Consider the following 125,767-nt stretch of genomic DNA (forward strand, 5'->3'; position numbering starts at 1 on the left):
CAGCATCTGTTGGAGGGAATTTAATGCAGCATGGATTTCTTCTGTGTGAATTATGAGTTTTCATAACCTTGATGCAATGTTACTGTGTTTATAGTGAGCTTTGAGAATGAGTAGGCCTGTGATAAAGGAAGATTTGCTCAGCGTTGTGTTGCTTTGCTGTCTGAGGCCACCGTGTTTCCCTTTATGGCAGAGATATATCATGTACGCTGAAGCAGGTGACAACAACTAATTAATGGCGATGTTAGGATAAATTATTGTGGTTTTAATGGAAAACTAAATGGAATATTGACTAAGAGGCCATATTAGATGTTGATTTACCCCATGCAAGACAACGACCAGCTGTACATCAGATCTGTCCTCCCTGTCATCTCTCTGGTGAAATGTTTAAAAAATAAAATGGAAACATATAGTCTGTAAATAATACCTGTACAGAAAAGATCATTTTTATCCAATTGATTTCAGCATTTATCTCTGCTTCTGTGTAATATCAATTCTACTTAAATACATCTGTGAAATGTTCGCTTTTTCGCGAGATTCCTTTTGTGTGTGTGTGTGTGTGTGTGTGTGTGTGTGTGTGTGTGTGTGTGTGTGTGTGTGTGTGTGTGTGTGTGTGTGTGTGTGTGTGTGTGTGTGTGGGTTTTGAGGAAGATTTATTGTTCCCCATGGTTAGGAAGAAAAAGGAATCACAGTTCATCCCACAGTTAGTAGATTCGGGAGGATGGCAAAGCACCAAAAAAGATTAGATGAAATCAGGGTTTATTTCCTGCTTGAAAAAAACCAAAACGATCCTCAATATAAAGCTCATTTACATGTGAGTCACAAAATCTCTCTCCTATGCATTGTCAGCGGAGTAGCTCCAGGGCATTCATCACTGGGGTGCTGCAGATTGGGCCCCTGGCTATCTAGTTGAACAGTTCATGCATTAAACTGAGTTGGCTGTCCTTTGCAGTGAGAATAATCAGTGATTAAGTCTGTCTGTCTTTCGATTGTTATCCTTATGGCTTCATTGTTCCTATGTGTTTAGTGGAGGTGGGATGGAGACAGTAAAATCTGTGTAAGCATACAGTATGTATTATTCATTGCTTGCTATTAGAATCAACCCAATCACAACATTTTGATTAGATTTGTAAAATGCAGTAGGATTGTTGTAATACATACGATTATTACAACTATGCACATACAATTTGAAATGTTTTTTAAAACAGTGCAATGGTATGTGTTTTCCCACAAAGCCAAACAGTGCCCTCTGTACACTTGCTACTGGTGCTCCACCTGGTGGTTTTTGCCTATAAGGGCTATGGTTGGTTCGGACAATAGCTCTGTTCTCTGTTCTCCACATTACTGGCTGTGGTATGCTGCCTATGCTGCAGAGACAGTCTATCATTTCTTTGTTAGCTCACTAACTACACTAAGTTTCAAGGACTCACTGAGAAGAACACTTGTTAGTAGGCTCTAACCCTAATGTTTTCATTTGCTTTAAGTAATGTTTTCGAGAACTCCCCCTCCAAGCGTTTATATTGTAAGGAAATTACTCTTTTACTGTTATGCACTGTTAACTATAATCTCAATGAAGGGAAAAATAGGCTTATTTTATTATACATTCCTGAGAGAATCTATCTCTAAACTAGGATAGAAAACTGTGAAAATGTGAAAGGAAAATGCCTGGTTTAAAAAGTTGTATTCTAATAAACTTCCCTTACTAAATATCACCACCAATCAGAGGTACTTCTTAATAATGTTTGAATTCCATATTTAATATAAAGTCTTTTTCTCCCATTGCAGGATGAGCCCTTCAGGTCCGTAGACCCGTGCTGATTGGAGATGTTCTAAGGCCGACACCTCAGCCACCATGAAAGGGTTAGGAGCCAACCGCAGCCGCCACCTGTCTGACTCCTGTGAGCCAGCGGGATGCCCACAGAAGCCTCTCTATCCTTTAACCTCTGACCCTCACAGTCCTTTTCTGTTGAGCCCCACCATAAACCACTATGGCACCCTGGACCACCATCTCCACCAGTGTTCTCCCACCAGCCCAACCAGCCCAAACGCCATGACCCCTGACTGTCTGCTGCCCTTCACCCAGATTTCCAACAGCAGCACCTTCCCTCGTCTGCACTACACCTCCCAGTCGGACCAGGTTGACTGCTCCCAGGCCTGTATGGCTGGGGGTGTTGGAGTTGGGCAGGGCGGCAGGCAAAATCCACTCTCCACCTCCTTGTCTATGGGCATGGGCTTGGGTCTAGGCCTTACTGGGGCTCCGATGATCACCAGTGGATCAGCCACCATCTCCTCGGCAGCAGCAGCCAAGATGAATCGGTTACCCTCCAACCTTTTGGATCAGCTGGAGAGGCACCTGCCCTTACAGCGGGACGGCTTCAGCACACTGCAGTTTCACAGAGGACGTATGTCTAAGCAACGCAGCGAGAGCCCCGGACGCATACGCCACCTGATGCATTCTGTGCAGAAACTATTCGCTAAATCCCAGTCCCTGGAAAATTCTGCAATCAAAGGCAACGTAAATGGGCGCTCTGCTGGAGGGACGACTGGCACAGGATCCGGTGAGGAGGGTGGTAGACCATCACGCAGGAGCAAGAGTAGAGACAGGGCTAAAACTGAGGGGCCAAAGCAGAGACCGAGGCCCAATGCACTAGGCTTCTGGAGCTCAGACGACACCCTGGACACTGACTCTACCAAAACTGGCACTCTTGCTGTTGGTTACCGCAACCCGCTGACCATGATGACTCTTGGTCGAGCGGTGTCAGACAGCCAGGCCGGTCCCAGACACATCCCACAGGGCTACAACACCATTTCTGCACATAGCTTAAAGACCTCGAAAAGCAGCAGTGACCTCAAGTTTCTGGCATGCCAGGCCACACAGGTAGGATCCAAGGATGGATTCAGAGGAAGCAAGGATGACATACTGGTGAAGAGGGGCTCCTGGTCCACTCTCACACTCAGCCAGGCCAGGCAAGTGTTGCAGAAAGGCTCGACTTCAGTTAACAGGACCCTGCTTAAAACAAAGTCATGCCACCAAGACCTGGCACAACAGTTTCTTCAGGTAGGAGGGCCAGTGAGTATTCATCTTCATCATCATTCTTTGTAAGTTTGCATGTTTATGTTTATAATTTCATTGGGTTTTATTAATCTAGTTTAAGTGAAAGGGAGTTTCTGATTTACCTGATAAATTCATTGGAGATTTTTCCAAAAGTTTCAGGATACGCTCAATGAATGGAAGTGAAAAAGACACTATATTAGTTCCTAAAAAGAATCACATAATCCTAATGTGTGTCGTATTAAATCAAAACTTCAGAGATTTGGTTTATTTTTACAGGTTTTTAAAAGTGTCTGAAGTTATGCCACATAGCAAAATTTTAATAACATGGACTTTATTTATTATTCGAATGTCTAAGGGATCAAATAACATGGTCCCATTGTCATCAGGAAGAGGGCCAACTAGGCAAGTAAAACAAAGGGGAGAGAGGGCACTTTTTCCCAACAGTCTTTAAGTTTAAGACCCCTAGTTTATCATATTGACTTATTGTATATTTTTCCTTAAGTTCATCACTGTCAAATTTCCTTTCCTAAACACCATTGATGCACATTCCCAGAACCCTGCTGTGAATATTTTTTCATTCAAAGAATACACACAAACCATAAATACATGAAGTATCTCAGGATTACACCTGAAGTATGTCCATCACCTGCTTTAGGAGTTTCACGACATTATCTCTGTGTTTTCGTAATCCAGGTCCCGATGGGGGACTGGACAGGAACTCTGGGCCGCGGCCGGGGCAAAGGAACTGAGATCCCCTGTCGAAGGATGCGCAGTGGCAGCTATGTGAAAGCTATGGGGGACCTAGAAGACAGTGAAGATTCAGAGGGGAGCCCCAAGCCTTCCCCTAAAGCGTCCGCCCGTCGCCAGAGCTACCTGAAGGCCACCCAGCACTCCATGAGTGAGCAGCAGCCGCCTCTAACTCAACGCAAGTGAGTCCAGCAGCATAGAGAAGCAATTGCATCATATTGAAATGATTGCCTTGATTATCATGCTCATTGATTTGCCATAGTTGTGTTTGTTTTACTCTACATTCATTAAAATAGGGGTATTTGTTGGTTCTATTGTGGGAACGTTTTGCTCATGTCCCCAAAGGCAGTCAGCAGGTGGCAGCATCCTGTCACAAATCATTTCGTTGATGCTCAGCAGCACTAAGTGGAAACAAATTATTAGAAGCTATTTTGGGATGTAGACATGGATATTATTGAGAGGGGACAAGACATGAAATCCAGTATCATTTTTTTATTTGGTGAAAGAGAAATAGTAGATGAAACGTTGCCATGTGTTTCACCCCACACGAACAGGCCTCGTTGCTACGCTCTCATGCGGGAGGATTATCTGTGGTCTCCACTACAGAATGCATGCTCTATGCAGCATCTGAGGTCAGTGCTATCCATAGGCAGGCAGTGTGGCCCTCCACCCTCCCTCACTTGCCCCACCACCACTACCCACCACCTTTTTTTGTCTAATCTTTCCCAGTACTTTTCCTCTCAGCCTCCTGCTTCATCTTTTCCCTTGCAGGTACCCTGAGTGGTGTGTTTGTACTTTACTCTTGCCTGCTTCCTCAAGCCCTGATATCATAACATGCAAATTCATGGAAATCACTCAACCACACCCTGCTGCTTATGCACACACATCTTCACTAACACCGGGTGCCTGAAGGGTAAGGCAGAACAGAGGAAACTTTTCAAACTCTAGATCAATCAGACAGTCGAAAAAATACTGATCAGTTTTGCCTTTAAACTATTGTTTCCTCTGCGCTGCCATTTGAATCCCTAGGACATATCACTATCCACACATCTCAGCAGTATTTAATTATAAAAAATTCCCCAGGGAACATTATTGGAGTGTGATTGAAAGTTTCTCCTGAATATCATCAATTAAACACAGCCTTCACTTATCCCAGTCTATGACTTCTGAGAGGTTTATTATAATATTCACTTCCACAGCTCCCTGCCGTCCCTGAAAGAACTGTCAACTAATCGGAGCCTCGATAACTTGGACTGCCTGGTGAGTCCTACAGAGGCCCCCCCACGCTACAGGAGCAATGATTTCAGTCAATGCGCTGCCACACTGGGCCGAGCCTCGGGCACGCAGGTATGTCTCCTATCTTATCAAATATGTTGCTTTTACTAAAAAGACCATGATGTGAACAAAATGTATTGTATTTTTAGCTGGGTAGGATATTCCTCTCCAGAGAGCAATTAAAAGAAAAAGTACAAATCACCAGGGAATGAGCAAAAAAATACATTGACACAATTCTCCAATTTTGAATCTGCCGTGAGAGAATATTTAAATGAATGTAAAGTCTTTTGAGACGTCTGTGAATGAGCCAGCCGGGAATAAACTACAGGTTTTAAAGAGATGCTTGAGCTTGTTTGCAGAATGTCAAAGTGGGACATATGCCTCCCGTGTAAACCTGAGGAAACTCGTTGTTCATTTTCAGCAGCAACATTGGAGTGGGATGCAAAAATCACAAACCGGACTCATGCAAACATCCTTTTATCATGCCTTTGCATTATTCAAATAATAATGATACAAATAATCCTGAGAGATTCAATCTCTTTCGTGATGACAGCTAAGTCAATCAGAGTAAAGAATTTGTGGATAACAAACTATAATGTTATTAAAGCATTCTATGAGTTCATGTATAGGGGATATTATTTATGTCTACGTTCCACAGACAGTATGTTCATATTTGCCACCAAAATGTCAAACATAAAAATACTCAAACTGCTGTTTCTACTTCTTTTTACGTTGTTTGATCAAACACATCAGATGGTGCTGGGCGTCCAAGCTTATTCCCATGATACAATGACAAATCTGTGCAGCAAAGAAATACTGGGACAAAGCTGCGTTAAGTGACTCATAGAATATTGCAAAAAATAATCACACCATTTTCCCATACATTTTTCCAAAACTATTAATAGTTGGGACCTGCATCTCGATTCACAGCTATAGACAGTGCTGAAAGGTAACTCAATACATTTAGTCAAATAAAAAAAACTCAAAAATAGTATGTACTTCAGTTACCAGTGACTCTTTCAAAATAAATAAACATGAATGCAATGGTTCCCAAACTTAGTGAAAGGTTTACTCTGTATTTTGTTGATTAAATAAAGATTAAGATTACATATTGATCACTAACCTTTAAAAGAAATATTAAAAACTGTTGTGGACATTTGTCATGTTTAAGATGTCTATAAGTTGTTTCCAACATAAGAGACATATCTCAGAGGGTTTTTTTAACAGCTTTTATAGGCCTAAACAAGTAACACTACACTATTTCACAGTATAAAAAAGATCACAGACAGTTAAAGTTTTTGTTCTTTCCATTCATGTTAATCATCTCCCAACCCCCTATCATGTGACCCTTCGGAGGGGAACAATCCCCAAGCTTGATTATTTAGCTTTACATAAAAGTATTTGAAACTGCTTCATTTCAACAAGCTACAACAGAATAATGCACATTACGCATTGGGGCTTAAGTACTAACAATGTAATAATGTAATTTAGGATGAATGTTTAAATGAAATCAGTACTTCTAAGTGATATACTTTTAAGCACATTGTGAGTATTTCTGCATTGTGGTATTGGCACTTTTACTCAGGTAAAATATTTAAATACTTCTTCCTCGACTGGGTATATATCTGGTAAATGCATATTTCTCAGTCTGCCGTCTGCCCTCAGCGTGTGAGTCTGCACACGTTCTTTCAGGTATACGGGCACGGCTACGGGCACTCAGTACCGTACTGTGAGGGGGAATCGCAGGCAGTGGAGGCTCTGGATCTGCCTGCGCCTACATGCTTCCGGTCGCGCAGCCACAGCTACCTGCGGGCCATCCAGGCGGGCTGCTCCCAGGATGACGATACGGCCTCTGCAGACTCAGACTCATCACCACCCACCACTACAGGCCACAGCTACAGCTCCAACACAAGTGAGTACCAGTGAAGAGAAGGTGGGACAGGGCTGCTGAAGATAGTCTTTGATTTTTTTAAATATATATATATGCAGAAAGAGCGGTATTACCTGGCATTAAAAACCAGCCATTATTTACTCTGCTTCATAAAAGCAGAATGAAGATGTTGTAGAAATTGAAAATGACTACTGAAATGATGTAGGACAACTCATTGACTGATGGAACACTCACTAATTTAACAACGATTTCCCCTATTGGGTAGAATAGTTTCTTTCTTGGAGATCATCTCTGTAGTGAAAGAAAGCTAATGAACAACAGTGGGCAACAAGAGTACTCTCTGAGTTGATGAGTAATAAATGCACAGAAAAGTGAGACATTTGCCATACTGTCATAGCTATTCTGAACAGTAGAACTTGTGGGTCGTGTTTCAGTGAAGTTGTATATTGTAGTTTGTTTTATGACACATTTTCTAACAATCCTTCCTGTTCCAATGATATGTATTTGGTTTATAATGCTCAGTCTGCTATAATGTTTCCATTGAGGATCTCTATATTGTAGATTACATAGAATGCTGTTTTAGTGTTTGTTGAAAAGAATGCTATTCTTGAGCAGTCCAACAAAACTTCACAAAATAAAACATACTTTTATTGTTTTGGTTTTGAAAGATATATGAGAGACTTACCACAATGTGATTTTGTGTTATTGTTGTTAACTAATCCAATTTAAAAACATTATGTTGTCTGATTGTGTCTAGATGTTTCTTTTAACACAACATACATTGAGGTGTGTAATCATTAAAAGGCAGGTCATCTGTTCGAGTGTAGCAGCCAAACCATTTTTAACATACTATATACTTGCACATGTGTTTACTGTATGGGAAAGTATACAAATAGAATAATAACAAAAGATAGGGTTTGCATTCATATTTCCAGGGACATATTGTAATATCATATAACAAAAAATAACAATGGTAACAAAGATGTCTGTGAAACTAGGCAAGCAGCGCTCAATTAATAATTTGAGGATAGTCCCTATTGTGTAGTGAGCTGGGTTGGTTGGCCTCAATTTAAGTAAAGCTCTATTGTTTAGGAGACGGCAGCCACAATTGGTCGAATATGTATGAGCTTTATGTCAAGACTGTGTAGTCTTTTCCCGCGGCGCCAGGGACAAAATGAAACGCACCTATCGGAAAGACATTTAAGAACAACGTTACACAGATAATGGACCAATCACGTTCATGTTCGATTACATCGATGATCAGAACTGACCAATCGCTTGCAGAGAGCGGTTACGGAGAAAATGTGGACTCCAATCCTCGTCGTCAAGGGCGTGTACTACAAATCTTTTCTTCACAGCGCCGTTGTGTGTCTTTACGGCAGGACACTTTATCCCGTCTGCATCTTGTCTACATTTCATGAATGACCAGAAAATAAGGATTTGACCAGTTATCCGCCATACAGTAAGATTTTGTCGCTTTCTTTCGCTGACTAGGCGTCAACGTCTAGACTGTCATTGTTGTGGGTAAGCTAGCAACGGAAAGCTACCATGAGCTAATGGTATGGTAGGTTAGCTAGCTAACGTGGATGAAGAAAGGGATGAAATCATGATACAAGGCGTTAGCAAACAGGCGAGGCAGGTAGACAGTAATATGGTTGGTATTGTACTGGTGGTTGCAATGCGAAAAGCCACCGGCAGCAGCTCCCCTTTGTTGGCTGTCCTCCATCTCCACTATATAATGCCTCCGGCTAACGTTACTCATCGTTAAATGCCTGGTGATATCCCACCGTAACGAGCGTTAACAGGCTAGTAGCACAAGCTAACTGTAGCGGAGGCGTCAACACCCGGCTATGGACAGCTTGGCACCCGGCTAGTTAGGCTAACCAGAGCAGCCACGTCTGTTACAGGAGATAGCTCACATAAGCTTATACAGTGTGTAATAAAGGCGGTCTTCCTTAACAAATAGCCTGAAGTTGGAGGTGATTAAATCGTGACTTACTGACGCGGTTCATTTATTAAATGGATACAAAGGAAATGCATAAAGCATATTTCGCATTGCTTCATCTTGGACTTAGTAACGTTATTTAGTTTATCTTTATTTTACAGGTGATCTCTTGGATTAACTTCCTCTAATGAATAAAGCAAAGTACCGTTAACCGATACTTCTCTCTTATCCCAGAGTCAACATGTGACTGTGATCTGAGCTTAGAGGCATGTAGGAAGCAATGAATCACGTTAAGCTTTACCTATCAGTCCAACTACTAAGTCAAAACCGACTACTGCAGAATTGAATCGTCTTGTAACATGGCTTTCTTAATCAGGTCAAATTAACCTTTAAATGTGTGGTGATGTAAGATGATTTGACTCCATCTGTGTTTTAAAATGTCTCCTCTAAAGATCTATACATGTTGTATCAGTGTAATGTGTCTTATCCCAAATATTATATCATAACTGCTGTGGCTATTTTTGGTCCACAGTTCCATGTGGCATTTATTTTCAGTAGCTATCTACCATGTGCAAAGTCCTGAGGACACATTCAATAATGGATCAGCTTCCTGCCCTGTGTAGTGCTTTGCAGTTAGGCACTTCACTGGGCTTTTATTTTTTAAGGACCACATAACAAGAGAAGGATCACTCACAATTGCCTATACTAACTGATTCCATTGTTTTGTAAAGGTTGAGAGATTCAGCTCATCTTGTTGGCTTGAAATTCATTTTTAGGACGCTATTTAATGTCTTTGATCTTTCAACATTTGATATTCTCACCACAGGCTTTAAAGCTTCATTGTGTTGTCAAGGCGTGTTCATTGTATCCTACACAGCACCATATTACACACGCCATGGTGTGACGGTGTTTCACCATGGATAGACTGTGAGTCATCCTCCACAGTAACACACTCTTCCTCTCACTTTCATTGATGAGGTAATCTCTTGACTGGATGGGCGAAACAACTATAGTTTCACAGTACGGTCAACAGCAGACCGGCTCCCTGATGATGTGTGTGGAGCATTTTAGTTAACGTAGTTAGACCGTATAATCCTCCAACCCTACCCATTTCCTGTTCTAATGACGTGCCCTGATCAGAGAACAACTCTCACGTAGACGGAAACATGTATGATGCATCAATTATTGTTATGGCAGTCCCTGAATAATTGGTATAAGGTCATACTGAGAGTGTATGCCACATGATCTTAAACAACATTTCGATTGCCTAATGAGTCAATAGATGGAAACATAATCTGCAACTCTTTTAATGATCAATTACATATCAAAGGTCAATTTTAAGAAAATGTAAATCCTGTCATGTGGTAAAAGAAAATCTTTTCATAAAGCATTTCTGGTCTTGTTTTTGTCTTATCGTCTCAAATATAACTGTTCCAGCAGGTCAGATTATACAGCAGATAAGAATGCATAAACCAAGTCTCCAGAAGTATGAACTATGGACTGAATTATTGGGAATTAGTTTCAATTCGGGTCAAGTTCTCAAGGCCAAGTCTTATTTTGGTTATATGTTCAAGTTATGTCCGGCCACAGTAGCACAGTGTACCCTATTTTTTAGTTTTGTTCTGTGTTGTGTTACTGGTTTTACTTTTCCTTTCCTCACATCAACATTGTCTGCTACGTTGTAGCCTGCATGCCTTTCTGTCTGAACAGATAACCCTCTCTGTTATGAAGTTGTCCCCGCTCTGCCCAAAAATGTGCTCCCTCTCTACTCGTACCTTTCGAGCTATTGTCCATAACTGATACTTGAAACTATGTATCAACAAATAATATATATATCAAAAAATATAAACATCACGTTGAACAGCTGCAAAAGAGGGAGAATCAAATGGCATGAACTAGTTATTTAAGTGTACATATTGACTCAAATTTGAATGAACACACACTAACTGTTAACCCTCCTCACCATATGCATTGGCCTTTGTTAGGCTTACAGTTATTTGTTATGACATGTTTGACATTTCAGCCGTTATCCTATGCATAATAAAGCAAATGTATAAATTGCCCAGCTCACTTGAGATCCTTTCTTTGGTTAAGGAAATGTTTGATTATTAAATGCCAAATTGTGCGGTTAATCTAACACAGACAACCTCTCTCTCTCTCTGCTCAATTTTGGATTTTGCTGAATGGTGTGCTTTGTGTGCTTAATTTGTTTGTCAGAAGTCACATTCTGGTCTAATATTTCAGTCTACGCCTCCCACAGCCTGTCAGCCTGCCATACTGTCTTACAATAACACTGCTAATCTTGGACAGAGCTTTAGCTACAACCTCTTTTCATGATACTTGGCTCATATCCACAGTTTTGCAATGCTTGATCCGCTATAAATTATAATGCTGTCTGTAAAGCTGGGTGTGTGCTTGGCTTTTTTTGAGCTTGATGCTCCAGTAGCAGCTATTGTTGTACCTGCACTGCATGTCTCCGCTCAGAAAGAAGATCACTCCGCGGCCTAATTAACACACAAATAATTGGCTCAACAGTATTCAAAGCGTCTTTAATCCCAAACCAGTACAGCAAGCGGCCTTTTCCAAAATGGAAGAAAAGCTACTCCTACTTTATATCAAACGGTTCTAATGACAACAACAGGATTGGAAATAGTCCATGGTTTACACTCAGTCTTTAGCCTGCAGTGGAGCCCATTAGTGGTCATCTGATAGCTCTCAGACAGACCTGCTGATGGAGCTGGAGCAGATCCTGGATTAGAGACTGCATGCTTTTCATAAGTGATGCAATTTGGTGTACATTTGATGATCATAGCAGTGTTGACAGGGCTGTAATTGATCCTAATTGTTTTTAAAGTGAGAGGAAGCATTAGGGCCCCTGTACAAAGTGATTCACAGACAGCTGCTGTCCACTTAACTTGTCAACTTGAAAGGTAAAGCAGTGGGAATTCTCTTTCTCATTCATTCGTTCCTTTAAAAGCTGGACTAAAACGTTTCTTAAATCAGTTGTCAACCTTGTTCAGTATAAATGAATCATGTAAACTTGTGGAATTCAAAATTCAGTTTTTGAATTATGAATTAGTTTTGAAACTAAGACGAAACATGTTGGATATAAAACAAAGCCTCAAAGATCTGTTTCTGATAAATCTACCCTCACAGACTCAGCGTTATTCGGCAACATTGACTTATATTTGCGAATCTTTTAACAGGAGTGATCCTTATTCGTCACGCATTAACTGTGATGGGATTGAAGCGTACCCGAAGGCCAGGTCAGCCCCCAGAGGTCTAGGATCTGAGCAGCTCATCCATCTCTTAGCACCCTTTGCTTATGAGTGGATAGGCGATCCTAAACTGCATTTAGCCTATATTTTAGATTCTCAAAAACAGTTCCAGGTAGAGCTCAGTGACAATTGTACATGTGTTAATATCCGGTTTATTGAGGCACCGTGCAGCCTTGCAAATGTGACAGACGGCGGCATGTGTTGAGACTCGGGGTGTAGCAGGATCTGATAGGCTAATACAGTTTGGGAATGTAATGCATCTGTGCTATGAGCAGTTAAAGACGTGTCTCATTCCTTGGGAATAAATGTCCTGTTGTCGGTTGGATAAGTGCTCAGAGGCCAGGGCTGCATGAGCGACTCATGGGGTGGATTCCACAGCCGTGTTTGTGTGTGTTGGTGGGATTTAATGAGGGCTTCACTGCTGCTGTGAGTCACATGATGATGGCGGAAGTGCAGCACCCTCACAATTACAGGGTGTTAGGTTGCTATTTAGGATTAAACCACTACCGGCGAGAAGAAACGCCACGTTTTCATTATCTATCCAAAGCGGTAATCCTAGAATTTACTTTCTCGGTCAGCTAATTTTAGAAGAATTATTTCATCCATCATGTTTGTCAGTGAAGGCTGTTATTAGGGAGAGGTATTTGTCTGCTGTTCAACTTTTTCAGTCATATGTCTGCCAGCTGTTTAAATAGCATCTACACAAAAACCGACTCAACATCCCATCAAGTCTTGAAGAAAACCTGGGGTTTCCCGTGCTGTACTGTAGCTAACTGTGTCACCCACCACAGCCCTGCAGTCAGTCACGAGAGAAATAAGCACCCATCCTTTTCCTTGTTCCTGAGTCAGATTGTCTTTGGCCTCATTTCAGTTTCTGTTGAAAGAATTTAGGAATCCATGGTTCGCACGTCTGCCAGCGTTGAAATATCACAGTTGTGTTAAGTAGTCTACCATGTGATGGTACTCAAATAAATACAATTCTTAATGAGCTGATAAATGCTCCACAAGAAATGAGTTAAAACGCACTATACAGTTCCACACTTTGTTTTTATACTGTTATTTAATACATGCTTATACACATATTGATTATGGCCCATTAATAATGTTGCATATCTTTCTATTACATGTGCAGTCTATGGGATGTATCACAGTAGAAGTGTACCATTACATAACTTTATCTTGTGGATAGATTTCTGTAGATGTTTGTGTTTTGTAGGAGAGTGGAGTCTGTGGGACTGAAGTAGTAAGTCAGATGAAACTTTGCTAATAGTTGAATTGCTGTTACCTTCTACAGCAGAAATAAGAACAATCAAACCATTTAGCAAATTGTGGACTTAGCAGAAGTTCGGCCTCTTTTCCAACACTGCAAGATTCCTTTCATCGATTCATGACATCCACTCAGAGCTGGTCCCCAAGCGCGACGATTCTAATTATCAGGAGAGCAGCCCAGCGTCTAACCTCATTTTGTCAATGAAATCCCACTGCATTAAACATGGGACTGGATATAAATATACCCCTCCTACCCTAAAGTTGGGATATTCAAACTCAGAGTTCACGTGGAAAAGTTGGATTTTTATAAACCTTTACATCCACTGAATAGTTTAATCATCAACAGCGGCAGGAACGCTCCCGGTTGCTTAAAGGTTGTTCAGATGCAGTCGACACACAAACAGGAAATAAATGGGACTTTTCCTGTGGTGCTATTGTTCCTAAAAGTAATAAGAATAGGCTCTGATCAGAGACTGCTCTGATAGTCCCCAGTGCAAAATGGTTGCAAAGGTGTGGCATGTAGAGGACAGTCTCCAGGGACAGAGTGGGCAGCAGGTTTACAGGACACAGAGACAGCTTGATAGTGGCAGCAATAAGGGCAAAGTGCAGATTTGTTTATGGTTTTGTGTTATGATGTTTTATAGGCACCAGCTGGCTAATGTGTGGTGGCAGAGTTTTATTTCCTTGTGCTTTTGTTTGATGTCCTGCGACAATAAGCAGGTTTCTCATTCTGCACTCTGTCTTTGTTCCTCTCATCCCGTTTGCAGTCAGCAATAGGAAGGCTCCTCCTCCAGTCCCCCCCCGCACCACATCCAAGCCCCTCATCTCGGTGACGGTGCAGAGCAGCACAGAGTCGGCCCAGGACGTTTACCTTGACCATCAGGACCGTGGCAGCGAGGCCAACAGCCAATCAGGACGCAGCAACTCGTCTGACAGTCTCTGTAGCATCCGCACGGGCAGTCTGGCAAAGGGGACCCGGCCCCCACCAGTCCCTGTCCCTGCTGCAACCCCTGCACCCACTGCAGGCTCTGTACATCCTGTCCCAGCCCCCCGTGACCTCCCTCCTCCCACCACCACCAGCACTGTCGCCACTTCCACCACTTCCACCTCTACCCAGTCCCAACATGACACCCTGAGCTTTGGCTTCACCCTACAGCAACCGCCGACTGCAACCAAGAGGAAACTGTCCTCCATCGGAATTCAGGTAACACTTGTCTTATTTATATTTAAATACCATCATACTGGGAGGAAACTAAAGACAGTCCCCGTCCCACAGCTGTATTTGACTTTGCCTGTCTGTGATTTCTGCTTCAGGTGGATTGCGTTCTTCCAGTGTTGAGAGAAGAAACCCTCCCCCTGGCTGCACCCCTCACGTTTCAGTCTATTGGAGTTCAAGTAGAGAACGGCAGGCCGTAAGTACACACTCACATTTAATGTAACAGTGAACGGTCGCCACACGTGATCTGACGGTCCGCAGGTCTCGCACTGGGGCTCTGAAGATGGATGTATTAGATACGAGTAGACGGGATGTTACCCTATACATATGGTAATGCGTTCCCCTAATGGAATCTTTTCTTCAACGTCTATCGAGATAGAAGTGGCTGGTGATTTCACATCTTATCTTGAAAAGAGTATTCACCATTCTCTATGCCTCCATACAGTACATCACCAGTTTGCATACGTTTTGACAAAAGTGCTGAGCTCAAAAGCTACATCACACGAACAAGGGGCGTAAATAAATGAATGTATTAACCTACAATTTCCACATGGTAATATAAATCACGTTTATTTGCATTTAGAGCAGAGGTACCTTTGTTGGGTTTTTGACGAATATTTCTATGAAGTTGGTCTTTGTTTATGAGCATTTTGGTTACGTTATACACAAACTGTCATGATATGCTGCTGATTGACAGGAAGAGGCAGTGAAGAGGACTTTAAGCAAGCTAACGTAGATGTGAACGATGCACAGTTTTAAACATGAAAAAGCAAACCTCTTATAATAATTGAAATACATTCACCATGTTTGTTAGGCCTCAGGAATATGTATTGGTCAGTTATTCTGAATCTAACATTTATTTGTTTACATAAAGCTCCACTTGGTGCCTTTTTGTTTTTATTCTTGTGACACTGATTTCAGCCCGATTGCTCATCCTCAACGTCTCATCTGTCTGAATGCACTCTAGCTCTCTCCTTCTCAAGAACGGCACACACTCACATTCTGTCTTCTGCGTGTGTGGCTGGTGCATCACACTGTTGTCATGGTCATTCAGCAGTCAGCCGCACAGCAGCCCGTGGCTCTGGCTGATGTCCTTTTACTCTAGTTATGACCGTAGTGACCTGAAAACTGGGCATTTAAACTCTTCCAGTGCACTGTAATTTCCCCTAATCACATTGGGTTGACGACTTGCTTCCTTTTCTGCTGCTCATTCTCTCTGAAGCATCAGTCCTCTCAGCCTCAGTGTTGTATGCTTGGTCTCTTCTGCAGTAGTTCATACTGCACCTTCAGCTGCAATAATGTCCTGTCACTCAAGCTCGGTGACCCCAAACTGTTACTGTGGGACGTGTTTGACACACACTTCATGGTCTTATTTATTTAACTGTCTGTCCCAAGCTGATGTTAATGCATGTCTCCGCAGTCTCAGCCGGGACAGCAGCATGGCTTCCAGACAAAATACAGAGACTGAGCCTCAGGAGCCCCAGGATGCCGCACCCACAGAAAACAACACAGCCAACGGCACCAACGGTCAATCGGTGAATGCCAGCAGACAGGACAAAGCCATGGAACACTCCTCAGCCCCCTCCCGGATATCCAACTCCCCCGCGGAGACTCTGGACCCGGCTTTAGATCCCTCCTCGCTGCCACCGCCTGATCCCAGCCTTGAGCCCGGGAATTGCAGCATCGCCCCCGGAGACAATGCTCAGCCCGGCACACCAGCTTGCCTCCGAGACGGTAACTGGTTTCTGAAGCTGCTACAGGCGGAGACGGGGCGCATGGAGGGCTGGTGTCAACAGATGGAGAAGGAGACCAAAGACAACAAGCTGTCAGAGAGGGTGAGAGACAGAAGTGCATCAAATGACTATTCATTCATGTGGGAACAACTTACACTTGTCATGTCAAGAGTTTTGTATCCAGATAAAAATCTGATGAGATGTAGATCTGAAGCTGCTTGATTAATGTCTAAATTAGCTTCTTGGTGTTCTTAAAAGTAATGCCTTAAAGCCAATAGCTCCTATTTTTGAGAAAGTACAGTTCCTGTAAAGGGCATCTTTCTAGATCAAACGTCACAGAAAAAGACAAAAGGAAAGACATCAGTAATAAATTAACTAGAGTTAATTGCTTGTCATGTCTCTAACATAAAGAATGAAATTTATGTCGTTGTTAGTGGTCTCCACACAGACAGGGGAATAGGTCTCGTCCCTGTTTACCATGAACAGTCATTACTGCCATCAGCTCACAGAAACACAACAAGCTCATTGGACGGGAGTGCACTTTGTTTTGCCTGGAACCGCAGTCATTTCACTTTCTCATCTCCCAGAATACCACTCAGGCTTTTAGACAGATCTATCTCTGCAGTGACTTAAAAATGAATGAGCAAGCAGCACACTAGATTTCAAGGCTCCATCAGATCATCATTCCTTCTGCTCTGTGGACCTGAATTATGAATTCAAATGGGTATGCAAATAAAAACGAGGAGGGAAGGAAATGGCTGAATAAAAAGTAAATTTGTATCATCCTTAAGATGTACTTAGTCTATTACTTCTCAGGAAATTGCCGGATGTTAATTGTTAAATGTCAAGATTAATGTTTCAATACTAGACAACAGCTAAGAAATCACCGTTTATTTGGTCCAGATTCCGCTATCCAACCCTTTTATTTTCGTAGTTTTCAATCCGGGACAGACTGATTTTTATGCATCTTAAAGCTGAAAATGTTTCTCATCCCTCCATATGTTTATCGCTTTTTTTTCTCTTCCGTAGTGCTGGGGACGATCCGCAGTGCAGTAGGCAGTGCGCAGCTCCTCATCACAAAGAAGTTTGAGCAGTTCAGAGGACTCTGTAATGAGAACTTGGTGAGTGGCTTCATTACATCCTATTGAATCCCTCTCTTGACACACTCCCTCACTTACTGGATGTTTTTATTGGCTTGTCGAACTCCAACTGACCTTGTCATATAGATACTAACATGCCGAAGTCTTCAATTACATCCAGACATGAAACGATCTTCTCAGGCAGAAACATGAAACCCTGGAGGATTCATGTAGTCAGATTTACTGTGAGACTTTATTGTCCCGCCATGCCAGATTTTCTCTGTTTCATGTCCAATCCTGTTGAAATGTAATCGTCTCAGAAAGTCGATTGGTGTCAAATGTAATTTATCTTCATCCATTTGCTTCAAGGAGCTGCCCAGGAAATCTGTGTGGCAAGAGGAATAGGATTGTTGCTCTTTGATTTGATCAAAACCATTTACATCTCGTTTTCCTCTCGCTAGAACATAAATGCCAACCCACGACCAACAGCGCAGGACCTCGCAGGGTTCTGGGATCTGCTACAACTCTCTATAGAGGACATCAGCATGAAGTTTGACGAGCTGTACCAACTGAAAGCCAACAACTGGCAACTTCCTGAAAAACCAGAGAAGAAGGTGAAGTTTGGGGCAAGGCGCTTTTCATCAACTTGAGTTTTTAGACACACAGCTGAGACTCAATAAGACTACCCTTATCAAGGGTGTACAAATAGTTTGTAATTCATTTTTAATTAGGTTGTGAAGACTTTATAAATCATTAATAAGCTTTTATAAGACGAGAGATAAACAAAACATCAAGATGGATGGGGGGGGGGAGAATCAACTCAGACAACAGATACCAAGGATGTTGGCTGATGAAGCCGATATAAGGCTTAGTCATCTTGCCAAATAGTGAGCCTGCGTTGATGTATGAAAACTGTTAGAAATGGTTTATAAATGGTTCTTAATAAATAGATTAATAAAGTGTTTACCACATAATTAATCACCTAATTATAGACCCTTTATGAATCCTTTATAAGGGTAGTCTTGTTGTAAAGTGGTACCGTTTTTTTGTCAGTCAACCAAAAGTTTATGTGCATCTATTTTGGTGAGCAATGGTTTAAGATCAAGTAAAATGGCCAAACATTTGACGGTGTCAGCTTTACAAAAGTGAAGATTTTCTCTCAACATCATTGTAAATGAGGTATATTTTAGGTCATAAGTCTGATTCAAAATAAACCTTAGAATTTGTCAATGTTGGAATGGGAGATTATAACGACACTTTTTACATTCATTTATTGACAAAGCTAGTAGTCGGTTATTCAAGACCGTAGGTGGCATGCTTAATGGCTAACAAATGAGTGTTAATCACCAGGTTGTGTTTTCAGCTGGTGCCACACCATACCTTATTCCTTTTCCTTGTTGACATGATTTCCTCAGGATGAAAACAAGCCGCTTCCATCATCTGTGCCAAAGAAGCAGACTAAGCCCAAGCTGTCGGCAGGGAAGGACAGAAGCGTGGACTCTGCCGTGGACAAACAGCGGCAAGAAGCCAGGAAACGCTTGATTGCCGCGAAGCGCGCCGCATCAGTACGACAGAACTCGGCCACGGAAAGCGCCGACAGCATCGAAATCTACGTCCCAGAGGCCCAAACCCGCCTCTGAGAGTGAACCAGCACAGATCATCGAGGAAAAAAAAATCCAGACTCACTTCAGACATTCATTGACAAAAAAAAACCACACACAGAGACAAACACACAGACGTACAACGGATGCACAGAGGCCGATCCCTCACAGCAGCTGACGGCGGGAGAAATGTGGCGATCACACACACCCAAAACAATCCAGAATATTGCAGACCATCACCTGCCATGGGACAGAAATAACCTTGACACATGTTTAATACTATTGTTATTATTATTATTATTATTATTGACATCATAATAATTATTATCTCCTAAAGTATATCAGGACTGTCTTAAATGTGCAAGTATCTTGGATAAGGACATCCTGTACCACGTGAGCTGAAGAATCTTGGTATCCCAGAAGTTTACTCCCTCTTAAATCTCCTTTCACTGCTGAGTCTACCGGCAACTTGTGGCTGCCTGGTCGACGAGCTGAGCTACCATACACACACACTCAGGACACACATGCAGGTGTACTCACTGTCCACAGAGTCTTCCTGTTCTCTATTTGTATTAGGCTGCTACTCGTCGGGTGTGCTGTGTGCGCGTCACTGCGTACCAATCAAAAGGAGGTGTTGGAGGTTTCAAAATGCAGAGAACCAGAGGAAGGCAGTAGCATATATATTATAAATATCACACTATTACAATGTTCATTTTGTAAATGTTGTATACCAGATTATTTGTTAGAAAGAGGTCCGTGTTCAGTACCAAGGTAGTTTTTTATAGATCGAGTACATGTCATTTCATGATATATTAGCACTCCACCTCTCTTTCTCTCTTCCTCTCCTCATCACAAACACACAGTGCACAGTCTGTGTCTGTGAATGGCCATCATTAAAGTCTTACATTTGTTTTGTTTTTGTTGTGAAGGCACGTGAGGAATGACTGCCCTGCCAGTGAGCTACAGGAGGAATGTATGAAGTTGTATGCATTTACAGCTCATGTTTGACTTGATCACTGCACTTTTCCATTCACCTCAGATCAAGTTTGCTCACCTTCGTTTGCCTAATTATTCTGAATTTCACTGCATCCTCACGCGATGCAGGGGACCAAGACATTCACCACTTGATATGGCATTCCCGTTCAACAGGGCTGCGTGTGATAGGGTGGGGGTTTACTTGCCACTGGAAAGGAAACGGAACAGCATAGCAATAATAAAATCGCCTCAGATCGAGCACCGCAGTAGATACCAGTCTTAAATTATTAAACTCAACATTTCCAATACAACTTTATCATGAAGGATGAATGTTTATTTCTTTATGACTGCCCTTGAAAATCTCAGGTTGAACACAAACTTGACAGTAAAAACCACTATTAATGGATTATTTATTCTGTATCCACAAATGATCTGGCCAAATGCTTAAAGACATTGACAAATAATTGAAATCCAAACCACCTCAGTGTTCTTCAGTAGGAAAGATAAGGTTTGGTGCAGTGAAGTGCGTTCTTGATTGACTGCTTAAATTGGCCGTCTCCTTCGCTGCCCTTTCTAGCAGCATGAACTCCCCCCCCCCCCCCCCCCATGTTTGTTGAGAATGAACTGTGGTACATATTTTTTTATTTAAATTTGAATGTCATTTGACACGTTTGTTGACCTTCATCCGAAAGGAAGTCGACCTAACCCTGTCTTGACTTCAGTTCTGATAATAATTAACGGTGCTGCAAGGGAATCCATAATGTGCCAAGAAGGCAATGATCATCTGCATTTCAGTGTCATTTGATGAAGCTTTTATTTAAAGTGATTTTATTTAATCTTTAGCCGTCTGTGTGCGCATTCTCAGCAAAGTTTGTTTTTGTTTGCATCAGCTCACTCCGGAAGCACTATGCCTTGTCTCTGTCTCAAATCATGACACCATGAATATGGGACTGGATTATTCCACATTTAGTTTTCACAAATAGAAAACACAAGTGCCAAATGGTACATGAGTGGAACTTGGCATAGCAGATACTCATGCAGTGTAGTTTCACTCACTAGTTTTAGTTTTTATCTGTAAGAGCTGGCTCTCCCCCTACTGGTCAGTCCTTGTGTGAAACTCCAGACATCTTGTTCTGCTCCATTTTGAATTTTTTAGTCGACTTCACACAAGAAAATGAGGTTGAACTGGGAATGCTGACACAACACCAAGTTGATGATTTTCTTATTCTCTTGTTTGTAATACATCAACAATGGACATGTACATTTCATTGTCCAAAGAAATCATTAAACATCCCTTTGCTACATGTCCTGGTCATCATTCTTGCTGTCTTTTTTTATTATTGCACTCATCCATAATACAGCAGTAATATTAGCTTCTAAGTTAATATTACACACGAACAAATCATAAGCATTAGATTAGTCTTTTTATTGTTACTGTGTAATCTCTAAAAGCATGGCCTTCTTACATATACAAATATACAAAGATCCTTGCCAGTGAGTTTTTTTAGCACTCCTTTAAATGGGTCTTGCAAATGATCTGAAGCTTTTCAATCTGTGTGAGGCATTCAGGGTATGTTCTGTACGTGAGAATTTATAACTGTGACTGACAAATGGTGGAAAGTCCTCTCATTTTTTTTTCATATGATTTGAGAGCCGGATCCCTTTATTTGCCCACACACTGAACTTTAAGAGAGCATCAGGGATCTCCAGACAGTTTGTTTACCACTACTTCCTGAGTTTCAAAGGGCTACAAAATGGACAGAAGGTGCATCTCTGGAGGCGGATCATGTGGATGTGCTACTCAACCATCATACGGACGACGAGGCAATACTCTCCGGTTAAGTATCTAGGAATATCTTTGGGATAAACATGGAATCATTGTGTTTTCTTGATGGACAGAAACACACAGAGTTAAAAGCCCATTCTGACTTCAGTACCCGCCCTCGTGGCCATCCCTCTCTCGCCATCTGTCCTCTCAGAGATCCAGCTAGGAATAATGAGCAAAAACTATGTAGTAGTTCCAGTTTATCTTGTACTGACGAACATAATTTTACAAAATAAGCACATATCTTACAGACGAAGGGTTGTTTAATGTGATGGTGTATTAGTTAGACACTGTGAGGATAGTTTTCTTTTCAAAGAATTAAAAACAATGTGATTAAAATGAGTAATGTGGCATATTTTCTGTATGGCATACATTGTAGAATTCAAGAGGAATGCCACTGAATTTCAAATGCATGTATGTTTTTCTCCTGGTATATGTTTCAACGAAATTACCTCATATCCTTTAATTGATGTTTTTGCATCTGCAGCGGAACCTAGTGTCCAGAAAACCTCTCTTTGTGATCCTAAAGCCGCTTTTTGTTTCTTTATTTTGTGCTCAGTTGTTGTCATTGTTTTATAATTTAAAATAAAACAAGGGTTAGCAAAACACCTTGATTTGGTCCACCTTAGTATGTGGTCATCAAATAATACTCTCCCTAGTAATAACAATGAAAACAAATAGAAACATGCACTGTGTATACAAAAGCCCAATGTGGACAACACTCTCTCAAGTTAGGTACTTAAGTGCAGTACTTGAGAATATGTACTGAGTTACATTCCAGCACTGCATGCACAGACAAGGTTCATGAAAAAAATGTTCTCTCGGTTTGTCGGGAAATATCTTGACTACACAGAGCCCCGGCCAACATCAACGACCAACACACACGTTCAGATTAATTAGAACAATGAATCCCAGCCAGGCCTTATTTCCAGCTTCAATGTCCAATCCCAGTAAAGCTTTTATAGATGAATGGGAGCCAAATTCCTGCAGCCAGGGTCCAAAATGTAATAAAAAAAAGTCTTCCCAGGAGTGTGCAATCTGCCGTAGCAGCAAATGAATGCCTATGGGTTTGGAATTAAATATTCAATAATCACACAGGGGTGTATGCATATCATTTTAAGAACCTGATTAAACAAATAAATACTTAACTTGTCAAACAAACAGTGCTTACCTTATTAACACTCACTCAAGCACTACTCCTATACATTGATACGCTGCAGCATCCCATAATGGTGGAGGATTTTTCTCCATGTATTGAAGCGATATCAATCCATAAATGAAAACAGCCTTTCACACCAGGACCAAATGTGGTTTCTAACTATATGCTGTGTTAGTTGTGGTGTCATACAGATAATTGACTGAGGTCCATGACCTTGTGACATATGTAAATGATTCAACATAAGGTTTAGTGGACAACAAATGGTTAAGGTAGTTGGATTGGATGTGAAGATTATATACTATGATAAACGTATCTGTATAATTTTACTTGACATTTCTGGATGTTGTGGCATTCTACTTTAATGAACATGCATGGGTAGGAGGTTGTCAAGTGCATTTACTTACGTCATACCCATTGACAACAGCGCCTCCCGTAGGCTTCCAATGAATGAGTGAAAAACGCGTAAAGTTAGCGGAAATGATCCCAAACAAGACCATTTCAAAATAAAACCACAAAACTGACATTCAATCATCTGTCGCGACCTGGATGCAATCACTCATAATCAAGGCGCACTGGAGCAGGTTATATTAATAAATTATTCACAGAACAAAAACATATTTGTGGTATTTATAAATGGATCACCATTCAAACAGTTATTGAAACACACTTTTATAGCACCAGCATTTTTTTTTATATTAAGATGTCACCACAGGTTATAATATCTTAAAACATACACAATCATACACATTTTTTACCTTAATGTTTTATAATTATTTACCTAAATTAACGTTTTTTGAATCCAAAAAAGAGACGCTAGCCTTGGACATCGGCGTTCTGTGATTTTACTTTGGAAAACCCAACCGGAAGTCATTGACCTGACACATAGGAGGCGGAGTTACAACATCCGAGAAGAAGAAGGAGTCCTCCCCGGCAGTGTTGAAGCTAGCTGATGGCAGCATTGTAACAAAGATAATAAGCAGATATTAACGGCTCCTGCTGATTTGTGGTAAGTTAAAACAGTTAGACTTTCTCAAACGTTTTCATCCCCGCTTTGTTGCAATGCTTTGTTGCCTTTTGAAATAACGTAATAGCAGAAGTGATTAATACTAGACGTCAGGTACATTGTACCACTCAGCTCTTGTGTATGTGACCTGATGAAACAGTGGTGCAACTTCTCCGACTCAATATTCAATTATAATGCAATACTTGCAATAGTTATTGTGGCTTGTGCACTAACCTAGGGTTTGTTATAATGCTATACTATACCTCTATACGGACATGAGTAGTGTTGGAAAAAGTTGCTAGATTCTTTACTTGAGTGAAAGTACTAATCACCCTGTTATAAACACACCATTTTCGTGCTTCCAAATCTGAATTTATAAAGTAACGAGTAAATACATCTTCAAAATAAATGCAGTGGAGTAAAAGTACAATATTTGCCTCCAAAATGTAATGAAGTTAAAATATCAAGTAGTATAAAATAAAATGACGTGGCAAAAGTACCATTACCTCAAATGTGTACAGTAATTCGTTACTTCCCATCACTGGGCATGAGGAGGCTATATAGAAATCATAATGAAAAATAACATCAAACAATTCTGAAAGGTTATCAATTATGAATGAACAGAGATCTGAATAATTAAGACATTTACATTTGTCCATTTTGGATTGAAACATATTTAGAAAATGTCACCTTTTGGTTTTGGGAAATAATGATGGACATTTTCCCAGTATTTTCTGACTTGTTGAGGATCAAATTGTTCACCATTTAATCTACAAAGTAATAATAGGTAATGCAAATACTAGTTGGTTGCTTCCCTAAAACAAGAGAACAAGCATTTTTTCACAAAACTGTCACGACCAAATGCTTTAATATAAATCAGACAGTATAAAATATGAAAGGGATGAACTTGTCTTGTCTGTATCTCAACAAATTGAATTATTAACTCATGATTTAATCACTTATGAGGTTATAATGAGTTTATAAAATAGTCTGATACTTTATCTCCAATATGAATCGCCTTGCTCTGTTTCCTCCAAGGATTTCTGCCTGTATGCCTCAAGCATCCTTAAATATATTACAGCATTGTTACCCTAATTAGATCTGATCATCTGATGGCAATTCGCTGTATTGTATGCACAGTTTGGCCTGCTGCATCGTCAAGCAGTGTTTGTTATGATACAGCAAAATCTTGTCTTCAACAGAGAGATGCTGACCTCATCTTAACAGTGACCAGAGCAGCTGATGCAGGACAGCCGGACACAAAACAGAGCGATCATGGCGGGTCGGCAGCCCAGAGCTGCAGCTGCTGCAGACGGCTCCTCAGAGGCCAGAAGGACAGAACTCAGGGCCACTGAGAAGAAGTGCTGTGAGTGTTTTATTTTCCCTCTGTGCTAGAAATGTTGACTCGTTTTCTGAGGCTGTAACCTGATCTGTAGTTATTATTGACCTTTATGCACCTGAACGATTGCTTTATTTAATATACTTCAGTAGCAGTGTGCTGAAAAATGGGGAACTTGTTTTCAAAAAACAACGCCTGCGCTATTGGTAACGGGTAAATAGAGGTGATAAGGTTTCAGCAGCCACTGATTGTTAAATGTCAACTTTGACACACCTTCTGTAGTCATCAGTATGAGCAGGTACTGCAATGCACACTGAAGCATATTAACGAGGCAATTGGCAAGGTCAACACTAAGAGTCACCTGTTAATGAAAACGGCTTTGTTTTATTTCCAGTAACTCTTCAAAGAACATTTATTCAGGAAGGTCAAATGATTTGACTCAAGATTTGTTCATGACAAACAGTTGCTGCTGAGGTCCAAGCTGCAGAAATCTGTTAAAACAATCTCCAGTCAGGTCTTGTCTTGCAGAGTTAATGTTTTTTCTGGGCTGAGCATCGGTCATGGTTATGGACAATGAAAGTAAAAAGAACAACACAATGTGTTGAAATATGTTCCCTTCAATGTCCTAGCCAAAAATCCTGCAGGGATTGACAAACATTAACCGGCAGTCGTTAGAAGAAAGTAATAAGACGGGAAAGTTCATCTAAATGTTAACTAGCTGGTAGATGAACAATGCAGGGGTGACATTGGATTATTTCACAACCCTCCCTCTGCTTCCGTCAGTAAACAGTAAGCATATGTTCCCGTTTTTATAACGTTAATCAAATCTTTTAGGGCCATGTCTAAAGTGAAAGTGAGGGTCATTGTGAAACACAATTCCATGTATGCTTAATAACTAAATCTCTGTGTTTGGTTTTTGTGTTTGAATGGTTGTGTGTGTGTGTGCAGCATGGGCCTCCTACATGACCAATTCTCCTACTGTGATAGTGATGATAGGGTTGCCCGCTAGAGGGAAAACCTACATGGGTAAGAAGCTGACGCGCTACCTCAACTGGATTGGAGTGCCAACTAAGGGTCAGTACAGAAACAATATATGTTTTATTTTAATCATGTTGTAACATTTGATCCATCCACAGGATATACAACCAATGAAAACAGGCTATTCTTGGATTCAAGGCCCTGTAATCTCTGTAAATGATCAAACAAGTGTAAATGGAAAGATGTGTTCAGGGCAAATATGTACAGTATCTGCAGCTATCTTAAAGTGACAGTTTATCACAACATCTAAAATACTTCCATATCTCTTACTTTCTAGTGCTTTCTATACATTTAGATTGTTTACAAAGAAAACAGTTCCTACATGAAACTGCTCAGAGCAAAGCATGTGGGTTATTTAGAGCAACCATGTCATGATCTCTAAAAAGAGACAGTATTTGGCCCTTTGATTGCTACAAGCCGAGTGCCATCTAGTTCAATTACATTCAAAATAAGTACTGGCAGACATCTCTACGGCCAAGATCTCAAACACTCACACAAAAATCATATAGATTGATAAAAGCACTATAGGCAAGAGAAAGAATACAGAGTATATTTTAGATTTCCTGGTGAACTGTCCCTTTAAATTGCACTGTTCCTTTTTGTGGAACTGTAGGGGCATTTAGGGATAATACTTATCTGGAAAATCTGGTGCTTACGGCAACACTGTGTTTAATATGTGGTTCTGTTTATGTCACCGGCCCCTATCAACAGGCTGTGTTTGTAGTGCGCTGATGTTTTCATCGGAATGGAATGCAGCAGAACCGGTCTGGCAGAGTCAGTGGAGACGAGGGCCGCCGCCTGGACACAGAAATCCTGTCCCTGCCTTTTACACGTTACTTACTCTCCCTGTTTTTGTTCCCTTACAGTATTTAACCTTGGGGTTTATAGAAGAGAAGCAGTGCAGTCTTACAAATCCTATGACTTCTTCAGGCATGACAACAAAGAAGCAATGCAAATCAGAAAGTGAGTGTCTCTTTGTGGTGACTTTCTTCCGTGTAGTACATTGAGTCCTTTCCCACAGGTGTCCCAAGGCATGTCATTGCTACGCCCAATGAAAACACTAGATTGCTTTGAAATTCAAATGCCTCTTCTGACTGCACAGTGTTTGCTTAACAAATGGAGCTACACTTATTCAATTCATTAAATGATGTCCCTGGATGTATTACTGCACATTATTTCTTTTAGGAAGCATTTAAAGCTAATCTGATTTCCTGATCAATTTTCTCATTATGTCTCTACAGACAGTGTGCTCTGGTGGCACTGGAAGATGTCAAGGCCTATCTGAATGAGGAGGGAGGCCAGATCGCTGTAAGGACCCAGTGCAGCTGTTTATGCTGCTGATGATATTGATTGTAATTGGATTTGGTCTGAATATGTTTTGCTATCTGTCAGGTTTTTGACGCCACTAACACCACCAGAGAGAGGAGGGACCTCATCCTTAATTTTGCAAAGGATAATTCATACAAGGTCAGTACCTTGATTATTAAACCATTTGTGTATTTTCACAGGAATCCTGAATTTCTAATGCTTCACGTCTTTTGTTAGGTGTTTTTTGTTGAATCAATATGTGACGATCCAGAAGTCATCGCCACTAATATCCTGGTAAATAACGCTTTTATGCTTTTTGAAATTATTGGCACATTTTGGCCTTGAGTTGTCATCGTGAATCATCTTTACGAATGTCTATTTATTTTTAACAAAGGATGTGAAGGTTTCCAGCCCAGATTACCCGGAGAGAGACAGAGAAAGTGTGATGGAAGATTTTCTGAAGAGGATAGAGTGTTATAAAGTGACATATCAACCTTTAGATCCGGACGAACATGACAAGTAAGAAGAAATGTTGTTAAGGGTACTATGAGTTGCATTTCTTTACTACTATTAACATTTTGTTAAATACCTCTCTACAATAAACATCCTTTAATGCTAACTATCTTTAATCATTTATTGAAGTTGGCCTCATAGGTCATCTTGGCATATTTTTGGTCCAACGTGTACTTGCAGACACAGTCCAGCAGGGGGAGACAAACTCATTTGTGATCTAACGTTTCTATTGTCTGCTCTTGTATTGGTATTTGTGGAGCTGTCTCACCGTTAATCTAGCAGTAATAATACAAAACTTTCTTTATACATTAACTGATAACATTTGCAGATTTAAATGATCAAAAACAGATACTTAACTGAGCCTGGGAGGAAATTGTTTGACATTAAAATTGCTCCCATGCTAGACAAACAATAGAAATGTATATCACCAAAGAAATGATCAGAAAAAGTTGAAAATTAGAAAATCTAAAAATATGTGTCTTACACTGCAATCAAGCATACAAGTATGTCAACAATATATATGTAAATGTAGACATTCTAAAATATAGTTAGAATGCTAGTGTAATGTATGGTACGAATCAGTAAACCAGAGTTAATTTATTTTGTGTGTTAAAAAATCAAGTTACTTATCTAAGAATAGGCCCACATATTTGTATCTTGGTTTGTAGAGAACAGTTGTTGATCTTCCTGAACCTTGTCCTGTTAACTGAATGTTCTGAAGTGTGTGATAAATGAAATATCAGGAGATTTTAAACTACTCCCAGGGTACAAGATGTCCCTTCCTGTGAGGCTCTTTTCAGAGTCTTCAGTTGCCGATTATATTAACCCACTTTCTGTCATCCCACAGGAACCGCTCCTTCATCCAGGTCATAAATGTCGGCCGTCGCTTCTTAGTCAACAGGGTGCAGGACTACATCCAGAGTAAAATAGTTTACTACCTCATGAACATCCACGTGCACTCCCACTCCATCTACCTGTGTCGGCACGGAGAGAGCCATCACAACGTGGAGGCACGCATCGGGGGGGATGCTGAGCTGTCAGAGAGAGGGAAGCAGGTGCTAACCAACTCTCTCACTCTTACATTTGTGAACTCAATAAAGACAGCAGCCCAATTCTTTAAGGAATTTTGTTATCACTTCCTATCTGTCCTGTAAATATGAAGCTACATCCTAGCCTAGTTTAGCGTAAAACAGGTACAAACTGCAAGCCTGGCTCTCCTTTTTTATCTCTTTGCTTAATTACGCTAGTTGGCTTTAGCTTCATATTTAGTGGGCTGATATGTGAGTGGCATTTCACTCTGGGAAAGACAGCAAATGATGAAAGCCAAAAGATTGAGCGAGTCCATTAATTTAATCTGAAGGACACCTTAAAATACTGAAATGATTTTTCAAGTAACACTGTTAACAGTCTTTCGATCTAATAATAATAATAAATAAATCCAGCTAGATTGAAATCTTGCTGCTACAACAGATTAAGGGGGCCATTATGGGAAGAAACACTTGACTCTCTTCACTGTATAACTTCTCCTGTGTGCTTCGATGTCAGTTCTTGACCACATTGATATATTTTCTTTGTCAGTTTTCAGCAGCACTGAAGGGTTTTGTGGAGGAGCACCGTCTGTCGGACCTGAAGGTCTGGACAAGTCAGCTGAGACGCACCATTCAGACAGCCGAGGAGCTGGGAGTCCCATACGAGCAGTGGAAGATCCTCAATGAAATAGATGCTGTACGTCCTCCTATGTGCAACTCATTTCAATTTAACTTTACTCTATATCAGACTTGCACCTGACCATCTTGGAAGCTGGAGCAAACACTGAAATCATCATGACAAATGTGTTCTTATTTGTCCTTTCCTATAACTGCACCACAAGTGGGCTGCATAGAAAGCAGAGAGCTGCACCTGGGAAATGTTGGTTTTTTGCAAATGTGGTTTTGGACAAGCTGTGCAGGTGTGTGTGTTTAAAGGGTTATTGTTACTTTATGTTTCAGGGAGTGTGTGAAGAAATGTCCTATGAAATGATTGAGGAAACATACCCTGAGGAGTTTGCAATGAGGGATCAGGACAAGTACCATTACCGTTACCCTGGAGGAGAAGTAAGGCCCTGGAAAAGGATTTCTACAAAAACACATTATAATATAAAAACTAAATTAGATTTGTGTACCTTTCTCTCTAGTCCTACCAGGATCTGGTTCAGCGGCTGGAGCCCGTCATCATGGAGCTGGAGCGACAGGGCAACGTGCTCGTCATCTGTCATCAGGCTGTCATGAGATGCCTCCTTGCCTATTTCCTGGACAAGAGCGCAGGTTACATGCACAGACAGAAACATGAAACACGCCCAGGCCATGCCTCACATTAAAGACATATGAAGACATATTGCTGTACTGTTAAGTCACTGCTAACAGCCGTTGATTCATCTAAAACTTATATTTTACTCCAGATTCTTTAATAGTGCTTCAACAAAAGAGATAGTAAAATGATTCAAGGCCACATTGTCCCCCTAGAGTCAGTCTTAAATGTCAGCTAGTCTAAATGTCTCTAATGAGGAATATTTAATAGCACCTGAAGACTATTGTATCAAACCTTAATGAGACAGAAAACTATCTGCATGCTTGATTCAAAGCTCACCTAAAACTATTCAGTTAGCAGATGGCCAGTGAAGACTATTCTCAGCGCAGCTTTAATGGGTCAAACAGACAAAACAGGTTTAAAAGGCTTTATTTGTTGGTGTCTGAATAAGACATGCGACACTTGCGTAACCCTTGAAATCTGGCATTCTTTAGTTTTGTGACGATGCAAGTAGCAGGGAAATAAAATAAGAACTTCAACTGAATGAAGGGGGATTTAAATTCCGTAAAACGGCGACACAAGAGAACAATATTTGACGGAGCAAAATGATTGCTGCTGCAGATTGACTGGATAGATTGTGAAAAAATATTTATTTTAGGAAAGTTAAATTGCTGTCTCACACCACAGGAGGCTAAGGCAGACATTTTCAAATGTGATTTGGCTCGATTGAAAGAAATGTTTTACCGCAGATAGTTGTGTTTACAGACAATTCAAGCTTTGAACTTTAAACTTCAACAGATGCAACATACAAAAAAGAGGCAAGCACAGATTAAAACAAAACAATATACCATGGTAAAATATAACTAGCAGTATTTATCTCCCAAAATGACATGATACACATCAAATAATTTTGCCTGGATTTAATTACATTAAATTAAATGTGTGGAAACTGAGACTGAAGAACTGGCTGTAAGGAAAATGCTGCTTAAAATCACAGCTAAAAGTAAACATGGGCAGGCATTTGTGTCAGCCAGGATGTGGTCGCGGCTGCAGCCTCTGTTGAACGTCTCACCCACAGTTTGATGACTGCAGAAACCAAACTGTGGGTGCAGCTATGACTGCATTTCATTCCACTGCACCCTCATATGGGACATGCACGATGCAGCCAGTATACGGCTTCATGTCACAAACATAAGGGGGACACCCAAACATGACTGGATATAAAACCAGCTAAAAGCAGTTTTTCTTCTTGTTGTTGGCACAGATGATCTTCCCTACTTGAAGTGTCCCCTGCACACTGTCCTGAAACTCACCCCTGTGGCGTATGGTAAGTCACTGCACTGCTTGTAAGTCAGCTCATTGTTTCCCTCCTGTTGGGTTGTGACATATTTTCCTCCTGCCTCCCTCTCATAGGTTGTAAAGTGGACATGTTTGACCTGAAGGTGGAGGCTGTCAACACCCACCGGGACAGACCATTAGTAAGCTTGTGACTTTTTAATTATATTCTTTAAAAGGTGTGTGGTTAGATTGGTCTGGAGCTGTCCCAGAGTCCAGGGGAATGCATGCGCCCAGTGCGTGCAGCAAGGATCAGTTACCCCCTACAGTCATTTCACGTTTCTTTTGAGATTACATTTACACAAAAGAGGCAAGTTTCAGAGAGGAGATATATAAAAAAAAAAACACCATGAAAAACAACCTGTTGGCTTAAAGGGAGAAATGACCCCATTAAGCAAAATGCAAGATGATGAAAAACAACCAAGCACTCATAAATAAAGAAGAATTCAAATAATAATAATGATGTGAATTTACATGGTGTCTATATCTGGCCCCTGGACTTCACAGGACCCAACAGACCACTTTTCCTTAGCAACTGGCTACTCTTTATAAACCTATTTAAAATGCCGCACAAGAAAATGAATCCGTGTTTAGTCGGGAAATCCCAAAGGAATGTTTAATTTATTTTTGTCTTTTTTTCCTAATCAGCCGGCTCCATATCAGCTCCCTGGTTGTAAGGGTTTGAGTTGAAGACTGGGTGGCAACACATAAACACATTCACTGAGAAACCTCATGTTAACTGGGGTGAGAAATATCCTGTTTGCTGGGACCGTCCGTGGCTGTTTTTCTTCCTTCGCCCTCTCATAGTGATTTAATCGGGACATGATGATTGAAGTCCTTGAGGAAAAAAAGCAGCACATGTTAATCAGCCCGCTTTTGTCTGTCTTCTTTCACCCACCAGAGTAAAGTCACAACAAACACTGTGCCGCCCACTTTCCTCCGGAGAAACAGCTTCACCCCGTTGTCCAGCCAAGACCAGATCAAACGGCCCCGTCTGTACAGCGTGGGCAACCCTCCGCAGGCCCGCATGTCCCAGGCCCCCACCTTACCCAGCATGCAGTTCTCTGAGGCTTCTGAGGGGGCAGAGCTGCTACAAAGTGTAGTGAGTATTACTATCAGTGATAGAGGTTTAAAGATCTGGTAGATGGTGTACCGAAATAGAAGCAATGCTAAATATTTAAATGCGTGCCAAGATACACAAAATAAGAAAACTGAAGGGCTTTAAAAAATGTAAAGCAAGTGAAAGATGATAAAGATGGTAAAAGAAATACAGTTTGATTTGTTTTATCGACTGATTGGAGGTAAAGGGTAAAGCGTTATGTTTCTTAATAGTTGATATATTAATAAATGTTTTGGACAGATAACCTTATTCTGCTTTGGTTTCTATGCTCCACATACATTGGATTAGTATTTTAAAGAACCCACAGAACATCTCAGAGAGTTACAGTAAAAAGGAAAGAAACAAATCAACCCTGAATAGGATTTCCAATGTGTTTTTTGCATGTTATCGCTCACAAAGTTACCTTTTATTAGACTTGCTGTACTATATATACTTTTCCAGTTGACCTCAGATTTTAGTATTAGCTCAACTGCAGTCGATGCCAGACAAAATAAACGCCCCCTTCCTTATTTGGCTCTGTGTTTGTCTTAATGCCGTCTCCCTTCTCTTTGCATCCTGCAGGACTCTGTAAACGGCTTCAGTGCAGCAGACACAGACAACTCTGTTCGCAGTTAAGAAGCTCAAAAAGAGGTGTTTTCAGCCTTTTCCGCAACTTTATCACGTGAAACATCTGTAGGCCTACTCTCCTCCACAAATATCTCACACATTCTGTTTTTCCTTTTATCCCAGGCTTTTCTCCACGTGGATGTAGTATCTCGACGACCAGCAGTAAAGTCTCCACCAGCTTCAGCCATCACATTTTGAATCAATGTATCTCACCATATCTGTGTAACGCCATATGTGTTATCTCTTTGTTTTTGGTTTGTTAGAAAGGTTATGTGCTTGTTAGTGATTGTACACAGACATGATATCGATGCCTTTGCACAGAAGCCTTCAAATCTATGCTGAGATCCAGCTCAGTTTAATAATGATGTAAAGATTCCTAGTAAGGAAATACTCAGCACCCTCCAGATTGTGAAGACACTGTCATTGTTTTCTATATTAAATGTAGAACATGTTAATTGTGAATTGCATACCTCAATGGAAGATACTACCTGTTTTACTTTTAGACAGTTCTCCTCTTGAAGGAAGCCATATACATCCTCTCAGATTATTTTTTTATCTTTTTAAACACTCCCAGGTTGTGTCCTCAGGTGAAGGTTCTGGTGTAGTTTGAAGCTTTTATGCTTGTGATGGGCAGAAAAAACTAAATGTAAGATGTTTCGCCCAGCCCTATAAAACGTACGGCAGCTACTGTTCCTTTTTCCTGTCTGACTAATATTCCACTTTTCTCTTCAGTAATGCCTACCTGTATGTTTTGCCTTCTACTCGGATAACAGCTTTAATATATAACGCGGTTCACTGTGATAAAGCTGACAGCTTTTGAACTCCTTAAAATGTATGCCAACATTGCAAACACAAAGTGCTCATGACTCTAGGTGAACTGTAGTGTCCTCATAGTTATACACAAATGAGTTGTGTAATTCCAGATAAAATAAAGATACTTTTTGTTAATTAAAAGCTTTTAAGTTACCATATGAATAATCTCTATTCACTTTTAATAATAATGTCAGCAATTGATCGATATTTGGAAAGTGCCTTTTTTTTAAAGGACTAAAAGGCTGTGACAATAGCAATGTTATTTTAGCATCTTGGTTTGATTTGCAACCCTATGTTTCACCTGTTTTGAAGGATTGACAATATATTTAGAAAAAAGTGCTTCAGTGTTATTGCACATTGTGGCGTACATGTTTCATTTAATAAAGTTAATTTAAATGCCATTTTTACATTGAGTTCTGTTTTTTCCCTTCAGTACTCGATGATTATTTTGACTTCCAGAAAATCCTTTGAGGTTGGTTTAGAACGGGTGTGAGCCCACTGGGAATCGCCTTCCTTTTTGCTTCCTTTACGATTTGATGTTTACTTAAACTGTAAAAGGAACAAATAATTTTACATAACGATTTAATCATCTCTCAAAAGCAGATAAGAAAGAGGTCTACATCCTTAGATTTACATCATCTATTTGTTTCGAACACAGTTTCTCCTGTGTAAATTTAAACTGATTTAACATGCTTTAAATAAATCTGATTTTATCTGAAATGGGCCCGTCATGAACTGCAGAGGTAGTCATCAGGGGAACAGAAGAGGGTCAAATTATCAGTTGTTTTTTCTTGCTCTGACGACTGAGATAATGCTTTCATGAGTCAAGTCAGATAAAAAGCTTTGATTATTTCGAATGGTGATTACAGACATTCAACAAAAAGCTCTCTATGAGAAAGTGGTGTACACTAAAGTGAAAGTCATTCTTAGTGGTTTTCAATAATACTTTACGCTTTTGTCCTACTATATCATCTCGTAAAAAAGTAATACAAAATGGCATACCATAGAACAAGGGTGTCCAAACTACGGCCCGGGGGCCAAATCTGGCCCGCAGGCCATTTCGAATCGGCCCTCAGCAAATTTTAAACGTATAATGGAATATGGCCCACAAATTAAACTTTTGCTTGTCTTATATTGTACTTCTCAAATAAAATATATTAATGAACCCAATTTTCAAATAAATTCAGTCATTTAGAATTCAAAACATTTCAAGGTTTCAAGGTTTCAAGGTTTTATTTGTCATATGCACAGCAGATACAGCGTATATGTTGGCAATGAAAATCTTATGTCACGTGCTCCTCCAACAACTCAACATACATGGTGCAAATAGAAGTGGAGTTGTTGAGGAGCTCGAGACACGGCAGCCATCCTCGGCGCCATCTTGTTCACAAACCTCACAAACCTCAGTTAATAAAAGAAAGCCTATTAACTTATTTCTATAACAACCTTGAAATTTAACCTTCATATTTAATCTTATTATCAGCAATCTGAGGCTTCTGTTTTAAGGAATGAGCTGCCAACAAAATTAATGAAACCCTAAAGAGAGATGGGATGTAGGCTGTTTTTTCCTTAAGCCATTTGAAAGTATCACGCATTATTCACCTACATTTGATTTGTTTTTGCAAACTTATAACCTAATTTATGAGGCAATATTCATCTCTATAAGTGGCCCAGCTCTCCGTATATTTTTCTGTATGTGGCCCTCGGTGAAAAAAGTTTGGAAACCCCTGCTATAGAACATCATAAAAAACAATATATGGCAAAGTTTGACATTCAACGTCATGGATCACGAGTCGTGGCTGTTGCTGTGGTCCTGCCTGATGCCCACCTTACTACTTCTCTGATGACACCTAAAGGATTGTTGACTTCCACCTGATCCATCTTTATCTTCTTCCAAATTATAGACACATTATTTTCTCTAGAATTTGGTCTATCTATGTTGTAAATGTATCATCATTTTAAATTACACATGATATCTATTGCACTCTGTTGCTCTCCCGGAGGTTTCTTCTATTTCTTCCCCATTAAATGTGAGGTTTCTTTGGAAGTGTTTCCTTGTCCGATATTAGGGTCTAAGGACAGAGGGTGTCTACTTAGTATGTCTACTATTTGTATTCATATTCTGTAAGAACAAAAGCCCCCTGATAAAAATGTAATATTTGTGATATTGGGCTATATAGATGAACTTGATTGATTGATTGATTATTGATTGATTGATTGATAAAGCATGTCTTTGTATAGAATGTTGTAGAAAATCTAATTTAAAAAATGCTAGTTATATGATATTATATTATGTTGTTTATTTCAGAGAAAAATGTGTATTATGTCTAAAATATTTTTTAAAAACAATGTAGTATCGTGTCGAAAAATGTCCAAAATATCAGAAAAATATATACTACTTCTACCTGTCTATTCTATTCTATTCATATTTATATAAATAACACATCACTTATATTCTCTTGACTATATTGCATTTTCTTATTTCAATATAGTTTTGTTTTTCTTGTTCCAATACTTAAATGTTTTATGTAAAGCAATTTCAATTGACTTGTCAGAGATTGAACATATTATAATCTTGGGTTCTGAGGTAGAAAAGATATAGGGTTTGGATGAGCACATAATGATCGCAACATCAAAAAAAGTACTATCTGTTTGCTGGGCAGTAGTCTGTCCCTGTTCTTGTCTTCCTGTGTGTTGTGTTGTCAAACTGGGTTGTATCAAGGGCTGCTCCCTGTGGGCCAGCCCTCTATAAATTGCTTAATCCGAATCTGCTGGTGCCATTCCATCTGTAATCTGCCTTCAGGATTTGTTCACACGGAACAACACAGTCTACAATCATGAGGAATATCGGGTTGAATGTTCTGGTTTTATCGTTTGCCTTTGTCGTTTCAGGTAATAATCAAAGCTATTCCCAGTTTGAAGATTGATGTTGTTATTTGTATTTATTATAAATCTGTTGTTCTTCCAAAATAAAAGCTCAAGTACCAAAACAATGTTCGGCACCACCGGAGTACCAACATGCGAGACTAGTGAAGAAGTACAACGGTTTACAGAAGTTCCTGAACGGGGAGAAGGCGTACTATGATTGCGCAGAGGACTTCACTCCATCCCGGGGGAGCAGAGCTGTGCAGTGTGTCGATGAAAGATGGACCAAACTGAATTTAAAATGCGAAAGTAAGTGCTTTTAATACTTGTTGGCCAACCAGTTAAGCATTTTAATGGTAAATATAAGGCTAAAAGTTGATGTTTCTTATACAGATGATTGTTTTCAGCGAGATATGTGCAGTATTTTTGAAGCGAAGGAAGCTGACTGAATCTCCCTAGCGGCAATGGGGTAAACCTACATGGTATTCTAGCAGACGTGGTTACTGAATCTTATAGAACCAATAAAACATTTGTTTTAAAGTCTGAAAACATTGCGATATTTATGCAGCTTTTTATTAAGATGTTACCCAAACAATTACACTAGTTTAAAGGATGGGTTCACAAGTCTGTTGTAACTCAATGGGATACTTGTGTAGCCCTTAATGAAAGTTAAGGGACGAACAATTATTTTAGATAACACGAATATGTAAAAGGAAAATCCCAGTTAATCAGTACCTTTTTTTAAATTTGGTGTCAGCCACATCTCTGTCGAGTTTAAATGGTTAGGTGTTAAGATCATAAGCAAACATCCATCATACCTTCCTGACAAAACACACTGAGGTTAGCACTGGCTTTGCAGCAGTTTATGTGGGTTGTTTCACAATTTTGTAAATCATCTGGCAAACAATATTTCACCCCTGATTCCTGTTCTGATTGGCCATTAACTCTCTCTCTTTCTGATTTTTGCAGAGAAATCATGTGGCAATGCCGGCGATCTGCCTCATGGAGAGTTCCAGTATGAAGGGCACTCATTCGTTGGGGAGAAAGCTTATGCTGTATGCAACAAGGGGTACGTAGGAGATGGAATGAAATCATGTAAACCTTGATCAGAACAAGCCTTTGAATCTGTCTTTATGTTCACAGATACACTCTGAAAGGACTTGACTACATTGTCTGCAAGAAGTCAGGCTGGACCGGTGAATTCCCGTCTTGCGAAGGTGAACATCCGAGCATCCTTAAGGACTCATTATCCACAAACCATTTATATTCTTTACACACTGTAGTTGCTGCAGCTTAAGAACTGATCTCAAGTGGGCAGTATTGTCAAAAATGAGAAATTACTGTCTGAAAGTGACGCTCAAGGGAGGCGTTTTTCCTAATCCCTCAATTAATTTAAACACATTTTCCATTGTGCAATAAAGATGTGATGCAATATTTAGGTCACAGAGTAAATTAGTCATGTTTTGGGAGGGAACAAGTTGGAGGGAAGAGAATCACCTGCTTATAGAAAATCTATTGAAATCTCCTCAGAGGGAGAGGCCACCTGCTCCCCCCCTGCAGTGGCCAACTCTGTGAGCAGTGCTGGAGCTGTTTCTGTGTACCAGATGGGGAACACTGTGACCTTAACCTGCAGTCAGGGTTTCCAGCTGGATGGAGCTCAGAGCATCAGGTGTGGTGCTGGTGGCCTGTGGCAGCCTCCACCCCCTCAGTGCCTGCCTGCACCAAACACAACTCAGTCACCCAATGAAGAGAGTGCGTTAGTATTTCCACCACATGGAAAGTTGTGAGCATTTTGGCAGTAGGTCTAAATGTCATGTCAGTTTATTAAAAGAAGGTGTCTGTTTCTAAACTCTCTGTTCAGCAGGGGGATGCGGTGTACCGGTAAACACTGACGACGCCAACCTTGCTGGCCGGTACATCACAAAGACCGTGTTCGCTTCTGGTGACAAAGTCCATTACGTGTGTGATGTTGGATACATTCAGGCAGGTGGCAGCAAATATCGCAGCTGTATCAAGGGAGTGTGGACACCACTGAAGCTAAAATGTGAACGTAAGGACTTAAATAACATATTATACTGACTTTTTTTATTACTTTTTTCTCTAAATTTGTAATTGTCCTCTTTATTGCCCTATAAATATGGAACGAGATCTGGGAAATCATACTTTTACTTTGGTCTATTGAATGATTAAGCAGCACAACCATTTTAAACAGACGCAGGAGTTCATGCTTTCTAAGTCTAAGTCTCGCTCATTTTTTACAGGCTTGAAGACAGACTGCAAATAAATACAAATATATATTTTACAAGTTCATTCAGAGCTGTTTAACCTTACCTTTATTTATCCCCAAAAGGGAAGCACTGTGGCTCTGCAGGAGAGATTATGAATGGACAGTTCACATACACTGGATTGAAGTTTGGAGACACTGCCTCAGCTGTCTGTGATGAGGGGTGAGGAAAATCCTTATATTCCTTACATACTGTTATTCTTTACACTTATAGGATTATTCTCCATCTTGTAAACTCTCTGACTTTTGATTATTTTCTCATCAGGTATTGTCTTGTAGGAAAGGCAACCAGAAACTGCATGAGTAAAGGCTGGGACGGACGTGTCCCTGCCTGTGAAGGTGAGGTGAATAAGCATTATTCGTCAGGTGATCATTAATTTTCTTTCCTCTCTAGCTGTGCCAACACCATTTAACCTTTTCACAGCTGTGACGTGTGAGGAGCCTTCAACGGTGACCAACGCCGAGATGAGAGGCCCTCACGAGCCACCGTACACATACAGGACTGTGCTCAGCTACCATTGTCGTGTGGGAACTCTCATCGGACAAAGGAACATTTGGTGCACCAAGGACGGGACGTGGAGTGCTTCTCCTCCTCAATGCAGAGGTTCATGATAATATTACCTAGCACTTAAATTCTAAAACAATTATATCTTTTTTCTGACATGAATAGATTTCAGTAAGACAACTCGCGTGTTTCTTTAATGTTTATTAGAAGCATTATATAGTTGGCGTTTGGCGTCTAGGCTGGGGCTTCATCACTCCACATATTTACATTGAATGATGATTAGATAACTAACCCCCGAACCAGGTGGAAGCTGGGGGTGGTGGTGGGGCAGGCGAGCATCGTGAACGCAGCAGCAGCAGCAGCAGCAGCAGCAGCAGCGTGAACGCAGTAGCAGTAGCAGCAGTAGCAGTAGCAGCAGCAGCAGCAGTGTGAACGCAGTAGCAGCAGCAGCAGCAGCAGCAGTAGCAGTAGCAGCAGCAGTAGCAGCAGCAGCAGCAGCAGCAGTGTGACCGCAGTAGCAGTAGCAGCAGCATTAGCGAGAAAGAGGCAGGTAGATCTGACAGGTTAAATAGAGCGCCAGATTTAGGAGACTATGTTTGGTTGGTTGCAAGAGTGGCGAGGGGCGTTATGTGCGAATGTATCACTGGTGCTCAAGTTGACTGCCTGAACTAGCTCGCAGGCTTCGCCCCATTAAACATTTATTTCAATTTCCATACAGAAATAACATGTCCTCCTCCAAATGTGAATAACGCCTACTGGATGAGAGCTCAGAACAAGCAGTATCAAGAAAGAGACATCATCTCTGTCACGATACGCACACACTGTGTCACTTATCGTGTAGTTTATTAGGGCTTTGGATTAACACGTTACAAACTGCATTGCGGAGCTAACTCACGCGTGTCTCTATAACTTGTTCAACTGTACAGCGGAGACCGGAACTACGTCACCGCGTAATATAACTGATAACGTTCATACCATCATTACATTACATCTCCCCCTTTTGAGACAATAAACTAAAAGTAACCTTTACCAGAACTGAGTCCATTCAGAGTATCCTAAAACATAAATAAACAATACTTACTCCAATTGCAGATTCAGGTAAGTAAATTAAGTCTTAATCAAAATTAAATCTATTTTTACCAAGAGCAATTTCTTCTCATTTTTTTCCAGAACCCATTCCCCATTCATACTACTGTACTGTAGTATTTGTAACACATTAATATAAACATTACCCTTAAGTGCATTAGCAACATTAACTGCAGAAAACATTTCTTTCTTTCTCCTCCTTTTTTTTAAATTTTTTTTTTTTTACATTTTGTCCATTGAACTAAATCTGTTTCAGTAGGGAAACCTGAAAAAAAAAAAAAGATTAGGCATTAGCAATAAAGCAGTCAGCAGTCATAAATCACTCATTGAGTCTGAACCGGAGAGGTGGTCTGATTTCACGGCCCCTGGAGGTCAGTCTGGCTGTGCCACTGGACAGAGTAGGCCGTGCCGGTGTTCCCTGTGTAGTCTCTGGTGTAGGCCCCGGTGATGCTGTGTGGCCCCTGGTGACCATCACAGGAAGTGGACTGCTGACGGGACGTGCTGGGCTGGTCTCGGGCTGTAGTTGTGGTTCTGCAGGCCCGGTGGTCTCAGCAGGCCCGGTGGTCTCAGGAACAGCCTGGAGGTGTCTCCTGTTACGCCGCAACACTGTGCCGTTGTCCATCTTGACCATGTAGGATCTGGGTTGTTCCGCTTTCCCCAACACCTGCGCAGGGGTCTTCCACCCCTTGTCTGTGTCCAGCTTGACACGCACTGCCTGACCTGTTGGCAGCTCTGGGAGATGGAGGGTGGAGTGTCGGCGGTTGTAGAAGTACTCGTAAGATCTCTTGGCTTTAGAGTCATTTGTTCTTACTTGTTCAGGGCTTATTGGAGTCATTTGCAAGTTTTGCTCCAATGTGGGGACTGTGGTGCGAATCTGTCGTCCCAGCATCAGTTGAGCCGGACTGGCCCCCGTTGCAGCAATGGGTGTGGCCAGATAGCTCATCAGGGCAAGGTACGGGTCTGGTTGTTTCAGCAGTCTTTTAGCAGTCTGGACTGCTCTCTCGGCTGCCCCGTTGGCCTGGGGGTAGTGGGGGCTCGAGGTTGTGCGCGTGAACCCGTACTCTTTGCAAAAGTCAGTGAATTCAGCTGACGTGAACTGCAGACCATTGTCGCTGACTAGTTCGAGAGGTACACCCCATCGGCTGAAGATGGCTTTGAGGCGCGTGATGACCTGCTGGCTTGATGTAGAAGGTAAGTGTACCATTTCGACATACCTGGAATAGTAGTCCACGACTACTAGATAATGCTTCCCTTCCAGCTCGCATAAGTCAGCAGCGATCCTCTGCCAAGGCCCCTCTGGCAGGGCCGTAGTGATGAGAGGCTCACGCCTCTGCTTGGGCTTGTGCTCTATGCAGAACTTGCACTGCGTCACGGTTGTTTTGATGTCGCCTCCGATGCCAGGCCACCAGACAGAGAGCCTGGCTCTCTCACGGCACTTCGTCAGTCCTTGGTGACCTGTATGGATTCTTTTCAGAATGTCTGCTCTCAGTCCTTTTGGAATCACAATTCTGTCGTCGTACAGAACTAGTCCCCCCGCTTCAGAGAGGTGATGCCTGGCAGAATAGAGTGCAGAGAAGGAGGAAAAGTTGTGTCTCTTACGCCAGCCGTTTCGCACACTGGAGATGACCGCCTGAAGGTCTGGATCCATCCGCGTTGCTCCTCTTATCTCCTCCAACTTCTCTGGTGACATCGGCTTGTTTGTCACCACTGCATCGACGTACGCCTCAACGTGGCGCTCCGTCTCTGACTCGGCCTCCTGAGTCAGAGGGCTCCTGGACAGCGCATCTGCCACGATCAGCTGCTTTCCTGGAACATGGACAGCTGTCGCATTGAACCGCATCAGGCGCATCAACAGTCTCTGGCACCGCACGGGTGCTTTGTCCAGGTCACATGCATTTATCAATGGGACTAGCGGCTTGTGGTCTGTCTGGAGGCAAAAACTGTCTAGCCCCTGTACATAACGTACAAAGCGTTCGCATGACCACACCGCTGCCAAGCACTCCTTTTCTATTTGGGAGTAGCGTTTCTCGGTTTCTGTAAGAGTGCGTGAGCAGAATGCAACAGGTTTCAACTCACCGCTGTGCTCCTGGAGTAGTGTGGCGCCCAGGCCGTAGCTGCTGGCGTCCGCGCTGACGATGGTGCGGCGGTTGGAGTCGTAGTAGGCCAGTGCTGGGGCTGACGAGAGCATGTCTTTGGCTTTCTGCAGCGCTCTCTCTTGGAGGTCACCCCATGCCCACGCACTGTCCTTCTTGAGCAGGTCAGTGACTGGGTGTAGCGCGGTTGAGAGGCCTGGCAGAAACCTCCCCAGGTAGTTGATCATGCCCAGGACCTGGCGCAGCTCTCCCACGTTGTTTGGGCTGGGCATCTCAGTGATTGCACTCACTTTGCTTTTGTCTACTTTCATGCCCTCTGCGCTGATTATGTGTCCGAAGTAGCCGGTCTCCGACTTGTTGAACCGGCACTTTGCTTTGTTCAGTTTCAGTCCAGACCGCCTGATGGTCTGGAGGACTGTGTTCAGCCGCCTGTTGTGCTCCTCCTCGTCCGCACCGTAGACGAGTATGTCGTCCATCACGACCACGACTCCCTCATGGCCCCTGAGCAGGTCGGTCATCAGTCTCTGGAAAATCTCAGGGGCTGAAGAGATCCCGAATGGGAGCCGCCTGAAACAGAACCTGCCCATGGGTGTGATGAAGGTGGTCAGTTTTTGGCTGTCGGGGTCCAGGGGAATTTGCCAGAAGCCACTAGAGGCATCTAGCGTGGAGAACACCTTTGCCCCCGCTAGCTTGGGAGCAATGTCCTCCAGTGTGGGCAAAACATACCGTTCTCGCTTGACAGCCTTGTTGAGCCTCTTGAGGTCCACGCACACTCTGACCTGGTCTTTATTCTTTTTTTCCGCAGGCACCATGGGTGCGCACCAGTCGGTGGGCCCTGTGACATGCTCGATTATGCCCATCTCCAACATGCGCCCCAGCTCCTTTTCGACCTTTGGCAGGAGGGGAAACGGCACCCGGCGCGGCGTTGTGGCGACATAGGGCTCCACGCCTGGTTTCAGCTCGATTTTGACAGGGTCGCACTGTAGGAGTCCTATTTCTCCGAATAGGTCGTCCGTCACGGTGCACACTGCATTCAGCCGTTTCACAAGGCCCATGGATTTTGCCACTCCTCCCCCCAGTAGGTTCTGTGCAAACTGTCCTTTGATTACCGTTATCCAGAAGGCATACTTTTGGCCCTTGTGCCGGCATGTGGCCAGGAATCTGCCTATGCACTTTACTTCCCCGCCTGGGCTTGTGGCACTGACTGTAGTCTTAGCTAATTGGGGCTTGTTTGGCATTTTGTTGTACGTTTTCACAGTCATTACAGTAATGTCTGCCCCCGTGTCAATTTTAAAGTCAACTAGACTATTGTTGATGGGAAGTGTGACACGCCAATCATCACTGAAATCTGGCTGCTCAACTACTGTATGGGCCTGATTTGTCACTGCACCGATAAAGAAAGCTTGATCATCATCATCGTCAAATTCGTGTGTCACAGCCATTAATTGTTGTGTCATTTTGCTTTTGCACACCAGTTCAAAGTGTCCTAGCTTACCGCATCCCCGGCATTCCTTGTCGTGTGCGGGGCAACGTTCTTCACGTGCGTGTGTCCTGCCACACCGTGAGCAGCATCCATTTTGTTTGCTGTACTCCTCTCGTTTGGGACCGTTTCGTCCATCTCGCTGCCACCTGCCCTTGCCGCGTTTCCAGCCTGCCTGTCCCCTTTGTCCCACAGCATTCACTGAGCACTCTGCCCGCTCCTCGCTCTGCTTCTTGATCTGCTCGCTCTGTCGGGCTAGCTGGATAGCCCTCTCCAGCGTAAGATCCGCCTCAAGTTGCAACTTTTGTGAGACCTCGCTATCTAGGATGCCAATGACGAGTCGGTCTCTAATTTGTTCATCCTTTGTTATGCCGAATTCACAGTATTGGGCTAGCTCATAAAGGCTCCTCACGAAAGATTCCACCATTTCTCCAGCCCTCTGCACACGCTTGTGGAAGCATGCTCGCTCATGTATCACGTTGCGCTTAGGCACGAAGTGATCATTAAACCTAGCTATAACTATATCGTAGTCAAGTTCTGGGTTATCACTTTCGTCGTCCTCCGTATACACAAACGATTCATAAATTGGCTCTGCTTCTTTCCCCATCGAATACAGAAGAGCGTTGACTTGTACCTCACAGTTCTCTTTGTTGAGCTTGGAAGCCGCTCGAAACCTGTCGAATCGGCGCCTCCACACTGGCCATTCCCCTGGCCGGGTAAAGTCAAACTGTTCTGGCGGTCCAAACTTGGCCATCTTAGTTCTTTCGGCGTTCAGTCCGTAACTTCTGACACCATGTCACGATACGCACACACTGTGTCACTTATCGTGTAGTTTATTAGGGCTTTGGATTAACACGTTACAAACTGCATTGCGGAGCTAACTCACGCGTGTCTCTATAACTTGTTCAACTGTACAGCGGAGACCGGAACTACGTCACCGCGTAATATAACTGATAACGTTCATACCATCATTACATTACAATCTCCATTGAGTGTGAGCGGGGATACGCGATGACCGGCCCGAGCTCCGTTACCTGTGGTCATGATGGCCGTTGGTCCCCTGGCCTCCCTAAATGCACACGTAAGTGATCAATTCTTTATTGCATATACATTTCTTAATAATATGTATTTGACAAAACGTTTAAATTATGACCACCTGTTTATTTCAGCACGTCGTTCCAAATGGAGGAACTAATAAGCTTGCTGAAATGTAAACTTCATTATTTAATCAACCTGGTTAAACAGCAGTCCAGAGGATGGAAATAATGGTCGCTTAAGCTTTAAACTGTCTTCCTTCTAAAATGTACCCTTTTAATAATGCACTACTGGTGATAGATTTTCTTACTTGCTCATTAAACTTGTATGAACTCGTTATAAAGACATTAAAAGTGTGAAATGAAGCTGAAGTACAGTATGTTTATTTCAATAAGTGTTTTGGGCAGCAACAAGTACAAACTTGTTTCATTCACCTCCTGTACATAGTTTTTTTTTCTTTAACAGTTGATAATGTTATGTGTATCATCTCTATAGACTAAACGGTGAGTGAGCATTTCATGAACAAACAAGCTACAAGGAAATAAGAACACCAATTCCATTCATTTAAAAAGACAATACAAAATCCAGACATTTCTTTACATGAGCAATAACAATTCAAGTGCAAATATCATTATCAACTCTATGATACATCATAGCAAACTCTCGTTAAAAGGCAACAATACAAACAAAAAAAAGTATCAGGTTGCAGGAAAGAAGCTGATTCTGGTGGGGGGGATAAGTCTAATACCTGGAGATACACTGAGGCCTGTGTGGAGGAATTACAACCGACAAGAGTTCATGGTTTGGCCCAGCATCGCCCTTAAGTTTGTCAAAATCCCTTTCTCATCCTAAGGTTTGGTACAAGATATGAAGTGTACCATCTCACTTTTTTTATTTACATGAGTGGGGACAAAATAAAACGCCCTGGAAAATGGATAAGATATCAGAGCGCGCAAGCATCAACTCTATTTGATATCTTCAGAGGGCTGAATGTACAGATTAAGGGGTTGGGATCATCACTCTGACCAGGCAGTCGTTTGCACCAATTTGACCGCAGTGGTGCTGTTTTTATAAGTTTTAAAAGATAGTCCCTACATTTTGGGAAAAATACTACTTTTATTTCCTTTCTGAGCGTCCTTCATGGAGTCCCCAAGTCTGAGAGGCAACAAAAGCAGAGACTCCAGGAAGTCCCTGCACTGTCGGCAAGTAAAACATGCAATGTGATGTGTTTACATCGAGCTTTAGTCATGTTGGTTTGTGGTCTTTAGAGTTGCTGGTGGGTTGATTTTGTAACTTTTGGACAAAGGCAGGCTCACTGTTTCCATTGTTTGTGGTTTTCTATTTTTCTGAAGGCTGTAACTTCATATTTAATGTCAAGATAAGAGTGGACTGGTACCAATCTCATCTAATTCTCAGCAAGAAAAACTCATTTCCCAGAATGTCGAAACAATTCCTAAGTACTTGGCAGATCCTAAGAAGACGTTTTAGATTTTAAACTAACTAATAATTTTACCCTGTTTTGGTTGTTGATAATATTTAATTAACATTTAATTATTACACTTCTTAAGAGACTTCTTTAGTACTCTTCTGAAGAGGAGATTATTTGAACATCTTATGCCCCAGTGACGGATACATTTTTCATACAATGAGTCTTAACGGGAATGCAGCCTTAACCACATTTCACAAGCTTTGTAGTGGGTCACGATAGGGTGTAACCACAATTAAGGTGTTGTTTTTTATTATTGCACTTTGTACTAAAAGGTAGGGTGGAGGGCTCTGAATTTAGTGCACAAAACAAAGTAACCCACCCTTTTTGGGCGGTCTTTGGAAGAGCTGTCTTCATTGGGACAGAACAAAGTGTGTTTGAGAGGCTACTGGTGTCTTGGATTGGTGACTGGTGGGGCAAAAGTGATTTTGGGGGTCCTGCATAACAAAAGAAATTTAGGATTAAAGACTTCAACCCTCGTCTGATTTATTTTCATTATTTACAAGATTGAAATAAAAACTGGTTGCACACAGAAAGGCAATGTGAGAATATCAACTGACTGTGTATAAGAACTTTACAGACGTGGCGCTTACTTTAGTTTTAAACGTAGAGACTATTAGTGTGTCGAGTACATCAGAAAGACAGACAATATGAGATTGAAGAATTAAAGTGACCTTTTATAAGAAGCAGCAAACATAATGTCCCTCAAAGACATTTCTCTCTTATCTCTCTCTGAGACATGTTCCACTAGACATCACATTATCTTGTTTCCGTGGCTCTCACAATTATTAGTTTGTTATTCATCTCCCAAATGTCTACTATGTTCCTGGAATTATAAACCACATGTTTGTATTTGCTTTAAGTTGGCTTTTAAAAAAAAAAAAGAAAAGAAGAGCGACAGAAATGATCTGAAGGTTGGAAAACACTGGAACAGTCTAGACAGACGGAACAAAACACAGATGAACTGTTTTAACAGTAAAACCCTTGGAAACTGCTCTAAGAGCTCGAATATAATAAGGCTTCGAATGACCTGGAACGCAGCTGCGACATGAATTTAACAACCTCTCCTCCGCGAGGACGGCACACAAACACTGAAGATGGAACTACGGTTACGCAACACTTACAGTCATACTTAATGGTAGGAGTTGAGACTCAAGACCGCACATTTAAGCGAATACAATAACAAGTTCTACCAAGCTCAAACCGCACACACATCATCACACTCCTGCTGTCTGAAATGGGTGTCTCTATTGTTTTTTTGTGTGGTTTCATTGCACAACAGAAACCAAACCCTCTCAAATAGATTCCCGCTTAAGGGAAACTGACCTGACAAACCTAAAACACACATTTTCAGTATTTCTCAGGTCTGCATAGAGTTTATTGTCAAAGCTTATGGAAATTAGGAAAGCGAAAACATACTAGTAAGTCCTGTGACGAATGTGGCCTGTAAGGTGGAGGGGGACGTCGGGGGAGGGGGTCACGATCCGGTGTTTGGGCCGCTGCGTTAGCTTTACTTGTATGGTCGCAGAAAAGCCGAGACTTTGCTGCTGATGAGGCGAATGAAGGAGCGGGGAAGCATCTCGTTGGACTCCCGAGTGGTGTACTTAAAGTAGTTGTTTGGGTGAGCCAGCACATCAAAAAGAGTCTTAATCAGTTTTTTATCCTGCAGGGAAAAACATATGGGTTTACACATCACACATTGCCGCAAACGTACAATAATACGTTTGAATTACATTTCAAGCTATTACACAACGCGACAAATCAGATTACACACCTTTATGACGGCATTAGCGAATCTTTTCATCATTAATGTACCAACTGATTCATGCAAGGTCTTTTGTTTTATTTTTCTGAACAGACAACACCTTTAAGGTACAGCTTGTGGTTTAATGAGTCACCTCTTCCAGGTGGTCGTACGTATCAACAAGAAATGAAATGCAGAAATAAACACAGTAAAAACACATTTCTAACCTTGAGGATTTCCTGATGGTTTTCTGAGGCATACAGTCTTCCGTCTCGCACTATGTCCTCCACGAGCTGCTCATAGTCCTCTGAATTAAAAAAAACATGTGATTATAAAGTTACGTCACTAAATGATGAAACATGACACATGACATTTTCCACAATATAAGGAAGATAAAGAGATTTGTTTTATAGCGCTCACAGTACTGAAGCTTTTCCAGAAGCAGTGTACCTTTTACTGTAGGTGAACCATAGAAGACACTATTGACTGTTTCATAGGGAAAATGACTTGTGGTGGAAAGAAGTAGTTCCAATAAAAGACTATGGGCAAATACATCATACAACTCACTTGAAACCAGGTAATCTAGCTCTTTATCTTTAGTAAAAACTCCCCTTAAAGCACATTTTACAATTGCATTTTGCAAGGGTTTGAATCAACGCTTCTGCTGCCTTTCTGCTTATTTAATTAGTGAAAGTGCTCCTTGTTTTAGTTACTTGATGTTGTATGTATTTTGCTTTTCTATCTGTGGTGATGCTTTGTGTAACTGGCTTTCTCACAATGCTTTATAAATAAAAGTTATTATTATTATTACATATTTTAGTCACAACCTTTTAATTATGTTCACACATATAAGGGATCCTCATAAAAAAAACAATGTCATGAGTTTATAGAAAAAGCCAGAGGGCAAAGGGAGACGGATATTTTAGACACACAGCTGGTGAGCTCAATGAGATGCTACATACCATCATAAGTAACATAGGGGATCTGAAAGCCTCTGGCGCTGTTGGCCTCATTGGACTTGAAGTTAATCCAGAGACGTCTGGAGCGTGCTGTGAAGGCGATCGGCCGCTCGTACGTCTGACAAGTCTCGTAGGTGGTGATGGATGTAGCAGACCCTTTCAGAGGCACGGAGAGGACAATGGTGACTAATCAGGTTTGTATGGTGCCATTATTTTACAACATAAACACTTAATTCCACTGAGATAACAAATAGAAAGAGAGACACTCACAGTTCTTCCTCATAACCAGCACATCTCCGCACTCATCCTCCGAGGGCAGGAAAATCTCCGGGACCACTATTAAGATCTTGCGCTTGCTTGGTGGGTTAATGTTCCAGATACACTCCACATTAGCGGGGTAATTACCGGGATAGTTGGGTGACTCGATGTAACCCATGAATTCGCCCATCTCGCCGCCACATTGCCTGTCTAGACGCACACACACAAAACAGATAAGTCTCCAATGCAAGTTGAGAGAAATCTGACAACAGGAAACAGTCAGTTCCATACTCACTCTTGCACTGCGACACACTTGTGGCACCGTCAAAATCAGTGGTGGTGTTTCCGGGGCAGGTGATACAGTAGTTCTGTCTGAACTCTGTCTGATAGGTTCCCACCGGGCAGCGGATACACCGGTGTACCGTGGTGTTGTAGAAATGACCTGGAGAGCACTGAACTGGAAATGAAAATTCGCATTAACTGGGGAGTGTTTTGCACAATAATTAAAACATGTTTTCCTTTCGTTGGCTGTGTTAAAAGAGCACAAGCTGACCTTTGACTTCACAATCATGGAAGGAGCTGGAACCTTCCCGCTTTGTGCCCAGTCCCCCCCCACAGGGGAAGCACAGGGTCCGTCCCAAATCTGGCTGATAGGAGCCCAGAGGGCATGCCTGACACGGTTTGAAGCCATCGCTGGAGAAGGAGCCCGTTGGACACTTGCCTGGATTTGATTTGAATAGCATGCAGAGAAGGTTTAGCAAAGGTTGCTTGTCTTATGTATCACAATTTTTTGTTTGGGATGTAGGAAGAAAGATGAGTTTATGTGTGTTAAGGTGCTACAGGATTATAAATAAATGTTTAAAATGTTAAAGACCTATAATGCTAAATATGCAGTTTAATTCTCATATTTTGGGGTTTCCAGTAAACTAAAAGATGATAAATTGCTTTAATTTTTAACAGAGGATGTGTGCATTTCTCCTTGGATTGAGTATTTGGATACTTTGACAGAATTTATATAACACTCAGAAATCGCTTTTAACAGTATAGGAGCAATAACACAAACTGGATTACCTGCGCAGGAGGAGATGTTTCGCGCCCCGACCGGCCCATGACCATCACTTCCCGGGCAGAGGTCACAGGCCAGCTGCCCCTCTCTCTCCTGGAAAGTGCCGGGCGGACACTGAATACAGCGCTCCTGCTCCCCGTGGTAATAAGACCCCGACAAGCATCTGACTGAGAAAACATCCACAACAGCTCCAATCAGCGGACACACTTCACTTTAATCAGTTTTTATGAACAAAACAAAATGGCAGTCATAAAAGTGGAGTTGGACTGGACTAGATGTTGTATGGTCTATAACAGCTCATCACCAATAGTGACTTCAATGTAATAACATTATAGGCATCACAACAGGCAGAATAGTCATATGAACTTTATTAGATGGTACAGATGTCTTTTTTTCTACTGCAACTTCAGTAAAACAACTTCGCTTTGGATAAGAAAGTTCAATCTGCTCTTAAATGGCTCGAAATAATGGTTGAATCTAAGTCTGTCATTGTTCTAATAGTAGGAATCTAATGCTTTTGGCCAAAAAAACAATTTCCTGGTCCAGCTCTCCGGTCTTACCACACTTGCCGCTGTCCTTCTCCCAGCCCGGCCCACAGTTCTCATGAGTAGGAGAAGCCTGTGGAAGTTTCTGGGCCACCTCGTACTCCAGACCAGCGACTCGGATCAGGAAGCGCTCCTGGTTGATGGACTTCTTCAGAGCCTTGATGTACGTCTTCACCTGCTTCTCCATGCGCTGTCTCAGGCAGCTGAGATTGCAACTCCCTGTTTATTAATTTGAATTGGATTTAAATGATTAAACACTTGTACATTTTCTAAAGATTAGATGCAAATATCTTCTTTTTGGAAGTAAGTACTACTGTCACTAACTGTAGTTGTCCTTGACTTCATAGTACAATATTATATCTGAATTGTATTGGATAAGAAGTATACAGAGGCTGAAACACACAGTATACTAAATATGTACTTCAGTTCAGTATTTCTGTGAACGCATTTTGTCACATTCTGATACACCAACATTTAACACTACTGTAAACTAGGTTGCTGCATTGAGTAATGATTAATAACTAAGTTGGCAGCAAAGTAAAATCCTCATTAACAGTTGTGAAGGCATTGTATTTACTGAGAGGACTGACCTGTAGTGTCTCCAGGTTTGACCTCAGCCTCCAGCTCCAAAGTAATGCGCGTCACCTCTTTGTTGGAGGGGTTTCGAGCCCGTCGGCCTTTAGTTTTCTTAGAGGAGTCACACTTCAGGTTGACAAACGTCACCAGGCAGTTGCTGCACGGCTGCCCCCCTCCTGTGAACAACATGAAGATACATCAGTAAATCCCAATTCATTATTAAGGACGGTAGATGCTATTCATTTTTAAAAGTAAAAGATACATGATTTCTTGGAAAGTTATTACAAATTCAAATTGAATTAGAAAAGGTCTGATTCATTTTGAATTATCATAGACCTTTTTTTCAATTTCAGAAAGAGACAAGATGTTTGAGACCAGGAGGGAATATTATGGCTTTTTGAATGAAAAGGATATACATCAAATTTACCAAAACAATGTGCTTTTCTTAGACTTATGAATGAATCGACTAACTGTTTCAGCCCTAAATTATACTGTTCCCTATAGTACAGTACAGATTTAAACTGACCGGGTCCAAGTGTCCGTCCTCTGTCCTCCGTCCTGCCCGTCAGCTTCGGATGGAGGTGACATTTGGCGTTTTTTATCTTGAAAGAAGCCGTCTGCTTCACAGGAGGGGCCGAAGTCTCTACAGACAAACACAGCACAGTGGGTAGGAGCACACTGCAACATCACACTGCTGCCACAGCAACGGCACACCACCTGCAATTTACTGATTGTTGGAAAGTGTTTGATCATAGAAATCTGGATGGCAGCGAACCTATGCAGCTCTGACTGTTGCTGGAGTTGAGCCTGGAGGGAGACTTCCCTCTGAGGATGGGGATACCACAACTCACTGAGTAGCTGCTGTCAGACTCTGCCAAAGGTCACACACGATTAAAAAAATGATTTCAGTGTGGTGTTTTGTGATTCCACACTCATAGTGGGGGACATACCTGCCAGATAGTGAGCCTTAGAGGCACAGGTTAGAGAGCAGCTCTCTTTCTTGCCCGCCTTGCTGCAGGTCAGAGTGGCCTTTGGTGCCAACAGTCCAAGATGACATTTCACCAGCTCTGAGGGAAGATAAAACCCACAGAGAATCACAAACTGTTGGCAAAGGAAGTGGAGAGTCAGAAAAATGTGGATGTGCTTTGAGTGTGTGTGAGTAAATGAGCCACAGGGGGGCAGTGCTGCCACATACCAACACAGTCCTTCCTGTTCCAGTGCAGCTTGTATCCCTGCGGACAGGTACACTCGTAGCTCCCCAGAGAGTTGATGCAGCCAAATTTACAACCTCCACGGTTTATACTGCATTCGTCGATATCTGGGGATGAATATGTAAACATGTAGACATTAATCGGACATGCATAAATGTCATTAAAATGCCCTAACTGTACTAACCTACTACGACTGAGTGATCATTCAATTTGATAAAACATCTTTATGCACATAGTATACAGATATAACACACATAACACTGTCAATATAGACACATACTATGTCAAATTCCTCAAGTGACATCTTTTGGGAAGGTCTACAGAACAAATTAAAGGTAATTAAATTGAATGAAAATATATTTTCTTGAGTCTTGTATTTAATTAAAATTAGAACATGCTAGGTTTGACTGTGTGAATGTTTCATATTGACCATTTATTTGATTAGCAGACATGCAGTATTGTGATCTATAATGTTATTAAGATATGAAATGACCTATATATTTTCTAAAGAAGATTTAGGCTATCTGGCCCATCCCTCTAAAACCTAAAATAAAATGGAGGAGGAAAAGGATTTAATCAGAAAATCAAAACAGTGAGAAACAATGTGGTCCGTAAAAAGGATCTGGAGTCAATTTGTTTGAGTACAATGAAAGAGAAACAGTCCTGTGCGCACAGCTGTGAAAGAGGAGTTCCTCAGAGGTCAGATCACTTCATCCTGTCACAGCGTCACATTGTAAGAAGATTAATGTGTATGCGTGTAAACAGAAGTGATTCTTCGTTTTGATGTCGCCACATTCAATTTAATGGTCAAAAGCTCTCTGCTCTTCAGCGAGGAAGACTTGTGGTGAGCCGTAAATTATAATCACCTATTCAAACGCATGCTGAGCTAAAACCACTAAAAGCATCCGGGATCCAGATGCAGGCTGGCTGCCATCGACGCCAGACTGAAAATTAGTTTAGTGGGTAGAGCCGAGGATCAGCAGGCTGCGGACAAGAGTCAGCGACACCGGGAGAGAGACGTAGATAATGGCAGTGATTGATGATCTGGCCCGCTGATATGAAATGCTCTTTCTTGTCTCATTCAATTATTCACCGTGAATAAAAACAGTTTGCATGCCACTGCACTCCCTGAAGAAGATGACTTCATCAACAGCAATGTGGAGCCACAGCTGCTTGGAAATGTTGTGAGAGGTGCACTGCTTATCCTCTGCATCAAAGCACTTAATTTAAAGGACAAAGAAGTCTAATGAAAGTTTGATGGAAGTGCAGCTCATCTGCCAGCAACCGTTATTTTAACGTCTTTGTTCCTCCCATACTTGAAGTGTAACCAAATAGATGTCTTCTGACCTTCCTCCAAAGTCTTTCTCTCTGCGTGCCGTTACAGACAGCAGAGATGAGTCAGGGAAGGAAATAAAAAGAGACAAATTGACATTTAGACTCAACAATTGCTTTGTGTAATTTGTGAGGAATTTCTTAGATGGGTTGGGGAGTTCATGGGAAAATCTTGCCATCTTTAAATTTGTATCGCTTTTGTCTGCTTATCTGCATCAGCAACTTCCAGTCCGACTACGTAATGTGAGTTTTTAAGAGGAATTTTTACCCAACAGATTAAATAAACTTAAAGTCTTGTTGGTTTAGAGGAATTTAACTCTTTCTCACAGGCCTACTTACACACACATTTATCAGTATCAGAAGAAAGCATTTCTATTGCTGGTTGGATCGAATGAGTTAAACTTTAAAACACGTACAAAGTATTTACTCACAAGTCTGTTTTCCTACCAGATAAGCAAAAATGAGAGGGCTTTTGTGCTAGGGAGAGTCGCTGGATAAACTCTCACTTGGGAGGAATGTTGACAGACCTCGGCACAATGGTGGACAGCAGGTCACTGACCTAATTGGGTTTGTTCAGGGTGAGTCTATTGTTTAACACTAAGCACAGCTTTCTGGATTGTTTGGCAGCTATATTTCAGTTGATAAACCACACAGGGCATAACATAACCTTGGTTATGGCTGGGAGTGGGAAAGTACAACGGGGAGCACCATAAATCTTTAGGGTTATCTAACAGTTCCGACCGCGCCGATGAAAAGCGATGGGAAATCATTCATCGCCTTCTCTCTCAACAATGGTATAGAGAGTCACTCACGCCTGACCATCTTCTCTCCACTCCGCAGCTCAGTGTGGCCTGATCACAGTCCATCATGTGAGTAAAAGCACTATAAATTCAATCCTGCGGCTTTTATTACCTGAACTGACAGCTAATACAAGCGCCTGTGTGGTGAAAAGTTCCCATGAACCTACTTCCCCAGAGGTTTTAAAACAGTGAGATGGTGGACCTTCCCTCAGACAAAGCCTGGAAAAAAAACAGCTCCTTAGTTTAGTTGCTTAGTTTCGCTCAATTCCTGGATGCCTATGGGATCATGATTGTGTTATTTGATCCCACAGACATTCATCGAGCCAAGATAGTTTATTATAGCTGTTTGATATCATTTCAGACTAAACTAAATACATAACAAAGGTCTGTCCTGAGGCCTTTATTAGTTTCTGACTCTGGGAAAGATGAAAAACAGTTCCTCAAAACTACTGTATCTATTCAACCAAATTGTATGAGTATTTGATGTAATGTTCTTTTAACTAATGTGATGTTGATCACCGAGCCCCCCCATGAAACCCCTTTGAAGCCCACATTCAACATTGAGAACCTCTGGACTAGATCTAACCAAAATACATTTTGTATAATTTCCCCACACATACAGGGGGGTGGGGGGTGAGATAAAAGAAACCCTTTCCAATATCAAAAATTTGAGCAGCATTAAAGCCATCTCATTAAGCGTTGCTTCAGAAATGTTATTTCTGGGACACTTTAATTAGAAGCATAATACTAAAAGATGTGGCAACTTTAGGAAGTTGCACTAGCAGGAACCAACCATTTCAAGTCATTTTTTTACCTTTATTGGATACAGGAAACATAGGGAGAAAGTAACTGGTGCAAAAACAGAAGTCTGTGTATCCTCAGGTGGCAGGGTGTAACTATCTGCATTGTTGTGTTTGTGCAGACCTCATGAACTTATACATCTTCAAGTAACCGCCCTCTAGTCTCACTCCTTATTCTACATTCTGTTGCAACATTCCTGATCACTAGACCTGTCAAACTAGAGGCAGAAAAAACACAGTACAAATCACTGCAAAGATATATATTTCGAGTGCATATGCTGTCTCTCTCCGTCTCTCCCAGAACTACTGTGAGGCCCGAGGCGCTGAAGACAGCAGCAGATTCTAACTGGTGATACACACTCCATCAAAGGGCCGCTGCAACACCCTGATGTGCTCTGGCGGGCCTCTCGCTGCCTGCCAGGCAGATGTGACGCGCCCACACACCACCTTCTGACACCCAAGGCTGTTCCCGCTATCTGTTCCACACCAGAGTACTGTACCTGCTAATGTTTGATGAACATGGTCACACTCCACCTTGAAGGACCATAACTACGTTTTTTCAAGTTTTAGTCCATTAACTACAACACAAGTCGCTTCAACATTACTGCCAAGTGTAGCAAAGGTTCTTAGATTGATTTCCTGCCTTCCAGCCAGCCACCTGTTTCAGCTCCTTGTCTTGATAAGAAACTTTCAGAGACCTAAAAACTGGCTTGATGATGCATCACTCATTTCAGTTCCATTTAATTATGGTACGAGAATGTGGCTTCATGCCGGGGCTTTTATTTCCAGGGACACTGTGAAATCCTGAGTCAGCAGGTTAAATATGAACCCTAACAACACTCTTTGTTTTTTTAAAGACAATTAAATGTTCACTTTGATGGATTACCTTTCAATATGTTTTGAATTGGGTAGTGAGGTTGACTAACAACAAGACAGTCAAGTAGCAAGTTGAGACTGTACTGGTGCGCTTTGGTGGTTAAGCTAACTGCTAACGTGTCGATGCTAATATGCTGATGTTTCGCAGGTATCATTTTCATCATGTTTAGCATCTTAATTAAGCAAGTTTCCAAAGAAAGACGAGTAAAGCTTCACCAAAGGCTTTAGGATTCATCCTCAGGAGACCATAAATGTCTGAAAGAAAATTGTCTTATCTTTACATCTATCTACTTGTTGAGATATACTGACTAACATTCTTAGAGCCAGGTCCCTAGTATGGCTATAGATAATCAATACCTAAAAGTATGAAACCAAACATAAAATAAAGTTTGCTTTGTAGATCTGTTGGCAAAATCTATTTTAATTTATCAGCATACAATATCTGGGACAGTCCTTTAATTTAGAGCATATTGCAGTGAGTTGTATCCAAACCATCAGTAAAACTTAACAATAATAATCTATTGAGCGTAGCTGTGACTTCCTGCGAAACATATGAGCAACTAATGTAAGGTCAGCAAAGAGTTAATGCAGAGGAGGAAGAGTGATGGACAGGAGGTGGATGTAAAGAGAAGAGGCGTGGTGCTCACCTCCGCAGTGTGCCAGGCCGTAGAGGACAAAGCCTTTGTGACAGAGGCACTGGAAACTGCCGGCAGAGTTGACACAGAAGTGGTCACAGGCGCGATCGAAAGAGCACTCGTCGATGTCTGTGTGAAAAGAAAGACATGCTGTTAGAAACTTCTCAAACATTTCAACAGATAACAAAAACATCTTGAAACAGGACTCTTCCTCCCTCCTTACATGCCTTTTTTTCTGTTCTCATCTTTTGTCATGAATTGTAAAGTGCCAAATCACATGTTACGACTCCAAAGAAAGAAAGAAAGATGTCTCCTGTTGGTACCTTGTATGGTGGCTGACCTCTTGATGTCATTCAACTTTCCATTTCGATTGCTCTGAAATTGATTTTTTTTTAAAGTAAGAAGGGACCGCAGCAGGAGTCGTAAGAAAGTCTGCTCTTCACCTGATAATAGCAGCAGAAGTACTATTATTCTCCCCACATTGAACCTGCCAATCGTTTTCCCTTTTTATCCTCTTAACCATGCCATAAGCAACCCAGTATTGTTAGAAATCGTAATAACCATAATGTGCCTATTTTTCTTTTATTCTGAGGACATAAATATTACACCAATCATCGTATTTAGTCAGAATACGTGGGATGCAGAAGCCTGCTTTTACTCTTTCAGCCACACCTGCAGAATTCATCCAAAATGCAACAGCTCCTTCCACCTCTGTCTTGTTTGAGCTTTTTTCCTCTCTTTCAACTGCATCCTGATAAATCGCTTAAATGTCAGGGGTGCAAAGACCACAAGGATTGATGTTAGATATATATAAGCTATACGAGATGGCTGACATTTGGTTTCATTGTGATCAAGGTTTTCTTTAATGTCAGCAAAAATCTGAGTCAAGCCCAGGCAGAGCATGCTGGGAGAAAAAAACGGGGATGTGCTACAATTTTGCTGGATGTCTAATTGGCTCATTTAAGAAAGGTTCGTAGGATTTTCCCAGGAATATCATGGCACATTATCATCAAACACATGAGGCAGGTATTTCACAGCAATTACAGGCGTTCAGTTAAATAATGGGTTACCTTGAAGAAACCATGAAGACAGACGGATAAACGTCTCCAGAAATGTTGCATAGCATTGCACAAAATATCCACATATGGTTTTCATGCTGGGCATATTCCTTCATGTACTATACCGCTGTAGTGCAGACCAGCAAAGGTTAATACGTGGCAGGCAGAAGATGAAAATGTGCTGATATCAAAAGCTTATTAAGTGATCATTTCAGCACACAAGCTTTAAAGGAGATCCACAGTTTGATGTTTAAGATCCTTAAATGTTTAATGATGACGCAATACAACTCTATGATGTTTAAGAAATCCACTTAAAACATAAAAACAACACATAATTAACATTTAAGATATATATATATATATCTTTCAGAACTTAGTGCATTGGTTTTCTGGAGCATTTAAAAGTGCAAACAAATAAAGATATAAAATGTGTACAGTCCTCGCCCTTTGTCCCTTCTAGTGGCCGAATGAGATGCATAACAGCAGCAGGGGTTTTCACACGCTTATGAGGCATTGCAAAAGTGTTTGTTTTTTTGGCATATTGAGCATAAACGTAGCTCAGAATACAAGGTCTATAACCATCTGGGAAATAGGCGTGGTGACTCAGTTTACCCTCAAAAAAAGTTGTAATAAGTGACGCCAGTAGTGGATCTGTAACTTATCATTATATCATTTTGTGTTGCGTGGTGCCATGCTGCGGAGTAGATGTGTGAAGACATCTGGGACTCCTGCAGTATTACACTCATTAACTGGGCAGCTAAGGTGAAGTATGCAGTGGGTGGGCATGCCTGCATTATGGGGTGACGTAACTGCTTGGAAACTTAGAAAGATGAGAACAGTCATGTCACTTCCACTGGAAAATAACAATTCAGAGTTTCCATTAATTATTCCTCCTCTTTGCTCTCAGTTTATCTGCCCACGCATTGCACCGGATTGATCTCTGCGTCGGGACTCGACACATTAACTCCACCTTTTCTAATTACAAAGTTCTAAGGAGGCAAATGAGGTTGACTGAAATCTAGAAAAGGTCAGTGTTGTTTTTACAAAACAGATCTTTATCGTAGATGTTCCAGGTGGAGAAAACATGGCGTCTGAACATCTCGCTGAGTGCCCTCATGCTGATTAGGACTGAGAGGTAGATTGTTGAGGGTGGAGGAATGCTGACAAGGGCTCAGCAGACATGCCTCATCCTGACTTATGGGCCATGGTCCACTGACAGCAGGGAAACACCATGACTGTTTAAACCAAGATAAACACAGAATTCAGTTTACACATCTCAACACCTCGCGGAGACAGCAAACGTCTCTTTAAGAGTCACTGCAGTCACAAAGCACCGCTACCCACCGCCAAGCACAAGTACTTATTTACAAAACCGAAGTGCTGTACCGGTTATGGCAGGCCATATTTAATGTTGCCAGTTTTGGATTTAGGCTCATCAGAGAGATGCATGATGGGATTATAGATACAAGATTTTGCACAAGGAGATCAGCCAATCAAAACAGATGTTTATTGTCATTGTGGCTCTGAAGGAATTCTGTGAACTCTGAAAAGGTTATCTTGTTGGGCTTTGAGACTTTGGGATTTTTAAAATTATTATTCAAAAACAGGAGACATGGAGTTATGAAGAGTCATTAAAGATACTCTCCAAAATAAGAAAATACATTTTAAGAACATGAATTATAAATGACAAAAATAAACATACACAGTAAAATAAGATGTTTTTGGAGCTTTCCTGTATAGTGGGCCAGATAACTTGGCCCCTGCTGCTTTGATTTTGAGCTTTCCTTTATTCAATTTCCCTCTTGTGAGTGCAAAACTAAATCCCTCACAGATTTGCATAAGATATATCTTCACCAATAGTCAGTTTAATTTAGTTGAGAGGCATTTCTGATTTTATTTGGCCCTACTCCTGGGTGAGAGGAATGAAAGGAATGAGAGGAGAGGATAGCAGGCAGACAGGTGACTGTGCAGTGTTGAGAGTGTGATTGAGAGCCTGGCAGCACCTCACTCGGTGAGAGGAGAGGTGAGCTTTATCACCACCCTTCGCTCCAGACAAAACACACATCACCAAACAAGGACAACATTGTAGCCCCTGCGACCCCAAACAGCACATGATGACGATGTTGGTTAGGGCATGGTGCCACAGAAAACAAACCGTCATTTACATTCCCACATGCGCAGACCACATTTTTTAGTTATCTGTGCTATTTTGGCAAAATAAACTCTGCATTGTTCTGCTCTAAGAAAATGAGAGAAAGGCGTCCCACCAAATATAGATTTGAAAGGACAACAAAGTGGCTGCAGAGCTACACAGTTCATTTTCATTGAACACACAAGACGTTTAGGACCGAGTACAGAGTGTTGTGATTCAGTGCAGCAATTCTAAACCCATTGCATGACAATGATGTGTACCAGGCTGGATATTGATCGACCACATCAATAAAGAAAAGAGAATTAAAAAATAGCATGTCATCTGTTTTTCCACTCGGAGAGAGGCTGAGCTCGGCTCGCAGCTATAGCCTGTGTGTCTTCTTTCACCAGATGTTCCTGCAGGGGCTGGATTCAACCAGAGGTTTTAAGAGTTGGAGCTTTAATTCCTCACACCTGTGTTCGGCCATGGCAAACTCTTTATTTGTTCTGCAGCTAGTCCTCCCAGCTCCTGCTGAGCGATGGCTACCACCAAATATAACAGACAAACAAGCCAGAGAGGCCTGGTTTGACTTCCCTGCAGGCTGAAGACAGAATATTTCTGCAACTACCGTGACTTTTTTTGGTTTATCCTTCATGCTAATCACTGAATCTATGAGAATGTAAGTGTTGAGGACATGCTCTCAGGTAGTCCACAGGAACATTTGTCGGTAAAAGTTTGTGAAAAGGGCTACATACCTTGACATGTTCTCTCATTGGTCAGCAGCTTGTAGCCTTTCTTGCAGCTGCACTCAAAGCTGCCCACTGTGTTTCGACACACATGATCACACCCGCCATTGTTAAGACGGCACTCGTCAATGTCTGTGAAAAAACAATTGTGATACAAAATCAGATCCCCCATCATAGAGATAAAAGGAGAGCCCACTTAACCTAAACCTGCTATATGAGATGGAATGGATGCAGAGGAAACAGGCCAGAAACACAGGACTGACATATTTAATATGAATATATAATAACTTATTTGCATATCCACAAGATAAGGAACAACATTATCATTGAACTGGAGTTGTTTTTCTGTCCATCTAATGAATGTAAGTCCACTGTTCATTTAAAAGTACTGGTTATAGCTGCTTTGAGAGAATCTAAACAGTGAGGTGGATACAACAGAACAAAGAGAGCTGGGTAATGGTGCAGTAACTATTGAAGTATTCAAAAAAGCAGTACTGCCATAAGAGTCAGAAAGTGGAAATTAGCTTCAGGTAATTCCTTAATGGCCCTCAGAAGGGATAACATCAGTTTGCGTGTGGCTGTAATGCGATGCAGCATCGGTTCATCTCCCTCCGGGTACTCTACTCTTCATTTATGTGGCCAATACCCAATCAATATATCATGTGTTCCTCCATGTGTGGGAGGGTGCTCTGCCTTGGCAAGGTTGGCTGCAGCTCTGATTAATTCCTAATCATCATCACAAATAAGGCGTCTGTCTCTTGAGGGACTCTTCATCATCTGGTTGAGATAAATGGATCTGAAATGGTATAAAATAATCCCTTCCTTGCAGTACTTTGTCTCTGCTCTTCAGAAGTGTCTGGCCTGCAGCAAGCCCCTGTCTTTTCGTGCCAGAGCTGCCTGGGTTCACTTTCCTCTTGTTTCCTCTCAAGCCAAACTAATATAAGCCAATTTACTTTTATCAGAGTTGTTAGTGTAACATTACGAGTAGTTAAAGGCTGACAGATTTCAAACCATGTTTTTCTGGAAACACATTTTGTCCTCGTATTAACTCCCTGTCTTGAAGTACTGCCTTTTGTTTTCAGTCTACTAATGCAATGCTCAGTTTCACCCTAAAGTTTGGAGTTTTATTTTGTATAGACCTTATTTAATAAAAGAAAGTTGCTACAGTATGCAGTTTCCTTGAGTTGAGTATGCTCCGTCAACCTCCAGACAGAAGGATGATGGTACTGTAGCGGAAAAAACTGTCAAGAAAACAGTTTGTGTGACAGAATATTACTCAAAATATGCAGCTGAAAAGCAGAAAGCAGGGTAAGATTGGTGGCACCAGAAAGGATATAGACATTGACAGAGCACTTGTGGTTGGAAAACAATGATAGTAGGAAAAGGTGCTATCAGGGAGGACGTAAATAACTTGATGATCCTGTGAGCTCAGGTAGAGGAAGGAAGCTCCAATGTGCCAGGCATCATGAGGCGCAGGTTTACCTTTGCAGGTCTTGCGGTCCGGCTGCAGAGTGAAGCCGACGGGACAGCTGCAGCGGACTCCTGTCACCGAATCATGACATGTGCTATCGCAGCCGCCATTGTTCACTGCACACGTCTCTGTAGAGAAACACAGTGAGACATAGAAAAATACACGGTAGAAAAAGTCCTGCTTGTTCCTCCCAGCATATATACATACTGGCATTGTAGCAAACATTAGAAGACACCCTTATTATATTCAACGTTGATGTCAAACAGCAGTCAGACAATGAGGAGCAGAGCAGGCTTTCAGATACTCAGTAAACATAGTAATGAAGAAGGAAACGAGTCAAGAGAACAGAGTCATAAATGCAGCAGCTGGATGAGATTACCAGTTTTCAGAATATGTTTGTGAATAATGAAAGGGTACAGTCATTAAAAATATTAGATTCAACAAGGCCAAAAATAAAGTTTCATGTGTTTCCTCTAAAGTGTGGGCATGTTTGCTTCTTTTTGGTCAAGGTGAATTACGACATCTAAAAGTCCTTTGCACTGCAGGGCATCTGTCCCCCCTCCATCAAGAGGGCAGAAGTTTGACTTTTGACAAAAAAACACTTTTTCCTGTTCTTTTTTTTTTTTTTCACAAAACCTTCTAGGCATTTTGGGGATAAAAAAGCAATTTCAGCTACCATGCCCCTGTGTTGGCTAAACTGATCTGAAAAAAAAGGAAAGTCAAGACAGGATAGCTGAGGTCTCTTCTCTAGACAGTGACACATTTCACTGAGACTTTCATTTTAAGCAACAGCACAGGATAAATTTGTTCTCACATAAGAGAGAATAGTGTGGGCCTCAATAGTTTTTGGCAGCTTTATAAAAAGCCTCCCACACATCAGAACAAAAAACAAATAAAAAAAACCCTTTTGCGATGTGGAACAACCACTTTAACTTGCTGTAACTTGCTGGTCATCCAGACAGCGCTTGACTTCCTTCTAATGGGCTGTATGATGCTGGCTGGCAGCTCTTATCAAGATGAAAAAGCACAGCTGGGCTAGTGGAAGACTTCTCACTGGCAGGGACATGGCAGCACACACGTGGCACTAAAGAGGGAATGCAGCTGTGCAGGTTTTTATTTTATAGAGAATGAGGATCCCTTTGGGGAAACACCTAATCCTCTTGACTTAAATTGAAATCTGCACTGCCTGCAGCAGCCATAATGAAACTTGGTAAAGCTCTTTTCTGTCAAATAAAATATTCAACTGTAGACTACAATTATGCATCAAAGCAAAACAGGTGCTCACAGTGATGTAATTCTGTGTTTTATAGTTGTTTTATAAAGAACAGTTTAAACAGTTCAAGGGATCACGTTGCTGAAGGCTGAACATGATGCATTAATAGACTTGGACACAATTAAAGTAGATTTTACATTTACAGGGAGAAAAAAAACACTTCTCAGTTGTGAAGAAGGACACTAACTTGGAAATAACTACATCAACATTGCAAACACTATAAAGGGTGGTTCTGTTTTAGGTTATCCAACAATTAGCTGTATCAGTTTATAGACTTCTGTATATGATCTCGGTCCAGTCAACATCTAGCCACTGGTTTCCTTTGTCAAAGTACTTTGTGTTTTCGATTTCACGAGACAGTTTTAATATAATATATTTGTATCTTTGAATGATGCTCATGAATTCTTCAATGATACTTTTTTAATATAAACTCTTTTACATCAGTGAAATATTTTCAACTTAAAATCACTTTGCAGAAGTGTTCGCGGGTGTCGTGTTTATTTTCTATAAGCATAAAAATGCACCTTTTGTTGATTTAATACGCTCAGGGGTTTTACAACCTTTCTTAGTCAGGTAGTAAAGATAGTACAGGTCAGGTTTAAGACTTTATGTGTCCCTCTAAAGCACTTGTTGCTGTATTTCACTTTTTGCATTTACTTCTAGCCTAATATAGTGTCCTAACATAAGCTGACTAAAACATTTTGAACAGCTGAAATCCTTTTCTGTGAGGTGTTTTGATTATTTTGTCCACTCCTGTATTTCACAGAATACAGAGATTTAGCCTCTGATAATTCGCAGGGGAATGATGATGGAGTATTAGGCAGGGGGTGGGGGCTTCCAGTTAATACCCAGGTCCCATCCCAGGCTGGAGAGTGCAGCACTGTGGGTTCACATAATTGCAAAGTGTGAGCAGAGACGGTTGGCAGACGAGACGATAAGATAGTGTCAGGACATGCCTCAAAACGCTTAGTCAGGCAGCCATCTCACCAAACTGTAATAATCATGTGTTAAGAGAGAAAAGAAATATCTCTGACATTATGGTTTTGTGAAGACAGGGGAGAGACACATGCTCTGGTATGTGTGTGGGTTTGTGTGTTTTGGATGAATATCAGCCACAGCCACAGTGCACCGGGTTGGGACCGGCAATTACAGTCACAGTGGGCAGACTTTTGTAAATATTCTCCAATATGACGTGCGGGATGTCTGGTTTAAAGCTGATATTACACAGTGTATGTTTAAAAAAGAAGGATTCATGTAGTGTTCATCGTCTTTTATTTGCAGCCACAAGATTTCTAGTTGCAGAACTTCTTGTTTTGCATCTGAAATGTTGAAGTGCAACCCACAATGCAACAAGTCAGCAGTCATTTATGACGACCGCAAACAACACAGCAACAAGTGAGTGGAGAAAATGGACAAAAAAGCACAAGGCAGAGGTTCTCTGAGATCTAAGCACGGGACATAGATGCTAAGGTGAAACACATCTTTAAAAAAAAAGAAAAAGATAGTTTTTTTGAGCTAACAGCAAACATGAAGGGCAGAGTTGTTATTTGACAAAAACCCGACAAAAGGTGAGTGCTCTCTCAATAACTAAACCAAATAAAACTGACAATAGTTTGCTAATGTTCTCTAGAGATGCAACTGAAAAAAAGCTGGTTTCAGCATGGTACAGTACCACAGACGGACACTAATAGAGGAGGACGAAAAATATGTCTCTTGCTCCTAATGTTTCTATTTCTGAGAAAAAAAACAACAGAAACTAGGACACACAATCCTAAAATAGGTCAGATTGTTATATTGTGGCATGAGGGAAGCTCAGTATGCATACTGTAGTAACAACTAGTGACTTTAAACAGTTTTGTTTTGCTTCTTACCTTGAACAGGCTACTCCTCTGAGAACGAGCCCCCTCCCTGAGTCTCTTACATGGTTTAATTAAATTGTCTTTGAAGTATTGAGGTTTGATAAATTGATGCAGATTTATGAGTTTATTTCTGCTGGCATCTTTGCCTTATTTATTAGAACAAAGTTCAGTCTGGAAGTGCATATATGAGGTTATCAGAATGCAAAATGTTCCTTTAATTTTTCTGGAGCACGCCCAAAACCTGTTCCAAATGTCATTTTACCGCAGATGTTGTAAAATAAACTTTGACTTTTGGACACAGAGTAGAAGGAAAACTGGACCGGACTAGCATGGATAAATTCCCAGCCACTGATTATGATGGAATACAAGATTAGCTGTGTATGACAAGAGGAAGTTTAGAGGGACTCAACTGTTTTATCTTTTCTATGAAGTAATCATGGACACTTTATTGGCTCCCTCACCAAAGCTAATAGGCCATGATGACAGAGATCAGGAACACAATGACCAATTGTTTGGAGCAGTACACGCTCAATTTCGCCCATTTCAGTTGTATCTAAAACACAAAGGAAACCAAACTCTAAGGTCTTCCTTTTGACAAGTCATCACAGATAAACTTTTGATGGAGGCCACTTCTACTAGTGGTAATAAATCAGTTTTCAGTAAGATCCTCCAAGGAAGCCAAATGAAATGTGATGGAAAAGAGACACATTCAGATCCTGTGTGGATAAATGTGTAAATAATCAAAACATAAAAGTACATTCCCTGCATTGCAAATCCTGTCAAAGTATCAACACTCATTATGCAGAAAAAATTCCCTGAGGTTGATATATAACTTTATATCACATAATTACATCATAAAAACTGATGCATGAATGTGTAAGCAGCATTTTACTGCTGTAGCTGCCTTTAGAAACATTTAGTTTTGACTACTTTAAATACAACTATAGTTTAGTTCTGTGGTTCCTAACCTAGGGGTTAAGTTCAACACTTTCAGACTTTAATCTTATATATTCTTTGTAAAATATTGGATACGTTTTCCTGTTTGGGCCATGAACAGATATTAAATGAAACCATCTGAGAGGCTTAGAGGGAAAATCACTCTTTGGTGAAACGGCTAGCGTAGCATAGACATATGAAATGTGATAAGGGGGCCCCCGCTGCTATATTTTAAAGGCGTCACAAGAGAGACAGGTTGGGAGCAACTTGTTCAATCACTTATAATGTACTATATCTTTTAAGTTTATATGATGTTTATACTGCTGGTCAGAGGTTTGCAGCTGTGTTTTAAAAAGGTGCGGTTTGACACGGGCAGTGGTAGTTATTGAGAGGGCATTCACAGAAGGAAGAGGAAGGTAGGGGAGGAGGGGGTCAGAGGTTGAGGGTCAGAAGGATGATGCCCCTGTGGGGAGGGGAAGGGCCTGATCAGGGGCTGCTAGGTTAGCTTCCTCTTCTCCCCACACCCACAGACCCCCAGAGAGAGGAGTCAGAGGAACGCATATTTACCATTGGGGAACAGCTGTGGGGCTGCCTGGGACTGGACACTCCTCTCCCCTGCATGCACGCGCACACCCACACACACGCACACATTGTAAAAACACCACTTTAGTTCTCTGTACACTTGAACCACACAGCATTTGTGTTTTGTAAATCATGAGCATGTGACAAGAAGAACTAATCTGATGTGGTTTTACAGTATATCCACCTTTTTCCTCCAGCGAATTATGGGCGGGACTTCTTATTCTTCCTGTCACTAAAGTGTTGTTTGTGAGACTTAGTGCATAAAGTGTCTTTCATTTTCACAGATATAAGGAAAATGAATTATGAGGAAACACAGCCTGTCAAACCTTAAATGAGATAATTTTATTATACCTCCGCCTTGTACGTCACGGGGATGGAAGGACGTCCTGAAGAAGTGACCTTTAGTGCATATTTAGCTATTTAATTTATTCTGTTGCAGTTAACTTTGAATCAATCTGAAACGCTCTGAGGCTTATCAGTAATGGTGCGTTTTATTAATGAGGTGAAATACAACCTTGTCGATTTGGGATCACATATTTTTGATCTTTATTCATGTCAAGCTGTAGTACGGGTGACATGCGGCGTGCACACGTGCAAGTATACGTCTTAAATGGTTGTGAAATTACTCTCACTGCCAGAGGGGGGAGAGATATGTTCTGCACTGCAGGTTTGAGCCACAAATTTAGCTTAGAGTGGTGAAGGAACGAGTCCTAAAACCGGAAATTAGTTAGCATTTTACAATTTCCTGTTCGCAAGTGTCAAAGTTGGAGGTTATTTTAACAGGTTTTCGTTAAATGTCTGATAAGGTTTGTGGTTAACACCAGCTGTAGAAATGTAATCTACTACGTAAAATATGTCAGTAAACTACCTACTTGTAATAGGTTAAACAAATAGTGGTTGCTAACAAGAGAGTAATTAAACTACTAAACGTCATCACTCCAAAACGATTCCACCTTTAGCTCAGCAGTGGTGATAAGCAACCATGCGACCGGCAGCTAGTTCGTTGATAGCCTAACGATAGCTTTGTTTTATCCTGCCGGTTGTATAAATATTTCCCAAAAGCACTAACTTCCCGGGTCGACCTACAACAGAACGTCACCGCTGCACCACTCTGTAGCACAGCGTGTCTCTGAACCCTATACCATTTAACCAAAGCTACGCTACCTTTTTTTTACAGCTATCCAAGGCCAAATCTTCAGGTTGTCTTCCCATCCCTCAGTAGTAGCAGGTACATTTACTATCACATTATCCTGTTTGAAGGTTGATTTCCTGTGACAATGTTCATTGTATCAAAAAGCTCAAACAAAACTTAGACCCACCCATAAGTCAAGCAGATATTATAAGGCTAGGAGAAAGGTGGATGGAATGAATGAGAGGCGATCTTTTCTCTTGCAAATGGTAAATGTCCAATCATGCTCACAGGAGGCGATAACTACATGAGAGAATGACATAACGTTGTTGCAAAAGAAAAGACAGCCTCTTAAACGAACAACTGAGCAAAGAGCAATGATTAATTCCCAAATCCTAACAAATTACTGATGATGGCAGTTCCTCGTCTAAGATGAAAACGGTGACATCTCAAGGCAAAAGTGTTACCTCGCAACATGCAATCATGCAAAGTAAATATTCCACAGAGTGCAGACAAAGTGCAGTTTTTGTTGTTTGTGTGTGAGAGATGAGGCTTTTGCTGGTTAGTATGAGCGGTGCGAGCCTCGACAGACAGAGCGAGCGGTGGTTAGTGCTGCAAGCTGAAAGACAGGGACAGCCAGATTTATGTCTGCGCTTTATGGTGTCTTTTATGGTCAGATCATTTCAGAATTAATGTTGTTAGGCTGTTATGTCAAGTCTCTAAGCGCTGTCAGTGACCCAGCCGTACAATTTATGTGCAGTCACTAAAAAAGGATTGAAAAAAAACAGAACTATCTTTTGTTAATAACTATCATTTACGTAAAAAATAATGATTTTAATTAAACAATTCTTAAAAGCAAATCTACAAAGTGAATTTATTATCTACAGCCCACTGAGTGCATATTTAGACTTGACCACATGGCCTTCATTTAGTATGCAGACCATGTACTCATCCATGATACAGCTGGGGTGACGGATTGGGCCTTTAAGCACATTGACAAAATTGAAAAAGGTAAAACCATTTGAGTTTTTTTTTTATTATTGCAGTACGGGAAACCATGTTTACCCTTACACTACTTCAATTATATTTCAAAAAATATTATTTCAGAACAAAACTCCTGGTCAATCCCTTTAATTAAAGTATGTACTCTCGAGCCCAGAGGATGTCAGAATGACCAATTCAGAGGCCAGCGGAGGTGCCAGATGAGGAAAAAAAACTCTGACAGAAACAACACCACAAAGCATGCAGTCGAACACTAACTGCCACAGTTTGCCCAACATGTTTGATCCCATCATGCAGCATCCAGAAAAAAACGCTTCACAGCAGTGAAGAGGACAGAGCACTGAGAGGTACATTTGAAAACAGCAGCATGAATGCACAGACCACCCGAAATGAGAGCGCAGTGTGTTTATGTTATGGGCATATGCATGTAGACTACATGTGTTTACATGCATGTGATGCATGCATGCTGGATATGTACTGTATGTTTGTGTAGTTGTTTGTATAGCTTTCTGTTTGTGTTATCATCTCCTGCTCTCCTTCTATGAGTGTGTGTGTGTGTGTGTGTGTGTGTGTGTGTGTGTGTGTGTGTGTGTGTGTGTGTGTGTGTGTGTGCGCGTGTGTGCGCGTGTGCGTGTGTGCGTGTGTGTCTAGCATAGTGTCGCCAACTCTTCAGATGATTGAACTCTGAGCATGTCTGCATCTGCCTGCTATTTGTGAATGTTTATGATGTGCTGAGCTAACAGTGTGAATGCTTCCACATGATGGCTGCTCTTTTCTGATACCTGAACTCACTTGATGCACAGACAAATAAACCTGCCTTTTATAAGACTGTTTCAGTAGGAGACTGAACACATGACTCAAATAGTGTGTGTGCAAGTGTGCAGGAATAAGAAAGCAGTCAATGTGTGACTGCCATTCAGAAAAGGGCCTGCTGATATTAATTCCCAGCTACAGTATGCAAGGTATCAACAGAGGTGAGATGGGAAAGATAAAGAGGCAATACTTCCAAACAGAGCAGCATGTGGCGTATTATTACAAAATGCACAACCAAGCCTGGGTGAGGAGAGCCACCGCATAATGAATAAAAAAAGTGTCAGAATTCATAACAAACACTCCCACAAGATGGATGGAACGGTGAATCTGCAGCATACTGAAAAAGCCCACCAGACTAAGTTTGTAATCATGTTTCTTTCTGTATGAAGAAGGCAGACTCAATCATAAACCCTTTCAAATCAATAAGGAGGCTAAATTGGAATATATTTTCACTTTGTGTGGTTGCTATGGATACCCTTCTACACTCTATACATCACTTGCTATTTTCTGAACGCGTTGGCTGAGGGCAATTATCACCGCGTGCCATGAAGACATTTGTGTCATTAAAGAATAATTAAAACTTATTTTACAAACAACTATGATTTCTCAGTTCCAAGCAGAGATAGTGGCATATTGATAGTAAGAATACTTGTATTGTAAGATACGGTTATTGTATTTAAACCTAGCACATGCACTTGAAATATCAGAACACGTATGCAGGTTCTACCTGTGCTACATATAAAATCGTCTACAGATTCAGCATGTGATGCTTTTGAATATTTTTTCTCGGTGGAAACCCTACACAGTTACAGTCCCGGTGCAGAGGAGTGGTGCCTTACTGAAGGTCTTCCAGCGTGCTTGTCCATCACTCTGCTGTCAGTGGTTCATTTGGCAGATTGTTTGCTTTATTGAGGTTTTATTAACTAATATAGTGTCTGGGAGCCGGAGCGCCCCCGTGTCGACCGCAGAGCAGCCCGACCTCCACCTCTGGAACCCTAGACTCTGAGGCGGGAATCAGAGACTTTAACTGACTGACTGCTTCCTAATCTGGCACACCAAATGCACATTTGCTCTGCCTTGGGAACCAGAGAAGCTAAAACATATAATTTTGTTGCGGCCAACTTTGTGGCATCCCCCTGGCCTCGCAGGGTACAGCAATAATGATAGGTTGGCTGACCAGACCTTGACATAGGGCTGGCTCTCATCAGGGCTGCGGTAATAAAGGGGATCCAGAAGCACTGGGCTAATCAGCCGCTACCAAAACCAAACTCTCAAACTTAACAGCCGCTGAAACCAAGCAACCACCTCACCAGTCTGTTTTGCAGGCATAGCCTCTAATTATTTTACTATGTTTGTCTTCCTGACAAAGAAAATGTGTCCTCTACTACTCACTGGACCTTGCATTACAAACCTAGGTCACTATCCTTGCAAAGTACTCGCGTAATGGATTAAATGGGTTTGTACTGTACAGAGAAACTATTAATGACACTGGTTAAATGGTGGATAAAATAAAAGCCTGTCTGCATTAATGCTCAGTCTCAAATTTACACCGGACTTACTTTATCGTTAATGTTCCATGATTGTCGATGAAATGTCTGTGCAATTCTGGATGGCTAAGCAAAATCCGTAAGCGTTTATCGAGACTTGAACTTTGACTGTACTGCACCTGCAGGCTTCATCTGACAGGAAACTGCTCTTAAGAACGGTTCAATATGCCTGAGTGGCTGAATGATTTTTACTCAACTTAAGTCAACTGAGGCAAACACTGATAATTGCCAGTGGAAGGTTAGGTCAGGTGTGCGAGTTAATTCCCAACGGTAGCAGTGGAGGAACTGACCCAAGGGCTAATAGAAGGTGTGCATCTGACTGCATGGCTGAGAAACAGAGAGGAATAGGTCCAGTGAAGAGGAGGAGGAAGAGGAGGAGAAGCCAAAGCAGATGCAGGGACTGAGAGGTTACTGGAGCAGCAGCAGAGAGGAAAGCACAGTGTGTGGTAGCCTTTTGTCCTTGTATGTCACAGATCAAGAGAGAAAGTCCAGGTGTAGAGCTACTGTCACAATGCCTGCATTTCAACAGTATTTTATCACATTAAACCTCTTTTCAGACTTAAATTAAATTTGCTTTTGGACATAACAGGTTGAATTAATCATTTGTGGTTCTAATTTCTTTTTTTTTTCATTCCAAAGCCATTATTTCTTGCCCCCGGTAAATGCATCCGGATGAGATGACTCACCTACACAAGTCTTTCCGTCGCTGTGGAGGACAAACTTCATGTGGCACGAACACTTGGGGCCATGGTCTGTCTCCTCGCAGATGTGCTGGCAACCTCCATTACCGTAGTTACACGTCACTATTGAAGAGCACACAGTTAATGTAAACTGTGCATATAGGATAATACACACTTTTGGAAGTTGATGGTAGAAAGGTGACAAGAAATGAAGGTATAGAGACATGCAACAAATGTCCCCAGCTGGAGGACACTTCAGGATGATACACTCTGTTTCTCTGAGCCATATGCTCTATGACGTTAATATTGTGAGCTCAGACTGCATTCAGTCCTTCAGAAGGCTACAAGGAGACTGTATGTAAAGCTCCCTATAGTGAAGATCCTTCAAAATGATTCGATAACAGTATGCTAGCGAAAACAGTCCCAAATTACTAAAGATGCGCACCAGCATAATGATTGTTTAGACTCAAACCTGCTTACACTATTCAGTAGGATTAGAGCGCCGCAAACTAATGGGACCTCTAGACACATTATAATTAAACTATGCTTATCATAATGTGAAAAAGGGCAGGCTAAATTACATTTGTCATTATCATTGCTTCATCTATTCATTACTTCAGACAGACAAGTTTTTAAACACTCAAACAGCGGCTTATGTTGCCTGGAGCAAGAGGTTGAACTAACTCACTCATTATAAGTCACTGCATGAACCGTCTTCATTATAAGAACTGTAATTAATCAAGCACAACGGTCCAAAAATGTAAAGGTGACAAATGTGTGTGTCGTATATAAAACTTTTTCAGGAGTTCCTACCTACCCCCCACACACTGTGAAATAATACAACACAGTCACTTTTTTGTGGGATGCCTAGATCAGAAAGCAAAGGAGCCATTAAGATTTAACTTCCCTTCCTATGTCACATCGATGCTCATTTAAAAAAAACCACCATCTGAGTATATCCACCCACTATCTTTGCTGAAGGTGCACCATATTTTTCTCGCAAGCAAATCAGAGCACACTTTTTCTTTTTCACTTGGGAGGCCAACAGACATGTACTAAAAAAAATGTTTTAGACAGAAGGTGAATACAGGTGTATCTGTCCAGGAGGAAAACAATAGCATAAGTAAGTATGTAAACATGTTCTATTAAAAACCCAAAATACAAGTATGAACCGGGAAATGAGTCAAATATGTCCCCCTTTAAGTGAACGCTTTGTAAGAAATGTGTGACATTACTTACAAACAGCACAAGGTTCATGTCAGCTACACATAAATGATTGGAAGAGTAAGATTTCTGGTTTAAGTATGTGTGTGTCTGCAAATCCTTAAGTGCAAATACATTTATTTGCTAGCAGGCGAAGGGGAGCATTAACCCCGGCACTTCTAACACACCTGTGATGACAGAGTGAAAGAGAGCACGAACAAGCCTCCGCCATCCTGTCTGCACCCTACCATCCCAGCGCCTTTTGCCCTTTTCCTGGGCTGTCAAAGAAAAAACTATAGAATAACACTTCTCCAATCCTTATCCAAACACAGACAAATCCCCCATCAGCCCTGGCCCCAGCTCTGACAGGATGATCTCCGTTGCACAGCAACAGGAAGTGTGCGCTGTCCATCAGAGCGGTCCCCTTCGAGTAACCTCCACACTTGCCCTGGTTGTGTAAATGATCGCTGCTTATTTGATAAACATGTTTTTCTTTACGAGGGTACTATTTAGAACATTAGTCACGGCTTGGTAATGTAACTTAAATGTCAGTAGGCTACTTCAAAATCCGTTGGAAGGCATTTGCAGAATGAGCACCATTATCCATCATCGGCACATTTCCCACCACAATCACCTTTTCATGAGGAGCCTATAAATCCTTCTAGTGGTGTGTTTCCCTGTGTGTGTGTGTGTGTGTGTGTGTGTGTGTGTGTGTGTGTGTGTGTGTGTGTGTGTGTGTGTGTCTTTCACAGAGAGGCACTATGCTTCAGGTTGACATGACTTACATTTGCAGTCCTTCATGTTGCGCGTGAGCTGGAATCCAGGTCGACACTCACAGGAGATGCCACCCTTCTGTGTTTCCCTACAGATGTGAGCACAGCCGTGATTCTTGTCCATGCAGGTGGGTCCCTCCTTTGCGGCATCAGCTTGCACTGTGAAGGAAACAACAAGACACAGAGAGAGAGGAAGTTTATGTCTTAACTGCGTCTACAGATTACACACAGTTTTTAAAGCCAAAGGCCTTTCAGTAAACTAAGCGTTTGGTTTTAAATCAGATGTCAAAGAGCTGGTAAGAGGAGTAAAAATGCTCAAAGGCCTTTCACGCTTTCAGTCAAATATATGCCTACTGCTGGTGATGGACATACCCAGTACCCTTTCACAAAGTTTCAAGCACTTGTTGGAACACGCTCACTCGGTTTAGGCTATAAAAAGGCGGCTGCCTACAGAAAGGATAAAAACTCTCAGCAGGAGCTGATCCAGTAGACCTGTAATTTTAATTGAGGTAATCCCCCATAAAGAAAAGAGAGGAGATCACAGTGAAGGAAACTCCTTGGTAAAAAATGTGTCTGAAGAGAACGAAATCAAGGGGGGTGGCACCAAACAAGAGGGGTCAGTGCACCTTTTATCATCAAGGTGAAGCACTTCAAAATGCGACGACCCTCTAACAATAAAAACTGAAGATAAAACATTTCATATTTCATGTTTTTACTAAACACGGCACATAAAAGATGAGTAATTTCTGTGGGATGTATGAATGCTTCATGAAGAGGCACAACAGACACCTATGAGCAAGCATTCCTATGACTTTAAACTCCTTCAAGTCATTAATTATTACACACACACACACACACACACACACACACACACACACACACACACACAGTGCTCCCTCTGCTCTGCACTGCAATGACGCTGCTGCCTTCGCGGTGGTGAATACTGATATTTGACTTATTCGTTCTGATATCCTACACCGCTGCAGATGCAGGGACAAACCTCAGCCCTCTGGCTCATTAAAAGGCAAGCAGATCTCTCTCAGTTTCCTTCTCTTCTGGCGAACAGGGAGGCAGTGAGCGAAAGGACATCTCCATTAATGTCTCATTAAATCTGCTGTTGCAATGAAGGGTGTTTGGAGGTCTAACTTTCTTAATGAGCCAACTTTTTTAGCAACAAATGTAAGCATTTGCATATGGAAGTGTCAACACCTAAAGCACATAAAACCTTGTGTGTGCTCTCCCACTGAAGTCCAAATGTGTCCATCTAGAAAAGCTTGTGCTATCATACTGACGTACAGTACCTGCCTCGAGGGTTATAAGGAGAAAACAATCTCAGCTTGACAAAAACGTGTTTTTACATTGTTTTGTGCTTGACTACTTATTTACGTAGTTTAACTCCTGCCACCATAATGTTGTTTAATTATGCCCTCTTGTTTTCCATATGTTTTGCCAAGAATGCAACCTGCCTTTTTTATATATTTTCGCTGACTGGCTGAAATCTATTCTGAGTCTTCAAGTTTGACCTCCTGTTTAAATACTTTCCATCACTTTAAGTCAGTCAACAAGTGTCACAAGGTCACACGATCCTCTCAGACTTTCCTTCCTGAGTTCTTGTCGTGGTTTGCAGACAGGGTGAACTATCAGACACTAACTGCATCAACAGCCCTCCCTGCCTCACAAAGACTCAGCGCTGAACAAACACCGGGCCAGCGCTCAAGCTCTGAAGGCATAAAGAAAAAGCACGGCAGGACTGAGTGAAGTGACCATGAATGAGCATCAACAGAGCAGCTGCTGTAAAGTGCTGCAAATTTCACAGCGAGTCATGTGGATATTTAAGTAGGATGTGGAATTCAGTGGTCCCCTTCCTTGGCTTTGTGTCAATCTGAGGCCAGCGCAAGAAGCAGACCTCTATGAACTTAACAGAGGATTGAATTTCCAACTAAGTAACCCCAAAAGACTAAAGATTACTTACTAAGGTTGTATTATGCATCCCAAAACTCACTTCACTCCCTTTTAATTTTATGCACCCCCTTTCCCCCTCGCAGGCTATAGAACCATCCATCAATAGCATGTCGGACTGGGGCCAGAACCTGGGCCTTCATCTCTCTGAGGACCAATAAAAGCCGAAGTGTTGACACAATGGCGCTTTTCTCCAGGCCAGGCCAAGCTATCATCCACTGTGTGCTGTTCCCTCTAACTGGCTGCCAAATGCATCAAGTTTTTATCATTATTAAATGAGGGGAAGCAGAAAGAAAAATATCCTTTCAGAAGGAACTGGATGGAAAAATGAAGGATAGAAAAAGTAAATGCTACAACATACAAAGTTGCACAGTCAACTAAAACAATCTGCTGACCAATAAAGCATAACTATATGTAGAAACTAATAAAAAAAACATCACAGACTTCTTTATACACTCAGAACTGACAAGAAATAGAATCCAGATTCTTGAGAGGGAGTCTTTTCAAAAAGCTACGGAGGGACGAACCAGAGGGAATATGGTTTTCACACAGCTGGACACAAACAGGCGTCATCAAAACTCCTGCACTGTGGTAAAAAAAAGGAACACTGCAATTAAGCAAGAAAACAAGTGGGAGTGTTCCCCCTACAAAAGAGCCACAACTCTATCCTCCCGGGTCGGGTCACGACCTCTGTACCCAACACTAAGAGGTGATGCTGTTTCCAGAAGCCAATAAATCACTTTTTGTCCGGTACGCTCAATAAAACCTGTGTGTTAAAGTAATAGTAAGACATTTTGGGAAATATGTTTACTGCTTTCTTGCTGAGAGTTAATTAAGTTATATAAAAGATTTTGATCACTCTAATGGTAAAGTAATATAAAGATTTAGTTTGAATCAATATAAAAAAAGCAATGCAAAATAATAATAACATTGTGTTATTATTACACATTCAAGCCTAACTTAACATGTTAATTAGAGAGCTTTGCAGATTGTTTTCTAATTGTTAATATAATCAATAAAGCCTCTTGGCATGTAATCGTAAATATTCCTTTAGCACATTAATGATTAAACAAACAACAATCAATGAGAACTTTTTCATTATTTAGTAGCTATTATTATAAATAGTTTACCGGTTGAAACATTGTACTTTTTGAGAGGAAATGTTTCCCTACATACACAATCAGGGCTTTTATGAATATGGCTCAAGGGCAGACAAAACTTATTATAGTAGCACTTTATGTGCCCCACTTAGATCTCGTTGAGTATGCTAAATTTACACTGCTTACTTTTCTTATTCTTAAACAAACAACAGCAGGATCCTTGGGGATAACCTGACCACAGTAAGTTGTTCAAACTCAGGAGCAGAATCAATTTTAGTGTCATTGAGTCAGTGAAACTTGTGTGAGATCTGCAGCAAGTGCCTGCAGGACATGGCATTAAGTGCATCTCACATCACATAGCCACCTTTCTGAAAACCAGCAGGTGAGGCCATTTGATTAAAAAAAAAGTGAAGGTACATAAGGATTTACTGATAGACTCCTCTGGGCAAGTCAGTCTAAATGGATAGCTGTGAGGAGAGATTGATAGGAGCTCAAATCACCATCTAAGCCAGTGGCTGGCAATTTCAACTATATCACTTGTTAGCAACAAATGAACAAGAAGTGTCTCACAACTTTCAGCACCCATAAGCTATTGTTTAGGAGTTTCAATGCAGTCAGCTGATATCCAGGGCAAGACTCTCTCTCATGCAGCAGTCATTGTTTCTGACTACCAATAGATTTTCCAATGAGAATGGAGTTGAGAGACGATGTCTATTAACAGATTGTTTCACAGAAAACCCATTTACACTAAGTTCAGAGCTTTAAAGATAACAGAAAGCAAAATCTTCATCAGGTGTCTGGCTGATGGTTACTGACATTGCATTGCATTTTGCTCACTTTATACAGATTGTTAACAACGGGCAACCAAATCCCTCTCAAGGGAGATGTGCAATGCTAAACAGACTAAAAACAGAAAGCTCACTGATACTGGTAACAAAATCTTATTGTGTTGCCTAAAGATTCTGCATGCATATACTGTATATGTTTTGAAGGGATTACTCTGAACCAGGCCAGCTCTTACAACACTAAAAAATATCTACTGAATACATATTTTCTGACGCAGAGAAATATTTGCATCATGGACACAAAAGATCCAGGCTCTTGACTGTCCTTCTGAGCTAAAACTCCTCTACCAATAAAAACAAACTCTCAACAGAAGGCTATGATTTTAACTTTACATGTGGGACTGCACAAAAGAAGTAAAATTAACATGGGTGCTCCAACTAAGATGCCATGTAACAGGTAACAAACAGGATCGTCGAACAAAAGATCGAAGGAGGCCACAAGTTCTTCACCACAGCGCTGCAAGCTCTCTTAAACCTGAGTGGAGAGACTGAAACAATGCGGTTGAAGTAGTGGAAGGCATGCCAAGGGTTTATTGTCTGCTCTGAGTGCATAGGGCAGAGAAAAGAAGGCTCACAGTCCACGCTGAGCTGCTGTCAAACGACTCAGAGGGGAGACCCCTCTTTGCTTGACGCTGGCTGGAGAACATTAAGCAGCTAGCTAGTGTTGGTGGGTTACACACTGAAGAGAAGGGGCCTAAGCATGGAGCCACCACACTATTAAAGCAACATTCCTTCCTCTTAGATAATGGGCCCTTAAAAGTTTTAATAGGAGGATAAAAATGTCAGCGCATGAAAAGGAGAATGGAAAGGAGCTGAACTGGATTGGGCTGGGCTGAGCTGCGACGCAGATGGTCAGACGGAGTAAGAGGGCAGTCATTTGGTCAAGGAAGTAGCTCTTCCCCTCTGACTCCGTTCATAGAGAGTAGAGAGAATCCACCCAAGTGCTACTGTCTGGTCTAGAGTGCAAGCGCTGATTTTCCGCAGCTCCCCAAGGCCTTGTTGAGGCTGCATTTTACTCCCTTCTCTGCAATATGAACCACTGAAAGCATGCCTGGAAAATGGAAAAGACAGCAGAGAGAATTCTGGACGGATAGATGTCACTGCCAAAGTGCAACTTTTATTGGTAAATTGTGCCCCCGGGATTGAAATAAAACATATGCACTAAACATTATGCTCCTAAACAAGCCAAGTATAATTTTCGGATCAGTTTAAACTGCAGTACAGTTCAGAGTCGTCACTGTTGAAACAGCCATGAATACAATAATCTTGCATTAATAAATTGCATGTGTATGCATTGACACACAGGTGTATTTGCATAATGTAAGCAGGTTGCAAGTGGATTTCTGTGCATCTACCCATCTGTGTCACAGACAGTTGTGCAGCACCTGTTGGGAAAGTGTCACTCTTGCCTTTACTCCCTCTCTTGTTCTATCAAGGTCACCTCACTGTGCAGTCCCAAAGGAGCTCATCCTCCAAACAGAACAGACAACATTGCAGCAGAAAACAGCAGAGCTTTCAAATAAAGATGTACAAAAAGGATATGAGATACAGTTTGTTATTAAAGAGCATTCTTTCTAAGAAATCAAAAAGGGAGAGGCAGCTGAATAAGGCAACTGTCTCTGCAGAGCTCAGTCTAGCCCTCTGCTTAAAGGCATGACAGCCAAGTGTTAGTGGAAAAACCCCACTGGCACTCAAGCAGTCTGCAGCAGCATGCTGGCCAGCTTAGAGATGGCCTTCAACAAACCCACGAGCAAAAGGGATGCCCGTCTCAAATGAGGTATGGAGAATTCAGAGGCAAGGCAGCCAACATTTGCAAAAGCCCACGCCACCAATGTATATTTGTTCAAGGGTGGGGGAAACAGAGGTGGGGACACAGGTGGGGGGACAAAGAGGGAGGATGATGGAAGATAACGTAGGAAAAAGACATGGTGGGGAATCAAATGGGGGCTGTACAATGAAAGTCAAGGGGGATAGAAAAGTGCCTGTATTTCTTCGTCTGCTGCCAGAATTACTTAAGAGACTTAATTGGTAGCAATAGGAGCACGAGGCGTTCCCTTCGCTCCACTTCCCCAGAATAGGAAAAGAGCCTGGTTATACGGTTGGGCTGCAGAGCAATGGAGCAGTGACTTCTGCACTTGTAAAAACAGTTCTGTGGCCAATGCACAGACAGGCAGGCAAGCCTGCTGAGAACCAAGAGGGGGAACATGTAAGAACCGTGTCGGCTCCTGCACAGTGGGATATCCACACAGCACAAGACATGAAGATACATTACACCCATAAAATGTCTTTATGCAAACACAAATAGACAGATATTTTTACATTGCTTCATCTGAATGATGGAAACTGGCTTTTTAGTAGCCTTAGAAAGTATGTTATCTCATGTGTTTACAATAACAACCAAACATCGATAACACAAGGTTCAATGAGCTGGTGACTGAATTCAACATGCGTCTAAATGTCAGAACAGAACCTGTACAAAAATGCCTCCAGCAGGATTGAATTTAAAAATCACTGAGTTGCGTGCTTGTGTTTGTGTACGATTTTGTCCATCATGTTTATTGTGTTCATGTTTGTTCACATTCGCTGCACAAGGGGGTAACAACCACTTTGAGAAGCTAATGGAAGTTGTAAACACAGGATGAGCTTCCATTGACAAGTAAACATTTCCTAGAAAGACAAGGCCAATTGTACAGAAAATAGCACTGCTATATTCACAGTCAAGTATCTGATAAAAAAAATGTTCTATTAGTTTTTCCGATGGGGTAAAAACAACAAGTTAATGTTGTTTTCTCAACGATAATTTGAACATCAGCAAAATGACATACTTACACAATAGACTTGACTTGCTTGATGATATAGAAACAGCGTTCATCTGTTTTTGTGCACTTTGAAGACTTGAGTGCAGTCGCTTATCAACTAATTGTTACAGCAGTGAATGGTGACAGTAAAACCTCAGGGGCTTTTATAACCAAGGTTTCCCTGCGATGCACTTCAAATGCTGCAATACAACAGACAGGTTGGTGTGAACGTGTTTGCTGATATTCATAAGTTTTCCACACAATGCCAGGCACACTTATGGTGTAATGTTTGGCAATACACCATCTTATTTAACCTGTGATAGTTCACCACATTTATATATAGTGTCTAACAATCAAAATATTTTGAGGTGAAGACAGAATCCAAAAGTAATAATATGTGACTTGCACAACAGCCCATCAGTTCACACTTAAGGTAATTACCCTACCGGATATTCAGAAACGTACAGGATTTAAATTATGGATGTGTGGGTTGACTGAGCCAGAGATTCCAGAATTCCAATGTGCTGGATCCCGTCTCAAGCACATATAGTAAGTCCCTGTTATCCCTGCATATAAAAGAAACAATAAATCAAACGCAACGCAGTGGAACCTCTCTTGACCTAAATGGCATTCCTATCAACCACAGAGCACCTTGGCTGGCCTTTCACAGGCTTTTTTTTCTTGACTGGGAGAAATGTTTGGGGGAGAATAAATGAACTGTTACATTTTGGCCGGCTAGACGATGTAGCCTTCATTTGGCCGGAGTTATTCCTGCTCAGGGGGGCAGGGGCAGGTCTAATAAGAGACAGGCCAGCAGCAGCCTTGTCATCAGCTGAGAGGCTGGCAGACCCCTGCTGCCTAATTGGCACAGACTCCTTGCTAACAAGGGTTTCTACCAGCAGGGGAAACAGACTGTTCACTGCAGTGACCAGCTCTCCACCGTCCCTAGGAAGACTTGCAGAAGTTGCCCAGGGAACACCTGACTCATTAATGAAAGAAATGGAAAGCTGATGTCTTTTTAATGAGAACAATAAAGCTCATGAGCAAACTGCACCCCAGGCTTTGCTCTTTAAGAGGAGCCTCTGCAAAACGAATGGAGAGTTAAATTTAACCTGACTTGGCTGGAAGATGAGATCAGTTTTTATTTTCTCAGTGAATTTTTTTCTCCCTGAGCCAATTGCACATTATGTGTTCAGTCAGCAAGGAAAGTGATATTTACAGCAGTTCTGGAGGGTTATAGTCCAATAACTTGAGCGAGATGCTTCCTCCCTACTTCCATTTTCCCTCAGACACACATTGTTGCAATAAAAGCAGTAATAATAAGCAGATGAGTAGTTGTTCTGTCAGTCTTTTAAAAGTAATGAAACAATGACAGAGCGGCTATCTGATGAGTGAAGGAAGTTTGAAGATTTATGGCAGCTTTAATCTCTTGATCCAAATGGGTCTCATCTGGAAGCAATAAAGAAACAAATTTAATATGAAAATGGAACATTAACAGGAACTGAGGACATTTATCAAGAAAGAAAGAGGAGAAAGGAAGTGTAGGACCGGAGCTCACAGTCGGCTCCTGTGACAGATATAGCAGTAGTGCTTTGAAACACATGATACTGATTTCACTCCAGTCAAATAACACTGCGTTTATGAAATGTAAACATTGACAGTTCACTAGGCCAGACTGATCTCATACGCCAGACTTTCAAGATCCTCAGTTCACCATCCGAGGGGATTGAGGAACATCATAGTCTAATGACTCCCAGCACAGCAAGTTATCTTACAAAAGAGGGAGCAGAGATGAAGAGACACTTGTTGTTGTTGTGGTCACAGCAGTCTGCTGTGTTTTTCCTCCTCCTGGGTTTGCCACTCCCCCTGTCGGTCTCACTTCACACCTGGCCGTCATCTGCAATCATGCTCACCTGGTCGTCATCTCCAATCAACTCCCCTTCATAAACCCTTGGATTCCCTGCTGTCGGTGCCAGATCGTACTTCGCTCTACAGTGGTAATGATACGTACCCGGCTCCAGTTTACCTTGTTACCTTGTTACCTTGTTACCTTGTTACCTTGTTACCTCGCTACCGAACTCTCGTCTCTTGTTGCCTTTGACCACAACCTAACTCTGTTTCCCTCTGCCTGCAGTTATCCGGATCACGCACTCCAGCTCGCCTGCCTCACCCTCCCCCCGGTTTCCGCGTCCTCTACCTGCTCCTCCACCTCACTCAATAAACCCCCTTGCATCAATTCAACACCGTCTCTTGTCTGCTCTTGGGTTCAGAATCGTTATCTTAACAGAACGATCTGGCCAAGATGGACCCAGCGGACATGGACAGCATCCGCGGAGCTCTCGCCGCCCAAGGCACTCAGGTTGCTGAGCACAGCCAAGCCCTCCGGGAAGCTATGGAAGCCTTTAGGAATCTCGCTACCCGAGTCACTCAGATGGGTGCGCAATTGGACTTACTAGCCCCCCTTACCACAGCGCCTCCACCGTCAGCTTCACCTCCGCCGGCCCCCACTCTCCCGACACACCTGCCACGAGCTCGTGAGCCTCTCATTCCTGCGCCTGAGCGCTACGCTGGGGACATGGGTATGTGCAGAGCCTTTTTGATCCAGTGTTCACTAGTTTTCAGTCAGCAGCCCCTCACCTATCCCACTGAAAAGGCTAAGATCGCCTACATTATGGGGTCACTTAAGGGTAACGCATTAGAGTGGGCTTCAGCATTATGGGACAGTGATTCCCCAGTCAACGATAATTTTGAGCTTTTTGTAGCCGAAATGAGGAAGGTTTTTGATCATCCAGTAGAGGGAGGGGACGCCGCCAAGCGGCTTATTTCCCTTCGTCAGAGCTCCCGCAGTGTAGCTGAGTTCTCCGTCGAGTTCCGGACCCATGCAGCCAGGTCGGGCTGGAACGACAGGTCACTATGTGGGCTTTTTCTTTCCGCTCTCAGCGAGTCAATTAAGGATGAGCTGGCTACTAGGGAGGAGTCTAACACTCTCGATGAACTGATCTCCCTTTCCATCCGGCTGGATAATCGTCTACGCGAGCGGCGTAGGGAGAGGACAGGCAGTTCCGTACCCCCGGCACTCGCTGCTTCCTATTCTCCTCACTTCCCGAGAGCTGCTCTCTCTGCCCCCGTGACACATGCAGTCACTGAAGAGGAGCCCATGCAGCTGGGGCGCACTCGTCTTACCCAAGCGGAGCGGCTTCATCGGATCAAGACCGGAGTGTGTCTGTACTGTGCGCTGCCCGGGCATCTCATCTCCACCTGTCCGTCACGACCAAAAGACAGGGCTCGGCAGTGAGACTCGGGGCCCTGCTGAGCCACGCCCCCTCCGTCCCCGTTCCTCACTATGCACGCTCACCGCTGGATGCCACTCTGCTGTCCCTCGGTCATCCCTTTCCGGTATCGGCCCTTGTGGATTCGGGAGCGGATGAGAACTTCATCGACGCCGGCTTCGCGTCTCAGGTTGGCATTCAGTTGGAACAATTACCCTCTCCATTAAACGCTAATGCCTTAGATGGCCGCCACCTGGCCCGTGTTACTCACTGTACTAAGCCCCTGGAGTTAATTGTTTCTGGTAATCACCACGAGATGCTTCAGTTTCACGTCATCCGGTCTCCCCTTATTCCCCTGGTTCTGGGCCACCCCTGGCTCAAGCGGCACAATCCCCAATTTGACTGGTCTTCTGGCAAGGTGGTGAGTTGGAGCACTTTTTGTCACTCCACCTGCTTACAGTCTGCCCTGTTTCCAACAGAGGGAGGTGTCCCCTTGCCCCAGGAAACCCCCGACCTCTCCTTGGTCCCCCCCATCTATCATGACCTGGGAGAGGTGTTTAGTAAGTGTCGTGCACTCACCCTGCCTCCCCATCGCCCCTATGACTGTGCCATTGATCTCCTCCCCGGCGCCCCTTTGCCCAGTAGTCGCCTGTATAACTTGTCCCGTCCTGAGAGGGAGGCCATGGAGAAGTATATTAAGGATTCTCTTTCGGCTGGCCTCATGAGACCCTCCTCTTCTCCTGTTGGTGCAGGATTTTTTTTTGTTGCCAAGAAGGACAAGTCTCTTCGTCCATGTATTGATTTCAGGGGACTCAATAACATTACAGTCAAAAACAAGTATGCCTTGCCCCTCATCAGTTCCGCATTTGAGCCGCTGCAGGGTGCTACAGTCTTCTCCAAGTTGGATCTACGCAATGCCTACCACCTGGTGCGTATCCGGGAGGGCGATGAGTGGAAGACTGCTTTTAACACCCCCCTCGGCCACTTTGAGTACCTGGTCATGCCTTTCGGCCTCACTAACGCCCCTGCCGTGTTCCAGAACCTGGTAAACGATGTCCTCCGGGATTTTCTCAACCGCTCAGTTTTTGTCTATTTAGACGACATCCTTATTTTCTCTCGCAACCAGGAGGAACACTTCCAGCATGTCAGGCAAGTTCTTCAGCGGCTGTTGGAGAACAAATTATATGTGAAGGCCGAGAAGTGTGAGTTCAGTGTCACCTCTGTATCCTTCCTTGGGTTCATCATTGAGAGCGGGCAAGTGAGGACCTGTCCCGAGAAGGTCAGTGCAGTGACAGACTGGCCCATTCCCGATTCCCGCAAGAAACTGCAGCAGTTCCTGGGATTTGCCAATTTCTACCGGAGGTTCATCCGTGATTACAGTAGGGTTGCAGCACCTCTCACCCGTCTCACCTCTCCTGCCCGCCCATTTGCCTGGACGCCTGAGGCGGAGACTGCCTTCTCTGGTCTTAAAAGACTTTTCTCGTCTGCCCCCATTCTTATCCAACCTGACCCCTCCAGGCAGTTCATCGTGGAGGTCGATGCGTCTGACACGGGGGTGGGGGCGGTCCTGTCCCAGCGCTCAGCTTCTGATGAGAAGATTCACCCCTGCGCCTTTTTCTCTCGCCGGCTGGTACCTGCTGAACGTAACTATGATGTTGGTAACCGCGAGCTGCTGGCTGTGAAACTGGCATTGGAGGAATGGCGGCACTGGCTTGAGGGGGCAGAACAGCCGTTCGTGGTTTGGACCGACCACAAGAATTTGTCATACATCCAGACAGCTAAGCGCTTGAATTCCCGCCAAGCCCGGTGGTCCCTGTTTTTTGGGCGGTTTAATTTCTCCCTCACCTACCGTCCCGGATCCCGTAACGTCAAACCTGACGCCCTCTCCCGTCAGTTTAACACTATGAACACACCGGCCTCCCCTGACACTATCCTCTCTCCTTCCTGCCTCAAGGTTGCTGCTGTCACCTGGGAGATAGAGTCCCTCATCCGGAAGGCCCAAGTCACCGAACCAGATCCGGGCAACGGCCCTCCTAACCGTTTCTTTGTCCCCAGTTCGGTTCGCTCTCAAGTTCTGGTGTGGGGCCACACATCGCGCTTTGCCTGTCACCCTGGCGTGGGCCGCACCCTGTCCCTCCTGAAGAGGCACTTTTGGTGGCCAGCGATGGACGCTGACACCCGGGCATTCGTGCTTGCCTGCACGGTGTGTGCTCGGGCCAAGTCCTCCCATCAACCTCCTGCTGGTCTGTTACGCCCTCTCCCTGTTCCTGGTCGGCCCTGGTCCCACATTGGCCTGGATTTTGTGACTGGTCTTCCCCCCTCTAAGGGCCACACTGTAATACTCACCGTTGTGGACAGATTTTCGAAGGCGGTTCACTTCATTGCGCTTCCTAAGCTCCCCACTGCCACAGAGACTGCCCAGCTGCTTGTGCAGCATGTCGTTCGCCTCCACGGGATTCCCGCTGACCTCGTCTCCGACCGTGGTCCCCAGTTCGTTTCCCAAGTGTGGAAGGCCTTCTGCCGAGCGCTGGGGGCCTCTGTCAGCCTGTCATCAGGGTACCAGCCGCAGACTAATGGGCAGGCTGAGAGAGCCAATCAGGACCTCGGAACCGCGCTGCGTTGTGTGGCTGCGCGCAACCCCTCGGCTTGGAGTGACCATCTCTCTTGGATCGAGTATGCCCACAATTCCATGTCCTGTGCTGCCACCGGCATGTCCCCGTTCGAATGCTCCCTGGGATACCAGCCACCCTTGTTTCCTGCTCAGGAGGATTACATCTCCGTCCCCTCGGTCCAGCACCATCTCCGCCGTTGTCGCAGGACGTGGAGGGACGCACGCACCGCTCTGCTGCGCTCCGCAGAGCAGAACCGGCGCATTGCTGATCGCCACCGGGCTCCCGCTCCTGCCTATCGGGTGGGTCAACAGGTGTGGTTGTCCTCTAGGGATCTCCCCTTACGAACTGGCTCCAAGAAGTTAACCCCTCGTTTTGTTGGCCCTTTCCCTATTATTTCCGTCATCAATCCCTCAGCGGTCACACTCAAGCTGCCTCCAGCCATGCACGTCCACCCCACCTTCCATGTCTCTCGTTTAAAGCCAGTCTCCACCAGTCCCCTCTCCCCCCCGGACGTTCCCCCCCCACCTCCCCGTTTGACTGACAACCACCCAGATTACACCGTCCGGCAGTTGCTGGACATTCGTCGTCGGGGCAGGGGGTATCAGTACCTCGTGGATTGGGAGGGTTATGGGCCAGAGGAAAGGAGCTGGGTTTCGCGGGGCCTCATCCTCGACCCCTCCCTCATCCGGGATTTTCATCGGGCTCACCCAGAGAGGCCTAGGCCGCCTGGAGGCGTCCATTGAGGGGAGGGTACTGTTGTGGTCACAGCAGTCTGCTGTGTTTTTCCTCCTCCTGGGTTTGCCACTCCCCCTGTCGGTCTCACTTCACACCTGGCCGTCATCTGCAATCATGCTCACCTGGTCGTCATCTCCAATCAACTCCCCTTCATAAACCCTTGGATTCCCTGCTGTCGGTGCCAGATCGTACTTCGCTCTACAGTGGTAATGATACGTACCCGGCTCCAGTTTACCTTGTTACCTTGTTACCTTGTTACCTTGTTACCTTGTTACCTCGCTACCGAACTCTCGTCTCTTGTTGCCTTTGACCACAACCTAACTCTGTTTCCCTCTGCCTGCAGTTATCCGGATCACGCACTCCAGCTCGCCTGCCTCACCCTCCCCCCGGTTTCCGCGTCCTCTACCTGCTCCTCCACCTCACTCAATAAACCCCCTTGCATCAATTCAACACCGTCTCTTGTCTGCTCTTGGGTTCAGAATCGTTATCTTAACAGTTGTAAATGCTGTTGGGCTTTCTGAGTGACAAGAGCTGCAAAACCCAGGATCTAAAGGATCTACAAAAAAACTGTCCAGGCTTGAACCAGCAAAGCCAAGGAATCTGTAGACAGCTGGATAATTACTTCTTGAATAAATGTATTTTGTGCTAGTGATAGCAGCTGTTCATTTTCTATGATGTTGCTAAATCTTGCTTTCTGATCTATGGAGAAATCTACCAAGCAAAGAACAAAGGCAGTTCATGCTCTGCTACAGTGTGACAAACAACAAGCAGAGCAACAGCACAACAAAGAACAGTGCAGGGAACAAAATCCGGGATATTTATGCTTTGGAGTTGAAATCCAGATGAACTAAATAACCAGCAGCAAAATGTGTGTGCTCTCAAAGTCCAACTGAGAGTACATTTCATATTAGCTAAGAAATCTGTGGTAAGCCTACTTGGTCCTTTTTGCCTTACTTGGCCAATTCAGCGATATCCAAAAAGATAAAATGAATGTTAAGTCTTGTTCTTCAGTGATAGCGTTACCTATATTAGTGTTTTCCAGGGGGAGAACATTTTTGGTGATTAGTGATATTGGGCTTTATGAAATAAAATGTATTTGATTTTCCCTACTGCTGCGAGTTTCGACAGTCTCATATTTAGCTATAACCACAAATAGAGACAGCTAACACCATCTAGTCTCCCATCCTTTAATGTCTGTCAAACTGTGTGCACAAGCTTCGGATGACTCAGCACAATGTAGACGAAGAGTAACCTTTAGCGCGAATGCAGTGCTAACATTGGCTGTTTATACTAGCTAATATAGTTAGTTAGCCACCAGTTACTGTAGCTAGTTAGCTGTGTTTAATATGTTCTAAAAAGGGAGAGATGGCTTAAATCAACAAAAGTTAGCTAAGAGGTAGCTAATGCTATGTGGGATGTAAAAAATGCTTTGACAATTTCTAGAATTTTGAAAAGCTAACAACAGAGCGCCACGGAAATTAACAGCGCGTCTCCTAGCAAAGCAAGCTCTCGCTGTCAGTCAACTGTTACCATAGGAAACACCCGCCCAGAGGCCTGATTGCTACACTACTGTTTCCACAATCAGGTCAAGACATGGTTTTATTCCCTTTCAAAAATGGAAAAAGTAAGCTATAATACCATTTTTGTTTAATAGAACCTTAAGTGTGTACTTCATAATGATGAGATTCATCAAGAAAATATTTCTGAAATCAAAAATCGATTTGGACCTAGGAGGGAAAAGGCTGTGAAAATGTTGGTGACACATACTGCGAATATAGAGCGCTACTTCTCAAGAATACATCCTTCAGCAAAAAAATTAGAGCAAAGCTGAGTAACAGATGTTATACATGACAATAACAAGATTGAAACAAACGAGTGGATCTTTTACCATCTAAAACCACTGTGCTGTTGTTTCATAGTCTTGTAAACTTCTACATTGTCTGCTACAAGAGAACATGCCTAAAAGAGATGTTTTCCTGACAGCTTGCTTCACTTTTTAATACAGCTATGACGTGATAAATGTTTGTATGTCTGCAGTGCTCCTGTTGCCTCAGAGCAGGTTGGCTCTGCTCCCGTCACGTCTCCATCCCACAGGAATGCTCTATAAACAAGAGGTGTGTCGGCCCCTGGCTACACCTTTAATTGTTTTCTCTGCTCACAGTCCCCCGAAGGCCATTCTCATACCACCAATACCTTAAAATGCTGCCAAGCTCTAGATTGGTTCAATTTGAAAGGGTGGGAGCAAAACAAAAAGAGATTTATCCCTCGCAGACGGAGACACCTAGCTTTGCTCACTTTTCATTTAGGCCTGTTAGGGCCGATCCCATTCTCAGTTCAAATCTGCACAGCTCATCAACATACAGTAATATCCAACTTCAAGCCAAAGCAGCAACATATGCTGCCATTATCCATAAAGCATCAATGTGTGTTTTTGCGTTTCTGTGTGTGTGTGTGTGTGTGTGTGTGTGCATCACTTACCTTTAGGTCTTTGGATGCAGGTATGCTGGTTGTCACTCAGGAGGAATCCTTCTCTGCAGCGGCACTCGTAGCTGCCCATCATGTTGACACAAATCTGCTGGCATCCGCCGTTCCCTTCTGAGCACTCATCCACATCTGCCACGAAACAGACACACAAAACACAATTAATAAGATAACTTTGAAACAGAACAAACACTACACAGAAAACCGTTTGTCTGGAGGTTGTATGGAATAAAGATATGTCCCGTTTAATGGACAAGAAGCAGTAGCTCATTAACAAACAGAGATGGTAGGAACACAAACAAGCATAATAACTAATAATAATAATAACTCAGGTACAAGTTAAAGTCCTGCACTGAAGTTACTTAAGAGGACGTGAGTGTTATCAATAAAACATACTAAGTATAAAGAGTAAAAGTACTTGAATGATTACAAAAAATGGTCTTTGAGTGAGTATTTGACTGTTATATTTTATTTTATTGAACTATTATAAGTGGTGCATGATGATGAAGCACCTTTTTTAACTACTTTTTTGTACTTGTTTTTTTCCATTTTTAAATCCTTATAAAATGGTTGAAATGACTGACTGCAATAACTAAATGGGTGAACAACCACAGAGGTTGTGCTTTGAGTGCAAATGTCCTAAACAGGCTAACACAAGGCACAAAAAGCTGTTTAGATATCATGAAAAGCCAAAGAGGAGCTTGTCTTAAGGTGTTTGAGGAGGCCCTGTCTGCATTAATGGTTATTCGACATGGCAGCACACAGAGTTGCACTGAAAACCTCCAACTGTGCAGTACTAAGCTATAAAAATGCACACACAGCACAATCTCCTGGCAAGTGGGAAACCTGATCCACCTGGGCCGGAGTACCTGCTGATGACGAGTGTCTGTCAGCCCCATGACGGGAGGAATGCAGGGAGAGGGAGGAAGGGGGAGGGAGGGGGGTGAGAGGAAATGTAGAGATCGAAGGAGGAGAGAGACATGAGGGGATGGGAGCAGGGGGGTAACAAGCAACCATGGGAATCCACCTCAAGTGCATACAAAGACGGAGCATTTACAAAGGTGTTGCCTGAGGCCTCGTCCTGCCACGGGGCACGAAAGGGAAGCTGACCACAAACGAGAGTTGCTGACTTCATTTCCACTCGTAATGAATTGTGCACTTCCAGCTGGAACAAAAATATTTTTTCCACCAAGTCTTTGTGTGATTCGACAAATGAGCACCAGTGGAACATCTATAAATCTTTTGATATATTTGTTTATTTTCAACATGAAAGATTTGCACAATGAATGTTTTCTGCTGCTTTTATTTGTCTGGCATGCTGCAGAGCTCTGCGTCCGGGCCGTCCCTGTGCGTGACTGCAGTGTAACTCTGGAGGTGACTCTTCCCCCCGGAGACCTGGGCTCTGTCCTTTACTACTGACAGCACTGGAACCTTATCCATCCCTCTGCTCAATACATCAATAATCTGCTGTATACACAAGGCTTTTTTTTAATAAAGTGTCATGCGAAACTAATTTACTGTCTATTTGTCCAGTCTGAGAAGGCCTCTAGATTAAGTTTCCTTTCTGGGGAATTCTCAGCCAGGCAGAGTTAGAAATTCAACTTCACTATGTCTTCTCTCTTCTTTTTCCACATAAAAATGTATGTGGATACCACAAATGCAGAAACACGGAGAGTGTGCTCATAAAAAGGCACCTGGCACTGCAGAAACCTCTGGGGTTGATAAGTAGGTCAGTGGCAGGTAACACTCATGAATTTCATCAGCTTGCCAAATTTGTATGATCTCACATTTCATCAGCAATACCCTCTCGTTCCTCTAAAAACGACATGTCATGTTAAGAGAGGTTGTAGGGAAAGTGTCACTCTGGAGCCAGGTGAAGCCGAGCATTCTCCGTAAAGTTAACATTTACACTTTCATCCAAAGTAAAGGGAGGAAAGTTTAGGAAAAAATAGCCGGGCAGGCTTTCATTCAGCTGTGTGGCTACCTTGGTGTTGGCCGCCGGGTCTCATCTCCAAATCATGAAAGTGGCTGCAGCAGAGAGAACACCTTTGAGCTGATGAAAGCTGCCAATAACCTACAGCTGCACCTTTGCAGATAAACTGTTAGCAGGCAGCAGAAACCCTAACTCCACAACTTATACGGGAAAACCATCGTCACACACACATAAAGTCCCTTTCTCTCTCTTTCACACACGCAAACTCAAAGAATTCAAACATGCAAAGGCAACGCAAAATTCAAAAGTCCTCGGCCCATGCAGGAAAAATGCCCACGAGAAATGCAACCAGCCTCAGAGGGCCTAAGGGGAATTCTCTTTCCAAACCCTCAGCGCATCAATGAAGTTTTCATTTCCTGATTCCTTCATCCCTCCAAATGAGGCGTCGCCTGTCAGTATATCTCTCCTGTTTAAATAGCTCCCATACATAATTGCCTGTGTTGTGTGCTGGGCAAGGCTGGCGTCCAAAGCAAATATTTCCAAGCGGAAAGGGGTTCTGGCATGGCCAAGAGAAGTGCTCATGTTATTTGGACTTAAAACATTTTTTTTAATTCTCTAGGGAGACTGGAAAAAAAATTGTAATCAAGTTAAAAGGGCTGCCTCACTTCTGAAAAATGAGACTTGTCTCTTCTCTATCCCTGCTTTACTCGGAGAGTCGCAGGGAAAAGGAAGGTTCAAACGGAGAGAGATTAAGAGATTGGTTGTGTTTGCGGAGGCCATGTCCGCTGGTTTCTCAGATAGCCTTGACTGTATATATAACATTTGGCCTTGCGCGCAGCTTTAAAGCCGTGTAAACACCGTGGTTGCCTTACAGAAACTCCTGAACCCTTATTTTGAAGAAACATTCAACTCTTTTACTCCCTTTTTTTTCAACTTGCAGGGGGCATTTATTGCTGACCCAGAGTTTCTTTTTTTGCCTGGGGGAAAGTGAAAAACTACTGCTGTCTGTCATAAAAGCATGCATCTATCCCACTGCCTGGCTTCTGTGTGGATCAGACAGAACCGTCTCTGTGGTCTAGACAGGCCAGAGACAAGGAGGTGAGTGGACGGACTCTGGCCTGTTTGGGCATTTCATTTACAGGAGTTAAGGAGGCACACACTCTTTAATAAGGCAGCAAATCGGAGCCATGTGTTGCGACAGGCAGCAACACAGCTGGTGGACTGCAGGAGACGGCCATGCATCTCGTAGATTAATAGACACCCGCCTGGCTTGACTGAGCGTCAGTGAGGAACGAGTGGCACAAACACAGCCAGCTTCAATTAAAACAAGCTCCTTTCTTATTTCAGAGAGGATTACAGGATTTCCTCTTATTCTGCGTTACTGCTGGAGCTAAATGGCAAGGCATATTTCTTCACCCACTTGAATGAAAAATAGTCAACACGCCAAGTTTTAGCCCGGCCTGAGAGGCGATTGAGTGCACAGGCAGACGCAGAAATTGACTTTGAACTAACAAACATTCAGCCTCGGTCTGTCAGCTGAGGTTGAATAAAATAAAATGTTGCAGGAAGCCCTGATCTTTCATCTGCAGAACACATACCCTCTTCAATCAAGGATGTGTGGCTGACTATTTCAAAGTAAAACTTGATGCATTAGGACACAGTGTTTAGCTTTGAACAATTTATTAGTTCCAGGACTTCCTTTGTGCCTGTGTCTAATACCGCTAACTGGTTCACATGTGCTTAGTAAACACGAGTACAATCACTGTTTACTGCAGCGTTTCATTTTTAACATCAGCAGGTATGGGTGATTTTTTATGCCATTACATGAACAAAACTATTTACTTTTCATTAAACTCAGACTTTTACGACTTCAGGCCCATCTCCCAGGTTACCATTTTGGTAAATAAGCACAAGCTTTGATTTCTACAGTCTCTCGCTGAGTTCTTTCGTAGAGAAAAACTATGAGCTAAGATCATGCTAAATGTCATTTCTCTTTTCCCCCGAAACAAGTCTGGAAGTATTTTAAAAACAAAACCCAAGGATAAGTATTTGGTTGGACAGCCTTATGCCAAGGAGACGAGAGGCCCTGCGCTGACGTCTGACGGTTCCCAGTCTGCTTCATCCCTAAACCCAATCTCAGGCTTGAGTTTCCCTCTAAGCCCTGCCAGTGGGCTCAGCTGGAATTGTTCATTTCATGGTGGATGGGAATGAACAATCTTGAGAAAAGAGTGAGAGAGAGTGTTGATTTACTCTAGGAGCCAGCTAATGCACCAATCCTAAATCCGCCCTTTAACTCATCACTCCAGCTCCTCTCCTCTGAACTGTGGAGACACTCTCTTGTCCAAACCCAATCCAGGCATGTCACAACAAAAGTAAAGTGACTGCTAACGGGGAGACAGTGGGGTATTTGAATCTGCAGCTAGAAAGTGAGGAGAGTTAGTGCTGAGCCCCAGCAGTTTGAGTGCTATGCTGAACTCCTCTGGGGATGATGGGAGCAGGGTTAACAAGATCATCAATTCCCTCTTGACTCTATCCGACAGATTCAGGAGTTAAAGGTGGTGTTTGAGAGCACATCTCCCACACTGGTATCAAATATTTTTCTGCACGAGTGAAGGGTGAGGATGTTATCATCACCGCCTCAGAAGAGTGGCCAACACGGTCAGAAGGAATGCATTTAAGAGGGCAGCAAAAGCTGTGGAGCGAATCAGTGCCTAATCAGACGCTCTTTCATGACTACCTTTTCCCATCAGTACCAGGTCAATAATACATCATTGTGAAACCTCCTGTTGAATTAGCCATCCTTGCAACATGATCCCAAAGGATTACAACAGCAGAGATACAGGACCTGCCAGGTTATGACGCAGAGACTTTGAGATGACATATTCTATCGAAAATAGTCTATGGAACATTTCCCACCCAAAAAAAAAATCACTATTCATTTAAAGCCATTAGCACCAAACAGTGTTAACCGACGTGACCTTTTCTGAGTTGCTACTTCAAAGCTGTTCTTTAAAAGCCCATTTCAAAGCTGTAATGGCATTGCTTTTTTGTTATAGATCATGTTACGTCTTTGGGGAAGGTTAAAGTAAAAGGGCATTCATTTCCCTATAGATTGGACGGGGAATTGAGCGCTCTAAATCAATACAAATCAAATCAGTGTTGGTCAATAGAAATAAAAAAAACATGGCCTGGTAAGCTGTGTGTGAAGTCTAAGACCCCAAAATATGTTCTCTTGAAACAGGGGACACATGTATGACTAACTGAGCAGTGCATGATTTATTCCGGTAAATATGCAATGACAAAAGCGTATCCACTGCAGTATGGTAGCACTCTGTTGAACATCTGTAAAGTCTATTTCATGACTGCTTTTATTTTCCCCACTGAGTCACACTCTGCATGCAATTGTGGCATTTCCACTTTACGGCAGCATAAGAAGTATCTTCATCTGTGTGTTTTAGTTCCGCATAGAGTCAAATTTTGTGATTTGTGTTGCATAGACAGGAAGTATTTCAGATGCAGATGCTCGTGATATTACGCTACTTGAGAGAGTTTAACGAACTACCAATGATAAGAGGGGATTTGGGTTTCTGCAGGACCTCAACCAAAACACGTAGGTCATAAATGTGGGGACGGTGGTGCTACAGTGGGGAACTAATCGCCTTCCTGCATCTGGTTTTCATTCTAAAGAGGATGTGTGTTTTGAATTAAATTGACATTGATTCCTCTGTTTTTCCTAAGACTCTAAAAGTCCTTTTCAGCCTCGCCATGAAAGAGGTGAGGTGATTAAATACCATCCTTCCCTTACCTCTGCGAGATAATAGTCATGACATTTATAAAAGATGTAATCAAGCTCTTATATGCTTCACCTCCTCTGTTCAGTGGGAGCTTTGAGAGGGTACAATAGCTCCCTGTGCGGTAAATTATACAGTGAGTGACATCTCACTCCGCACAGACAGGAGCACTGCGATATTGCATTGCTTCCACCTTGCTGACTCCCTGACATCTTTGTGGGGTTTAGGGCAGTCAGAGGAGAGAGACCTCAGAAACCGGAGCGTCCCCGGCGAACGCACCAGGCAGCATTCTGTTTCACGCTCCGCCGCCTTCTGCCACCGCCCAATGTCATTATGCTGCCAACACATTCAATTACAAGGGGCCGTGTGGCACGTGCGAGCGAGCCAACAAAAGAAGACATTGACAGGGATGAGCATGCATTGGCCTAACTCATGTCCCTGAGCTGACAGTCACACACACACACACACACACACACACACACACACACACACACACACACACACACACACACTGACACACACACAAACTCACAAAGCCTGCTGGCTAAAGAAAAGCCTTAGAGGGCTGAGAGCTGAGAGTTACGGACACCACTGAGAGTTTATACGGCACTGAAAGCAAGGAAACAGATTTAATAAAGCATAATCACTGAAGCTTTGAGGAGAAACAACACGGTGTAAATCCAAAGAGAAGCAGTTTAAAGATCTCAGCATCTAAACCCCTCTGTGAACTTTTGAGAATCAGGTGAAAGTCTCCTCCTCTGCAGTCCCTGGCACATCTGGTCTATAAGGGCTCTGAGGGTCTGACCTCGTCTGGGAACCAGCTGCTTAGGCTCGCCACTCCAGGGCCAAGGGGACTAATCTTTTCTCAAGGGCCAAAAGGAGCTTAAACCTGGAATAGGAAACTGGGGCCTTAACATTAAACCGTGGCTATACCTCTTCCTATCCTCTCTTGTGTTTGTGCTGAGGATTATTTCCTAAGCAGAGCAGAGCGGAGGCATTAGAATGAGTTAAATTCTTGAAAAAATAAGTCTTTAAAGGCCTTTCAGGTCTCAAGGCAAGGGTTGGATTTGTACTTGACAGCTACATATAAGCTACCCTCCTTTGTTTGCAATGCTTAGATAAAAAAAAACATGGACTCTTAATAAGAATTGGAGAATTTTCAGATAACCAAGAAATTCTCTGACCTCTCACAAACAGGACAATTGCGGGTGAAAAAGGAGAAGTAAAAACACAGTCTGTATTTGATCGTGTGTGTTTCAGTATGACAAATTAAATCAAAGGGGTCGATGGTTGCAACTCTGTTTGATGCAACAGCAGAAGCCACACAACCATATATTGCAATTACACACCTGCACGCAAGACAGGAACTCATCCATGGCACAGCAAATGATCCGCACACAACTGAACGCTGTTGCTAAATGGCTTGGAAAATAGCCCCGCTACACAAAGTAGATACAAGTGCATAAGCGAGGAAGAGGCAGAGCATGAGGAAGGGACAAATACAGTAAGAGAGAAAGAATCTGAGAAGTGAGTGCATCGACAAGTCAGAGCAGGTTTAATATATCGATCGAAAGATCTTAATCCCAGCATTGCATGAAGTCGATATCAAATAAATTGTTGTGTGGCTTCGTCTGCCCGCATGTAAAAGCGCCTTCACAGTGAATTACTGCTAAGTGCTGATAAGTTCCACTGTCATCACTTCACCTGAATGTGAAATCCTCTTTAGCACATTGTAGGTTACTTTTCTCTATAATAACCTCACAGCAACTATAGGGGTTAGCAGACTTTCAACATCGGGTGAAATGCATCATGCTGAGGTTGTTAGCAAAAGGGAGATGATTTCTGTGGAGCAGCAGGGTCTGGCTTGGGGGATTTAAAACAAAACAAAGGAATGTAGGATGGGTAAATGGGGGAGAAGGAGTAAGACAGAATGAAGGGGGGCTGGGTGGATGATGTCTATGTTTAGCTACTCCCAGCAGCAGGAAGATCTGTGTTTTTTTCCCCAACATTTCCTAACCTTTTAAGCGTAATAGGTTCTCTCTGAGGTTAATATGAATGACACACCGGTGAAATATTAAACCATGGGAAAGTACGGCCGGCTGACGGCTCACTCAGAGCTCTCAGCCCAGGGTCAAGCTCTTCATAAATTCCCCACTGTTAATCAGACTTATAAAAAAAATAAGTCTCCTTTTCTCTTTTGTGAAAACATATTCAGAGACAGCCAGCTATGTGGATCAAGGAAAGAGCTCATATCGGATGCAGCGACTAATAAGGGCTCTATTCAGCCGGAACATATATTACCATTCATGATGTGACATTAGACATTCAGTTAGAAGAATTTATGTAACCTCACGCGGTATGTCACAATGAGTTTGACACGTACTGTATGTGTTCACGTAATAAAAAGCCCCTTGTATAACAACCTTTTCCTGCATAATAAGACAGCTGCGGAATCCTTTAAGCATGCACACGCTGTGTTAAGTGCACACACACTATCACACACTCACCTAGACAATTGTGCCCGTCGTGTGCCAGGCGGAAGCCATCATAGCATGTGCATCTGTAATTTCCCGGGATGTTTATGCACTCATGGACGCAGCCACCGTTGTATTCAGTTGCACACTCGTCGACATCTGCAGAGAGAAAATACACAATGATGTGAGAGCAAGGAGGCAATAATCAAACACACTTGAAAAAGCTGTCTCGCCATCATTGTAGACAAGTTAAAACAGAGAATGGTGTAAAAACATAGGATTTAAAGAAAAAAGTATACTTTATAAATGCAGAGAGGATTACCATTTTTAAGATTGTTTGGTAGTTTTCGCTCTACTCTTACTAAAAGAGATGTAAGATGGTCCATTCATTTTTGTAGGGTTCAAGCATATTTTGTTATTTACTGAGATAATATTCTGAATTGAAATAATGAAAAATATTCCTATCATCCGGTGCCTAGTTAAGAGTGAAGATGTTGGTCAGCCATTAAGGGAACAAATATGATTAACTCCTTCCCCTGCAGAAAGTCAGAAGAGAGCATCAAAACCACTCTAATGTTTGTAAGTAGTGGTTGCCAGTTGGCTTAGTATAAAAAATATCCATTTGCCAGAATCATTAAAGCTTGATAATTAACACATTTACTGTCAAGGGAAATTCATATGCCCCAAGAAAGATTAAAAAATAGACATGTTTCTCGAAGTGTCACAAAAAACTCCTCTAAAAATCTGTGAGAGCAATTGGCCGCTGGGTATAATACAGACAATTAAAATGATCTGTTTCGTTCAATCTCTACTTTATTAAGAGCTCTCACGAGGCAAACAGGGATGAGGCCACTGCTGAGGTAATTAGCTGGCTCACCTGTTACTGATGTAACTTAAGTACATGCCAGAGCTTCACTGATTTTTAAAAAATATCTTAATTTTCTAACAGTTTGATGTTAAGACTTTGCTTTTTTCATTGGAATTTGTTGTTGGCAGGATGTTAAAGCCTCTGCAGCAGTATTTGGTGAATTATTGGGTACTCAAAGCTTTCTACTGAGACAGAAAATAAAGTCATTTGTCACAATTAGCAAATATTTAGAATAATAGAAATGATAATTATACTTATACTATACAAAACACAACAAGTTATAGGGACAATGTCATTATTGTATGCCTAAGCACATCACCAGAAAGGAATCTACAGGACTTTACCACATTATTGACTTTTACAATCTGACTGGGAGACAATAATTAATAAAAGGCTAATATTGACCATTTCCTTTCCTCAGTCCTTGTAGCTAAACCAAAGGAAACGCGACACATAACGAAGAGAGCAGAGGACCGTAAGATAAAGAGACGCTGCAGATTGGAGTGACAGTCTGAGAGCAGTTGTCTCTTATGGTTATGATGATGGTTGAAGGCCCTGTACTGAGGTGACCCAAACAAGGTGGATTGAGAACTCTGCGTACTTCCACTCAGCACTTCAGGACCCATTCAGGGCCGATGATCCCGGTTGCTCAGCTCCTCTCGGAGATTCTGGGCTTAATTCGACTTGACAGCAGAGGGATGGGACTGAAACAAAGAAACACTTTCCTGCTCCCTGCCTCTCTACTTCCCACACATCTGTCATTCCCCGATCCCAGCACTCCATCAGCCACCCCTTTTCTCTGCTCCTCTCTCAACCTGAAACACTCACCGCATGTTAATAAAGTCATTTTTTCTCCAATAGCTTTGAATTTGTCTTTATCTCATGCTTGTCACGTCCTCCAAACTTTTCTCCCTTCACATCTACGAGATCAGTGGATGTAAATACATACAATTATTTTATTCTGAGGCTGAAATGTAAGGGATGGCCTATAAAAAAAATTACATTTAAGTTTAAGTTTAAGTGTGGTTTAATGACAAGAATGTAATATACAATGAAATACAATATATCAGACTTTATTCAGAAAAAATAAATGTAAGATCATGGACAAATTTCCATTTCTGTATTTTTTTTGCAGTTCACCAACCTAAATTATAAAGGCAAACGCAATAAAGCTAAAGGTGAAAAAAAATGACCCTGTAATGTATTTCTAAAGCAGTAAAATTAAGTCACTGTTATAAAGAAAATGTACTAAAATGAAAAGATTTTCAGTGAAATTACCTTCACCTCGAGTGTAATTTAAACAGAGACCTAAAAACAGATATAAATCCCCTTTTTCTCGGTACCATCTCTCTGCAGCTGTACACGGATAGACTGTCTGGTAATTGAAAAAGGGAATTTTGCACAACAAAAGCAAATACTTCGGGAGATAAGATAAGGCAAGGTTTACCTAAATTAAACTACTGAAACATATAAGAGTATTAGCTTCAGATAAACGCATTTTTGTGCAAAATAGGGTTCTTTTTTTGTTTTATAACTTTCTAAAATAATTTTAGGATGGGATCTGTTTTTTTAAGCAAGAAATGTCCATATTGTCACCGGATGATTATGAGACTTGAAAAAATGTGACTGCATCATTTAACAGCAGACACATCAAGATAAAGCCTTATAGGAATCATAACATCTCACCTGTTGCTACAGGTCATACTGAACAAAGCCTTTAAAGCTAAAAGTCCAAACTGAACCACGGACTATAAAGAGAAGCATACAGCATGGAAACATTAGCTTTCCTTTTTGGGATTTCTGCTGCTCTCTTTCGCAAATAATTAATAAGAACTATTCTTCTCAAATCAATCCTCATTTATATGAACGCTACTTTTAAATTGTACAAGTGCATTGTGCCTTGAAGAGACGTCAGCCAACCTTCAGTTCTATGGAAACCTGACCTTGCACATATTTTACAATAGATTCAATAAGGCCAACTTTTATGACCTACAGGCAGGAGGCCATGAAAAACACCCTGTCAAGTTAATGAAAGAATAATAATAGTGTGGAAAAAAACGACATTGTAAAATATGGTTTTGTAATAATATTAATAAAAATGTTGGAATATAATGATCGGGAAGCTGTGGGCACATTGAGAAAGGTTAACAAAACAGACTTATGTCTGACAGTCTACAAGGCCTGCCTCTGGCTGTGGAAATATCCCTGGCTGCTTGGCAGAGCCTCCGACTGCCGTTTCAGCCACTATCTTAATTCTCTCCTCCAACATGTGTAGGAAATTTACTGCCTCATTTCATCTTGTCACAAAGGAGCACTCTGCACCTGGCTTTCCCCTTCCTCTGTCTGCCGCTATCCCTCGCTCTCTCTCCAACCTCTTCGGGAGAGTCTTAAAGCTAGTGAGTTATGTTGAGTGAGACAGAAGGTCTTATCAAGCCTGTCACTGGCCCAAGGGCTTACGTTCAGATAGATGAGGCAAATCAACTTGAGAAATGTTCCTTTTACTTTAATGTACTGTAAAAACCCTTCCTGTGCTCTCACCGACGGGAGAAGAAGTGTGTGCTTCCAACCACAGCAAATTAGCACATTAATCCGTTAAAACTTTACCTTCACAGTGTTTTCCATCCCCTTTATAGCCTGACTTGCAGATACATTTGTATGACTTCAGGGTGTTCTGACAGATTGCATCGATGCTGCAGTTGTCAAGCGCCTCTGCACACTCGTCCACATCTAGAAAAGGAGGAAAGAGGGAGGCGGTGGTTAGTGGAAGGAGCAGAGGCTTTCTTCATGAGGGTGCAAAGACACAGATTTTTTTTCAAAATGTCAAACTCTTACATTCATTAAAATGTAATTGGTTGAGCTACATCCCAACACTTACCGAAATCCAAAAAACACATAAAGGTGATAACTGTAACCCTTATTAAATGATGCCATTTTCAAGAACATTTATTCCAGGGTACTTTTTGTCTGAGTGGTTACAGAGAAAGCCACATTACAACCATGTCCAAGAGGATGGGATTCCAACCTTGTTTTTTTTTTTTTTGCAGGCCATAACACTCTTAACCCCACCCCAATTATCTCTCTAACACTAAAAACGCAAAAAAGGACCCAAAAAAGTTACCTTTAACTGATCAACTGGGCATTTTTCTCTGTTGAAAAGCAAATATCCAACAGGAGCCTTAATAACACATAAAATGAAAACCAAATAATACATAATAACATATTGATTAGTTCACTAATTGTTGCAGCTGTAGCACAATGGTTTTTAATTACCTGCCTTCAATGGAATACAAATAAAAAGTATACAGGCAAAAGGCCAGCATGCATGACAGTTTAACCATCTACGTGTAGCGTGTTAGCATGCTCAACAGAAAGTACAGATGAGGTTGATGTCCATTCCGCTAGAGACGCAAGTGTTCAGTCAAAACATTTGGGACAAATTGAAATAATGATCTAGTGGTACACTAGAGGAACATTCAGAAAAGCCACTATGGACATTTGAACCATACCGCAAGGCAATTCTTTCCCAAAGTTTTTTGATTTCATGCTTACAGTGGGGAAAGCACGGAAAAGTAAAGGGATCGCCAAAGGCAATAGGATTCCTCCTCTGTGGACAATGAATATTTGTACCAAAAGTTTTGAAAAATCCAAGCATACATTGTTAGGATATTTAAGTCTGGACAAAAGTGGTTGACCAAACAACAGATGGAGATTGCCATCTGTAGAATCATACTGCCAACAAGGCTAGAAATCCAACAAAACCTGAAGCATGTACATGGATAAAAAACATTTGAGCATTTAATGTTTGGTACAGTATGAACTTTAAACAAACAGGATGTCAAATCCTAGAATAATGAATCACATTTAGGCTTAATTATATCTCAAATCCCAGAATTACAGGTATGGGCAGGTATGAAATAGCTCTGTAAAAAAGGTTTGTGGAAATATTGTGTAACGTCTGGAAAGTTTGAATTGTAAGACAGAGAATGTGAAAAGATAGAATTGAAATGGATTTAATCGGAAGCAAGATCAGGTTTGCCTCATGGAGCCCCTAATCCCACAAAATCCCAGTTAACTAGCCCAGGTGTTTAGGATTACCCCCTTGCACACAGGGGAAGGGCAGCTTAACCAGGTTTACATAGCTTCCAATATCACTCTTATCACAAGCCCTCTGCAGGAGCTGGCTGATCCCACTGGGAAATGACCTGTAACCTAAACCCTGATATTGCCCATATCTGCCTATTCCTGGAGGACATAAAGTCTGCTGTGGACAGAAGGACAGTGATGGCAACGAATACACAAAATTGAATTGAAATTGAAGGTAATTTCAAAGGTTTAAACACCTTTATGCAAACGTAGTGAGTCATCACAACAGAAGCCTGATAATGATGGTATTGCTTTTGAAGAACACAAGGCTACCAGGCCAGATCCATTACTATCCTGCTAATATGTGAATTGTAAGTGTCTGAATCAAGGTTAGGTTTAACAAGACAAAGATACCATGCAGCTGGTAGCAGCTCTGTGATGCTGGGCTGTGCTTAATGCTAACATCAACATGCTAACATGATCACAATTATTATTTAGAGCTGTAATTAAACTGTTATCCCAGAAGTCACAGAACCTCATTCATAATCATAAGGTTGTGGGTTCCCAGCCCCTGCAGTAAAACCGGTTGATGTACCCTTGGGCAATATACTGAACTTCCTTTAAAGAGTTGTAAAGATTGGACAAAGCACTAAACAATTCAGTCCATTTACCAACCATTTATTAATCAGTATATGTATGAGTATTCCTGATGAAAGGTTAAGGGACTCTCTTTTTTGCCTAGAATTCTACATATCAAAATGTATATATCTGTACTTGTATTTAATCACAATATTTCTAACTATTGTTAGGACATTTCCCTAGAAACACACAATAGTGACTCTAGAGAAGTCAAGGCCTCACCACATTCATTAATGGTGCTTTCACACCAGACCAAGAGGAAAAAAATATATCTTTTTGTATTTTAGTCCTATTCCAGTTGCTATTCATTACAACTTTTTAAAAACAAACCAAGAGAACTCATGAAGATATACTGACAGCGTACTTGCTATTGAACCACTATTGTGGCCTGCATCATCAGGGCCAACTTGGGAAAAACAACTTTGATTACTCAGAGAAGTTTTAAGCACTTTGACGCAACACAAAGAGCTCACGATATCATAAAACAATAAATGACTATGCATATTGCAAATAGACTTCATTTTATGAATAATGACTAACAGATAGAGATGAGACAAAAAACAACCTGACGCATTAAGGATTTCAGGCTTACCGTAGGATCACTTTTACACACTTTATAATGAACTTCATGAACTGACAAAGTTAGATAGATCATAACATCGTAATCGGCAGATGGAGTTATCAGTTCAGCTTTTTTAAATCCTGTCATTTGATTGCTTTGACAGAACCACTAATGAGAGATTTTACATAACCCCAAATGCAGTATACCAATTGGAAAAACATACCTGAGTTTGTTTTAACCATGGCTTAAGGTTGGGTGTAGTTTAATATTCTTGCCTGGTTTGAAGTGGTGTACATTACCATCCCAGGACCCAAACCAGCTTTCCTAATAGCACTAGACTTTTAGATATCTGAGTCAAGTTTAAAGGTTTGAAAACAGCATAGCCAGTGGATTTGACCAATTTCCCAAAAGTTAAGTGTTAAACATCTGCTTTTTGTCACCTGACACAAAAGCCGAGCATGAACACTGAGCTGACCACATTAAGTGATACCAGCTGAATTGTTTTTGAACAGTACGAACATTCATGTAATGATTTGTAAAGTATTAAGAGTTTGTTTAAATTTCTGCTACGTTCAGTAAGGAATATAGCACTAGGGAAAGTTGTGGCTCCTCTCTTGCCAAGTTTCCACACAGCCATTTAGTGATGCACGAGCTCCCCGCGCCTTGCATTGATTTATATTATGTGAGAACAATAAAGATTCTCCTGAGGAGCAGCCCTGGTGCTTCCTCTTTACACACCATCTTCCAGGATAAGAACAGAACAGACTGTGTGAAGTATTTTTTCAATAGAGGAGTCATTTATCACAAAGGAATATCTGTCCTATTGTCAAGTTTCTTGGTGCCTTGGTCTCCCTTATAATTAATATTCATTATGACCGAAACTCAAAGAATCCCTCTTTTCATCTTGTTATTAATGTTTCCATCTGGATCATAAGTTCACTCACACAAAAGCACATTCTCGAGCTCACACACACTATTTTAAAACAAAGCCTCAATTCTGAAACTTTCAGCAGGATTCAAAGAGTCACATCATAACCAGCTGAAATCAGCTGAAAGGTTAATGATGAAACTGAAACACAAATATACGGTGCAGAAAACCAGTAAATTATATATCTGTCTCCTCAAGTCAAATTACCATGCAGACTTGTTTAATGGTGTTATTCCTTCAGGCAACTGTTGAGAGCAAAAGAGGCACCAGATATGAATCTGTAAGTAACTCTGATGTTATGTTACCGGCATCTTATAATATAATACCTCCACTAAAATGGTTAATGATGACAGAGCAGCTTGCTTTGCATTTAGGGTTTTAAACTAACAAAACAGCGCTATGTTTGGTAAAACCACATAAATTATTTAACCGACTGCGCAAAAGCTGCTACCTCTTAAAAAGCTCCTTACAATCTATAAAAGGATGGCACATCTGCATTACAGCTACACCTTTGTGCCTGAGACAGCACCAGCTACCACTACACTGTAAGAACACATGAAAAATAAATTAAGTCTGTGCAAACTCATTTAACAAAACTGGGAAACCGACCAAGACACAAGCAATTTGTGACTTCAACATTCCCAGTGCCCTTAGTGTGAGTTGCACAAATTTGAATAAAAACAAATTAGGACACCCTAGCCCACAAACTATAAAAGCTGTTTCCTTTTTAAAATCTTCCCATAAAAGTTACTGGGAGTTTTCCAACAGACACATGAACAACAAAACCTAAATGTGCTGGTTATGTTGGAAACCCAACATGTCTTTGCTGTGGAAATAAACATGTCAGAATCAATATACCCTTATGTTCCAGAAGAGAATCCTCTGAACACTTTGAGGGGAAAAAAAACATGGAGCATGCTCAGAAATGCTGCTCTGGTAATTGACTCATGCCCGAGATGAAAAGATTGTGTTTTCATTGAATTTCTTTCATTCTTTTGTGTTGAGGAATCACAGTTGTTGGAAACAAGTTAAGGCAGTGGAGGATGAAGCCAACGCTTCGAGACAAGGATGAATAAACAACGCCAAAACAACAAAACCAAAGAAGAAAGGGATGTTGGGCAATGCTCAGATGTTTAAACAGTTTCCTTCTGGGAATGTGTCATTTTGAATATTGCTGCTGTTGCTGCCCTCCTTTGGTTCACGCACTTGAGCACATCAACGCCACAAGAAGCTGGAGTCTGTGTTTGAACCCAGTGACATTCTCAGAGTAGTGAGTTTAATGATATTGTTGGATGAAAACAAGATGTACAATAATGAAACATGTTTTCACTCCCCTTAAACCGACTCACTTCATGCTCTATTGTCTGCTCAATGAAACTCGCTGTGTGTTAAACTACTAAATGTATCCTCACTTTCTCTCAACTCAGCAAAGCATATCTTTAATTTCCGTAGGTGGCAAATGGAGAGTTTCAGGGCTAGTGGGGCATATTAATGTGATTTATTATACTTGTATTACATTTTCTGGAAAAAAAACATCCTTATGTCCTCAAAGATGGTTATTAGGAAAGTTACTCTGAAAAGCCATTAGTCCATTTATTCCCTGCATGAATGTCAGAGCTGCCGGCTAAGGGCTGCTGGCCGTGGAGGTGAGACCCTGTCAGAGGTGCTTTTCCTCCCTGATTTATGAGAAGACCATGGGATAAGCGGTGTATTTAGCTGGGCCGGCTCAAGGGGGTGTTAGCAGAAATAAAACTCAGAGGGTAGAGCGCGAGTGTGTGGGAGAACTGTAGTGCTGAAGGTGTGTAGTTCAAACATAGGGTAATGTTTACTTTGAGTGTTGAGACCCTCGCTGTTTGCTTTGCCCCAAAACTGCCCCCCTCCAGCCCATCACCTTTCCTTTAGATACAGAAATAGACTGAGTGGAGCTGGGACACCCATAGGTGTAGCTTTACTGGCGCTGCCTGCAATCAACTTTCAAAATAATCGTCAAAGAATATGGACCAAGTGATGCATTCAGTCAGCGGGAGCAGCAGAGTATTCAGCTGTGTATTCCTGACAGAATGATTTGAGGGCTTTTCAACGGTCACAGTTTCATGTCAGAAACAAAACATTCTTTCTTGACAAAAGCATTTTCAGATGAAATTCATCGTTTTCATGAGCTCCTTGCTGGAAAGGCGGAAGGGTTCTGGGTTCAAGTCCATAAAAAGGTGTTCTTAGGATCACAGCGTTTGTCATACTGCGTATAATTACAAAGGAACAAGTATTGTAATTATCAATCTTAGAACCACACTTACACTATACTTAGGGTTGTGGTTGTGCAGGATGGGGTTAAGGTCAGGATAATGACTTCAGCTACAGAGCAGCAGAGGCTGAATGTCTGATTCTGTGTGAAAGAAGGTAACACTTCTTTATCTACTTGCTGTAAATGACCCATATGATGGTTTGATGTTCAACTCACAAACATCTGTTGTAAAGGCAAAGCAAAGGGCTTGGAAAAATGTCTAATTTCCTCAGTCTAGCTTTGGGATTGGAGAAAAAACAGCAAGCAATGTTTTGTACCGCTAGAGAAAAAGGAAAATGAATATGTCCAATGTCCCTATACACATTTGAAGATTCCCATGCAGACATGTTTAAATACCAATACAAATACATTTCCACAAATAAGTTTACCTACCTTGTTAAAATTGTTCAAATTACATCTACTCCTTCACCCGCATCAGAATAATCTAGAATTTTGACTACTTGGTACAAGATGTCTCCTACTTCCCCAAAGTCTTTCCTTGATTTGCTTTCAAAATAGTTCTAGATACATTTTAAACTCAGATTTCAGGTGAGCACAGACAAACTTTCCCCCTTCAGAAGATAAATGTAAAAGCTAACTCTGCACATACCTCATTATGCACAACTCAAAACACAACAACTAAAAAACAATAAGTATCCCACTTCTCTTTTAAATGTTGTATACGCTCACCACATCACAGATATATTAGTTGCCTGAATTGGTCTACACCCAGTGCTATATATGGTAGGCACTAATGAGAGGAAGTGAGTATGAGGTTGTGGAAAGGACAGGAACTATGGCTGGTTGTTGCAAAACTATCACAGCACACTGGAGAAATGTCACAGGTTTTCAAAATGTGCAGGGCAGCTGACCCCCCCATCCCCCCCCTCCCTCTGCCCCCACAGAAAAATGGTTTTGATGAAATGCAGACGTCAACATTAACACAAAATTTAGCATCTCTCCCCCTCTTGCCAAGATCCCCTTCAGCTAATGAAGGGACACTCTGTTGGCTGTCCAGCAAACTTCTAAAAAGTTGTGAATAAAAATATCAACTGCTTCCATTCGGGATATTTACACTCATCCTTCACACACTCTAAATGTTTAGGAATCATGACCACTGACTGATCCTGTGCTTTCAGAAACTGTGATCACAACTTCAAAACCCCGGGTCCCTCCCTGCTTGTGTCCACCAACCATGAAGCCTCAGATGAATCTGGGGCCGGAGCAAAAATGAACAAAAACATGAAAGCTGTTTAAGGACGGCAATATCTTGTTAACATGCTGAAAGACTATCTATGCCTTGAACTTGTTTAAACCCAAAGTGTATAAGACTTCCTTTCTATTATTTATGGTTATTAACCTTGTGAACTTTGTGCTTGTATATTCTTTAAAAGGGCACTCAGTTTACTGATAAGGGACAAGTCAGCCTGTGAAGTCAATAATGAAATGTAATGGAGGGAGTTTGAAAAAACTGATGATGTATTCAAATGAAAGGTTGTTATTGAGTTGCATTATGGGAATTAGTTAGTTGGATTTAATGTGTTTAAAGTTTTACTAGTTTCCCCTTTGGCATTTAATACATTGACGTGACCAAACCTAACAAATTATAGTCCATCCTTTCAATTTCCATTGAACAAAACAGGGAATAACTTAAGGCGAATTTAAACCCTGTATTATTCTTTACATTTTTTTAAAAGCTTCCAATAACCTGGTAAGCTTATTAAGTCCACAATTAGAGATGTACCCATTGTTCTACAGTTGACCTTTTCTGTAAGGACTGATCTAATTAATGGGTATTTTGGGTTGGGGAGTTCGACTAACTCAACACATACAATGTATCTGCTTTCCATCAAAAAAAAGACAGCCCCGATGATGAGACAAGTCTTACCTTGTTTCATTTATAAAACATTACTCAAACTCTCCGAACAAATAATGTTGATTCTCTTATTTTGATCACAGCCCAAGCATCTGGTGCTCTGCTTCTCCTTTAGCATGTGTGGCCCTAATAGACTATGACTCACAGACCTCCGGACCACCTCCTGAAGAAAAACACTTATTACAGTAATTAAGTGAATCATGGAGTAATACTAAGGGAGCGTAGAGAGGTTGACATGACATGCTCCAAGTGCTGGGGGTCTAATATTTACCACACTGAATAATTGAGCATTGTAACCATTTCCCATGATGAGTCAAAGTGACAAGAAATTCATTTGTACCTTTCAGGGGATTTTTGAACCTTCTTGGCATGTGTCGTCCACTGTTAATGGCCCCATGCACCTTATTTTATACACGGAAAGGGTGGCACTTAGACCAGCTGTATACCTTATATTTATACAAACAGAGCTAACTGACATGACACTTTACCCTCTGCACACAGCAATTACATTCATTGGTGGTTACTTTAACCAGATACAGTACCGACTATAAAGATGGCAACGTAGCAATTACAGCACAAGTGTGATATTTTTAGTTGTTTCCTGTCAAACTGGAGCATAAAGTGAATGGTTCTCTGTGTAAGCTGTGAAGCAGGCATTAAAGCTCAGAAATGTGAAGTTCAGTGGGCTGGAACTGACTGGATATATGTTTCGCTTAAATGCAGTGAGACAGCATAATCACTTATTGCTAACATTTCACTCGTACAGACGTATAAACTGTTTGATGGCCTCTTCATCACTACTGCATTTCAATCTGACTGAAGCACGGGGTGTCAGAGCAGAAAATATGATATCTGAAGGTTTTTTTAAGGAGGTAAAAATGTTAGGGCAAGTTTACTGTAGGAGGAAACTTCTGGCAACCTTTTTTAGAGAAATATTTGTCACTGAAAACAAATAATAATCAAAAGCACGACAGTTGGTCAGTTAACTTGCATCCAAGCAAAACATTAAAATATAGTTTGTAATAAAATATGAGGAGTAAAAGCTACACATCTAAAGTCTGGAACTATTGTACTTTTTGCTTTTAAAATTATAATTTAATATTGCTGTAAATGTTCCTATTGATGGATGATCAATGCATCATTACTGTTGTAATATGATCCCAATATGGATATTATTGTTATAAGTATTATTATTGAAAACTAAATACATATTTTTAGCCATAAACATTTTGTGCAATATATAGACACCTGGCCACTGAGAGTACCCTGTTTAAACATGTGAATTACATACATGAGCACATTTTAATATTACAGTATATCATGGGCTGATTGCTTTTAGAGCTACAAATTAACATATTAAAACACGTTACAATGGACTCTTGAAACTTAAGATGGGAATTATTTTCTAACATTTGGACGGACCAAATGATTAATTCATTAATCCATAAATATACTGCGGATTAATCAATAATAAACATAACTCTAGTTGCAGCCCAAATGCCTGTATGATCAATTGCATAATGATTTAAAACAAAGAGCCGTGAAAACCAGTGCTTGCCATTAATCAACAGCATAAACTATTACAGTCTGCAATAAATATATATCTGGAGTTCAGTGGGGGTGATTAAATACTGCAGAGGGTCATGTGTTTTTTCCCATGCCTCTGTCCATTGAGGAAGTCCCATATTCATCAGTGAAGTCATCCCTCTTTCTACCCAGAATGCATTGGCCAGAACCCACCAAATAAATAACGGGTCTTTTTTTTTCATTTGGATTCCTTGATGTATTAGGTTGGATTTTTCCATTACTAAGCAGAATAAGAGCATTTCCTTTGACTTCCAGCAGTCTCTAAAGCTGGCGCTCACCATCAGGAATGTAAACACACACAGTCTGTAAACAAGGCTCTCTCTGACCCCCAACCCCCCTCCGACAACGCTGACCACCGCAGACCAGCCTAATGACGTCCCTCGCTGACCCCCCCAAACTCTCAAAGAGAGACGCAGCCCCATTATTCAGTGGAGAGGTCACAGGGGGGAGCGGGGAAGAGAGGCCAAAGAGGAGGAAGGACGGTGGGGCGTCAGCTGTGGGTCTAAGAAAGTATAGAGCCTGAGGTGACAGTCCCACTGATATCTCCTCCTGAGTCACAGTATCCCCAATCAGTGAGTAATGTAACAGAAACACAAACGTGGTCTCTGTGGAGGGGGGGTTAGAGGATTAATGATCTGAGAGCTGCTGCAGCTGGCTCAGGGACGGCACGGAGGCTCCGCAGCAAGCCATCAGCACATTTGAAGGGGGCTCTGGAGGTGAGTTTAAGTCTGGGGGGGTTAAAGTGCCATCAACACTGATTCCATCCTCCCCCGAAACCAACAGGGATGTTGTCAGCACAGTGCCGCATCTGCACAGAGAACAAAGGCCACTGACAGGCCGAGAGGGAAAGAGAGGCGGAGGTGGGAGCAGGAGAGAGTTTTTAAACCACAACTCCACAATTGGGAGAAGCATCACAGGACTCATTTGGAACATATTGTTCAGATTAAAGCCTCAATAAATAAACAAGCTCCACACCAGCTCTGCAATCCTCAGTGTGAGGGGGTTTGCATGTTTCACCACCGGACACTGGTGTTGCATACAAAGCAGTTGTCATGGTGTTTGCAGGAAAAGTTTGGGTGATTTAAACTACTTTTTCCTCTTGTTGCACAAAATCCACACTGTACAAAATTGTGAACCCTACAACCATTCTAAATGAGCTGACAAATAATGGTCACAGGGGTGTCGCTAGCTGCTGATAAGGTGATTTTCTGCTTGAGAAAGTGAGAAAAGGAGCCATGACAGGAATCTGAACAGCTGATGTGTTCCTCTGGGGATTAACAGGGAATCTGCAATATCTACAGGTTAGAAGCTGTGACATTTCAAATTCAGTTTATACGCACAGATGATGGAAAGCGGTACAAATATATAATTGGAAAGATGAAAAGATGATTAGACTACAAAGACACACACACACACACACACACACACACACACACACATGCAGACACACACTGAAACAATCATTCACAGAAAACTCTGAAAATTCAGAGTTTGATAACAACACCGGTCTTATATCTATACCATAAATAAGAAGCTACAGCCAGCAGCCAGTCAGCTTAGCATCAAGACTGGAAATTCACATTAACACCTAGCCTCAATCACATCACAAAATGCATCTACCAGCACCTAAAAATAACTCGTTATAACTTAATTGTTCAATCCGTACAGATATATAAGTGTAGTAATGACAATTAACGGGGGCGTTAGACTCTTCCTCGACTCTTAGCAGTTGCCAGGCAACCAGCAGAGACATTAGGACTGATTAAACAAATGAGGAATTAGGTGTTAATTAGTGGGCTTCAGAGGTGCTCGGAGATGTATTCAGTATCAATTTGACAGAGCCAGGTTAGCTGCCCCCCCCCCCCCCCTTTCCTGTATTTGCGCTAAAGTAAGCCACTGGTTGTAGTCGTAAATTGAACGATGGGAGAAGTGGTGTCAATTTTCTTACTCAAATAAGTGTGTTTCTTGAATTCCTTTAAATTGAAAAACTGTCCATGTGATGCCGATACATTAAGCAGTGAAACTTGAAGAAGACAGAACTAATAACCAGTTTCTCATTTCTTTAAGACACAAAAGAGAAGAATATGCAGTTTAATACAAGGAAAAGGGGGAATAGATGGATTAAATGCTAATCATTTGCAAAGTGCACGGTTCCTTGTTTAGGGACCTTGAAATCACAATTCTTAAGGCCAGATTCCTTGACACTCTGTTGCAGAAGAAAATGTCTTTCTTTTTTCATTCCAGCGGCAACCGGGATGAAAGTGAGCGACTGTCCAGAACCAAGGCACACTGAATCGCCTTGGGTGCACCAGACAGCTCCGACTTTACATGTGCCTGTAAACACGGCCTTCGCTCTGTGCGAAGCTGCAGTGTGCCTGCCCTGAAACTAAACTAAAATGTTTGTATCAAGCAACTTGGCCACACTGGAGAAAGCTAAAAAGGCACAATAAACCTCAACTGTTTTGAAAAGATTCTCTATCTATAGTCAAGCCTCATTTTGGGCAGTGAATGTACATCTGCCTGCTAAGTGCAATCATTAATATCCAGTCTAAAAATCCCTCATCGCAAATCATACACACACACACTTGTCCTCGCAACACACCCATAGATCAAAGTCATTTTCGTGATTCATACAGCATTGCTCATGGACCGAATTGTTATCAAGTGTTTTCACCACTCAAGTAATGCCAAGATAATAATCTCTCTGCTCTCTCGGCTGCTCTGTAACAACATGTACAGTGGTACTGGAGCGATACTTGTGAGGCAGATGCTTTTTGAGTGTGTCGGCTGAGTGGTAAAGTGAAGCTTGATTGATCCCTTCAACCCACTCATCAGCAAGTGACCGAGGACTACCCTGAGGCTTAACCTGCCTCAGACACTCGGATCATAACGAGAACACAACCATCTGTCACTGCATGCCTGCTGCAGAGAGAGAAAAGACTGCCTTTTTGTAAAGGGCATTTCTAGGTTAGGAGCTCATCTGCTTTAATTGGGTCTACCTATCGAGATGTAATGAATGGGAGAAATTAAAGGGTGACATGTCACTTTGGTTAAATGATCCGAACAGCAATGTCCTGATCTGCAAAGTCCGTAACTTCTCAAAGTCACAGAGCATCCCGATGAGGACATGAGAGGTGTGTTTTTTTTCTTCCCTGGCTGACCTGAAAACATCTTCCATTTGCCAGGCTGTTAAAAATTACTTTACCAGGAATTGTGCTCCAGTACCTTGGCAGGCAAATAGGGACTTTTGTGTCTGCTTGTTTTAAAGAACTTCCAGCCTCTGAGGGGATAAGTGTAACTGCTTAACAAATACCACTGCATGAGCCTGTCAGGACTCACAGGCAATGCATAAAATAAAACACCCAGCCTGAGAAACGAGAGTGAAGGTGATGAAAGATGAACTCCAAAGTGTTGTCAAAATGTCAAGTGAGATGATTGGCCATGTCCATAGAAGACAGTGCTGTAGACTGTCCATTTGTCTTTTGTTTCTTCTCCTTCTTTCTACTAAACAGCTCACATGCAGAGATGTTCAAGGCCATGGGCAGAAATAAAAATTCAAATAACAGTTATTTTATGTGGCTCCAGCTTCGAAAGAACAGACACTCTCTCACTGTCCCAATTATAAGTATGCACACACATTTGCAGACACTTCCATGCCTACACAGACCTGCAACATGTCCTGCTTTCTATCAATTAACAAAAATGTGCCGGACAGGATCGAGGGAAGTGAAGAAGGGGACAGAAGGGAGCTGTGCAGGTCTTTTTGGTTTCATTAATATAAATAGCACACAGGCTGACAGCGAGCTTTCTGACACTCTTGGTGTCATGCAGTCGTAGCTTATGGCTGACAGAGAAAAAGCACAGCTACTTCATTAAGTGCAAAGGAAAGGAAGCAAGGACAAAGCAAACAAAGCAAGAGTTGGGTGAAAAAGGAAAGAGTGAGTGTTGGGGGTGGATGGGTGGGTGATGGAGGGGGGGTTTCTTCTTCCTTTCCATCTCCCTCATAGTGGGGACTCATGCAGCAACTCTAGGTAAGCTTCCCCGTCACTTGGGCCTCATATTGCCAAGGCTGCTCGGTTCCCACAGTGTGTCCGGGCCTGGATCTGGCCTTCCTCCCCACTCAGGCAGCCCTGCGTCTTTAGACCCCCAGGCCCCGGAGCAGAGGTTACACCAACATAGCCAGCCACAGCAGCATGTCAGCCCCTCACCAACCGTTGCCTTGGTGCTGCTGCATTAACGAAGAGCTCCTGACTGTGTTCGAGGGAAAGTGATTTGCCATGACGTGTATGGCTCCCCTCTTTCCTTTCCTTCTCTTTTCCCCGCTTTTTGCTGGTGCCACACTAAGAAACCTTCTCTCTATCCGTCTGTCTCTGCTGCCTTAATCTCTCCCGTTTCCCCCTGTCTCAATTTTCCCTTCTTTGTCATTCTCTCCACCACATCCTCAAATCTTCCCTCCCTCATTCCACTGCTCTTTTGCTCCGTTTTTCTTCTGAGAGTAATGACTGATGCCTGAAACTCAGGGCCATGATTAGACTGACGTTGATGAAAGACAAAGACCCAGCAACATCTGCGTTGAATAAATATTGAGATGACAAATTGTGCATTTTCTTAGTCATTGTTCATCCATGCGTTTCTACAGTTTGCTAAATTGTTCCCAGCTTGCAGAATTGTCAGTGCCACAGAGTTGCCACCGACACAAAAAAAACTATATTTATTTTCAGTAAGCAAATAATATGCTCACAAATAACTCAGAAAATATGTCACTGCAGAGCTGCTCCTCTAGCACTGATAAACAGGAACTGCAGGAGAAGCCAACCAAGTGGTTGTTCATGGCGTTTCACTCGGTCACCATCAAACAGGTGCATGTCATTACAGACTGACACTCACATAGAGGCATTCCACGCTACAAGGAAGTGTGTAATCGATGTTGTGGAAAATAAAGTGAGAAAAAAGTAGTTCTAATTGCAAAATGTAAATATTGAGTTTTCCCACAAGTGGGGGCAGACCACCCAGGATGCAAAATAGTCACCCACCCCCTTTCTCTTTTTGCCTTGTCGACCGCCCGAGAGATGTCTTTTTGTGTGTGTGAAACATCACCGACCACAATCAGTACTCACACAGAAACCATGATGTGTCTTTGCATGCAAATACTTCTGGCAGCTCCGTCTTGGCATTTGTATTGTGGGAAAATTAAGTGATGAAAACCCTTGAGAAGAAAGGTTGAGCGGATCACAGATTGTGTGTAACACCATGTCTTTCTTTCTGTACGGTGCCAGAGTGTTTTATTCAGACAGCCCTTGTCTAGTCTGAATCATTTCTCACAAGACAAGAGAGCAAGAGGGCAGCCAGCAGGGCAGGCCGGCACTGTAGCTGCAGTGTCTGACAGAGAGACTCCTCCATGTGTGCGTTACAGGACGGTGTCAAATACTTGTCTGGACTGTGACAAATACCTCCTGCCAGTCTCACTACAATTACCTGCAGGATTAGCTATGAAACATAACTGTTCACACTGCTTGCTCTTTGAAGATCAAAGACAGCTGCTTCTTTCTTATGACAACAAAAAACACTCAGTGAAACTTAATTGAAGCCTTTTTATGTTTCCTTTCATCAAGTCTGCATAAATACAAATCAACTGACACAACATGAAAAAGCAATTGAGTGATTGCATAATGAGTCAGTGGATCAACAGAAGGCATCTGCTTGAATTAACTGAGTATTTGATGGATAAAAAGCTCCAACAGCTTCACTTTGTACCGTCCAAATGTATAAATATTCAGTTTTATACTTGTTTTAATACACCTTTATTCAAGTCTATTTATTTAGACCACTGATCAAATGTCATATTTACAGGCTTTCCCAAAAACATCTAACACATCTATAAATGTGGCTACAAGCATTTGGCAAAACAGCACATTTCCTACCATCAGTAGTTAAAAATTAAGCTATTTTTCAGATGAAAACTTACCTTGAGTGGATTTACTTCCTGAAGCTGACTGTTGGACAAAGGCGACCAGGCAGAAACCTACAAATCCAAGGCTCGCGCGTATCAAAGCGTGCATATACATGTTAACTTTCACTAGAGTTAAACACGAGCACTTTCTAAGATCTACGATGCGCAAGAGCACATACGAGGCTGTACCGTATAAAGGTATCTTGTTATTCCCTCTGAGGAGCTGCTGATAGGACACTGTGCGATCCCGTTCCTCTTTACGCCTGCTTATTTCGGTTTCAAGTGATCGTGGTTGAGGACAGCCCGACAACGGGGAGCGGAGGAAGGCTTTTCTGTTATCATGTTTTGAGCCAGACCAATGTCAATTTAAGAAAGGGGGAGTGAGAGAGCGGGAGAGAGAGAGGGAGGAAAAGGGAGAGGGAGAGATGGAGTGGAGCGGCGGGGTCTGAAGGGGGAGGAGAGAAGAAGAAGCGCTCCGGACTGTGCTGCTCCTTATCTTCTCACACTCACTGTTTCCTCGTGATTTTGTTCTGCAGGGATTTACACAAAGGTACCGGTAAAAGTTGACCGGGGTTACCACGTGCTCGGGAGCCGGGCTCGTGAGGTCACCTGGCCGGTGTCACCTGCGCAAAAACAGTGTCCCGTCACGTCGGCGTAAAAGCAATGGCTGAAAGGGTGCAAGAGGGCGGATGGATTCATAAATGAATTGGTTGGAAAAAGTAATAGCTTGGAGATTGCATTTTGTTCTTAAGCTACAGCTCATTCAGCAACCAATAAGCACCAATTTTCCTCGGGTCCTGGGTTCACTACTGAAGTTATGATCTCCGCTATCTCACTGATAGAAGATTAATGTGTTAATTAAAACAACAAATCTTGACATTTAGAAAAACCAATCAAGCATCAAATATGAAAGGATGTTTGATGAAAATCTTAACAAACATATTTAATTTAAGGAGGAAAATAAGATTAAATGAATCTTTCTCCTCCATGCTTACTGAATTGAGTTAAAAGTTCAACTACAGCTTAGCACTAAATTTGAAAACGTATATAAAACTGAAAGATGAAAACATTTCCCCAGTTTCCCTGCATGTCATCAATATTCTGGGGTCAATTGGGGGCCCTAAGCAATTTCATATCCCTGTTATAGCAGCAGCTGGCCCTGCATGAAGAACTAGACTCCAAGTGAACCTGTAATTAAAGAAAAAAAGTAGAATTTATTTATTAAATAAAAAAAACTCCACAAAAAAGTTGTTATGTGGAATGAATAAACTCCACCAGCTGTTTAAAATTCCCTTCAACATGAATCAATTCCTCAGGTATGATAAATAATAAGTAGTAATTGTTTACAGGAACATTGATTCATCATCTGGTATTGGGACCACCCAAAACAATCAAAAACAAACAAGAATTCAAAATGTATTTCCTGTCATCTGGTTCCAAATACCATAACCAACACCACATTATCCGATCTTCAGTATTGAGTTTTTCTCTGCAGAAGTTTCAGCCACATAGATTTTTGTCCAGGATTTGAATAAGTAAAGCCGTGTCTGCTGTCAAATCGAGAGTAATTTAGGTGTGCATGGAACAAAAAGACAATTCCTCTTAAACAAAATAAGGATGTGAATAGTATAATAGTTCAATGGATTATATTTCAATCCCTAGCATCAGCCATCCCTGCAAAACACTGATCACAGGTTTGCAATCATTACCCACAAGACCTGAGGAGGAATGAGGCGTGAGGGGTTCATGAATCAAAACACACCATGCTCACATTACCAGGAGCACAGCCCACTGAGCTACTCTACCACATTTCACCAGAAATCACATCAGAAACATTTGTTTTCAGGAAGTGCCCCGCAGATGAAAAGCATCCGTATCCCCACATCTGCTACCTCTACCTGCATTATCACCTTAATGAATCAGCTGTGTTGATGCCTTTATGTCGTCATTTCAAAGGACGGGCGGATTCAGAACTATAATTATCTCGCTGGATTCCATGTGTCATTGTTTTCCCAATCAGATATAATTAGGGCCTCACAATGAGATTGATTGGAGATAACAACTCTACTTTCTTCAGTCGATGCAGAGAATGAGAAAAAAGGTTCTATGGCTGATAAAGAGTATTATTTTTAGTGTTTATCCGCCGCTCTACCACTTTCTTTTCATTACCATTACTTTTAAGAAAAGGTGTCAAGACGTTACCTCAGATGTAAAGAAAGATATTTTATAAACTATGTAATTCAATACGGTTTCCAATGCTTCCCCATGTTTTGCCAAAGCCTAGGAGCCTCAATGAAAAGGAGATTCAGTGAAACAGAATTACCTCCTCTTTGATTCCACTGAAGAAGAATAATGTAAATCTTCAGCACAAAGTCAAGCAGTTCAGTGTAATTAAAATAACATCCGTCAGGGATATGGAAATATCCCATGTCCCTGTATCTAAATCTCTTGGTAATTGTGAGCACTTGTATAACCAAATGAGCTCAGAGTCACTCTGGGAGTTTGAAAAAGTCAGAACACGGTTGGCACCAGAGTCACGCTGCAGGATCAGTACACTTTTCATGACAACACTTCATTAAATACAGGGGGCTGTGCACGGGCATCACACTGTGCACCAAACCAAGCTATTTTTACACTTACAGACACACAAGGGAAGCTGAGGGCATGTTTAATGTATGATGCTTGTCATGGAAAGGACTTCAGCACAGGGTAAAGAGTGTGGAAGGTGTTGAGCTTTGGTAGATTATAAGTCCAATGAAGCTGCATAAGATTTTTCAGAGAGAGAGAAAACGTTTTTATGCAACATGTTTATGAGATTTGTGGCAGTGTAACTAACTGCAACCTGACTTGTTATAGTCCTCTTTTAGATTTTGGGCAGTATTAGTTCATAACATTTTTTTCAAAAGAGTTGAAGCATGGCTTTATTTGGATCTAAAAAAAAGTATGATTTCTGGGGCACATTTAACAACTGCCACAATGGTTACAAACTTCCACATTTTCAGCCATCAGGAGGCAAAATATATGTGGCACCCAGTTGTTTTAGACAACCCACTTTTTTGTTTTGGCTCAAACGATGCTTTAACAGCTGTTGCTGCAAGATAAATATAAGATGGATGCATGTTGGGAGGCATCTGTGAGAGCCATCACTGCACTACACTGCATGCTAATGAACTGAGGAGTTAGAAGCCCTGCAGAGAGTCTAATGCTCTCCTCCAGATGGTCATACACGAGGACACATCACCTAAGAACCTCATTTACTTTCTTGCTGTTCAACATCTATGCTCCCCAATTGTCTAAAAGAGTTATGTGTGAAAAAGCCAAGGCTCACAGCTCAGAGGATTTTCCTCTTTCTTCCCTTCTTTTTCCTCTCTGCAGGGGCTTCATATGCGAGGTTACCAACACCACCGCAGGCTCAGCAGGATCTCTTGGTACTCACCATGCCAGCACCACAGGGGAGCAGAGTGGCTTGCTGAGTTCCACACTTTAGTACAGGCATCCAGGCGAACGCTGTGGGCTTGCCCCAGGAATGCCTCCTGACCACAGCCTCAGTCACTGGCACTAACGGGGAGCAAGAGAGGGAGAGAGAAGGAAAAAGGAAACGCAGTTATCAAGTCAGAAGAAATTAAGGTGTCACATACACTCTAACCAACTGAAATACCTTCTTCAAAGACTACTTTTTGCAGCATCTTGGATAAACACAACTGCAGTATCTCGAGAGGCTTTTCAAGTTGTATTTGTAACATCACAGCACTGGAAATGTCAGATGAGTTGAAACCTTCTAATGAGCATTATCACCACAGCAGCCTCGGGCTATGGGTTATGAGGGATTGTTTTCCTACGCTCCAATTCATATTACCTGAGACTTAATGCTGCTGCAGCAGGGAGGTAGACAAGATTCGGACAGGATTGTTAGCTGCAAGAGTGAGCATGTGGGTGCTGGAGGGGATACAGGCCTGTGCACATACTCTTTTTGGTGTGTGTGTGTGTGTGTGTGTGTGTGTGTGTGTACTGTACATTTGTTATCAAGTGGACTCATCAAAATAAGATAAAGCCGAAAGGGAGACATCGTCATAAGTGTAATCCTTTCTGATGCGCCTGAATCATTCAAAGTATCAATCATCATCATCATACAACTTAATTGTATGAAAGTGCTTACAGCCTATCCTAACCCACACACTCACACACACAGAGAAGAGAGATAATACCCCTATATTTTAAGCAGAACTGGGCCGGGCATGCTTAAACCCCAGCACACTCAGCAGTGGCTCTGCGCCACTTTGTCTCCACTAATCCTCTATGATCAACGCATATGTGAAGAAAAGGACAAGGCTCCTGGCGGCCTCTTTCAGACACACACATCATGTAGGTAGGTAAGTACAGAATAGGACCAGGGCGCTGGGGAAGTCCCATGAGCTCACTGTCTAGCCTGATAGCGCAGCCGCTACACCCACCTGCTCCAACTACCAACTCCAAGGAGTGTCTCCATTGTGGAGGTTCAGCCTATGTGTGTCATAAAAGACCAAATATTACGTGTTTAACCAGTTAAACACCAAACTTTAGATCCCATTCAACCCATGTCAGGGACAAAAGCTTGTGACGATAAATGACACTTTGGTTTAGCGGTCATTGTGACACTTTGATGAGTAAAACCTTCTAAATCACATACATGGCCTCTTTGCTAATAGTCTGCTCTGAATCATTTCCTCTGAAGGGAACAAGACAAAGCGATTTTCTTCCCAAAGTCACACTGGTTCGATCATTGTTTGACCTTATAAATAGTAGGGGAAACAACTGTAAAAAATAATGGAATAGGTCTGTAAAGAAAAAGATTTCCCCCAAAAAATCACATTTTATGAGACGTTTTAGGAATCATCAGCTCAACAAATTTAATTGTAACTATTGAACCAATTTCATTGTTGAAGGAAAAAAAACGGTTCAAACCGACTTGTAAATATTAGGTAAATAAAATGAATACGGAGTCAAAAGTTATTGCTTTGGCTTCTTTTTTATTATAGCTTTGTTGGCAGTATAAGGGCCGCCAAAAAAGTTCCCTGATTTTGTTAAACTTTCCCAGCTTTTCAAGTAACGGGACAATAATAATTATCATATAATAGTTTATAATGAATAACTGAATTTAAAAACTTGCAAAAATACAATAAATAATCAGCTGTGATGACTTCATACAATACAAACAAAGTGATAAAGTGAGTGTGATAAAAGACTCTGAAGTGTGAGTTCACAACCGAATCTATAGTGCACTGATTTCCACTTTTCTAGTTTCACTTTCCACTATTATTGGATCCCTGTAAATTGTGATATGCAGAAGTAGGCTAGAAGTGTTTAAATTCATCAGTTTTCTCTTTGTTAAGAGAACCTAATGGCAGTCTACTCATCAGCATGTGATGTGAGTAATATCTTGGATGCATATTATTGAATGTTGCCCATCATATGAACTCTCAGCACGGTGGGGAAGTCTGGTTCCAGCATTGGGGTTTTTGCCCCTGCTATAGACAAATGAATCTACACTGCCCTCTAGTGCTCCAGCGGTTTCTGTAGAATAGTGGTTTTCAACACAGGATACTGAAAACCTTTATAAAAAAGACAACACATTACTGTAACTCCTTATATTATTCTCTGTTTGCTTCATTTGGAGTAGGTTAAACCATGTTGTAACAGGCTGCATTATTTCAGGCCTGTCGACAGGTAGGATAATCATGCCATGGAATCAGTGTATTAGCTGGCAGTGGGCAACTTGAGCCCAATTATTTTAACACACATTTGTTTACATTTTTAGGGAAGTTGGCAGTATAAAATACATGCCGAAGTGGCAATTAGCTGTTTCTTGCTGAAATGCATCCAGTGGTGAACAAACAACAATCACCGCAACACTTTGATACTTTAGAAAACGTAAAATCTGATGATTCTCAAGGGAGGCCTGGAGCGTCTTTTTATGGGGGGGGTTTATTGCCGTAATGAGACAGTAGGTAGTCATCATGAAATACGTGTGTTCATATTTGATTTAGTTATGACACTATAGTACCTTATATGCATCCATGAGCTGTTTCACATCCATTGCTGTTCATCCAACTGCTGCTCGTGTTGATTAGCAGGCCAAATGAATAGGCCAAACTACTACAGATAACTTCCTGACTATAACTGGTGTCGAAGAGACACTCTCCCTCGGGTAGCGTGTCCTTTCCCCGTGGTTAGGGTTTATTAGGTTATGAGTAGCAGTAGAAAAAATCATTGGCTGAGGTTATGGAGGAGGTTGGGGCACATATTGACAGGGGAAAGTATTCGATACAGCAGCACGCACCTGTTCCTTTCACCTCATTTTGGTCTCTCCCTCGGCGGCCCCCTGCAGGCTCACCTCACAGTGTGAAAACCTGTGCTCTGGAATAATAAATAGGAGTTCTCACTGCCGGCAAAGAAACCTTAACACGTAGCAAATGCTATCTTTAAAAGGCATTAAAACAAAGTTCTACTCCACTTAATAAACCAATTGGTAGCATATTGTTTGATATAATCAGGATTGGTTCAGATAACTTTACAATGCAGTCAGTTACGAAGTGCATTTGTGAGTAATGTACTTAATTGGATTAAAAAAAGAAAACAATGTTTGAAAACTGAACATTTAAAAATCTAAAATGTGCACTTAATGTAAGCTTACCACATACCAAATGGTTTTTTTATAATTACCTCAAAACATACATTTACTTACCAAAACAGTATTGGTACAAACTCAAGGGGAAGGCCTACTGTGTGTATTCTATGGGATGCTGTTTCTTTTGTGTCATTATTTTGTTGTTGTGTTTTTCAAGGACTACATGGAGAACTTTTCTCTTATTTTTTAGACACTATCTAAAATTATCCTCAAATAATCCTTTGCATTGTCGCCATAATCTGCCTGCATATTTGTATTGTTATTAAGGTTGATTACAGTATTTTTTTTTGTTATCTGAACATGTAATCCAATTCTACCCAGCCCTGGTAATAACATATCACTTTTGCATACTGTTTATTTAAGGTTTAAGACACATTTTATTTCTTAATCTCAGATACCATCCAACAGTGGCTCAGTAAATAGGGGCTTGGACTGGGAATCGTAGGGTCGCTGGTTCAAGTCCCCGAACAGACTTGAAATATGGAAAGTGGACTGCTACTTGGAGAGGTCCCAGTTCACCTCCTAGGCCCTGCTGTGGTGGCCTTGAGCAAGGCACCGGACACCTCCAATCCCCCCTCCCCATTGCTCCCCGGGCGCTGCACGATAGCTGCCCACTCCTCCTAGTACTAGGATGGGTTAAATGCAGAGGACCAATTTCACTGTGTTTGCTCTGCTGTGTGCATGTATGTGACTAATAAAGAGGGTTTCATCCTCCGATTCTTCTATCTATCTATTTAATTAATGTAATTTCTTTACACGTTGGTATGCAAAGTGATAACTGGTATGCTATTCAAAGCAGCTGATTAGATGTCTGGGAGGGTAACAGTGAAAGTGACAGGAACCGTCACTGAGACTTGTCAGTCAGGCCTGCTGGCAGCAGGACAACAGAGCCTGCAGGTGGAAAGTAAAGATAGCTTACATGCCACAGAGCAGCAGCACAAAGCGGCCTGTGTTGACTCGACAGCACGCGACTGCTTCCTCTTTACAGTGAAAAAGGATCCTTGCTAACTTAAACAAATACAAAATATACACACAAACTATCATTCTAGTTTAATGTTTTTTCAAAGTGCAATAAAAAAGTGTCTAA

At 42.0% G+C, this 125,767-nt stretch overlaps 4 protein-coding genes across 8 annotated transcripts; 3 read left to right on the forward strand and 1 right to left on the reverse strand.

Moving 5' to 3' along the window:
• Window positions 1–1,849: 1,849 nt before the first annotated feature.
• Window positions 1,850–21,365, forward strand: dlgap4a (discs, large (Drosophila) homolog-associated protein 4a). The gene is made up of 11 exons (XM_063886476.1): window positions 1,850–3,055; window positions 3,746–3,981; window positions 4,354–4,431; window positions 4,999–5,146; window positions 6,767–6,986; window positions 14,225–14,661; window positions 14,772–14,869; window positions 16,094–16,521; window positions 17,436–17,527; window positions 17,947–18,099; window positions 18,901–21,365. Exons 1-11 carry the CDS (start codon window positions 1,850–1,852, stop codon window positions 19,123–19,125), a joined length of 3,321 nt encoding a protein of 1,106 aa, XP_063742546.1. The 3' UTR covers window positions 19,126–21,365.
• Window positions 21,366–23,926: 2,561 nt separating this feature from the next.
• LOC134864692 (6-phosphofructo-2-kinase/fructose-2,6-bisphosphatase 2-like) lies at window positions 23,927–34,807 on the forward strand. Its single transcript, XM_063883878.1, has 17 exons — window positions 23,927–24,051; window positions 25,251–25,414; window positions 26,336–26,461; window positions 27,292–27,388; window positions 27,667–27,733; window positions 27,818–27,892; window positions 27,971–28,027; window positions 28,128–28,252; window positions 29,094–29,301; window positions 29,825–29,971; window positions 30,235–30,339; window positions 30,420–30,549; window positions 31,797–31,859; window positions 31,946–32,010; window positions 32,769–32,969; window positions 33,549–33,617; window positions 33,717–34,807. The coding sequence occupies exons 2-16, from the start codon at window positions 25,291–25,293 to the stop codon at window positions 33,600–33,602; spliced, it is 1,644 nt and encodes a 547-aa protein (XP_063739948.1). The 5' UTR covers window positions 23,927–24,051; window positions 25,251–25,290; the 3' UTR covers window positions 33,603–33,617; window positions 33,717–34,807.
• Window positions 34,808–37,106: 2,299 nt separating this feature from the next.
• On the forward strand, window positions 37,107–46,119 carry si:ch73-217n20.1 (complement receptor type 1). 2 transcript variants are annotated; one of them, XM_063885795.1, is made up of 12 exons: window positions 37,107–37,298; window positions 37,383–37,580; window positions 38,241–38,340; window positions 38,415–38,488; window positions 38,802–39,023; window positions 39,133–39,321; window positions 39,622–39,718; window positions 39,821–39,894; window positions 39,980–40,159; window positions 40,779–40,858; window positions 45,701–45,800; window positions 45,889–46,119. In XM_063885795.1, the coding sequence occupies exons 1-12, from the start codon at window positions 37,244–37,246 to the stop codon at window positions 45,912–45,914; spliced, it is 1,395 nt and encodes a 464-aa protein (XP_063741865.1). In that variant the 5' UTR covers window positions 37,107–37,243; the 3' UTR covers window positions 45,915–46,119. The 2 variants fall into 2 exon arrangements, with proteins under 2 accessions (XP_063741865.1, XP_063741873.1); XM_063885803.1 differs by having other exon boundaries at window positions 39,136–39,321.
• Window positions 46,120–46,121: 2 nt separating this feature from the next.
• Window positions 46,122–118,360, reverse strand: scube3 (signal peptide, CUB domain, EGF-like 3). Of its 4 annotated transcripts, XM_063885759.1 has the most exons (23): window positions 118,032–118,360; window positions 102,715–102,837; window positions 99,276–99,401; window positions 91,042–91,176; window positions 75,258–75,404; window positions 73,276–73,392; window positions 68,084–68,131; window positions 63,460–63,576; window positions 61,987–62,109; window positions 58,055–58,171; window positions 53,584–53,706; window positions 53,339–53,455; window positions 53,164–53,259; window positions 52,915–53,031; window positions 52,403–52,564; window positions 51,828–52,031; window positions 51,273–51,434; window positions 50,755–50,922; window positions 50,497–50,658; window positions 50,214–50,411; window positions 49,947–50,099; window positions 49,212–49,291; window positions 46,122–48,903 (listed from the first exon to the last, which is right to left on the reverse strand). In XM_063885759.1, exons 1-23 carry the CDS (start codon window positions 118,129–118,131, stop codon window positions 48,751–48,753), a joined length of 3,048 nt encoding a protein of 1,015 aa, XP_063741829.1. In that variant the 5' UTR covers window positions 118,132–118,360; the 3' UTR covers window positions 46,122–48,750. The 4 variants fall into 4 exon arrangements, with proteins under 4 accessions (XP_063741829.1, XP_063741837.1, XP_063741846.1 ...); XM_063885767.1 differs by lacking the exon at window positions 68,084–68,131; XM_063885776.1 differs by lacking the exon at window positions 53,164–53,259.
• Between the last annotated feature and the right edge of the window lie 7,407 nt (window positions 118,361–125,767).

Source organism: Eleginops maclovinus, chromosome 1 (genome assembly GCF_036324505.1).
Source record: "Eleginops maclovinus isolate JMC-PN-2008 ecotype Puerto Natales chromosome 1, JC_Emac_rtc_rv5, whole genome shotgun sequence".
Lineage (NCBI taxonomy): Eukaryota > Metazoa > Chordata > Actinopteri > Perciformes > Eleginopidae > Eleginops > Eleginops maclovinus.

Coding starts and splice junctions, on each gene's coding strand:
- dlgap4a (XM_063886476.1), top strand. CDS start 1,850: ATGAAAGGGTTAGGAGCCAACCGCAGCCGCCACCTGTCTGACTCCTGT. Junction 3,982..4,353: donor CCGCCTCTAACTCAACGCAA/GTGAGTCCAGCA, acceptor CCACACGAACAG/GCCTCGTTGCTACGCTCTCA. Junction 18,100..18,900: donor CTGAAAAACCAGAGAAGAAG/GTGAAGTTTGGG, acceptor TGATTTCCTCAG/GATGAAAACAAGCCGCTTCC.
- scube3 (XM_063885759.1), bottom strand. CDS start 118,131: ATGTATATGCACGCTTTGATACGCGCGAGCCTTGGATTTGTAGGTTTC. Junction 102,838..118,031: donor AGGAAGTAAATCCACTCAAG/GTAAGTTTTCAT, acceptor CTCCTTTTCTAG/ATGTGGACGAGTGTGCAGAG. Junction 68,132..73,275: donor CGACGGAAAGACTTGTGTAG/GTGAGTCATCTC, acceptor GCGTGCATGCAG/GGGAGAGGAGTGTCCAGTCC.
- LOC134864692 (XM_063883878.1), top strand. CDS start 25,291: ATGCAGGACAGCCGGACACAAAACAGAGCGATCATGGCGGGTCGGCAG. Junction 27,734..27,817: donor AGGAGGGAGGCCAGATCGCT/GTAAGGACCCAG, acceptor GCTATCTGTCAG/GTTTTTGACGCCACTAACAC. Junction 32,011..32,768: donor CCCACCGGGACAGACCATTA/GTAAGCTTGTGA, acceptor TTCACCCACCAG/AGTAAAGTCACAACAAACAC.
- si:ch73-217n20.1 (XM_063885795.1), top strand. CDS start 37,244: ATGAGGAATATCGGGTTGAATGTTCTGGTTTTATCGTTTGCCTTTGTC. Junction 38,341..38,414: donor TATGCTGTATGCAACAAGGG/GTACGTAGGAGA, acceptor TTATGTTCACAG/ATACACTCTGAAAGGACTTG. Junction 40,859..45,700: donor AGTATCAAGAAAGAGACATC/ATCTCTGTCACG, acceptor CATTACATTACA/ATCTCCATTGAGTGTGAGCG.